Below are 144179 nucleotides of genomic sequence, written 5' to 3'. Positions count from 1 at the left end.
ACCACATGTGCTGTTGGGGGCGGTCGAATGCACAATGGCAGTTAGGTGCCCATAGGACTGATGCACTTGGAATGAGGGACTGCAGACTCACCTCTAACTAGCTTCAGGCCCTGACTTAAGTACAACTCCTGTTAACTGGCTATGTCCATAGACTCATTTACCATCAGTCACTGTCACATACATAATAATGTATACAGCAGAAATGTCATACCCATGCTGCCCATCCCTGGGTCTACCACTGTGCTTGTCTCAAATGAGCTGTACTGTCACCATGCTGCACTCATGTATCATAGTGCAAGGAGGGCTGCATTGAGGGGGACGAAATAGGACCCATATTTATACTTTTTGACACACAACTGCGCCAACGCAGTTGTGCTTCAAAAATTATACCGCCAGCTAACGCCATTCCAACGTGCCATGCGGGCGCCTTATTTATGGAATGACATTAGACGGCGCTGCGGACTGGTGTGCGTAAAAAAAAATGACTCACACCAGGCAGCGCCGCCGTATGGGAAAATGGAGGTTGGGGGTAAAAAAATGGGGCAAGTCAGGTCTGAGGCAAAATTCAGGCCTCAATCCGGATTTGCTCAATTTTTTTTGACGCCCAACCTCCATTGACATGACTCCTGTCTGAGCAAAGACAGGAGTCATGCCCCCTTGCCCAATGGCCATGCCCAGGGGACTTATGTCCCCTGGGCATGGTCATTGGGCATAGTGGCATTTAGGGGGGCCCAAATCAGGCCTATGCCACAAACAATCTCTATTGATCGTACATTATCTTGAAGAGTTTTACTTGATTAGGATAAGCCATCTATTCATGTTAACACCTTACTTATATTTTGCCCTGAGGAAGTAAATGAGATTATTTTCTCTGAGACGAAACACGTTTTGCTGTTGGATGTTGTTGTGATGACCACATATGGAATCTTTCTGATGCGATGAAAATGTATGAAAACCTCGCACAAGAATAAAGACACTGAACTTTAACTCTGCTTGGATTATATTTTGATTTTCCGAAGACCAAGAACCTAACTGTGCAGACTCTTATTTTATACGAGTGCCCTGGCCTTTTGAATCTTTCCCACTAATCAGAGCTCTGCATTTCCCTGCACGAGCTCGTCAACATTTGCAAAGTCATTGGGGAGGACATGCTGCTCTAGATATACAAATGTGGATTTCTTTAAATTTCTCAACAACTACTGAACAGATTTACACCAAATAGCAAAAAGTACAATCTGCAGAACAACATCTAGCATTCTGCCAAAAATGGTGCAGTTGTGTGCAGCAGTTCAGGCTGTTGTCGTGTTCAAGACGCCTATAGGAATTAACATGGGAAACACACTTTTTTTCGATCGCGCCAAAGATATAGGCAAGTCAACTAATGCTTTTCCTATGGATGGAAACATGGCCCTAACTATAACTAGCTACTGGTGACCGCATATGTAGAGATATATCTATATATATATATAGATATAGATTAGCTACATAGATAGATAGATAGATAGATAGATAGATAGATAGATAGATAGATAGATAGATAGATAAATAGATAGATAGAACAACCAACTTTGAGTCACACAAGTTGTGGTAAATTTACTTTATTGATGCTTCAATATTTAATTTGTGCAGCAGTTCAAATTCAGACTGTCTGTTGTGTTTCAGTCTGTCCTGGACTTTGCTCACAGATAATTATATAGTCCTTCCTCACTCCTTAAAACATCACAGTGCTCATTACGTACATCCTTATATTAAAGTGAATGCATCATTAAAAAGTTTTAGCAATGCTAACCTTTGTTTTTTGCAGTGAATTTCCATGTCTTTTTTAATTCTATTTCCTAACTATAACTTCCCTGTAACCTTTGTTTTTGCAGTGAATATCTATCTATCTATCTATCTATCTATCTATCTATCTATCTATCTATCTATCTATCTATCTATCTATCTATCTATCTATCTATCGATATATGTGTGTGTGTATATATATATATATATATATATATATATATATATATATATATCAAGTACGTATATTTGGAGTTCTGTATAGTAAAACTCAGCTTTCCCATAGAATCTTACCTTCCCCTTCACAATATGCTTGTCCTTGATATTCTCTACACAATATTTTGTCCACACATATTTTTCCTTGCTATTTTGTCCAAACACCCCTTACAAGTCTGGTCAGACAACCATGCCATTGCATTTCTGATTGCCAATCATTTTCTCATAAAAAGGGGACAATCTAAGCACATTAAAATATGGATAAGACTCTTGAAAAATCACCCTAGGGATGCATTATTCGAACAACTCACACTGCTCTCAAACATCAACTAAACTGCTTAGTTTATGAATCTCTTACTAAATACTGCATAGACTCAACGATGGAAATTATAAATAAGCTACCACCACCAAGACTAAAATAAAACACTAGCGACCCTCACTCCCCTACTATTCAAATAAATTACATGCCAGCAACAGAAATATAGCAAAACATGAGGAATAATTGAAACAATGCATAACCCTGGAGACCCTCTCTATCCTTACAAATAAAGGAAGGCACAAAAAGACCTCATCCTCTGAACAAAATCTAACTGCTAAAAGATACATCAGTTAAGCAACCAGTCAAAAACACTGAAAAAAACCTTAAAACAATGTACCAACCCTGTCCAACAAACTTACCCACCTAGCCTTATCCACTAAGTGGAAGAATCTTGTCATATCTTTTACTGAAAAAATGACTGAGAGAATAAAACTCCTGCAAACTACTACAATCTCTACTATTTGAAACAGATCAAGCACTACTTGGTTGTGTTTCATAAATCTAGATTTTGACTCATTCACCAAGATCCCCCACCATAAAGAACTATCCTACCTATTCAAAGCCTATATTAGCATCTTTAATGAACGTGTTAATACAAGTTGCTGCCTAGTTTATGCAGTCATAGTTCATTCAGTAAATATTGACACTGCAGGTTGAGATATTTCCTGGGTTGTTCTATTCAGATTTCTGCGTCTGGGAATGACATAGTTTATTTTACCACTTTAGAGGTGTGCAAACTCAAAATGTGCAATCTGTGCCACTCGTATTCCACCTGATTTTATCTAATGAAAAGCACATGGCAAAAACGTGAGTGTGAAGAAATGTTCTCATGGCTCAGAATCACAATTCAGTTGAAAATCTTGACACTCAACACAGGGGATTGCCTTCAAACACTGTTTACACTACTACACTCAATATCATCCTTATGCAATAGGCAAGACTGGAGAAAGCTGGCATTGTGTGTAGTGGGTACATAAGGTACTTACACCTTATACCAGGTCCGGGTATCCCCTATTAGTGAAATGTAGGCAGTGTCTAAAAGCCAGGCTCTCTAGAGGTAGCTGTGGATGAGCATCCAAAGCTTATCAAGGAGACATGCAAAGCTCATGCAATACCACTGTAGTTACACAACATTTATACTTATGAAAGAAACCACACAGTGTCACAAAAATAAAGGTACTTTATTATGGTACCACAAAACAAAAAATACTATAGAGGCAATTCTCCCTTAGGAGGTAAGTAATACACAATATATATAAACTAGTTGCTAGAAATAGGCATAAGAATAGTTAGAAAACAGGTGCAAAGCAATGTAAAACAAAATAGAGAATAGTGACCCGGTGGGGAGCTCAAACCATATACTAATTCAATGGAATGTGAGAGTAGGACCTCCACCTAGGTAAGTGGAGTTTGTAGAGGGGTGCTGAGGGTACTAGAAAAGCACAAAGGTAAGTACCACAACACCCCATAGTGAAGAGGAAAGTAAGAGTAAATTACTACAATTTCCCCAAAACACCCACTTAGAAGAAAAGAAGAGAAATGCAAAACCCAGAGATGACTGCAAGCAGATACCTTAAGAGGAAGACCTTTGGAAAGTGGGGCCAAGTCCAGATGATACAGCAGAGTCCAGTGGAGGCAGGAGCCCCTATCCACCAAGCTGAGGATGCAGGAATTGGTTGACAGTAAGGAAGAAGATTCGGCACTGCAGACCTGGAGTCAGAGTTGAGTTCCTGGAGGATGCAGATGATGTCCCATGCTAAAAGGAAGATTGCAGTTGGGTTTGCATGTCTTGATTTCACCAACAAGCCTTGGCACAGGCAAAACACGTGGTTGGTGGAAGTGGTGCTGCCAGGGCCCAGCAAGGCCCAAGAGGACTCAACTCAGGAGGGGGAGTGAGAGGAGGTCCTGCGAATCACAGAAAGCCCACAGAAGCACAGGCAGCAGACACAGGAGTCCCACAGGATGAGGACACAGAAGGTACAAATGGAGCCCAAGCAGCACTACCAAAAGGAGTCCCACACTGCAGGAGAGTCACTCAGGGAGCTGTGCATCGCAGGATGGAGTGCTGGGGGCTGGAGCTACACAATGCGTGAAGACCCATTGGAGAGAGTGCCAACAATCCTTGGCAGCTGCAAAAGATGCACTGCATGGGGGTACTGTCCAGTGTGGGAATACAAGGGTTCACATCTACTCAAGTTGGCCAACTGGTAGAGTGGACCATCTAGACCACTTCTGACTACCACCTGTGTTGCAGGATCCACACAGCTCAGCAGGAGAGGGGGTCCACACGTCTGGTCATCTTTGCTGTTGGTGCCCGCAGATGCAGGGTAGTGGCTCCCTCACTCCAAGGGAGATTCCTTCTCCTTTTCAGTGCAGACTGAAGACGGGATGTCCTCAGAGGATGCACGACTGGGGAAATGTTGCAGAAGCTGGAAGGAGCTGTGGAAACAATGTTGAAGGCAAAGACTTTGTCATTGTTGCAGATTGTCGGGTCCTGGAGAGTCCAAATGCAGTTTCTTTGGTCAGAAGTTAAAGTAAGGGATGCAGAGGAATCCTGCTGGAATTTTGCAAGCTAAATCTGAGGAACCACCCAAAAGAGAGACCCTAAATAGCCCTGAAAGGGAACTGATCACCTAGCTGGATGACCATCTATCAGAAGGGGGCTCTGATGTCGCCTGCCTGACCCCGCCACTCAGATGCTCCCAGAGTTCCCTGCCAACCTTGGTTCCAGATGGCAAAACCCAGTAACCCTCTGGAGGAGCTCTGGGCACCACCCCTTGGGTAGTGATGGACAGGGGAGTGGTCACTTCCCTTTCCATTGTCCAGTTTCATGCCAGAACAGGGACTGGAGGTCCCTGAACTGGTGTAGTCTGGTTTATGCATAGAGGGCACCAAATGTGCCCTTCAAAGCATACCAGTGGCTTTGAAAGGATACCCCTCCCAAGTCCAGTAACACCTATTTCCAAAGGGAGAGAGTGTAACACCCCTCTCCCAAAGAAAATCCTTTGTTCTGCCTTCCTGGGCTTGAGCCTCTCAAGCAACAGCAGGGCAGAAACCTCTCTGTGAGGTAGCAGCAGCTGGGGCTGCCTTGAAAACCTCAGAAAACTGTAGGGGTAATGCTGGGGGTCCTTTAAGGAGCCCCCATAGTGCGTGGGATCATACAACCAATAGTTGGAATATTGGGGTATGATTCCAACATGTTTGATCCCAGACATGCCTAGGTTCAGAGTTACCATTATGTAGCTGGAAATAGGTAGTGTCCTATGTCCAGTAAACATGTAAAATGGTGTCCCTGCACTCACAAAGTCCAATAAAGTGAAACTGGAGTTTGTGGGGGTAACTTTGCTAGTGCAGGAGTGCCCTTACACACATGTACATGCACCCTGCCCTATGAGCTGAGAAGGCCTGCTATAGGGGTGACTTAGAGTGACTTGGTGCAGTGACCTACTGTGAAAATGGGTGCATGCACCCAGTTCACGCAGACTGCAATGCCAGGCCTGCAGAACCCTTTGCATGTGCTCCATATGAGTGGCAAAATAACTGCGCAGCACATGGGGATCCCCTGGAACCTCTATATCCTGGGTATCTAAGTACCATGTACTAGGGCCTTACATGGGGGCACCAGAATGTCAATTGTGGGATGAAATACAGCATTTTTGGGGAGAGAGCATAATCACTGGGGTCCTGGTTAGAAAGATCCCAGTGAACACAGTCAAACACACTGACAGGCAGAAAAAATGGATAACCATGCCAAGAAAGAAGATACTTTCCTGAAAAGACCCTGTGGCCAGAGATGCTTTGTGTGGTTGAAGACCATGCACAGCTGGTTTCAGAAGGATTGGAAGAAGAGTCTGCCAAATACTGTTTACAGCATATTACTAAATCATTGGCATCATCAATTATATCATTGTCAACATTAAGGAACTTCTCACAGCTGTGATCTATGCCATGCAACCATGAGGACATAACCTACAAACCTGGGGCCAGATTTATACTTTTTAACTAGCACCATTTTGTAATGCCACGTGGGCATCATATTTATACTATCACGTTGGGTGGCACTCAAAATAGGTCAGAGGCATTTTTTCCGACTTCAAACATTGCGCCTTGTCGTAAGGCAAAATGACGTTAATGGAGGAAAAATAATTCTAATCCAGTTTACGACATGTAAACACGTTACAAAATGGAAATGCACCATTTTTGCCTGCAATAGCATCAAACACAGACGCAAACAGAGAAAACAGTGCAAAGGAGAATCAAAATGTAGCCAAGAAGCCAGGAGAGATCCCAGGGAAACCCCGTTCAACCAGGAACCAGCTATGAGGACACAGACAAGACCCAGGGGAGGGAGACGAAAAAGAGAAAGCGTTGTTTCAGGGCAGAGGAGCACACAATACTGGTGAGAGAGGTGACGGAGCACCAAAATCAACTCTTTGTCACCTCAAAATTGCTAATTGGAAGGAGAGAGGCAATCTGGCAGCAGATAATGGATAAGGTTAACAGTGTGGCAGAGGTCAGGAGAACTGTAACTGAGTGCAAGAAATGCTGGGATGACTGCAAGGGAAGGACAAAGGAAAAAATGTCAAGGAATAGGAAGGCAGCACTGCAAACTGGAAGAGGAAGTCCAGCACCACAAGAAGACTTGTACAAGATGGAGGAGATGGTTGCAGAGGTCATCCCAGAGAAAACCGTCACAGGAATTGCAGGACAGGACAGCGCAGACTACCAGAAGACACAACAAATGCAGGGTAAGTTGCATGGGGAAAGTTATGTTAAAATGTTAAGTGCAAGAAGGTGGAAGCACATAGGACTCACACAATGCATGTCAAAGGAGCACAGAGGGACACAATGCACATTAAGCAAGTTGCACCATTTCGATGTAAGCTACACATGTGCCTACCCCTTGGTAGTGCCAGGCACCATGCCACATACACAACCTGGACATACGTTGGACACCAGGCCTAAATACCTACATGTACATATACAGCACATGGGATGGCTGGCATGTATAACCACTGTGCCACTGGTTGTGGCATCACAATATCCCTTGCATGTTGTCATGTCAACACCACCAACATGACCAAGACCTCAGAGACCAGGTAGTCAGTCAATACCATTCCTGGGGTTACGTCATAGTGGTCCCTTGCAGTAACACCTTGCAACTTCCTTGCCTCATTGCCCAAACACATGTGTGCTGCATCCCACTGCACACAAGTAAAGGCAACTCTCCCAACAGTACCCAGGCATGTGCCGGTATCACCAGCACACTGCACAAAGACAACACATCCACATGAGGCAGCCACCACGCCATCATGCAGTCAGGGTGTCCCCTGGGTGCATGGAACAATGAACTGAACAGGCACTGGGGGAATAGCAGGCTGGACCTGTGTCACTGGTAACATGTCACTACCCAGACCAACTATACTGAAGTAGTGTTGAACCACACATCTTGATGCTGAACTGAAATGTGCCACTCCAGAAAATATGTACCACAGATAGCAAACAGTAGGGCACAACAGTCACAGACTGAGCCCACAACTACTCTGACACAACCATGTCAGACACATGGGAATGGGGAAATAAACACACATATACAAACACATGGTGTACGACTGTGAACATAATGGTGTATAATTCCACATTGACGGGCAGAGCATGGTGCATGGGCAAGTCTGGTATTGGTAACACTGTCAGTGCAGTGTACCTTTTGTGGTTGCCAGTATAAGTCACACATTGGGATGGTGGCTGGAAATCTGTCTGCTCATGGTAGCTTTGTGGGGAACTTAGCACAACATTCTTGATGGATCAAATAAACTAGGGGCCACTTCTAGGCTGCATTGGGTGTAACAGGACACACTGCACTCAGCCCTGCAAATCAGGCAGTGGAAACGACAAAAGGTCAGGGCATGGGACCCCCACACTGCCCATGTCAAATGCATGGGCTGTGCAGGGGCACCCAGGCCACACCACACCACATCACCAACAACCATTGAATGGGGGTTTCACCGCCATGCAAAGGCTGGTTGAAATGCGGAAACAGACCTGGAGGGTAGTGTTGAATGTAATACTGGTCTGGTGTCACAGGACAGATGGCATAGCCAGTCCATAAGCTGCTGGAAACCTGCGGCGTCCAGGTCACTGGCCCATGAGGGCATTCCACATTGACAACAGTTGCCACCACCACATGTGCTGTTGGGGGCGGTCGAATGCACAATGGCAGTTAGGTGCCCATAGGACTGATGCACTTGGAATGAGGGACTGCAGACTCACCTCTAACTAGCTTCAGGCCCTGACTTAAGTACAACTCCTGTTAACTGGCTATGTCCATAGACTCATTTACCATCAGTCACTGTCACATACATAATAATGTATACAGCAGAAATTTCATACCCATGCTGCCCATCCCTGGGTCTACCACTGTGCTTGTCTCAAATGAGCTGTACTGTCACCATGCTGCACTCATGTATCATAGTGCAAGGAGGGCTGCATTGAGGGGGACGAAATAGGGCCCATATTTATACTTTTTGACGCACAACTGCGCCAACGCAGTTGTGCGTCAAAAATTATACCGCCAGCTAACGCCATTCCAACGTGCCATGCGGGTGCCTTATTTATGGAATGACATTAGACGGCACTGCGGACTGGTGTGCGTCAAAAAAAATGACTCACACCAGGCAGCGCCGGCGTATGGGAAAATGGAGGTTGGGTGTCAAAAAATGGGGCAAGTCAGGTCTGAGGCAAAATTCAGGCCTCAATCCGGATTTGCTCAATTTTTTTTGACGCCCAACCTCCATTGACATGACTCCTGTCTTAGCAAAGACAGGAGTCATGCCCCCTTGCCCAATGGCCATGCCCAGGGGACTTGTGTCCCCTGGGCATGGTCATTGGGCATAGTGGCATGTAGGGGGGCCCAAATCAGGCCTATGCCACAAACAATCTCTATTGATCGTACATTATCTTGAAGAGTTTTACTTGATTAGGATAAGCCATCTATTCATGTTAACACCTTACTTATATTTTGCCCTGAGGAAGTAAATGAGATTATTTTCTCTGAGACGAAACACGTGTTGGCTGTTGGATGTTGTTGTGATGACCACATATGGAATCTTTCTGATGCGATGAACATGTATGAAAACCTCGCACAAGAATAAAGACACTGAACTTTATCTCTGCTTGGATTATATTTTGATTTTCCGAAGACCAAGAACCTAACTGTACAGACTCTTATTTTATACGAGTGCCCTGGCCTTTTGAATCTTTCCCACTAATCAGAGCTCTGCATTTCCCTGCACGAGCTCGTCAACATTTGCAAAGTCATTGGGGAGGACATGCTGCTCTAGATATACAAATGTGGATTTCTTAAAATTTCTCAACAACTACTGAACAGATTTACACCAAATAGCAAAAAGTACAATCTGCAGAACAACATCTAGCATTCTGCCAAAAATGGTGCAGTTGTGTGCAGCAGTTCAGGCTGTTGTCGTGTTCAAGACGCCTATAGGAATTAACATGGGAAACACACTTTTTTCGATCGCGCCAAAGATATAGGCAAGTCAAAAAATGCTTTTCCTATGGATGGAAACATGGCCCTAACTATAACTAGCTACTGGTGACCGCATATGTAGAGATATATCTATATATATAGATATAGATTAGCTACATAGATAGATAGATAGATAGATAGATAGATAGATAGATAGATAGATAGATAGATAGATAGATAGATAAATAGATAGATAGATAGATAGATAGATAGATAGAACAACCAACTTTGAGTCACACAAGTTGTGGTAACTTTACTTTATTGATGCTTCAATATTTAATTTGTGCAGCAGTTCAAATTCAGACTGTCTGTTGTGTTTCAGTCTGTCCTGGACTTTGCTCACAGATAATTATATAGTCCTTCCTCACTCCTTAAAACATCACAGTGCTCATTACGTACATCCTTATATTAAAGTGAATGCATCATTAAAAAGTTTTAGCAATGCTAACCTTTGTTTTTTGCAGTGAATTTCCATGTCTTTTTTAATTCTATTTCCTAACTATAACTTCCCTGTAACCTTTGTTTTTTGCAGTGAATATCTATCTATCTATCTATCTATCTATCTATCTATCTATCTATCTATCTATCTATCTATCTATCTATCGATATATGTGTGTGTGTATATATATATATATATATATACTGGAAGATGCAGGATCACAAGAAAACAACAGCCAACCAGGGCAAAAATCTGGATCCCAAAGGATACAAAGAGCCACAAGAAAATGTAATATCCAAGAAAGAAGTGACTCAAACAGATGATCTCATTAAAGAACAAAAATATATTTCTACTACAACGTTTCAGCTTCCGCCTTCCTCAGGTAGTACAAGATGGTTTGCTCAGTGGCTGCACAGCTGACACTGGTGGATTTTCAAAAAGCATCATGAGTGAAGATTCCAATTGGAATGTGGAATCAATGCAGTCCTGAGAACTCTTCAGATATGCAGAAATCAAGTGGTATTGTCAGTGATGTTCAGTCCATCTGGATGCAGAGATTTTAAACGGTACATCCAGAAATTTTCTCTGATGTCCAGTAGTTCTTCCTTTAAAACATGCTCCACAGGGAAAATCTTCAAATCTGATAGTAAATGGTCCACAAGGTTAAAATGGTTGGCTACAGGCAAAAGCTTTTTCCAAAACCGCCAGTCATTGCTTACCGCAGAGCTCCCAATTTACGATCACTTATTGTGAGAGCTGAACTTAAGCAAGCTGTAACAAATGCAGGAGTTCATTGCTGTGATTCGAAAAGGTGCATCACATGTGAATACCTTTTACAAACATCATCAGTAACTAGCTGTGTTACAAAAAGGACCTATGGAATAAGACAGCATCTTACATGTCGCTCTAGATGCATTATTTATGTGATTCAGTGCCAACGTCAAAGCTGTAAAAAACAATATGTAGGTCAAACTGTGAATGACCTCCGTACACGATTCAGGAACCACAAATCGGCAATAATTAACAAGAAACTTGACCAGCCTGTAGCCAACCATTTTAACCTTGTGGACCATTTACTATCAGATTTGAAGATTTTCCCTGTGGAGCATGTTTTAAAGGAAGAACTACTGGACATCAGAGAAAATTTCTGGATGTACCGTTTAAAATCTCTGCATCCAGATGGACTGAACATCACTGACAATACCACTTGATTTCTGCATATCTGAAGAGTTCTCAGGACTGCATTGATTCCACATTCCAATTGGAATCTTCACTCATGATGCTTTTTGAAAATCCACCAGTGTCAGCTGTGTGGCCACTGAGCAAACCATCTTGTACTACCTGAGGAAGGCGGAAGCTGAAACGTTGTAGTAGAAATATATTTTTGTTCTTTAATGAGATCATCTGTTTGAGTCACTTCTTTCTTGGATATATATATATATATATATATATATATATATATATATATATATATATATATATATCAAGTACGTATATTTGGAGTTCTGTATAGTAAAACTCAGCTTTCCCATAGAAGCTTACCTTCCCCTTCACAATATGCTTGCCCTTGATATTCTCTACACAATATTTTGTCCACACATATTTTTCCTTGCTATTTTGTCCAAACACCCCTTACAAGTCTGGTCAGACAACCATGCCATTGCATTTCTGATTGCCAATCATTTTCTCATAAAAAGGGGACAACCTAAGGACATTAAAATATGGATAAGACTCTTGAAAAATCACTCTAGGGATGCATTATTCGAACAACTCACACTGCTCTCAAACATCAACTAAACTGCTTAGTTTATGAATCTCTTACTAAATACTGCATAGACTCAACGATGGAAATTATAAATAAGCTACCACCACCAAGACTAAAATAAAACACTAGCGACCCTCACTCCCCTACTATTCAAATAAATTACATGCCAGCAACAGAAATATAGCAAAACATGAGGAATAATTGAAACATAACCCATAACATAACGCATAACCCTGGAGACCCTCTCTATCCTTACAAATAAAGGAAGGCACAAAAAGACCTCATCCTCTGAACAAAATCTAACTACTAAAAGATACATCAGTTAAGCAACCAGTCAAAAACACTGAAAAAAACCTTAAAACAATGTACCAACCCTGTCCAACAAACTTACCCACCTAGCCTTATCCACTAAGTGGAAGAATCTTGTCATATCTTTTACTGAAAAAATGACTGAGAGAATAAAACTCCTGCAAACTACTACAATCTCTACTATTTGAAACAGATCAAGCACTACTTGGTTGTGTTTCATAAATCTAGATTTTGACTCATTCACCAAGATCCCCCACCATAAAGAACTATCCTACCTATTCAAAGCCTATATTAGCATCTTTAATGAACGTGTTAATACAAGTTGCTGCCTAGTTTATGCAGTCATAGTTCATTCAGTAAATATTGACACTGCAGGTTGAGATATTTCCTGGGTTGTTCTATTCAGATTTCTGCGTCTGGGAATGACATAGTTTATTTTACCACTTCAGAGGTGTGCAAATTCAAAATGTTCAATCTGTGCACTCGTATTCCACCTGATTTTATCTAATGAAAAGTACATGGCAAAAACGTGAGTGTGCAGAAATGTTCTCATGGCTCAGAATCACAATTCAGTTGAAAATCTTGACACTCAACACAGGGGATTGCCTTCAAACACTGTTTACACTACTACACTCAATATCATCCTTATGCAATAGGCAAGACTGGAGAAAGCTGGCATGGTGTGTAGTGGGTACATAAGGTACTTACACCTTATACCAGGTCCGGGTATCCCCTATTAGTGAAATGTAGGCAGTGTCTAAAAGCCAGGCTCTCTAGAGGTAGCTGTGGATGAGGGACCATAGCTTATCAAGGAGATATGCAAAGCTCATGCAATACCACTGTAGTTACACAACATTTATACTTATGAAAGAAACCACACAGTGTCACAAAAATAAAGGTACTTTATCATGGTACCACAAAACAAAAAATACTATAGAGGCAATTCTCCCTTAGGAGGTAAGTAATACACAATATATATAAACTAGTTGCTAGAAATAGGCATAAGAATAGTTAGAAAACAGGTGCAAAGCAATGTAAAACAAAATAGAGAATAGTGACCCGGTGGGGAGCTCAAACCATATACTAATACAATGGAATGTGAGAGTAGGACCTCCACCTAGGTAAGTGGAGTTTGTAGAGGGGTGCTGAGGGTACTAGAAAAGCACAAAGGTAAGTACCACAACTCCCCATAGTGAAGAGGAAAGTAAGAGTAAATTACTACAATTTCCCCAAAACACCCACTTAGAAGAAAAGAAGAGAAATGCAAAACCCAGAGATGACTGCAAGCAGATACCTTAAGAGGAAGACCTTTGGAAAGTGGGGCCAAGTCCAGATGATACAGCAGAGTCCAGTGGAGGCAGGAGCCCCTATCCACCAAGCTGAGGATGCAGGAATTGGTTGACAGTAAGGAAGAAGATTCGGCACTGCAGACCTGGAGTCAGAGTTGAGTTCCTGGAGGATGCAGATGATGTCCCATGCTAAAAGGAAGATTGCAGTTGGGTTTGCATGTCTTGATTTCACCAACAAGCCTTGGCACAGGCAAAACACGTGGTTGGTGGAAAGTGGTGCTGCCAGGGCCCAGCAAGGCCCAAGAGGACTCAACTCAGGAGGGGGAGTGAGAGGGGGTCCTGCGAATCACAGAAAGCCCACAGAAGCACAGGCAGCAGACACAGGAGTCCCACAGGATGAGGACACAGAAGGTACAAATGGAGCCCAAGCAGCACTACCAAAAGGAGTCCCACACTGCAGGAGAGTCACTCAGGGAGCTGTGCATCGCAGGATGGAGTGCTGGGGGCTGGAGCTACACAATACGTGAAGACCCATTGGAGAGAGTGCCAACAATCCCTGGCAGCTGCAAAAGATGCACTGCATGGGGGTACTGTCCAGTGTGGGAATACAAGGGTTCACATCTACTCAAGTTGGCCAACTGGTAGAGTGGACCATCTAGACCACTTCTGACTACCACCTGTGTTGCAGGATCCACACAGCTCAGCAGGAGAGGGGGTCCACACGTCTGGTCATCTTTGCTGTTGGTGCCCGCAGATGCAGGGTAGTGGCTCCCTCACTCCAAGGGAGATTCCTTCTCCTTTTCAGTGCAGACTGAAGACGGGATGTCCTCAGAGGATGCACGACTGGGGAAATGTTGCAGAAGCTGGAAGGAGCTGTGGAAACAATGTTGAAGGCAAAGACTTTGTCATTGTTGCAGATTGTTGGGTCCTGGAGAGTCCAAATGCAGTTTCTTTGGTCAGAAGTTAAAGTAAGGGATGCAGAGGAATCCTGCTGGAATTTTGCAAGCTAAATCTGAGGAACCACCCAAAAGAGAGACCCTAAATAGCCCTGAAAGGGAACTGATCACCTAGCTGGATGACCATCTATCAGAAGGGGGCTCTGATGTCGCCTGCCTGACCCCGCCACTCAGATGCTCCCAGAGTTCCCTGCCAACCTTGGTTATAGATGGCAAAACCCAGTAACCCTCTGGAGGAGCTCTGGGCACCACCCCTTGGGTAGTGATGGACAGGGGAGTGGTCACTTCCCTTTCCATTGTCCAGTTTCATGCCAGAACAGGGACTGGAGGTCCCTGAACTGGTGTAGACTGGTTTATGCATTGAGGGCACCAAATGTGCCCTTCAAAGCATACCAGTGGCTTTGAAAGGATACCCCTCCCAAGTCCAGTAACACCTATTTCCAAAGGGAGAGAGTGTAACACCCCTCTCCCAAAGAAAATCCTTTGTTCTGCCTTCCTGGGCTTGAGCCTCTCAAGCAACAGCAGGGCAGAAACCTCTCTGTGAGGTAGCAGCAGCTGGGGCTGCCTTGAAAACCTCAGAAAACTGTAGGGGTAATGCTGGGGGTCCTCTAAGGAGCCCCCATAGTGCGTGGGATCATACAAACAATAGTTGGAATATTGGGGTATGATTCCAACATGTTTGATCCCAGACATGCCTAGGTTCAGAGTTACCATTATGTAGCTGGAAATAGGTAGTGTCCTATGTCCAGTAAACATGTAAAATGGTGTCCCTGCACTCACAAAGTCCAATAAAGTGAAACTGGAGTTTGTGGGGGTAACTTTGCTAGTGCAGGAGTGCCCTTACACACATGTACATGCACCCTGCCCTATGAGCTGAGAAGGCCTGCTATAGGGGTGACTTAGAGTGACTTGGTGCAGTGACCTACTGTGAAAATGGGTGCATGCACCCAGTTCACGCAGACTGCAATGCCAGGCCTGAAGAACCCTTTGCATGTGCTCCATATGAGTGGCAAAATAACTGCTCAGCACATGGGGATCCCCTGGAACCTCTATATCCTGGGTATCTAAGTACCATGTACTAGGGCCTTACATGGGGGCACCAGAATGTCAATTGTGGGATGAAATACAGCATTTTTGGGGAGAGAGCATAATCACTGGGGTCCTGGTTAGAAAGATCCCAGTGAACACAGTCAAACACACTGACAGGCAGAAAAAATGGATAACCATGCCAAGAAAGAAGATACTTTCCTGAAAAGACCCTGTGGCCAGAGATGCTTTGTGTGGTTGAAGACCATGCACTGCTGGTTTCAGAAGGATTGGAAGAAGAGTCTGCCAAATACTGTTTACAGCATATTACTAAATCATTGGCATCATCAATGATATCATTGTCAACATTAAGGAACTTCTCACAGCTGTGATCTATGCCATGCAACCATGAGGACATAACCTACAAACCTGGGGCCAGATTTATACTTTTTAACTAGCACCATTTTGTAATGCCACGTGGGCATCATATTTATACTATCACGTTGGGTGGCACTAAAAATAGGTCAGAGGCATTTTTTCCGACTTCAAACATTGCGCCTTGTCGTAAGGCAAAATGACGTTAATGGAGGAAAAATAATTCTAATCCAGTTTACGACATGTAAACACGTTACAAAATGGAAATGCACCATTTTTGCCTGCAATAGCATCAAACACAGACGCAAACAGAGAAAACAGTGCAAAGGAGAATCAAAATGTAGCCAAGAAGCCAGGAGAGATCCCAGGGAAACCCTGTTCAACCAGGAACCAGCTATGAGGACACAGACAAGACCCAGGGGAGGGAGACGAAAAAGAGAAAGCGTTGTTTCAGGGCAGAGGAGCACACAATACTGGTGAGAGAGGTGACGGAGCACCAAAATCAACTCTTGTCTCCTCAAAATTGCTAATTGGAAGGAGAGAGGCAATCTGGCAGCAGATAATGGATAAGGTTAACAGTGTGGCAGAGGTCAGGAGAACTGTAACTGAGTGCAAGAAATGCTGGGATGACTGCAAGGGAAGGACAAAGGAAAAAATGTCAAGGAATAGGAAGGCAGCACTGCAAACTGGAAGAGGAAGTCCAGCACCACAAGAAGACTTGTACAAGATGGAGGAGATGGTTGCAGAGGTCATCCCAGAGAAAACCGTCACAGGAATTGCAGGACAGGACAGCGCAGACTACCAGAAGACACAACAAATGCAGGGTAAGTTGCATGGGGAAAGTTATGTTAAAATGCTAAGTGCAAGAAGGTGGAAGCACATAGGACTCACACAATGCATGTCAAAGGAGCACAGAGGGACACAATGCACATTAAGCAAGTTGCACCATTTCGATGTAAGCTACACATGTGCCTACGCCTTGGTAGTGCCAGGCACCATGCCACATACACAACCTGGACATACGTTGGACACCAGGCCTAAATACCTACATGTACATATACAGCACATGGGATGGCTGGCATGTATAATCACTGTGCCACTGGTTGTGGCATCACAATATCCCTTGCATGTTGTCATGTCAACACCACCAACATGACCAAGACCTCAGAGACCAGGTAGTCAGTCAATACCATTCCTGGGGTTACGTCATAGTGGTCCCTTGCAGTAACACCTTGCAACTGCCTTGCCTCATTGCCCAAACGCATGTGTGCTGCATCCCACTGCACACAAGTAAAGGCAACTGTCCCAACAGTACCCAGGCATGTGCCGGTATCACCACCACACTGCACAAAGACAACACATCCACATGAGGCAGCCACCACGCCATCATGCAGTCAGGGTGTCCCCTGGGTGCATGGAACAATGAACTGAACAGGCACTGGGGGAATAGCAGGCTGGACCTGTGTCACTGGTAACATGTCACTACCCAGACCAACTACACTGAAGTAGTGTTGAACCACACATCTTGATGCTGAACTGAAATGTGCCACTCCAGAAAATATGTACCACAGATAGCAAACAGTAGGGCACAACAGTCATAGACTGAGCCCACAACTACTCTGACACAACCATGTCAGACACAGGGGAATGGGGAAATAAACCCACATATACAAACACATGGTGTACGACTGTGAACATAATGGTGTATAATTCCACATTGACGGGCAGAGCATGGTGCATGGGCAAGTCTGGTATTGGTAACACTGTCAGTGCAGTGTACCTTTTGTGGTTGCCAGTATAAGTCACACATTGGGATGGTGGCTGGAAATCTGTCTGCTCATGGTAGCTTTGTGGGGAACTTAGCACAACATTCTTGATGGATCAAATAAACTAGGGGCCACTTCTGGGCTGAATTGGGTGTAACAGGACACGCTGCACTCAGCCCTGCAAATCAGGCAGTGGAAACGACAAAGGGTCAGGGCATGGGACCCCCCACACTGCCCATGTCAAATGCATGGGCTGTGCAGGGGCACCCAGGCCACACCACACCACATCACCAACAACCATTGAATGGGGGTTTCACCGCCATGCAAAGGCTGGTTGAAATGCGGAAACAGACCTGGAGGGTAGTGTTGAATGTAATACTGGTCTGGTGTCACAGGACAGATGGCATAGCCAGTCCATAAGCTGCTGGAAACCTGCGGCGTCCAGGTCACTGGCCCATGAGGGCATTCCACATTGACAACAGTTGCCACCACCACATGTGCTGTTGGGGGCGGTCGAATGCACAATGGCAGTTAGGTGCCCATAGGACTGATGCACTTGGAATGAGGGACTGCAAACTCACCTCTAACTAGCTTCAGGCCCTGACTTAAGTACAACTCCTGTTAACTGGCTATGTCCATAGACTCATTTACCATCAGTCACTGTCACATACATAATAATGTATACAGCAGAAATTTCATACCCATGCTGCCCATCCCTGGGTCTACCACTGTGCTTGTCTCAAATGAGCTGTACTGTCACCATGCTGCACTCATGTATCATAGTGCAAGGAGGGCTGCATTGAGGGGGACGAAATAGGGCCCATATTTATACTTTTTGACGTACAACTGCGCCAACGCAGTTGTGCGTCAAAAATTTTACCGCCAGCTAACGCCATTCCAACGCGCCATGCGGGCGCCTTATTTATGGAATGACATTAGACGGCACTGCGGACTGGTGTGCGTCAAAAAAAATTACTCACACCAGGCAGCGCCGGCGTATGGGAAAATGGAGGTTGGGTGTCAAAAAATGGGGCAAGTCAGGTCTGAGGCTAAATTCAGGCCTCAATCCGGATTTGCTCAATTTTTTTTTACGCCCAACCTCCATTAACATGACTCCTGTCTTAGCAAAGACAGGAGTCATGCCCCCTTGCCCAATGGCCATGCCCAGGGGACTTATGTCCCCTGGGCATGGTCATTGGGCATAGTGGCATGTAGGGGGGCCCAAATCAGGCCTATGCCACAAAAAAAAAACGAACAAAAAAATACTTACCCCAACTTACCTCAACTTCCCTGGGATGGGTCCCTCCATCCTTGGTTGTCCTCCTGGGGTGGGCAAGGGTGGCAGGGGGTGTCCCTGGGGGCATGGGAGGGCACCTCTGGGCTCCTTCCGAGCCCACAGGTCCCTTAACGCCTGCCCTGACCCAGGCGTTAAAAAACGGCGCCCATCAGGCTGTGCGTCGTTTTTTAATGCCCACCCCCTCCTGTGCGTCAAAATGACGTCAGAGTATAAATATGGGGCACAGGCCTTAAAGTCATTTTTTGGAAGGGAACGCCTACCTTGCATATAATTAACGCAAGGCTGGTTCCCCCTTCCAAAAAATGACGCACAGGGTGGAATTTTGACACCCGAGGGTCGGACATCAAAGTATAAATATGGGGCAGGGTTTGCGCCGATTGTGCGTCAAAATTGTTGACGCACATTCAGCGCAAACAGAGTATAAATATGCCCCTGGGTGTTTAGGAAGCCAAACACACTTACACAGACAGAAGATGAAACTGAACTCTGCCAGGTCCATGAGTTCCATGCAATGTAGCACACAAACACAAACAACAACATGAGGAGCCATCAGTGGTAACAAGAGCATAGTGTCCTGGCAATGCCATCCCTGGGGTGCCGCAAGGTCTCAACACAGCATAGGTATATGTAAAACATGTAAGACTGTGACAGGTGAAGATTCCCATGTGTGGTGCTGTGGTGTGAGGCCAGCAACACCCATTGCAAGGGCTCACCATGCAAATGGATGCATATGGAAGGCAGATAACGAAAAGATGGTGTCAAAGGACAGGCATCACATTTAGAATATATGACACAGCCAATTGTGCCAACTGGACTTCCCTTCATGTGACATACAGATAGGTCATGGGGCTGTAGATCGCAGCCATGATGTGCAGGAACAATCCTATGGTACTAAGGGGTGCATTATAGGCCCGTAGTGCCACAGGAGCGTCACTTCTAGTGACGCTCCTGTGGCGCTAATCACTGCGCTGTATTGACAAGTTGGCGTTAAGCCACTTTTTGTGGTTTAACATCACCTTCTAAATACAGCCCCTTTGACGCATCACTGAGCGTGGAAGGGGCTTGCAATGGGTGTTGCTGTGGGCATTGGCATGGGCACTGCAGGGGCCCCCGTAAGAGGGCCCCACAAAGGATTTCAGTGTCTGCTCAGCAGACACTGAAATCCGCGACGGGTGCAACTGCACCCGTCGCATCTTCCCACTCCGCCGGCTCCATTCGGAGCCGGCTTCCTCGTGGGAAGGGGTTTCCCGCTGGGCTGGCGGGCGGCCTTCTGGCGGTCGCCCGCCAGCCCAGCGGGAAAGCCAGAATGGCCTCCGCGGTCTTTCGACCGCGGAGCGGCCATATGGCGGTTCCCTCCAGGCGGGTGGCTCCCGCCGCCCGCCGGGGTCTGAATGACCCCCTATATGTGGCACCATGCTGGGGGACAATTGCCCACCCAGTCCTACATGCACATTACAATACAGGGATGCACCAATTTTAGTCAGCAATGTTCATGCATTAATTAAACCATGACTGATGTGTCAAAGTTGTCTGATGATATCAAATGCCCCATTGCCAGTGCCCCCTAAGGTGGGTATGCGCCCTTTGCTAACATAATGGCAGGGATGATGTGTGTGAAATTATGACATTGTAGTGCCATACATGGATTGCCCTACTTTGTTATCACAATCCAGTTACATATGGTATGCTGGCGGTGCCTTGGCTTATCATACATGACACAATGCTGGAGCACAGAGGTTGCCATAGCCCCTGAAATGTATGAGTTAGTGATGATTGTGCATGACTAACTAAACATCTGACTTGCATTGGTAAAATGGTAGGATATGTGATCTCCATGTCTATACTGGCGCAATTACACTTCATTCTGGTTGCATGCAACCTGTCCACAAGCATTGCATGCAGCACCCCAACACATCTGCTACTGTCCTTCAAGTGCGGTGAACAGTAAAGAGTTTGCCAAAGAAAGACTCACCAACAGGGCCACGGCTCACCACACCACGATGGTCAAGGAGATCCTGCTCCCTGGCCACCAGATCTGTCCAGCAATGCTTCAGCTGGTGCTCGTTGCGGCTGCTGTGGTACACTCTCTTCAGGTGGTGCACCTTGCCTCACTGCAGCTGCCTCACCTCCATCTGGTAGCCCTGTATCACACGGCTCCCAATCTCCAACATTAATGAGAGGTAGTGGGCTACCAAGCACACAAAGCCTCCCAGCACCTCCTCCCCCATCCTAGTCAACCTCCCCCTACCAGACATATCTCTGAGGTACAGGTTGACAAAATATATAATTCTAAACAAACATTAAGTAAATGAAACGTAATGCCCAAAAATAACAATCCCAACTAACCCAACTTAACGACTATACCGGACAGACACCCCACGGTACAAGTACAATGAAAAATACAAAAAACACACAGAACACTGGGACAAAGTACCGTTAAATACTACAAAAAGCACAACAGGAAGGACACTGCAAGATGCAATACAGAGGACGAACACATCACCAACTCCAAGACACAACCACACAGTCAAAAGAGGCACACATTGTAAAGAGAAAGTGAAAGTACACCCACTATACCATGCCTGTAAACAGGATTTCCTATTACATCCCTTCCTGTCGCCATGCGTCATGTTTTCTGTAATGCGTATATTTATTTGACGCATCTGATATATGTGTGAGCATTTCTGACACATGACCTACATGCGTCTTTTTTATTGACACATTACCTTTATGCGCTGATTTAACAGTAAATCAGCATTGAGATGAATACAAAGGTGGAATTCATGCTAATGTCCCAAATACTTTCCGTTTGCAGAAGTTTTCGACGCACTTGCATCATTTTTTTGACTCTATTCCTGAATGCGTGAGTTTGTCAATTGTCTATGGATGCACCCTGTATCAACGTACAAATTGAATGGGCTGGGCTACAGTGTGGCATTTGGTTTATGGCCACATGTGGTAGTCCATACAACAAGGTAATTTGGGTGTGATTGGTCTGTTGCACCAATGTGTGTGTTACAGAATCAACAGCTTGCAAATGTATTCCCGTCATGATTATGTATGCATGTGTGACAACAGTGTATCCACATATGTAGGGCAGTCAGTACCATGCAACAGTTATGGAATGTGATTGTGAATTGTGTTTACTTATGTGATGTGTGTAGTTGTCTTACAGAACATTACATTTCAGACGACATACACAGCTCGGGCATTGCTGATGATGGCTGATGAATGCTATCTAGCAAATGTTACTGGACAGCTGTCTCCATATGTTGATCTTGAATATATGGTGACGTGTGTGGACTACACATATGTCTGACATTTGTACATATTTGGTACATACTGTGATTGACACACTCTCCCTCCATTCCATCCGTATCATGTTTTGAACACAATAGTCAGATCAAAGTCATCGCATCTAGCAGTGTAATATTAATTTTTGTGTGGTGGACCTGCAGCCCTAGCTGCATATGTTCTCATCCATTCTGATGTGCATTCCACAGATGTGTCCGTCTAAGGTGTGAGTTCATGTGTTCCCTCTGTCAGGATTGGGCCCTATGTCAGTGGCAGGACTGTTTTCCATGGATGTACTGCGCAGGCTCAATTTCTTCCATTGCTTGTCATACCTGGGCTAATCATGATTGCCATTGTCACCAATTATTGTCACACATGCTCCATGCAGCCATTGCAACTCTCACACTGAGTTATGGCAGTGGTCTTTTTAAACATTACAGTCTCATCATGATTTGACATCCACTGCCTCATGTGTGGGCCCCTTGTTTACCTCCTATTTGGACATGCTGTACTTGTGTGTGATGAGCCATTGTTTTACAACTTGTCAACATGGATGTAAATATTATGTTGTGGTCCATAGATTGTGTCCTTCAGTTGTCACATTCAAGTGATGATTCTATTTGTGATATGTGTGATGGTAGCAGTTCAATCTTACACATCACATGTGATGTTGCTACTGTACTCATCAGATTAGTGTTTGTGACATGCTCCCTGGGGTAGACTAACAATCCTATGGTATATGTTGTGTAGATTGAAGAGACCGAACCGGATTTTGTGAATAAGTGAAGTGTTTATTGACAAAATGTACAAGGTGGGTTACCTGATTATTAAGTGAAGTTTTCAACGATGTACAGTCTGCGGCATATACCAGCAGCTGTGTTGTGGTGTTCTCCCTCATTTTCTTCTCCACCATCCTCCTCCTCCTCAGGCAGGTCATCAACCTGCTCATATAAGGGGACATTCATCCGCACACATATGCTGTGCAGGATGGCACATGTCATAATTATCTTGCGGACAATGTGTAGGGCATATAGGAGGCTGCCTCCTATGATATCCGGGCACCTGAATCTGGACTTCAGGATGCCAAATGTCCTCTCCACAATAGCCTGTGTCCTCCAATGTCCCTCATTTTATGCACATTTTGCTGCTGTGCTTTGGTTGGGGAATGAGGTCATTAGCCATGGCTGTATGCCATAACCCTGATCCGCTGCAAAAGATTAAAGGAATAAGTTGTTGTTAGGGCTTGCAACAGGTATGTCATGTTGCATGGCAGTTGATATTTTGAGCTGGTTGTGACTCATATGTATTTGTGGTATGGTGTGAGTTCCTATTCTTGTGTTATGCCTCCTCAGCACTAGGTTGTAGGCAATCTTGTGTTTGGTAAAAGGACCTGGGACATATGATTTGGATTCCAAACTGATGGTCATAATGTATGCACCATGCATTGTGTAGTGCACCTGTGTCTGAGTGTGCTGTCACTAGTGGGAACATGACACAGCCTCACAACACAATAGGGTCAGATGTGGTGGCAACATGGTAGCACTACAGAGCCTGGACATCCCATCCATTTTGACATGTGTTATTGCAGATGATGTGAGACACTTAGGGACTTTGAAATTGGGAAGTGAGAATGCACAATACGTCTCCAAAATTGGCTGCACTGTCCTACAATATTTCAACTATGCAAGAATGCCCCATGTGTGACATGTTTCTTCGCAACCCTTTGTTGTCCCCTGCGCCAGTTGCTCATATACAGTCGTGCACCTACACTACCTACCTTTCACCAGGGTACTTGGCTAGCTGCCTTGTGGAGGTGGATGTATCTGTGCAGGAAGGTACACCGCCCTATACATATGCTGTTTTAATGGCCAATTGGCTGTTTCTGTGTGTGCAGCAGTATGTAGCATGCATTGGTGGCATAATCATCTGAGTTCAAAGCACAGTCTACTTTCTTATTGCAGAATGCATACGGCACCCCTGGGGTAGTGTTTGTTGTTGGCCCTTCCTCAGGTTTTAGGTGACAACTACATGTGACTCAGCATCATCATGCTGTGTATCTTGTGGTGACAGACTTGTAGCGACACACATTGCACACCTCTTCCACACTACATACAGCATAGGAGGGTGGCCGATTTACAATGTGGCTTCAAGTCATTATGAAATGTTCATCTGCCTAGTTGTATATACAGTGCAGGCCATGACAATTTTACTGTGGGCTATTACATAGGTCCCTTGGTGATCCAGAGTGCCAGCTAATGTTTGTGGCAGCCATGAGGTGTCCAAGGCTGTGTATTCCATCGTCACAAGATAATCAACATAACTACCAGTGTCTTTCCTATCTTCCAAAACATTAATGAGCATTGATACTGTCAGCACATGCACAGTGCAGGCTATGGGATGCAGCTCAGCTACTTAGCAAATGTGACCCTTGGCGCAGTGCATGTGAGGTCAGTGATGTCCTGTTTTCTCCTACTGGGTCCCGCTATGACATCCATGATCTGCACTGTCTGACAGTGACTCTGCTCCATGTTGGGCCATTTATTGTATCTGGCACAGACGTGATGGTGTTGTGAGTCAGTGAGTGTTGCAAGTGAGGTAGCACTACAGTAGGTGTGGTACCACTTATCACACATCTGACATATGGTATGTGATGGGCATTGTTCTTGTATTCCTATGTGTGTGAGCCAGTGCGCCAGGCAGATATCTCTGCACACTACAGGTAAGTCAGGTATGTGTTGAGGAGATGTAGTTGGTATATGCGCAAGTTGTCTAGTATTTGATATTTGTATTGGCAGTGATTTGCACAGCATGACTTGAGGGATCTGTGGCTATATGGAACATACATGACATGGGCATGGTGTATGCATGACATGTCTGTGCTATTCTTTGTTTGGTGTACTGTGTGTAGGCAATCTGTGGGCACTTGTAGTGGTCTGTGTAGTTCTACTGTTAGCAAAGGGTACCTGTCAGCACCTGTCCTTCCTGTGGTGTGAGTGTCAAGTTGTGGGTGTGTTACGTACATGTAGGGTACGTAGTTGAGACGTGCAGAATTTGTGCTGTACTGGGGTATGGTGCATATGTGTTATCATCTACACACGTGTGTTACTCTGGCCATGTGTTAATGTAGTGGTGTATGTCTTGTGTGTCAGACAGGGTTGGTGTGTTTTGTGTATACTGCTAGATTTGTAGACTTACCCACAAGTATGCCACTTCCAAATTGTCCATCCTGGAATTGTTCAGTGATCCTGCTGTGCCGGAATATGTAGGCATCCTGGCCAACATGTTTATGAATAGTCCACTATGCCCTGCACATTAAAGGAATGCGTGTGCTTGCGACTCTGGTAGAAGTGCTCTGTTGCTGCAGGTGGTTCGAGCCGGACACGGGTGTAGTCAATTGCACAGAGCACATGCGGGAAGCCATGGATTTGATAGAACCTCTGTTTGTTCTCCTGCTGCTTTTGCTGGGTGTTTGGGAAGCTGATGTAGCGGGGTGTCAGAGAGATAATAGCGTCTAACACCTTTGGCAGGAATGCAAAGAATGACGGCTGTGAGACATCAGCAACCAGTGTTCCAGTTGTTTGGAAGGAACCACTTGCCAGCATGTGCAGGACAACTAGCAACTTTGTCACAGGTGATATGTTGTGTGATGTCTGCAGTCTGGCTGTAATTTGTGGCTCAATGTAGTGCAGCTGGTGTCGTAAGGTATGCCGGTTCAGTCTGTAGGTCATAATAATGTCCATGTCCCTGAGGCCAAGGCTCATTGTCCTGGTTCTGAAGACCCTCTTCTCCCTTCTGCATTGCCTTTGTGGGCCGTGTTGTCATGCTGGTGATTGCTGGAGTTGGTGCTGTCCTTGCCCCAATTTGCAAGCTGGATCATTACCCCCTCCATCTTCTCCTGTGGGTTGGTAATGTTGCTTCTATGTGTTCTCCTTAAGTAGTGTTGTGTTTGCCTCATTTCAACACCTGCCCTGACCCAGGCATTACATTTTGATGCAAATCACTGTTAATGTCATTTTTTGGGTCCGTCTCCCACCCGTGCGTCTTTTTTGCCTGTGTGGGTAAATATGGCGGGAGTTTGAGTCATTTTTTGGATGGGAATGCCTACCTTGCATCTCATTGACACGAGGAGGTTTCACGCATCTGAAAAATGACGTTCACACCAATAATTTGACGCTAGACGGGTCTAGCATCAAATATAAATATGGCGTTAAGTTTGCGCAGAATTAGCGTAAACAAATGATGCTAATTCAGCCCAAACAGTATAAATATGCCCCCTAGTGTGCAAAGATGTTGGTCAGCCCAGCTGAATTTGAGCATAGGGCCTGGTCTGCGGCCAGATCAAGCGCTAAACCTATATATAGACACAATGCACTGCTTTCAGTCATGCACAATGAAAGTTGAGAGCAAAGGCATTGGCCTTCAGCCAGCCTTCTTGTGGACATGTACCACTATTCATAGCATTCAGGCTGTGCAGCGAAGTTTGAGCCTACTACCAACTCTTTAGTCAGGCCCTTTGCCCCAACCTGCGTGGATATATTACAATGTGCATAACCAGAGACCACGCACAGTGGAGGTAGAATGCAGAAGCCTGTTATTTAGCCAGTTATGCACATACATGGAAATAATCCACTGTGCATGACCTTTGGCCATACACTTTGGGCCTGGGATTCTGCTAGGACGTACTCCCACTTCAATGTCCTCAGGTCTGGGTGCATGGCCTAGTCTGTGACAAGGTTCTATGTGGAGCCTCTGTGTGTACCCAGAGCACACACTGGAGGGCTCTACTTGGCACCAGGTTCATAGCATAGTGATCAAAATATGGTTTTACATCTCCATCACTTTAACATTAGTCCAGTTGTAGTTTGAAAGGAAGGCTTTGCTTTTTCAATCTATTTTGTTCATCAACAATTCATTCTTGTCCATACTCAGTTCACTGTTAAAATTAAATCTAGTATGCCTAGCGATGCAGAACCTTATTCATCAACTTTGTAGTGCATTTTGTAGTACTACAAAACATACTTCAAATTTTTAAATTCACCCATACCTTTGTGTGCAGAGTTCTCTGCCCCTACTGCGGAGTCTCCACACATGTAAGTATATGTTTTAGTAGTAAATGTGGGAGGGATACAGATGAGTGAATGGGTAAATGGGTAGATTTACTTCTATAGAGGGTGGGACTAGGGAGGAGTGAGAAGGTTTAATGAGGGTCGGGAGGGATGTCACCCACTCACACAAGACTAAGACAGTTGCTTTACTCTAGTGGGTAGAGACTTGAAACTTTTTGCAGTAAGTTTATAATCAGATTTTGTGAATACTGAAAGGAGTAAACTTACTCAAAAGTGTAAGTTATCTTTGTGGATAAGGCCCCATGTGTTTGGATCAAAGTTTTTATTGTTGAAATGCAGTAACACTGCCTTTGCCATCTATAGTGGTGTAGTTGATGATGTTAATGGTGATATAATATGTGATGATGTCATCAGCAATATTGCCAATGAAGGTTTTTTTTTAATGTCATGTAAGATATCCTAGGTGATGTTATGAACGGTGTATTAGGAGGCACCTTATATCTGGTAGCCATCAGCAGCTATAGTTCAGTAGTTTTTATTGTAAAATGTGTGACCTTAATGTTCATTCAGTTGGCTTTTTATGATGAGCTAATGGTTTAAGTCTTCTGAGTAATTTTCCATCATTCTTCTGCAGCAGAGTTTTTTCAGTGACTTGTTAATATATTACTACCAGGTCATGCCCACCTAGAGCAGCTGCACACCGCCTTAAACCAGCTGCAGAAGATGCATTACTCTACTTCTTATCCTTTACATACTAGATGAACATGACCTTCAGCCATGTACCCACTACCCACTACTTACCACAGTAGTTAGTTGTGCATATTGGAGGTCAGATGTGCTTTGGTAGTGCACAGCAATCTTGGTAAAGAGTATGACTTGCACCTGTGTCTCTGCTGGTCATCAACAAAACTACAGGTGAGTGAAGGGGAAAGGATGGTAGTGAACACAAAGGCACAGTGTTAGAAAAACATAGCTGGAGAGATAAAAGGGGGACTCCTCTGGGATTGCAAAATACAACAACAAATTATAGATGTTAGACCTGGCGGTCTTGAGTGGTTTCCTTTAACTTTTTGCCCTCTGACCTCCCGTTTTACTGACTTATTTTTGTTGACTTTTAGAAATCTTTCCACTTTACCACTGATGCCCAGTGCTAAAGTGCAGGTGCTTTGTACTCTAAAACATGGTAACATTGGATTATCCACAATTGACATATTTAATTTACCTGTAAGTCCCTAGTAAAGTGCACTGCATGTGCCCAGAGCAAGAACATTAAATGCTACTAGTGGTCCTGCAACACTGATTTTGCCACCCACTGCAGTAGCCTTTCAAATTTGCCCAGGGCCAGTACATTAAATGCTACTAGTGGGCCTGCAGCACTAATTGTGCCATCCACTGCAGTAGCCCTTCAAACATGCCTCAGGCCTGCCACTGAAGAGCCTGTGGGTGCAGTGTAAACTTCCATTTCGACTTGGCAAGTGTACCACCTTGCTGGAAAATGGGTTATTGGTAAGGGCAGATAAGTACCTACACTTAGCAATACGCCACTAACCTCCACTTAGATCCAGTTAGGTCTCAGTAAATTAAACCTAGCTCAACCATTGGTAGCTTTGGCTATGAGCGACAAGGCTTAACTTAGGAGACGTGTGTAAAACATTTAAAAATCACAAAAGAGTAAATAAGTAAAACACACAACACAATAAAAATCACCAATTTATAAACATGGATTATATTTTTATCTTTATAATGACACCAAAATTATTAAAATCGGATAAGGGAAACCAGAGATATGAATTTTTAAAGAATTAATGCTTTTTAGTGCTTAAAAAACTAAAAGTGCCAATCTGGTCACCTGGTCGCACCTCGACTGGGCAAAAGTCAAAGTTTGAGGCCGACCATGATGGAGCTCTGCTCGGCTACAGCCCACAGGAGGCCTCATTCAAAAGTTTACCTTCGGACTTAGTCGTTTTCTTGAAGATTTTCTTCAGCGAGACCAATTCGCCAGTCCAATCTGACCTCCTGGAACTCTTCCTCAGACACACATCACGGGAGCCCTCAGTGGAGATTTTTACCTTCGGACGTAGTCATTTTTTGGAGTTGAAAATCTTGCAACCAGGGCAAACCTGACTCTTGGTCCGACGTCCCTGGAGCCCTCTTCGGAAACACTGCCTGGGAGGTCCTGGTCAACTTCCTACGTTCGGACGTAGTCACTTCTTCAGCGATTTTCTTCCCCGGCACGGGGCAAGTCAGGCTGGGTCTCAGTTGAGGCAAAAGTTCCCCAAACCTCTCCAAACTTCTAGATCTTCTTCCAGATGTTCCTTTAAGGTTCTTTCGAGGTCTAGAGCTCATCCCAAGGTTCCAGAACCTCTGAGACACTCCTTGAGGGTGTGGACTACAACTACCAGAATGCACCTGGTGCAAACTCCTTTTAGGCGACTGGACAGTGGTCCGCTGGTCAGTTTCTTCAGGAGTTGGCACAGGGGACTCTGGTTAGCAAGTTTTTACCTGTAGTAGTCCCTCCTTAAGCCAGTTGAAGCCAGGCAAAGTCCTTCTTGTGGTGAAGCCCAAGTGTGCAGCTGGTGCAGTCCTCCAGAGTGCAGTGTCCAGGTGCAGGCCAGGGTTCCACCAGGGCAGTCCTTCTTCTGTAGTTCTTCCTGGTAGGGATCTGGTAGGGAACTGAGGTGTGGTGCAGGTCTACCAGTTTTACCCTTACTCCTGGGTGAAAAACAAGGGTGTCCTGGTTCTCCAGGCAGGCGCATGGTCCTTCCCCCTGTGATGACCACTTCTCGGGAAGTGTGGCAAACATCAATCCAAGGGAGCAACATTCCTCAAAAATCCATCATCGGCGAAAGTGATTTTTGGAGGTTACATCTAGTTGAGCCCATCCACTTGTGTGGCTAAAAATCTTAAACACACCCTTCCCCTGCCCTCTCCTAATATAATCAAGGGAGCACCTAATTGTCTGGGTTTGCAGGATGCGAGGGAGGTGCTGGGTTGCTCCAAATGCCCTTCCCTGCCTTTGAAGACCAGTTTGGCAGCCCTCCCCTTTCCTGTCTCTGCATCTGTTGAGGGAAGATCTCCTCCCTAATGCACATCTCTATGTGTTGTGCCAGGCCACTTCACACCTCATCAATGCAGCCTGACCGAGCTGCCTGAGACTGGCCAATAGGAGCAAAGCAGCAAAAACACTGAAGGGCTGAAGTCGGCAACTTTTCAGGTAAAGTTTAAACCTCTTTACCTGAACAAGTTATATTAAGCCCAACAACCGGAAGTTGTGGGATTAAATATAACAATTAATTTGATACCAAACTGTTACTTAAGGAGACTTTTAAAATTAAAATAAAGTCTCCCTATTCTGGCCTATGGAGGCCATTCACTACATTGAGGATAAAAATAATTTGGCTGTTTCACCTCACTAGGGCTTATAAAACTATTTTTATAACGTCCCTGTTTATAGTTACATGGCACACAGCCCTAGGGGCACATAGGGCACACCTTAGGGGTGACTTACATGTACAAATAAGGTAGTTTAAGACTTTGGAACTACTTTCAATTCCAAAGTCGAATTTTCATGGAACTTTAATTTAAAAGCAGCCAGCAAGGCATGCCTGCTTTTAAAATGGCACTGGGCACCTCAGCAGTGCACCTATGGGGGCACCAACTATGCTGGGGTCCCAAAACCTACATGCCCTACCATATACTAGGGACTCATAGGTAGGTTGACTTATCCAATTATAATTAGCCTAATCTGCATGCTCATTTTATACAGAGCACAGACCCTGGGGCTGGTTAGCAGTACCAGGGCACCATCAGAGTCAGGAAAACACCAGCAAAAAGTGAAAGATGGGGAGAAAATTTCAGGGGGTCTCTGCAATCAGCCCTCTTTTCCCACACACTTTGTCAGGCGCAAACCTTCCTTTTTCTTACATGTAAGTCCCCCCTAATATAGGCCCTAGTTATCCCCAAGGACAGGGTTCAGTCTATTTAAAAAGTTGGACATGTACCTTTTTGTTGAGCATGTCCAGATAGTGAAATACTGGTTTTTGACTATTGCAAGGTCTGTCTCTCGCATAGGATAGCATTGGAATGACCTTAAAAGGTTGTTTAAGTTTAATTTCCAATTGGAAAGCAGTAGAGCTGTGGAGTTTGGTGTCTCTGCACTCCCAATTTAAAATCACAGCTTATGGTATGCATATTTAAATTGTAATGCTGAAAATGTCACTTTTTGAAAGTTGGAAGTTTCTTACCTTAAACCATTCTGTGATTTAGCCTGTCTCTGGACACATGTCTGGGTTGGGCTGGGTGACAGCTACTTTTTGACCTAACAGCCTTTGAGTGTTTATCCCCCATCTTTCTGCCAGTCTCCCTCCACTTTTCTGACACAGTTTTTTGCTGGTTTTAGGAGTCTGCACACTTTACCACTGCTAACCAGTGCTAAAGTGCATATGCTCTCTCCTTTAAAACATGGTAACATTGGTTCATACCCAACTGGCATATTTGATCTACTTGTAAGTCCCTAGTAAAGTGCACTACATGTGCCCAGGGCCTTTAGATTCAAAGCTACTAGTGGGCCTGCAGCACTGGTTGTGCCACCCACATAAATAGCCCCTTAACCATGTTTCAGGCCTGCCATTGCAATGCCTCTGTGTGCAGTTTCACTGCCACTCCGACTTGGCATTTAAAAGTACTTGCCAAGCCTTAAACTGTCCTTTTTCTACATATAAGTCAGCTGTAAGGTAGACCCGAGGTAACCCATAGGGCAAGGTAAGTAAAAGGCAGAACATATACCAGTGTTTTTTATATGTCCTGGTTGTGTAAAACTCCTAAATTCGTTTTTCACTACTGTGAGGACTGCTCCTTTCATAGGCTAACATTAGGGCTACCCTAGAATACAAAAGGAAAAGGTGGAGAATGCCACAGTGCTCGCACATCAACACAGGTTTTTACAAATGTCCATAAATAGCAGTCTTTTAGCACAGCCAATACTTGAAAGATTGTGGGTGCCAAGCTAGCCTGCTCTGCACTCACATCTTGAGTGAGTTGCTTTGAATACTTCATACTTTATTTTATATTGGTGTTTCTTGATTGGATATTTGTAATCGGTTCAACAACATGGATACCTTTGATGATAATAGGGATGCGCTATTAGAGGAGATCTTTCAAACTGGTACAAGTTTTTCAACTACACATTCATTGCCTACTAAACAAGAAGGCTTAAGAATGAAATTTCTGAAATTAGAACTTTAAAAAAAAACAGAAGTTATCAAGGTGGTGGGATTTTTACAAAAATACTTAGACAACAAACAAATCCCTAGGGGCTTACGTATTATTCTATTCCCCTCGTTTGAGGACCTGAGTCCTGAACTTCTTAAGGAATGAGAACACATTTTAGTTACCTCTGCTTTTGGCATGATGGACATTCTAATTCGAGATGCACGGGCTAAAAGAGATAAACTTCTAGAGGATATTCTTGCACTTGAAAAATAAATCAAAGATATTAATCTTCCAGAAGCCAAAGAGAAAAACTACAAAATACTTAAGGAAGTGTTATATAAACACCAGGAATACATTAAAGACAAAAAAATACGTAAACTTAAAAGAGATGATGGTGATTATAAAAATGGGAGGGTTTTTACCTACGCACGAAAATTTGACAATATTAAGCTGGATAAACATGAGGTAATTCCTCACATGCCGAATGTGGGTGCAACCTCCATTGCTTCCACGAGTGAGACAGACCTTTCGAGTTCATCTAGTGTAAGTGATAGTGACACCAGCAATGCAGCACACCAGTCTACAAGGGGAGAGCCCTACACAAACCCATCAGGAGAGGCAAGAGAAAAACGCACAGACACAACAAGGGAAAGAGAAGGGATGGTCACGAGATCTACCACCCGCAATCAGAAATAATCCACACTGACCTAGATACAAACATCGAAATTGCAATTGTTAATCTAACAGATGTCAAACTTAGTGAACAGCAAATAAAAATCTTGAGCAAAGGTTTGGGATTTGTGCCTTCATCATTACCCAATTTTACCGAATTGCATGTCAACTTGTTTACATTTATTCGCAAATGTAAACTTTGTAAACATTTTTAAGGTAAAACGGTCCTGACCGATTACCAAATACCTTTGACATGCCCAGATAGCAACTTGACCATTAAGGACGCAAAAGATATCCAGACTCTTCTTTCTATGGAACAGACGTCGGGTTTTTCTCCCTCTTTTTTGGAGATTTTATCTGACTTGGATGTTGATCCTTATTTGAATATTGACAGTGGTCTCAAAACCTCCTCCAAATTCACACCTAGTCTAGCAAGTGACAATGTTATTGAAATTTTTTATAAACGTGTTACATCTGACCGGCTGGAAGATCAATACCGTTTGGGTCGTAAAAATATTATACACGACATCACTGTTCCTGAAAGAGAAGCCCTCCACTCCCTTATGAACATGAAAAACATAATTATTAAGGAAGCTGCCAAAGGGGGCAATATTGTTATTATGAATAAATTGGACTATATCAAAGAAATAGACCGTCAACTTAATGACACAAATGCATACTTGGCTTTACCACATAACCCACTGGGGGATGTTAATGAACGCATACAACAAAGATTAATGTTTTGGAGGGACAGATGCCTTATTACAGATTTGGAATTTAAATACATGTTCAATCCTACTCCAACTTCCCCTTGCATTTACATTCTACCCAAATACACAAATCAGGTCCTTTTCCACCAGGTAGACCTATTATTTCGGGTATTGGCTCACCCACAGAGAACATTTCAGAGTATGTTAACTTATTCTTACAATCCTTTGTTATCAACCTTCCCTCATATATTAGGGACACTAAAGACCTTCTTAGTAAATTGAGTGACTTCAAGTGGACGGATGGTCATTTTTTAGTCACTCTAGATGTCACCTCACTTTACACGTGCATACTGAGAGATATGGGCCTGCATGCTAGCCAACATTTTTTAGATACTCGTGATGCTTCATTCTTGGAACATTCTAATATGCTCATTGACTTAATAAAATTGGTTTTGGATAACAAAATTTTTGTACATAACGGGACATGGTTCAGACAAACCCAAGGGGTTGCAATGGGGGCTAAATTTTCCCCGTCCTTTTCCAATTTATACATGGGTTTTTATGAATTGTCTCACATATGGAGGGAGTGCTCACCAGATTTGACCCAACACATCCTATATTGGGGCAGATATATTGATGATGCCCTCTTATTCTGGTCAGGCAGCCTTGACTTACTTGGACGTTTTTTACATCATCTGAATACGAATACCTTTAATATAACCCTTTCTGGGGAACATAGTATGTCTCAAGTCAATTTCTTAGATCTCACCTTATATATCAAGGGGGACAAAATCTGTTCTAAACTGTATAGGAAACCAACAGCATGCAACTCTATCTTACACGCTAAGCGTACCCATCCTGCTTCACAAATTAATGCCATACCCTATGGAGAGCTCCCCAGGAGAAATTGTAGTGAGAACACAGTTTTTCTGGAAGAATTAAAACAAATGAATACATGTTTCACACATAGGGGTTACTCCTGCAATACGTTGCTACAAGCTAACAATAGAATTAGCCATGTAAAAAGATCTGATCTTTTGGTCTCATCCATCAAAAAGAACAAATCACCTGGACCTCTTTCTTTTATTACTCCCTATAATGCACTAAGTTCAAATATATACAAAATTCTCCAGAGGCACTGGTCTTTTCTGCTAGCAGATGGGTATCTCAAGAAGAGTCTCCCTCCCAAACCTAGTATTACTTATAGTAGGGGACCTGCCCTATGCAATTACTTGTGTCACAGTTTTCTGCCACCAGATCCGAATGATACCTGGTTACCCACAGCACCACGAGGATCATACAAGTGTGGACATTGTAATATGTGTTGTTACATTAAAGATAAATTGGTGAATTTTCAATATAACACGACGGTCATACATAGCATTGGTAAGTTTATTAACTGTAACACCAAATTTGTCGTCTACTGTTTGATTTGTATCTGTAATCGTATTTACGTGGGTAGCACCATTCGACCACTTAAGGAGAGACTACAAGAACACATTAGAGCTATTCGCAATAATAATTTAAACTACCCCTTTGCGAATCATTATAGGGCAAACCACGGACAGCGTGAGGTTTTAGGCATCAATGCACATGGTATCGATGCGGTCAATCCACTACCTAGAGGTGGTAACAGGACTCTTATTCTGAGAAATTTAGAAAGTAGTTGGACTATTAGACTCAGAGCAGTGGAGGAGGGTATCAACATTGATAAGGACCTACACACCTTTTTATAATATACACATCTCATTCGCTACTTGTATGACCCCATGGCAATATAATGTATATGAATGTGTTTTTTCCTTGGGTTTTTGACATTATATTTTTACTGCTCTCATTTTATGTGAAGACTGTATAATGTGTAACGACTCACTGTTATTATATTTGCTTAACTTGAGTGTTTCAGTACTGTTTCTATGGATTTGAATCACATTATTTCATGTGATATACCCACTAGGTGGTGTTTGGGTGTTACTTTTTAACATCATTTCTTTTGGGTTTCAATGTTTACTTTTCTTACAAAGATTTAAATCTTTTGTGGCTCACACACGCTGCTTCTATATTTTCCAATATACTTTGTGGGATTACTGGTGTCCTTTCACAATTTTGCCCTTTCTTTCTGCTTTAAAATGGCCCCCATTTTCGTTTAACTTTGTCCTTCCGTTTTTTAGTCCTTTATTCATTTCTATTGTTGTCCTCGTATGCCAGTTTAAATACATCCTCAATGAATGAATGGCGTTCATTTTTGTTTACCGATGCCTTCGGCACAGTTGCACATTGCAGTTTAAGGTAAGAATACTTGTCTACTTATTAACGAGCACTCGCTCCGTTTGTCTTTCTCCTTTTAACCCGCACCTTTCGGCAATTTAGTCACATACTTTTCCTTACATTTGGTTTCGGTGTTCGGGAGCTTAGCATTTCCCGAACGTTAATCATGCCGGGCTTAATTGTTTATATTTATACCTTTGATTTCATCCACGGGGCATTAAATGAGAGCTAAACTGGGCGGCAATTTAATTGTTTCGTCCCTTATAATCATATAATATTCAATAAATACATCCACATTTTATTGTTCTTTTTTAGCACTTCATATTCGTTTTATATTCAGGCTCTGTAAACCCAGGCTTCCGCTTATGCAGTTGGATGTGCCCTATTTTTTCCACCATTGTCGTAATTTTTTCACTCTTGTACAATACTTTTGGCGTTTCATTTTACCTAACTGGCCTATATAGACTATTAGACATGTGATTTTTCCGTATTCCATTGCCACATGTTTATTATTTTCCATTTAACTCCTCACTTTATGCCAATTTTACCTTAGGGCATAATTTTGCTGCTATTTATAGTGTTTTTCTGTTTTGCTTTTTCTTCAGGCTTATCATGGCCTGCCTTTTCCTCCAAAATCTGGATATTATTTGATCCACCTGGAGATTGAATTTGAAACATGTCTCTTTTGGAACTCCTTACATAAACTTCTACTTACACATTATTGCATATTTGAAGGTTTTTGACCTTTGGTCAGTCAGATTCTCTTACACTTCTTCACTTTCGATGGTTCCATGGTTTGTATAATCACTTTCCACTTTAGTTTGCATGGGCTGCTTATGTGATTGGCCACTTGTTCTTTGCATTTCAGTGCACTTTAATTTCACGGTGTTATGCCTTGTTTTGCTCTTTATTATTTCATCTTATCTTGTTCTTACATGTTGCACTTTTTACTTTGTTGCTCATGTATGGTGTGCATCCCTTAAACTCTGCTATAATTCACTAGTTTAAATACATTCTTAAGAATATTATTTGTTCAGGTGAGATATTTAGTTACACCGGGTTAGATGTGTTGGCTTTGAATCTAAATATATATTGTATGTGGATATTGAATAAATAAATGTCCCATTTCACCTATATGTACATATTGTCTATCTATTTCACAGCCTTGACAAAGTCTAGGAGCCGAAACACGTGTTGGCTGTTTGGATTTTTTGTTCTTTATGTGGTCTTTGACTGGAATATTGATCAAACCTTTTCATCTGTCAATAAATGTCCAGTGTTACCTGTTCTTTGGACTTTGACTTTGCTTGAATGATCACTTGGATCAACAATACGGAGTTTTACCTTTGGTGTGCCCTGGCCTTTTGTTTACATTAGGGCTACCCTCATAATCTGTTTGAGTGGTAGATTCTGATCAGAAAGGGGTAAACAGGTCATGTTTCGTATGGCCAGAATGGTGATGCAAAATTCTGCTTATTGGTGAGGCTGGATTTTATATTACTATTTTAGAAATGTCACTTTTAGAAAGTGAGCATTTCTCTGCACTTAAGGTCCAACTGTGCCTCACAGCCTGTCTCCAATCCACGTCTGGGTTGGGCTGGTTGACAGCTCTCTTGTGCATTTCACACCGACAACCACAAACATAGGATACTCAGTCACACCTGCACTCATCTGCATACTGAATGGGCCTTCCTGGGCTAGAAGGGTGGAGGTGCCTGACACATTTCAAAGGCTAGTGGGCTATCCTCAAACAATGGACTACCAAACCCCCTACTGGGACCCAGGCAGAAATACCTGTACTGAAAGGGGACCTTGTGCACTTTAAAACCACTCTTTGAAGTCCACCCACTTCAAAGGCATTTTGGGGTATATAAACTGGGTCCCTGACCGCACCAACTCAGACAACCTCAAGGGACAGACACTCTGAATGAGATCCTGCAACCTGTCAAGAGGAGCTGCCTTGGTCCACAAAGGACTCACCTGGACTGCTTTGCTGTGAAGTACTTCTGCCTTGCTGGCCTCTGGCTCTGCTGAGAAGTGCTCTCCAAGGGCTTGGATTGAGCTTGCCTCCTGTTTATGAAGTCTCAGGGCCAAAAAAACTTATTTTCTTCAAGGAAACTTTTTGTGGAGTGAAAATCAATGCCCAGCCTGCTGGAATCGACACACACCATGCCCAGCGGTGAAAGAATCGCTGCATCGTCAAACCAGAACGACTCAGCCCGGCTCCCTGAGTGGAGATCGACGCAGTGCCTGTGTTACAACTGGAACGTCTACGCACAGCCATACCGAGTCAATGCATCACCGAGCTGGAATGACCCAGCCCGACTTCCTGGGTGAAGTATTGACGCAGCGCTCGCTGTCCTATAGAAACTCAGACGCATTGCCATACTGGATCAATGCAGCACCTATGACTTCATCCCGCACGCCCAGGATTTCCACACATCATCCCTGGGTGTCAAAAGACCTGGCATTGCAGTGAAGATCAAAGATTGCATGCCAAAAATCGATGCAAAGCCCATGCAGCATGCGAAGAATTAACACATCATTTGTGCGCACCAGGTAATCTGACATACACCTTCCTTCTTCCATGCATCTCCTCCTCTGCGGTATTTGTGCATGTAATTTTGGCACATACCAGGTACTTTGTGCACACAAGAGACATATATTGATTTTTGAAGACTTAAGACTCTTCTTATCACTGCAAAAGTGATATTTTAACTGGTGCTTATCAAATCTTGATTGCTTTGACCTTAATTTACTCAGATAAAAATCTTATATTTTTCTAAACCTGTGTGGTGTATTTTTGTGGTATTTTCACTGTGTTATTGCATGATTTATGGCTAAAATTATTTACACATTGCCTTCTAAGTTAAGCCTGACTGCTCAGTGCCAAGCTACCAGAGGGTGCGCACAGGATAATTTTGATTGTGTGTGACTTACCCTGACTAGGATTGTGGTCCCTACTTGGGCAAGGGTGTATACCTCTGCCAACTAGAGACCCCATTTCTAACAGCTACTCTTCGCGAATTCCCTCTAGACAGCCACAAACACAGGCCACTCACCTGCTTCTACAATCAGCTGCATAGTGGTGGGGCTCCCTGGTCAGAGAGAGGGGGACTGCTGGACACTTACAGTTCAATATGTGGTGTCCTGTCTACACAAAGGACTGGTTACACCCACAAGTAGCCTGGCAGAAAGGGCTGGATGGAAGGGACCACTGTCCACTTCAGGGAACGCCTTTGAAGTCTCCCACACATCAAAGGCATTTTTGGGTATCAGTCCTGGACCCCAAATCCCTCAAATCAGATCTCTACTGGAACTAAGGGCACTGCCAGGAAAAAGGACTGCTGTGCTACAAGGAGAAACTACCACTCTGCAACTGCATTTTGGTGTTGGCCCACTGCTGCTGCTGCTGTTGCTGCCTCAGGAGGATCTGCTACTTTGCTGCTTGCTCTGTTGTGTTGGCCTGCTGCCTGCTGTTTCCGTCCCGCAGTGAGAAGGACTGGACTTGCTCTCTAAATCCTTGCAACCAAGATTCTCCAAGGGCTTGGGATGCCTTCCCGCTGTCTCAGTCTCATGGACATCAAAGACTGCTTGAAATTCTCCTGGTGCTGCTGGGCTGTGCCCCCTGTGAGTCCTACTCTTGCCTGAGGTGCCCCCTTCAATCCTGGGCTTCAAAAGTCGGTTCTGCAGCTGAAAACTGCAAAAGGTGATGCATTGCCATGAGTGCAGCAGAAAAAGTGACGTGGCGTATCAAGGAATCAACACATCTCATTTACAAACTTAAATCGCTCGAGCGCATCAGAAAAAAAGATGCATTGCATCCCCGTTGCAGACTCAGTGGCAGCAGCTTCATCACTGTTCGACCCGACAATGACGCTCTGTGCAGCCCACTGACGATGCATCATTTAAACCTCCAGAGGAGCCTGACCATGGCACAACGCCCGAGTGCAGCAGAAATATCAACTCATCGTTTTCCCACCATAAATGCATTTCTTCAACAATGGTACTGTTCAGCGGACCATGCATGAGTTCTACAACCTGCCTCCCTTCCAACGTGGTGGGCCTGGATTTTCACTTTGTACCGGTCCCTCACGTCCTCAAGTAACCTTTCTACCGCTATAGACTTCTAAGCACTGTTTTCACAGTTAGGGCCTGATTTATATCCTGGTGGACAGGTTACTCCATCGCAACAGTGACGGATATCCTGTCTGCCAAAATATATATTCTATTACTTCCACTTGGACTTATATTTGGGGTTATCCGTCACTGTTGTGATTGAGTAACCCATCTGCAGGAGCTAAATCAGGACCAAAACCTTTTAAACATGTTTAAAAATTCATATCTTAACTTCTACTGATTGAATTGTTGTAATTTTAGTCTTGTTTTACTCAGATACAGGCTTTTTGTAGTGTCCCTCAATGTGCTACTGTAATTAAGTGTTGCGCAAATACTTTACACATTGCCTTCTAAGTTAAGCCTGCCTGCTCTATGCCAAGCTACTATAGCCTGAGCACAGGCTAATTTAGTTTGTTTATCTGACTTACCCTGACTAGGATTGTGGTCCCTAGTAGGAGAGAGTGCATACCTCTGCCAACGGGAGACCAAATGTCTAACACTAAGGATTTCACTGAGGTTTTGGAAAGACATATTGTCTGTGCTAGGTGAGAATACTGTGATCTAAAGTCCAAGAACCAAGGCAGAAGGAGTGGTGGGTAGATATGGAGGACCGGTACAATTGGGTGTTGTTCTTATGGTGGAAGCAGAAGTGTATGGTTAGACATCAACATAGATAGGTTTGAACCTTGAGATAGAGGTTGGTGTAAAGAATTAGATGCAGTTAGGTAAAGGTTGCGAGAGGGAATGAGGCAGAGATGGGTATACAGATATTAGTACTTGTAGATGAAGTTGCTAATTTTCTGATAGCAGGTCAGACTGATATGAGCACATAGCTTTGGGAGGTGTAAAATTAAATGTTAGGGTCTGAGCCGAGGTACATGTAGTGAAAGAAATGCAGAGTGGAGTACTGTTTAGGACAGAGGTAGACATAACTGAACAGGTACAAGTGCTCAGAACATTATAAATATAAGGTCAAAGTATATAATAACTGTCGTAATGATGGACTGAAGTAAAGGTAAATGTAGCGGTAAGTCAAACAATACAGATATAGGTAGCTTGAGAAGGCCATACAGTGTTCTGTGAGCATAACTCCTGCTGACAAAGTGTCCAGCCCCATATCACACTGCCTCCTGAGTCCAGAACACAGAAGCCACAGATTCAGCCCAGTATGAAACATCCAGAACCTACTAGGTACATCAGAAGGTCATGCTCAGTGTGCCCTGGAAAAGGGTACTAAGCTCTGAACTAGTGCTGGTAGCACAATGAGCATGAGCAAAAGCCAATAATTCCTTTCTCAGAGGCACCAGACTTGCACTTGACGGTTAAGCTGCGGTAGTTACAGGAAAATCCTGTGCCTGGAGTCTCTGCCACACTCATCTGCATAATGCAGTGGAAAAGATCCAAGCAGGTGTACTGAATCCCATCTTGCCCTCCTAGCAGATCCCAGTCCCTCTAACTAAGGCCAACAGAACCCCCCCCAATACATTTACCACCAGCTACAGGTAGCACATGCTACATTGCAAGGGTACTCCATGATCAACATGTTAGTGCCCATTGAAGGGAAAATCAATTATGATCCATAGATATGGATGCAGGGATACAGGCCAGAATCAGGGATCTCAGCACTCAGGTATCCCTGCACCGGTATCAAGGGAGCTCGTAATGAGGTACCGTTTTACCAGTAAAAGCTAAAGTTAGTTCCAAGCCAAACTTCAAAATTGTGATATATGTCCTATTGTTTGTTATTCATCAGTTGTAAAGTAGGCTGAAATAGAGGGCTTACGGTAGTCAATTTAGGTGAACATTTTGTACCTTATAAATTGAACTATAACTAGGTTTCAATACAAATAAAGCCATTTGGTTGTTATCGGTGTAGCGAGAAAAGCTTATAGTAAAGTGAAATGAAATGTTTTATTTATTGATGAGTTATGGTTTGGTTGAGAATGTATCCCCAACACAGGCGAGCTGAAACAATAATACATGATTTTATGTTGTGAGAGCCTTCATCCACTGTAATATTTCTTCTGTGAGATCATCCTAGCATTGATTTTCTTCAGCGTGATGTTCATGAAATGGAATCATTCGTCAAATCTGGAGAGTTTAACAAGAGTGAGACACTTTATTTGATGTGAGGATGGGCTGGCCGTCCAGCTAATTTCAACAGAATTCTTTCACTTTTTGTCCTAGGAACACAGAGGATATTGTGTAAGGTTTATTTGTGTTTTGTACTGTACATCTTTTTGGCGTGGCACTTTTTGATTTTATTTTTACATGAATATCAAGTCTGAACTTTTACTTTGAAAGAACATTAGAAACAGTTGAGGTGTTTACAATCTACATTGCAAATGTATCTTTTTAAATTACTTTTTGTGTCCTTCTGAGCTGCTGAAAGTGTTATGGCCCTCCTTTTGGCTTTGAGAGAGTAGGATAGATATTAAGACAAACAAGGATGTTTAGTGAAAAGTGAGATTTGTTCTCATTATTAATTTAGAAGTGTACACGGCTTTCCGCCCTGATAAGGAGGTTTAAAATTAATTCTACTAAACCGCAGTAACTTCATAAAACAAAGCAGCACTCCTTTAGGCGTTACAAATAATTAGACAGTCATAGAAATAATAAAAGCAAACAAAAAAGGAAGCATGGACAGACTTTCCAGAGCAGAAATGCCTGGCAAAGTCTATTTATTGCTATTCATCTCAAGGTAGGGCCAATTACTTGCGATATCGAATTTTAAATCGCATTTGTTTATATTACATGTAAAGTATTGTACATGGGAAGTACATAACGTGAAGTATGCGGGTCAGTTGCAAGAATTGCAATGAAGTAGGTGTTTTCTAAGAACGTTTCATAATTCCACCCTCTTATGTAGATAAATATACTCGAGGTCCTTTTCACAAGAAGAATATTTACTGATCACCATCCTTGTGCGTATTCCTTTTAGAACGTTCTGGTGTATTCCCATGAGTGTTACGGCTAGCTAGCTTTTATAGCTTACAAGTGGGTCTAACTTATACTGTACAGTTTCTTTTAGTAAGTGGTACATACATTCTTGCAGTCTACTTTTTGAAGTAACTTAATTGTGGCATGGCACAAAAACGTGGCTACTGGGATAAGTGAAAGATGGGAACTCTGCAGCCAATGCAATCCTAAATTTCAGGAAGTGACCCATCCCTTCACCTTTGTAGAGGTTTGGGGTCTAATGTACGAAACTGTATTTTTGCAAGTTGAGAATAGCAACTTTTAAGGAATTGCTGTTTTCGAATTGCAAATCAGTATGTACAATTCCCTAATAGTGGTTCGTTGTTACTTGCAAATAGCAAATCGTCTCACAAGCATCCAGGAAATTGGTAAAAACGTGTTTGTGAGCTCACATAGCACAAATTAGGATTTACCCTGACCCTTCATAAATCAAGAAAATGATTAAACAAGAACAGATTTCTTAATGTCAAGGAACCGGACGTTTTAGTAAGAGAGCTCGTAGTAGATAATGAGAAACTGCTTCAGAAGGCATTAGAACCAGTATTAGAAGCCACCAAAACACAAATTTGGTGAAGAATTCCAACTTGGATACATATTTTATAAAGGAAATTAGAAAAAGGTGGTTAAACCTTAGGTCTAGAACAAAGGTAAAACTAGCGACCAGGAGAAAGGAATCTGTTGTAGAGACTCCAGCTCTGACGAAACTGATTCAAATTCAGAAAAACTGATAGAATCAACTCTTCAGCTTGAGGTAGTGGCGAGAGTAGCTTCTAAATACTTTCCTGCTCACAGAAAAAAATAACAGGTACCGAATGTTCTGTTTTTGTTTACATTTTAAACCAACCTTACAATCCTATAGAAGCAATATATTTTAACACAATAAAAATATTCATTACAGAAATCAATGTCTGGTTTTTACATCAACATTTAAAAACTATGTGAAAATGAAGTTCACTTATTTTTCTCTATAAAAACCTCCAAGTTTTATTCTGGAAGACATTTAGAAAAAATAGCTAAATTCTTTTAGAACATATCAATGTAGCAATATATCATATACTAAATAAGTGATATACATGCAGGAACATTTCTTATGAAACAACAAGCTTTTAAACATTCTCTATGTCCCCAAAAAGATCCACCATCACATTAATCACTGCCCCAAACAGCTGATGAACCATCAGTCATACAAGAAGTTGCTATGAGGTAAGAGAAATACCCCAAACAACTTACTCACCTAACTTGCCACTGCGATGGCTGGTGGGGGGGGGGGCACTCAGGGTGATAGCGGAATTGGACACTTATGGGATAATCCGGGTGGGGTACCTCTACTGAGAAGGAGAATTACTCCTGTTAGAGGATTTGGCTGTGGAATTCGACATTCCCAATGGCCAATTCTTACTATATCTGGCAATGGTGCCCACAATCAGGGCCAACTGGGGAACTGGAGAGTCCGAACCCAAGGTGTACCAAGACTATAAGCTGCTTTGTACCACGAGGGGTCACATTAAAGAGGTTACCTGCCTGTACCAAGCCATGCATGCTAACATTTTTACTGCTCTGACAGACTTGAAGGTGAAATGGGAGGCGGATTTGGAGCTACAGTTTGCCGATGTGGACAGGGGTATGATCCTGGAGAACAAGGATCGACCGCTGACTGCTCCAGGACGCCAGCAAAACCGCAACAAAGAGGCAAGATGACTACCAGCAACATTGTAGCGCCTAATTCTGCCGGCTTTCTCAACTGTTTCCTAGTGGTGCATGCTCTGAGGGCTGTCTGCCTTCACCCTGCACTGAAAGCCAAGAAGAAATCCCCTGTGGGTCAAGGGAATCATCCCCCTGCTAACACAGGCACCAAACATCTGCATCACCAGTCCTCTGGGTCCCCTCTCATCTTGACAAGCCTGGTCCCTGGAACACAGGAGCTGGATCCAAGTGACTCTGACAGTCCAGTGGTCCTTCTGTCCAAATTTGGTGGAGGTAAGTCCTTGCCTCCTCACGTCAGACAGTAATCCTGTGTGCTGCGTGATCTGCAGCTGCTAGGGTTTCTGTGCATTTTTGCAAGGAATCCTTCATGCACAGCATAGCCCAGGTCCTCAGCACTCCATCCTGCATTGCTCAACTCGCTGAGTTGACCCGCGGCTTCGTGGGACCCTCCTTTGTAGTGTTGAGACAACCGCTGTGCTGAGATTTATTGAATGCCTGTTCAAGTACTTCTGCAGGTGCTGCCTGCTTCTGTATGGGCTCTCTGTATTGCTGAGTGCCCCCTCTGTCTCCTCCTCCAAGGGGCGACCTCCTGGTCCTTCCTGGGCCCAGGCAGCACCCATTTTCTTAAACCATGACCTTTGCAGCTAGAAAGGCTTGTTTGTGATCTTTCTACGTGTAAACAATTCTGCAGCCTCCAGCACACCATGGGACATCATCTGTGCAAAGGAAAAGTTCCTGGCATCTACTGTTGTTGCAGAATCTTCAGCTTCTTCCACCCAGAGGCAGCCCTTTTACACCCTCATCCGGGGGTTAGTGGGCTCCTGCCCCCCCCCCTGGACACTTTCGTGACTCTTGGACTTGGTCCCCTTCCTTTACAGGTCTTCAGGTCCAGGAATCCGTCTTCAGTACTTTGCAGTCAGTTGTTGTCTTTGCGGAATCTCCTATCACAACTTTAGTGTGCTTCTGGAGAAGTAGGGTAACTTTACTCCTACTTTTCAGGGTCTTGGGGTGGGGTATCCTGGACACCTTTAGTGTTTTCTTACACCCCCAGCAACCCTCTACATACTACACTAGGCCTGGGGTCCCTAAGTGGTTCATATTCCACTTTCTTAGTATATGGTTTGTGTTGCCCCTAGGCCTATTGCATCCTATTGTAATCTACAGTGTTTGCACTACTTTTCTAACTATTTACTTACCTGATTTTGGTTTGTGTGTATATTTTGTGTATTTTACTTTCCACCTAAGGGAGTATGCCCTGTGAGATATTTCTGACACATTGTCACTAAAATAAAGTACCTTTATTTTTAGTAACTCTGAGTATTGTGATTCTTATGAAATAGTGCTATATGATATAAGTGGTATAGTACGAGATTTGCATGTCTCCTAGTTCAGCCTACGCTGCTCTGCTATAGCTACCTCTATCAGCAAAAGCTGCTAGAACACTACTAATCTACTAATAAGGGATAACTGGGCCTGGCACAAGGTGTAAGTACCACCAGGTCCCCACTATAAGCCAGGCCAGCCTCCTACACATATGGCATGGGCCTGCCCCTCCTTAGTGGGGTACTGGGAAGCAGTGATACACTGGTTCAACACCATTACTTACCATGCAATCCCTTGCACCCGTCTGGCTTGCCTCCTTGGGGAATTCCCACAACCAGCTAAATGCAAAACAACTACCAAGTTCACTGACATGGCACTAATTCTGGCAAAATGAAAACTCATCATGAACTGGAGGGCCCCTGTGGACCGAGACTAGCTAAGTGGCAAGAGGAGCTCACCAAATGGGCAGAGCTAGAAAGCGCTGTACTATTCCAGGACCTGCAGAGGCTACAGGGAACAACTGATAGGGCTAGAGCATGGGAGCAGCTGGTGGATTGTCTTATGGCCCTGGACACAGACATCGGTATGCCACACAGGTCTCTCTTAACTAAGGAGGACTGGTTGAGCAACAGCACCTGGTCATTCTTGCACCCGAAGGGGGACGTCATGCTCGGGGTGCTGAACACACAGGACACGCTCTGAAAATCTGTCACCAACTATGGGAATTTATATGCAGTAGTGTGGCAGGGAGTAAGATGGAGTGGTGGGACAGGGTAGAGGGGTTGTTCATTGTTAGTGGCAGTAAGGCATGTATCCTGATGAGATGTATCCACTCTGATCTTATATGAGAAAAATATGTCTTCTCCGTCCCTATTCTGTACTCATACAGTGTACTAGATGTTGAATCATTTTCGCTGCCAGGCCTTTTCCACTCCTGTGCCAAGCCTTTTTTTCGCTATTTGGGGCAGTTCGTGCTTAGGCCCTCATAACATTTTGTTCACATAAGCTACCCACACCAAATTTACATCCTTTTTTTCCAACATCCTAAGGATTCTAGAGGTACCCAGAGTTTGTGGGTTCCCATCGAGGACACAAAGAAATTAACCAAAATATAGCAAAATTAAAAACAAAAATTAATTGGGAAAAGGGGCTGCATAAGAAGGCTTGTGGTGTTTTCCCTGAAAATGGCATCAACTCACTTGTGTGCGTAGGCCTAATGCTCGCGACAGGAAATGCAACATGGACACATCTCGTTTTTACATTGAAATCTGACCTGTTTTTTGGAAAGTGTCTAGCTATGGAATTTGCCCTGTAGCTCATCCGGTACCCTGGAAAACCTACCAAACCTGTGCACTTTTGAAAACTAGACACAAGGGGAATCCAGGATGGGGTGACTTGTGGGGCTCTCACCAGGTTCTGTTACCCAGAATCCTTTGCAAACCTCAAAATTTGACCCCAAAAAAAACACTTTTTCCTCACATTTTAATGATAGGTATGGAATCTGAGAGGAGCCACAAATTTCCTTCCACCCAGCATTCCCCCAAGTCTCCCGATAGTGTGTGGGTAGGCCTAGTGCCCGCGACTGCAAATGCCCCAAAACACAACATAGACACAGCACATATTCGCAAAGAAAATTTAGCTGTTTTTTGCAAAGTGCCTAGCTGTGGAGTTTGCCCTCTAGCTCAGCAGGCACCTAGGAAAACCGAGCAAACCTGAACAAATCTGAAAACTAGACAGTTAGGGGAATTCAGAATGGGGTGACTTGTGGCGCTCTCACTAGGTTCTGTTGCCCAGAATCCTTTGCACACCTCAAAATTTGGCAAAAAACAACAACTTTTTCCTCACATTTCAGTGATAGAAAGTTCTGGAAGATGAGGGAAGCCACAAACTTCCTTCTACCCAGCATTCCCCCAGGTCTCCCAATAAAAATGGTACATCACTTGTGTGGGTAGGCCAACTGCCAGCGACAGGAGATGCCCCAAAACACAACGTGGACACATCACATTTTCCTAAAGAACACTGACCTGTTTTTTGTAAAGTGCCTAGCTGTGGATTTTGGCCTTTAGCTTAGCCGGCACCGAGTAAAACCTAGCAAACCTGAACATTTCTGAAAACTAGAGAGCTAGGGGAATTCAGAATTGGGAGGCTTGTGGGGCTCTCACCAGGTTCTGTTACCCAGAATCCTTTGCAAACCTCAAAATATGGCAAAAAACACTTTTTTCTCATATTTCGGTGACAGAAAGTTCTGGAATCTAAAGGGAGCCACAAACTTCCCTCTACCCAGCATTCCTCTAGGTCTCCCGATAAAAATGATACCTCACTTGTGTGGGTGGCCCAGATGCCTGCAAACAGGAAAAGCCCAAAAATGTGTAGCTATTGAGGGGATAGGACAGCAAGTTGATAAGCACAATTTTTTCATTTAGAAATCTTTAGGCTGATTCTGCTTTGGGAGCCTACACATGAGAGGTTTCATTTTACTTGGGAGACTGAGGGGAATGCTGGGAGGTAGGAAATGTATGCTGGCACAGTGATCCTACAAAGAAAAGGGAGGAAACTATGCTTTTTAAAGCAAATTTTGAGGTTTGCAGAGGAGTCTGGGTAAGAAATCCATGGAGGGATCCATGCAAGCCACACCTCCCTGGACTCCTCTCGGTGTCTAGCTTTAGAAAATGTCTGGGTTTGGTAGGTTTCACTAGATGACCACAGTACCTGGGACCAAAAACACAAGTAACCCCCCCAGAAAAACAGGTAGTGTTGTAATAGATCATTTTGATGTTTCCACGTCCTTCTGTGATATTCCAAACACTAAAATTGTGAAAAGAAACACGCTTTGATTATGTTAAGAAGACCCTTCACCCACCAACACAGTTGGTGGCATGCTTCATCATCGTGATCCCACCCGAGACACCTAGCATGTCTCGTGTGTACTCAGATACCGGATTACAGCAGAGCAGGTTTTGTCATTTTTACCACACAGTCATTGTTACCAAACATATTGGTTGGATTTGGCACAAGCGTGAGTGATGGTTCAGCAGATCAAATTTTATTAACAAGAGATTTCACAAAAATGAAATTCACTGTTAATAACTGAAAGGCCAAAAAACGGAGCCAATGACTCACAGTTCGTTAGCTGTAAAGCGACGACAAGGCACCAACCACTTTACAGTCCATTCACACACCTTTCATACATGATATGCACAAAACCATTCATGCCGACAGCCGCGGGCCAGCTCATTACAACACTTGCATCAACAGACAGCGCCATTCAAGGGCTCATCACTTTCATATGTCCACATGCCTGATACAGCAATCACACCAGCTGATAGGAGTGTGTGGACTGGCGTTTGGCCGGCAATGTGTTGCGGTGGCCAACAGCAAGTAACTATTTACAGCACCAGACAAGCACCACTCCACGCACACCATCATTTTTTTAAACAACAAAGAAACCACTAACTACTTAGAAATAAGTACAAAACTACAAACCCAAAGCTCTAATTAAATACATGACAGCAATAGAAACCGTGAAACAGAACATTTGAAAACATAAAACAGGCAGTTTATGTTGACAATATTTCCCAATAATTATTTTGAGTGTGGATACTCCTGGAACAGCCACCCCTACACAGCCCAGGCTTTGAAGGACAATCTGGGCAGTACATACGAGTCTCCCTCCGGATACCTCTTCAAGCACAGACTCTACATTTCTTAGCAGGAAAGTTTGTGTGGGCCGTGGGAGGAATGTGCTCAGCAAAGTGGTGATCTTTCAATCTAGCCACATCCTCTCCCACTGCTGCTCTAGGAACTCTTGCACGTTCCACCACAATAAGGCTCTCTATCACTGACTCCTGAAATTTCACAAATGTCATCTTTGACTCTGAAGAACTATCCTTGAACACAATAAAAGCATTAAAAGTTGCTAAGTGGAACAGGTGAATCGCTAACTTCTTATACCAAACATAAGACTTCCGAAGAGCAGTATAAGGTTACAACCTATGATCAGCTCTATCTACACCTCCCAAAATGCACACAGGCTTGCACACTTTGGCAACCTGGCCCCAAACAGTCACAGGGGAAATACTCTCATTATGGATGGTACTTAGCATGTAGACATCCCTCCTGTCTGTAAATTCCAGAGCTAGCAGCTCATAATTCCGTAAGGCACTGCACTGTCCCCTCTCAAGTTTTTTTACAGACAAGCTTCCTTGGATAGCCTTTCCTGTTACAACAGATTGTGCCACAAGCAACAGTGCCCACTCTAAACAATTCCTTGAACAACTGCATTCCAGTGTAGAAGTTATCTACGTACAAATGGTGACCTTTGTTAAACAGTCTTCTACCAAGTTCCCACGCAATTTTCTCACTAACTCCAAAAGTGGGCAGACAACCAAGGGGGTTAATACTGGAATCCCTACCAGTGTAGACATGGAAATTAGACACATAGATGGTCATTCTGACCCTGGCGGCCGGTGGCCGCCAGGGCCACCGACCACGGGAGCACCGCCAACAGGCTGGCGGTGCTCCAATGAGCATTCTGACCGCGGCGGTTCAGCCGCGGTCAGAAGCGGAAAGTCAGCGGTCTCCCGCTGACTTTCCGCTGCTCTTTGGAATCCTCCATGGCTGCGGAGCGCGCTCCGCAGCCATGAGGATTCTGACCCCCCCCTACCGCCATCCAGTTCATGGCGGGAAAGCCGCCATGAACAGGATGGCGGTAGGGGGGCTCGCGGGGCCCCTGGGGGCCCCGAAAAGTATTTCAGTGTCTGCCTTGCAGACACTGAAATATGCGACGGGTGCCACTGCACCCGTCGCACCTTCCCACTCCGCCGGCTCGATTACGAGCCGGCATCCTCGTGGGAAGGTCGTTTTCCCCTGGGCTGGCGGGCGGTTTTACTGGAACCGCCCGCCAGCCCAGGGGAAAACTCGTAATACCCGCCGCGGTCTTTTGACCGTGGCGCGGTAATTTGGAGGGCAGGATCCTGGCGGGCGGCCTCCGCCGCCCGCCAGGGTCATAATGAGGCCCATATTCTGTACTACTTTCAGAAATCATATATAATTTAATTCCTTACTGTGCCCTCTTGCTAGGAATGTACTACCTAAAAAACATATGACCCTTGAACAAGACCAAAGACTCGTCCACAGCTATTTCTTTGCCTGGAACATAGACCTCTGAAAACCGTCTACAAAATGATCAAGGACAGGCCTAATCTTTAAAAGACAGTCAGAATCAGGGTGATCTTGTGGCAAGGCTAAATCATTGTCAATAAAATGCAGCATCCAAAGAATAAGCAAATACCAATTACGACTCATGGTTGCAGGAAATATAGCTGTTGCCATCAAGTGACTAGTAGACCAATAAGAAGCCAGTGACGGCTTCCGTATCAACCCCATCAAAAAAGTCAAACCAAAAACCTTTTTCATCTCTTCCAAATTTGTGGGAATCCACTGAGTAGCTCTAGAGTGTGGCCTAAGTCTGGCAGCATTGTCCCTCAAAAACTGCTCCCCATACAGATTAAGTCTGCTGAACAATCTCTTCAAAAACACATTGTCCAAAAACAACTGAAAGAAATTGTCAGGCAAAAAGTTTTCCGTATTGATTCTATACCCTGGGAGACCAGTTAAGGCAGGCAACTATGACTGTTCCATGTTTGGGGCAACCCATAGTTCAGGGCTTCCAATGGGAAACCTTTCAGCCCCAGGGTGCTGCTGTACTATTGGCACATCAGTGTCCTCCTCTAAAACAGGCCCTTCATCTGCATTAAGAATGGCTTCCTCATCAGAAGATTCCTCTCGGACAGAAAATTCACTGCCAGGATCTCTCACTTCCTCCACTGCCTCAGATGCAGAGTCAGACTCATAATCATGATCAGACAATGACTCAAAAAGTATACCAACAACCTGCTGAGTGGTCATCTTGTGGCTAGCCATGATCCTTCCTATGAAACGTAACTGGACAAATGCACCACCAACAACCAGCACTGTGTAAGATAAGTAATAAACAAAGTGTGGCTTTATCACAAAGAGTTATGTACTGAAAAACTCTACCACTCACTTGCCTGAAATACCTACTCACCAGCAACTACTCTGTACAGAAACAGCAATCACCAATGATATTCCACTAAAAATAAAAAAAATCAAATCAAATTAGACATGACAACACAAATATCATTGTGCACAAATCTAAGGGCAATTTCACACACAATCCTGATTTAGTACACCACCTACAAAAATGTCATTCATGCATGGCAACAATACTCCTTTGGAGTAAATTGTTTATACTTACCTAAAACATGCAACTACGCAAACCGCAGGTCAACCACTGCCAAAACAGCAAGGAGCCACAGCAAAGGAAGCAAAAGCTTTGCATTAGAACAAAAAGGAGAAATAACCTATCATAATCATAAATGCAAATACTTCACCAGTTGACAAACACCCCACATCAAGCATTTAGAAATTTTCCCTGGTGCCTACGTGGATTCTGTCCCCCCTTAGGTGCAGATGGGTCTACAAAAAGTAGGCTGATCTGCCCTCAAGAGGGGCAGAAAAGACCTTTAGTAGTGTGCCCCCATGGGGAGCGATCCTTGCCCAAGGGGCCATCCCCAAATGAAAAAGCACACACACACACACTATCCGTGGTGGCTAAGTGGCCTCTGCCCATACCCTAAAAAAAGTAGGCCTATCTGCCCCCAAAGGGGGCAGAAATGGCCAACGGTTCTATGCCCCCCCACAGAAAAAAACTAAGATTAAAAATCCCTGGCATTCAAGTGGTCTCTGCCCTCTTTCAGTGCAGATCAGCCTAAACAATAATAGGCTGATCTGTCCCCAACAGTGGCAGAAATGGCCATAAATAATATGCCCCCTAAGGGGAGCAACCCTTGCCCATGGGGCCACCCCCCATACAATAAACACACACACACTATCCCCTGGTGTCTAAGGGGCTTCTGCCAGATGGGCCTAAAAAATAGGCCGATCTGCCCCCAAGGGGGTCAGAAATGGCCATAAAGTATATTCCCCACAAAGGGGAGTGATCCTTGCCTAAGGGGTCGCTCCCCTTGCACAACATCCACACAACAACACACACATTCCAAAATCCCTGGAGTCTAGTGGGCGATGCGATCGGGCAGCAGGAATGCTCATAGAGATATTGAGGGAAAGGAAAACCTTTTCCTTTCCCCAGATGCCTCTTTGTGTACAATTCTCCTCCCCCCACCGGCCGGAGGAAAAACTTACCTGTTTCTCCAAAGACAGGCTGGAAGCAAATGGCTTGCAGCGCGACCAGCACCCTCTAATGACGCGCTGATGTCATTCAGGTGGTGTGGGGGTTGGGGTTGAAGACGAAGGGATCCCTGCCTTGGGGAGGTAGAGGGAGGTGGGAGGGGAGGGATCACTAGCACGCCCTTCGAGCTCTGGTGCCGGGAAGTAATGGTTACATCCTGAACACAGGAGCACTATGCCGCAGAACGTAACCGTTACGTCCGTGGCACAGAAGCAGTTAAATATGCCTCAACTGCTACTGTCTTATGCTGTATAAAAAAAGTAAAACTTTTGTTAAAAAAATTAGGTAAGAGAAATATCTAAGGTCACAGGTCCAACAACATCAAATTCTTATCATAAAAACATGGATGCAATCTTGCCACCTACTAACATGCCTTTTACAGTTCCCATTATATCACCTGTTGTTGTCACAGAAGACACCCCACCACATTCTAGAGGTAGATCTAGACAACAGTCTGTATTCAGAGAGAGCAGTCCTTCTAGGCAAGCTGGTACTGCATCATCCCAACATGTACCAACTGAAATTAAAATGGTATTTGATTTGCACATGTTAGAAAGATGTATGCTAACTGTTAGACTTGGCATCCTTGGCGTGGTCTCCCATAACTTTTTGTCTCTATTTCTCAGGTTGTTGATGTATGCTGGACTCTGTGTTTGCTCTTTTTGTTACTCTGGGCACTTTACCACTGCTATCCAGTGCTAAAGTGCAAGTCTTCCTATGTAAAATGTATGTGTAATTTCCTTTCCATCATTAGCATATTTGATTTACTAGTAAGTCCCTAGTACAGTGCACTAGAGGTGCCAGGGCCTGTAAATCAAATGCTCCTGGTGGGCCTGCAGCACTGGTTGAGCCACCCACATGAGTAGCCCTGTAGACATGGCTCAGACCTGCCACTGCAGTGTCTATGTGTGAAGTTTTTAAACTGCCAATTCGACTTGGCAAGTGTACCCATATGTAGGCGTAAACCTTCCCTTTTTTTACATGTAAGGCACCCCTAAGGTAGGCCCTAGGTAGCCTCATGGGCAGGGTGCAGTGTATGTTAAAGGTTGGACCTGCACTTATGTGTTTTATATGTCCTGACAGTGAAATACTGCCAAATTCAGTTTTCACTGTTGTAAGGCCTATCTCTCTCATACGTTAACCTGGGGGCTGCCTTTAAATATTATTAAAGGACAGATTCCCTTGGGGAGCAGATAGACATGTGGAGTTTGGGGCCTCTGAGCTCACAATTAAAAAATACATCATTTAGTGAAGTTTTTAGATTGTGTTTGAAAATGCCACTTTTAGAAAGTAGGCATTTTCGTGCTTAAAACGTTCTGTTTGTTTGTGGATTCCCTATCTGCGTCAGTTTGACAGTCAACGCACCACCCACCTTGCGGCTGATACACGGCGCACTGCCGGCCTCGTGGCCAAAATTGACGCTTCACCTGCATCGCAGCAGGAAGATTGACACAAAGCAGCTGGCGAAATGACGCGCAACACCCGCAGCAGCTGCTGTTAACAGCACAAGCCCCCACGCAGCGTGGTTTCTTGACACCGTGCAACCGGATTTCAATGCAATAATGCAAAACCTGCCCAGACCTGAGGTGCCCGTCAAGATCGACGCATCACTCTCTGACCGGAGAGAAGAAATGACCCACGCCGAACCGAAGGAGGAATGACACACTTTCTCGCCTGCGGATAAGAAATAGAAGCATCCCTGGCCCTTTTCGACACATGCTCACCCTTGTGGCTTTATTTAGATGCTACCCAGGTACTTTTGTGTGCTAACAGCGTCCTCACTGTTTTTTAAAGGATTAAGGGCCAGATGTAGGAAACAGTTTGCACGTCGCAAACAGCGATTTTCGCTGTTTGCGACGTGCAATCTGCACTATGCAATGCACAAAACCAGTTTTGCGATTGGGTAACCTGGTTACCGAATCGCGAAACGGGTTCGCGAATCACAATTAGGAAGGGGAGTTCCCTTCCTAATTGCGAGTCGCAGTGCAATGCCAGATTGCATTGTGACCGCGAACGTGGTCACAAACCAATTGTAGTTAGCACCCATTTCAAATGGGTGCTGACCCATTTGCATAAGGGAAGGAGTCCCTTCCCCTTTGTGAATGGCATTAAAAACATTTTTCCACTGCCTGCTCTGAAAAAAATGAAACAAAAACATTTGGGGGCATATTTATACTCCGTCTGCGCCGATTGTGTGTCCAAATTTTTTACGCACGATCAGTGCAAACGTTGCCCCGTAATTAAACTTTGACGCCCGAGCCCACGGATGACAAAATTCCGCTGTGTGCGTCATTTTTTGGATGCGGCAACCCGCCTTGTGTTAATTATATGCAAGGTAGGCGTTCCCATAAAAAAAATGGCTTAAACGACAGTGCACCGTATTTATGCTTTCATAATGACGCACGGCCGGGAGGCGGAGCCAGAAAATGACGCACAGCCCGATTTGCTTAAAACTTTAACACCTGGGTCAGGGCAAGCGTTAAAATGGGGCAAACGCACCTGTATTTAATCAGAACGCACAGAACAAACAGCTGAGCAGCAGAGCAGCAACAGGGAGCCATGGAGGTGATTCTAATCCAGCGTGCACGCAGACGCAGAGCCCAGCAGCAACAACCGCAGCTACAACAATACCAGCAGGGACCCCAAAGGCAGCGCAGAAGGCAGGAGAGGATATTCCTCCCCAGAACCACCCTTCAGGGCCTCAGGGAACACAACATCACCCAGAGGTACCGGTTGAACTGGCAAGCCATTCAGCAGCTGCTGCGCAACATTGAACTGCAGTTAGCCCCCACGTTGGTGACACCGCGCACCATCCCAACAGAAACCAAGCTGCTTGCCGTACTTCATATGCTGGCAAGTGGCTCTTTACAAACAACTGGTGCCCTGGTTGGCGGAATATCACAACCATCATTCTCCGCCTTTTTGCCCAAAGTGCTGGATGCAATCATTGGACTGACACCCCGCCACATCTGCTTCCCTAACAAACTGCAGAAGCAGCAGGAAACAAAACAGGGGTTCTACCTCATCAGTGGCTTCCCACACGTCCTTGGTGCAATCGACTGCACACATGTACGCCTTGTGCCACCTGCTGCAACTGAACACCTCTACCACAACAGGAATCACTCACATTCCATCAACGTGAAGGCCATAGTCGATCACCAGGGATTGATCACCAACATCGTGGCTAAATATCCTGGAAGTGTCCATGACTCATTCATCTTCCGTCACTGCACCATCAATGAACACTTCCAGGATGGACGGTATGGCAATGGACTACTTGTTGGTAAGTACAAAAACCTACTTATATACACACTGCACAGCAACCCTCTAGGACACACAACACATACACCACAACAGCAACATGTGAACAGGAATATACTGAGGTCGTGACATTGCTAGCCATGTTTCTTAGGTCACCATTGAACCTGTTACACATCGGAAATTACTGTACAGCCTAATGTTAAGACTTCAAAGATCACAACGTGTGGAGTGGGTTGCCCAAATGTCACCTTGCAAAATGTAAGTGTCCCAATGACCTTTACATTAATTCATTGCCTAAGTCTAAAGATATGGGATGTCCAGGGTACATTGATATGAACGTGTTAACAACACTGTCAATTTTAACTGTGTATGGAACTATCATCTCACCCCCAGTGAAGACACATGGACACCTGTATCACAAGTCACAATGCTAGGGAGGGCACACTGTACTGCAAATCCCAAAACATACTGCTGACAAATGGTTAGCAGACAAACACTCGTTCAGCCAAGGAAACAACACAATGCAGATGGTACATCCTACAAGGATAGGATGCTACATTATTACGCAAAAGAGTAACAGACAACACAAGACAACTACTGCCATGAAAGGTCATTTCAATAGTGCCAGCTACATCAACATGATCCCAATAATTTTCTCTTGCAGCTGATCAGGGGCATGGCATCCAGCCAAGGATTATGACACCATTTGGCAACCCAACTACTGCTGCAGAGCGTGCCTACAACGACGCACATAGGAGGACACGCAGCATTGTCGAGAGGACCTTTGGCATCCTCAAGTCAAGGTTCCGGTGCCTCGACATCACTGGTGGTAGCCTCCTATATTCCCCGGAGATGGTCTGTAGGATCATCCTAACATGTGCAATATTGCACAACATTTGCATCATAAGGAACATTCCCCTCCTGGGACCAGAGCCACACATGCCTGAAGAGGAGGAAGAGGAGGATGCTGGCCTGCAACATGAGGGGGGACTACAGAACACGGCCGCTGGTATACGCAGGCGGCAACAGATCGTCAACAATTTCTTCTGAATATGATCACCTTCACCACTTTAGTTAACAAATTTAAATAAACACCTATTATAATAACCATATAATGGTCTGGCTATTCCTTTTTGCACACCTTCGTCTCTACTTATCAGAATAAGAGTGTTGCCTCATGGAGCATTGCTTATATACTGAGTAGGACACAGAACATCCCAGAGCTAATGTGATGCCTAACATACAATGGTCACATACACACATACACTCTTAATGACATATATCATGTACATTTCTCCTTTGAAGGCCAATAGCAGAGGACCACAACTATTTCACACATACATGTTGAAATCAAGGTCCAACGCAGCATATGGCACACAACTAAGGCACCATCACTCAGTAAGGGGAAAACAAGCCTCATACATGAGGCAGTCAATGTGCTTTGGCATCAGTAACAGGAATGCCTGACCAGACCCTTGACAGCAGTAAGTCCAACTGCATCCAACATTTGCAAGGACTGTCTGTGACCAGGGTCCCATAGAAGCAGAACAATAGACAGCACAAGTGCCACACATATGAACAGCATTGCACACATGACATTCAATGTACATGTCAGCCCATTTCCTAACTCCTGGCACACCCAGGCACCTGGTCACAACCCACCTGTCGGAAGAGGTCACTGGAATACTAAGATGTGTATGTACCCTGATATTCCCTCCTCTACACACACAGACCAACATTAGCAAACCAGTGTGCTACACCCTTTCCTATGGTATGCCATTGTCATAGAACATCTGACTGCATGGACGTCAGGTTAATTTATACACTGTCTTCTAGTTTCAAAGCCCTGTTAGCACATGTAGATTGCTTCCCGTGTGAAAATGTCTGTTGGCCCTTAGAATGCAAGTCTCACCTACAGGACTGGTGAGAAACAGATGCAGCCCACACCTGTGGTCACCTCCATGCACACCACCCATTTCAAAAAGCACTGCCCCTGCTGATGCCTGGAACAGCATAGGGGTTGCCATTATGTCAAATACACAGTTAAGCATTGATACTAATTAAGCCATGTAACACAGCCACTGGGTTCATTTGTCACCTTCAAAAACACAGGACATACAGAGTTTGACATTGTCAGCTCTCTAGATTGTCCTCCAAACAGTCTTAGTCAGACCACTGATTATGTAACATGTCAAGTAGCTGGATCCTGAATCACTTTGCTTTCTGTCAGCCTGACTGGCAACTGTCTGTGCATCACACTAAAGTATCCCTGCGTCTAGATATGTACCACACTTGCGTTAGCAAACCTCTCATTCATCAGGGGGTATTGGGCATGGGCTTCTTCAATGCATACACAAATACATTGTATAGCATCATCTGCTTTTTAACTGTACCATTTGAGTTACATCATCTTGGAAAAGCAAAATTAATGCGCCATCCCTTGTCTGGGTTGCATTTATGCATGAATGACAAAGTGTGACAGTGTCCCAGGGCCGTAGGCAGGGATTGGGTATGGGGCTTTCAGCCCAACCAGCAACCTCTGATAATGTCCATGAAAAATACACAAATGTCAGGACCATGACAGTTCACACACAGAATCACAGTGTTCACAACATAGTGATGGGCCGTGTGTGGTGAATAGCTGCGAGAATAATCAGTACAGAGGCTATGATGTTCCCTGATGCAGTGGGAAGTGCAGAGGCCAACCTGTGTACAAATGTTGTAATGACACCTGCCGGAACATGACACCTGATACATTATCTCACTCAGCACACCAAGGTTGCCCTGTTGACTGTCTCATTACACGTCTTTAGTGACAGGGTGGGACCATCCAAATGTTGGTTCACATGTCCACATCCACGTTACTCACATTGATCAACCAAGGATACTAAGTAGATACAGGAATAGCTGCCACTGACTCATGATGAGTCCTGGACCGAACTGTGACAAATTACACCCCAAACAATATACAGGATCATAATTGGATCACACACAGGAACAAGACACCTATGTGCAATTGATCACTGGAAATATGTGGACACGTGCTGTCTTGTATGCTGGTCCACCGCAGCCACTTGATAGTTGGGGCTCACTTCTATGGCCTCAACTGTGGAGTCATCATACATTTGAGATTCACCCTTGTCTGTCTGTGCAAACAACATGGTACCCACTTCCTCAATGCATGTGTATGACTCACAGTGGAATTCACCAACTAGTGCCTAGGAAGCTCCTACCAATACTCTAGGACATAGGATGTAGAAAATGTGGACCATTGACATGAACAAGCTTCTGACATCCATCTGGTGCATGCTATGTCACATGTGGTGTCTACGTGACCCTAAATCTTGGAAGTCCACTTTACGGGTGTTGTTACATGTATGACTAACACATGCCCTCTCTCATTTCCACAATGACTTGCATCTAAGGATTGGACACATGGACTTCACATTCATACAAGCATATGTACAAATATGCTTCATGTGATACACACACACGTGGTCAACAAATACAAAGCACACACTTTGAGCCAAAGGCATTTAAGTATTGTACATATGTGCGTCACATTGCTATCCTCTCCTTATGCCAAACATGTACAATTTCTGCAACACATATATGTAGGCCACACTTATGACCAACTATTGCATCAGCCAACCGTAAAAATACTGTGAAGGGAGTAGCGGATCATGGTCCGCTGCAGAATGATGTCACACATGTGAACATACACAATCAACACAACACCATACTGTCTTCAATCAGCCTATCTCTGATGTGTCCCAAATGTAACATAACCAAAAAACAAGAAAAATTGCCCAAAACCAGTTAATGCACTGTCATTTTGACGTTCCTAGCGTTATGCGTCATTTTTTGTCTACCAAAACTGTATTTGCGTCATTTGTTTGGACACACAGGAGTGAAATTTAGCCTGCATCCAGATATTTGTACAGGCCATGTACTATTATGTGGATGCGGGCTAATTTTCACTTCTGTGCGTCAAAAAAATTTACGCAAATACAGTTTTGGTAAACAAAAAATGACGCATAACGCGAAAAAGGCGGGACTTTTCATACTGGAAGTGATGTAATAGGATATCCTGTTTACAGATCATGTACAGTGGGTGTACTTTCACTTTCACTTTGCAGTCTATGATCCTTCTAGACTGTGCGGCTGTGTAGAGAGTGTTGTCCTGAGATTTTGTGTTTTTTTGTCCTGTGTGCTATCTGTATTGTCAATTTGTGAAATAAATATTGTTGCTGTATACTGTACTACTGTGTTTTGTCTACATTTGTCCATTTATCTTGTGTTTTTGTTGTTTGTGGGAGTCTGTTGTGGGTAGTGTTAGTTTGGGGATAGTTGGGCTCTTTTAGTGGTTAAGTTTACTTTTCATCTGTCTTTGCACCCCTACTTTCCCCCTTTTCCCCTTTCTATTTCTTTTACCCTTATTCCCTTTCACTTCTCAAGTATGTCTGGTAGGCCACGTCTTGGCAGGATGGGGGAAGAGGAGTTGGGGGGGTTCATCTGGCTTGTGTGCCATTTCTTGCCGCTCATGATCCAGGCAGGCGGCAGGGTGATACAGGGGTATCCAACAGAGGCACGCAGAATCCGGTGGGGAAAGGTGCTGCATCACCTGCAGCGTGTGTATGCCAGCCAGAGGAGTGACCACCAGCTGAAGCACCGGTGGGCTGACCTCATCACCAGGGAGCAGGATCTCTTGGACCACCTGGGAATCATGATTGGTGGCACTGTTGGTGAGTACGAATCATGTTAATGAGCACGATTAAATGCTCTGTAGTGACATAAGGGGATTAGTACAATGTCTGCCAGCTAACTTGCTGACTGTGTGTAATGCTGGGGAAATATAAAGGGATAATTGATGCACTATGGCAAGGATCACAATTGCTAGCTGGTAGGGAAGCTCTTGCGCAGCAAACTTAGAGGTTACTTTTCCATGAAGGAAATTGGTGCTGCCTTTTTGTCAGAAAAGCAAACAAAATATGAGCCAATCATGTCTATATAGGGGACTATTGACAGAGAAGTACAGATGTACCAACATTTAGGCCAACTTTGTTGATGCAATTGCTAGACTGACTTTAGAATCACTACATGATGCAGAAAATGAGTGCTGCCTTCACGTCAATTGATAATAGTAAAGTGGCTCAGACATGTCTCATGTGAGTCTGGTGAGTGTGGAAGGAAAGCGTTCACAGAAGTACTATGAATGTGGGGGATTATTGTGTTCCTTGATCTTTTTGGATACATGTCAGATCTGGATTTGAAAACATTGTGAAAAGGTGTAAGGTGCCCTCAGCTAACATCTTAGAATGTTTGTTGGAGTTAGATGTGCCACATTCCAAATATGGATGGCAGTCCAAGTGTATGCACATGGCTTCAAATCTCCATGGTTGGTGCAAATCACCATAGCTGGGCCACATCAATTGAATAAACTGTAACAACAGGATGGCTTACAAAAGTCCCTGCCCCTTCCTCTGTACATTGGACCTATGGGTCATTAATGTGTCATGGCCACAAGGCATGTTTGACTGGTAATGCAGTCCTCAAGTAACCAGGCTTTGGATGTCTCTCTTGGATGCAAATGATGAGACGATTACACTCCATATTTTTTTCTGCTCACCAATTACGGGGCATGTTTGCAACCACATGATAGTTAGGGCCAATGTATGTGTGCAGATATGTGTGCAACTGTCACAGGAGACCCATGCTATGTACAAGTTGGCCGTCATATATCAGATGCAGTACCATCATGTCTGAATGGCTGCCAGTTCCTTATTCAGCTTACACATTGTATATGTTTATGAAATTGTTGCGCTGTGCACAGATTTTGAGCACATTTCTTCCTTCCATACCTTACAGGTGGACCGACACCCTACACTGTGGGAGAGGTGGTGACATTTGAGGACCCCGACCACCCCAGTAAGTGTTGATATGTCTGTTATGTGTTGTGTTTGCTGGTTATGGACTCGTGTGAGTTGGACGCATAGCAAGGTGTGATGCGTTGGGAAAGCTTTTCTCTTGTTCCATGAGTGGGAATTCAGTTTCTCACATGTTTTGAGTTGGCCAATGCATATCTAATGGTATCATGTAGGGATTGTAGGCCATTCCTGTAGGCCCCACTGTGAGTACAGGGGTTAGTCATGTGGATGACACTTGTATCACCAAGAGTCGCACTGGAAGTCAGCTACGATTTATTCAGCCTGTCAGACCCACATTCTCTAAAACTGGTACAGCAAATTGCTTTCCAATAGACATCTGCTTCCCTATTTACCTACGTAATTATGAAACAGTAGGTAGAACCTCCTAGCAGCATGTACTTCCACATGTAGTGCTACAAGTATGTGGAACTTGAGTGCAATGGCCTAGGTGTGCATGCAATTCATGATCATGGGTGTTTTCTAGCAACTCGGTGTCTGATGTAAGTCAGCCCTCACTGGAAGTATATGTTGTGTACCAAGTTCTACATTTCCTGACATGTGTGGCCCTATAAGTGCTCTAGGGTTTGCTGACTCCTAATTGTTGATAGACCTTACCTGTGGTGTGTCTGTAGAGACAAACGTGTGGAGTTTTCTATACACTCCTCGGTGTACATGTTATTGGCAAATTATAGTTGTTTATCCACCCCCCCTCAAACATGGGCATGGGTTTGTGAATGGGTTACCTAGTACTGATGCTACCGGTATGTTACACATACATGTGAATAAGTGACGGTTTGGTTGCAAACTAGTATACACACTCAGGTTTGGCACTTGGTACCATATTGGCAAGTCCAGTTCCAACTTGCAGACCATGTGGTTTTAGTTTTGCTTTCCGTACACTGACATTTGTAGCCCAGGTCTTGGCAGAGGATATGCAGCATGATTCTTAGCTGATAACTGCCAGAACTCAGATTGCAAGTCAAAGCCAGTTGTTACCCATCTTGTAGGTTATGGATGTGCTATGTGTGATGTGACCTTTGTAGTCTGGCCTGCCATGTACTTCCTCAGGTACATTCAATGATCTGTATTGTGATATGAGCTGTTACAAGTACAGTAGATGTATTGTCTGATTAACTTCCTGTGCCACACAATGCAGTTACTAATGTAGAATATCTGCATTTGTCTTCACAGCTGCTAACATGACTCCAGACCAGGTCCGTGAATATCAGTGCCGGGCCATGCGATACCAGCACATCCTGCTGGTGGAGTCGGGGTTCCGGAGGATGGCCCAGCGATATCGCCATGAACGGGCCTCCGGGGCATGGAGAGCCTTCCCACAGGGTGGGCCTACTTTGCCCACCACAGCCACCACCAGCACAACCACCAATCCGAGCCAGGTGGCCCCACCCACAGCTGCCACTGTTGGTCCGACATCTGCTGGACTTCCAGGCCCCAGCATTGCCACCGGTGCAGGACAGCCCACTAGGCCTGGCACCACACCCACACAGACCTCCTCCACCGGTATCCAGACTGCCACAGCTCCATCTGTTGACCCTGCAGCCTTCAACCAAATGGACCGTAAGATGGACAAAGTGCTGCGCAAGTTGAGCCACCTGAGCCGGGATGTGCGCCTCATTAACCGGCGTGTTAAGTCCATTAAGAGGACCCTCCGGAGAGCCAACCTCTCGACTTTTGATATGGAAATGATTCCCTCCCCTCCCTCCTCTTTCCTTGTTCTTATAATTAGTGGGCTTAGGGGGCTTAGTGTTAGGTAAGTATAGGCTGTTAGTTTAGTTAGTGTTAGTGGGTGGGGGTCCTGATTGTTTCTATTTTTACTTATTACATGTGTGGGTGGGGGGCTATGTTGGGGTTCTTGTGTGTTTAAAAAAAATAATACAAAAATACAACAAAAAAAAATAACAAAAATAAACAACAACAAAGAATATATCTATATAGGATAGTATAGTATGTGTTTAGGTTAGTATGTGTTGTCCTCCATGTGTCCTGTCTCATAAGGGGGGCGGGGGTAGATGTTTAGAACGTTTTGTTACATGTGATAAGTAAGTGTAGCTTAGGTTAGTTAGGGACAGTTGTGGGTAATGAGTGGTCAGGGTAGATTAGGGTAGGTAAGATTTTTCCCTCACTTTCCTCATCTGTGATTAGCATTTAATAAATATTTGGTTAACCCTTAATAGTATGTGTTGAATGGTACTTGATCGTGGGTTTGGAGTCAGTGTACATCAATTTTGTACTATAACATCTGTGCCCTATGCTACAAACAAATCCCAACTGAGCTGTACGATTGGCAGCTAGCCCAGAGCTACCTTGCAAAGTGTCGACCCTTCGTTGCAACCACCAATCACAGTTAATATGGATGACAATGTGTTTCTGTTGATAAGTGTATTTTCAAAGTCACAAACAGTGCTTCCAGACTTGGTATTGGGGAAACAGTTGTAGGTCTGACTGCAGTGTGATGATCATGCACACCCTTATAAGATGAGTTCTCATTGGCAATCTTGTATTCTTGTCTTCATGACCCTCATACATCATTTGTGACACAGTTCGGCATGATTACCTATTTGTATGTTAACTCAGACACCTTCATTTATGCAGTTTTTGTAGTGTTTACTTAGATTAGTGTGGCATGTTATTTGTGTTATTTATGCATGTTGACAACATTTTCCGGCCACTATTTGATGACTTAGTTATCCCCTGAGGAAGCATTCTTCTGTCCAACACAGCATGATGGTGTATGGTTTCTCACTTCATCAGATTTGTCCCTCAGGATGGGCAGAGTATGATGCAATCATGGGCAATGTGCAGAATTCTCTGACCACATATTATCAGGATGGTTGTATTGACAAGCTACGTAATTTGACAGTAGGCACATTTCAGTTATCTACTGCACAGTTGATATGTCACATTACCCAGAGACAGATTTGTTGTGTAAGTGCTATGGTGCTATCTGTACATTGTCCATGATTGTGAGTCCATTATGGTGATATCTTACATTGTGATCCTACACGAGGGGTTACGGAAATGCTTTTGACATGCTGGGGTTGATGTTTCAGACAGTGCAGAGGGACAGGATTTGCAAATGAGTAGGAGAGAGACAATCACTGGGCTGGGTGACCAGATATACAGTGGTTTGCAGAACAGTGCTTGAGTAAAGTTGTTGCAAGACTGGCAAGTTACAAAGCGCAGGACCTTGGTAAATGTGGGCCATGTGGCAGAGACTAGTGCTTCCGGGTCATTTTCCTTGTGAATGTGATCTGTTCCATGTCTTCTTCTTCTGAAGTGTGTGTTGCCTCCTCTGTCCTTGTTGTTGTTGGTTGTGAAGGGGCAACACACACCTCAGTGTTTGAAGACGTGGAGTCAGACATCCCGGTCGCTGCTCCCTCTGAAGGTCTTAAGGGCAGTACTGCAGCAAGGAGGGTCTGCTGGTTCTTGAGAATAGCAGCCACATCACAATGGTAGGCAGCCAGGTCGGCCCTGAGGGGGTCATGATTGCATTCGTGCATGCACTGGAAGGTTTGGGGTGCGAGGTGTTGTGCCAACTCCCTCACTGCAGTGGTGAATTCCTTGACAGTTTCTTGTAGTCCTTGCAGGATGGATGTTAGGACTTGCATAGCTGCTGCCTGATCTGCAGATGACATCATGCAAGAACGCATCCCCTCAAGGCTGGCTGCCATATTTTGCATCCCCACCCGCACATCCTTGGCCAGCTCCCGCTGTACTCCAACTACAGGTCTCTCAAAGCTGGTGCCAGTGTCGTCTAAGTCCTCAGCTGTATTGGAGCTGGCAGGTCTAACAATTGGGGTGGTGGGTGGATCCTCTGCGATGGCTGCTTGTTCTGTGCTCCTCCTTGTGACTGAAGGTGGGGTCTGGAGGGTGTCCAGGACCTTTTGGATAGTCTCCTGGGGAATGTTTATCGGCTCATCATCCATGTCATCAGGGAAATCTGGGACAGGCATATCCGCAGGAGATCCATCTTCCTCTGCAATGAAACAGGGTACAATTAGTGTGTCTGTGTTGTGGCAATTTTGATGTGACGTGCCTGCCTTTTGATTAATTCACTTTGTGATCTTGTTTTGTGTTAATTTCTCCAGTCCTTCAGATGGGCATTCTTCCAGGCCTATGGCCCACCTGTATGTCACATGTATGTTATTGAGTTATCAGACTTGTCAGCCTCATCACCTCTAGGTGTTGGTTTATGCCAAATAGAGATTTGCCACCTTCTTTTCCTACTCAAGCCTCCGTCTACATCCATTCTCATGGTGAGACCTTTCACTGGCTGTGGGTGTACTGATGGCCCTGGCAGCACACTTAACAATCTGGACCTGCCCCAATCGCTGATCTTTCACATCCACTTAAATGTAATTGACATGTGGCATCTCCTATGCATGGCAATGTTATGATCTGATATGGATGTTGACATTGGTAATGTGTCCTGCTGATGTTGGTAAATGTGTGTTACATTGGATTGCCCTGATAATCGTATCAGTGTCCTATTTCCTCCTCTGACTGTGAAGGTGTATTTCAGTGACCAGTTACATGTGTGTCCCCCTCAATGCTGTTGTCTGAGCAGTATGACATTTGGGATGTTGCATTGTTACCCAGGCACAGGATGGACCCGGACATATGCAGCATGGGTGTGTCCTTAGTGCTGTGAAGCTCCTATTGTTGTTTACATTGGCTGATTTTTGCGACAACTATGGGCACTGACATTTGACAGTACTGGGGCCTTTGTCTTGTTTCTGGGGATTGTTGAAGTGGTCATCCTCACCCCCTAATGTAGGTGTGTATGATCCATGGGGAGGTTACTGCAATTGGCTACTTGAGCTGCACACAGAGCAGAGGTGGTAGTTGCAACTGTTGTCGCAGTTACATTCCAGTTGTCGGTATGGCTAGAGGTTGTTAAGAGGGCCCTAGTTAATGTAGGGGGTATGGTGGCTGACGTGTGCCGGGATGTCAGTTTGATGTTGTGGCCTTCCCTCCTGACGTGGCTTTCCCTTTGCTCCCTCATTGGCATGACAGCATGCCCCCATGGGACTGTTGTTGGTGTTGTGTAATGGTGGGCCCCATGTCTTCTCAGAACGGGCCATACCCCCATGCCATGCCCCTTTACCCATGCCACTCCATGTATTAGATGACTTCCATGCATTTAGTGGTCGGTATCCCCCCTGCTCACAGTTGACATTATTGTATTATAATTCTACATGCGACTTACCCTGCATGCGCCAGCGCAGTTTTGCTTCATAAAGTATGAATATGGGCCTTAATTTTTTTGTTTTGTAACGCATCTCGTTTTCCTTTAAGGAAAACAGGCTGCATTACAAAACAGAAGAATGCTTTTTTTAAAAGCAGTCACAGACATGGTGGTCTGCTGTCTCCAGCAGGCCACCATCCCTGTGAGTACCGCGAGTCTCAAGGGGGTCGCAAATTGCGACCCACATTATGAATATTCATGAGGTGGGCATTTACGGCCCCCCTGCGAGTCGCAAGCAGTGTCAGGGACACTGTTGTGCATAGGGTTTTGCAACTCGCATGAATCACATCATAATGAAAAGCAACCCTGATAAATTTGATCAAAGTGTGCTTGATTTTAAAGTACACTATGTATTTTCTGTGTGTTATCTAAATGTAATTCACATGTTACATTCCCTTACAAATATGAAAGTCGGCTCAATGTGTACTAACATGAAATACCACCATGTGTAAGTGGGTATGTAGAACACATTGGAAGGTACTAGTTCCTTCCTTAGAAGTTTTCAAAGTTACAGAAGCAAGGGTTTTCAGGCAATGGTTATCAGAGCTTTCCTGCTTAGGAGCCATGCCCTTTCCAAAAAGTTGGCTATTTCATGGGCAAATAATGGACTTGGATCTGTTCTTAAAATTCTTAAAGCGTCAGTATGTCTCCTAGTGCATATCTGGGAGCATACTGATTTAATCCAAGACAGTCTTGGTCGAGGATAGGTTTGACAAACACATGACATGCTCAACAGTTTTAATGGAAGTGTTAAACGTTGGGCATTTTGGAATCAATCTAGCAGGTTGTGACCATTTGGCCTTGAATGTGTTGAGAGGCAGAGTTCAGAAACTAAACTGGATATAAAGCTTCCTGTCAGTAGTGTTCAAGGGTGCTATGGGTCTTGAACATTATAAATTCATTAGTCAGTGTAGTATTGGCTGAATTCTCATCGACCCACGACCTCTCCTACGCAGATGACACCCAACTCATCCTCTCCCTCACCCGCAACCCCACCACCGCCAAAACCAACCTACACGCAGCTCTCCTCGACACCGCCAACTGGATGACAACTAACTACCTCAAGCTTTACTCCAACAAAACTGAGAACATCATCTTCGGCCCCAACAAAACCTATGGGACAACTCCTGGTGGCCCACCGCCCTAGGACCGGCACCCACCCCTGCAAACCATGCACGCAACCTCGGCATCATCCTGGACCCCTGCCTCTCATGACACAGCAAATCAATGCTCTTACCTCCTCCTGCTTCCTCACACTCTGCACTCTAAAAAAGTCCTTCAAATTGATTCCCCCAGAGACCAGGAAGACAGTCACCCATGCACTCATCAGCAGCAGACTAGACTACGGTAACACCCTCTATGCCGGCACCACACTCAAACTCACATGCAAACTCCAGAGAATCCAGAACACAGCTACGCGCCTCGTCCTTGGCCTCCCCCGCCACGAACGAATCTCACCACACCTCAAAACCCTTCACTGGCTCCCCATAAACAAGAGAATCACATTCAAGATCCTCATCCACGCACACAAATCCCTCCACAACACCGGCCCGACATACCTCAACGAAAGAGTGAACATTCACACTCCCACCCGCAACCTCTGATCAGCCAACCTCGCCCTAGCCACAGTCCCCTGCATCCAACGCACCACCACAGGAGGCAGGTCCTTCTCCTACCTTGCCTCCAAAAACTGGAACTCCCTCCCCACCAACCTCCGCAAAACCAAAGACATCCTGCTCTTCAGAAAAAAACTCAAAACATGGCTGTTCGAACAGTGACCCTCCTGCCCCCCCCCCACCAAGCGCCTTGAGACCCTCACAGGTGAGTAGCGCACTTTATAACTTTTTTTGATTGATTGATTGATTGAGTATAACTCTATGCTTTTTCTTTGGGTGGGAGGCAGACAGCCAGACAAGAGTCCCACAAATCAGAAAGTCCCAAAGAACCAAATAGTTTCTTCATGTTAGCCAGTCAGTACTGTGAAACCTGTCTGGCTATGTGAGGTATTTCAAAGCTCTAGCATAGGGAGCTAGTTCTGTTGTGGCCTCAACCTCCTCCAAAACAAAACAGGTCTAGTTCTTGCTTTGTCTGATATTGGCTTCCTCCCCATATCAAGGTTAAGTGGGTGAAGCAGGATGCTGACTGAGAGCATGACAAAATTTCTCACAAACTTGTTTTCAGTTTTGAATAACCCAGCAATGTTTTGAAAGCCCCAGAGCTCAGTGCCATGGAGGACTAAAATATGTTCATTTATATAATGTTATAGACAAGTTGAACTTGTATCCTTACTAAAGGGCTAATATATAATTTGGCAGTTGGGCTGTTTGTTCTCTAGGATGGCGGTTTCAATCTGTCCATGTAGAAGGCTGGCCTGGTTTGTAGTGGGTACCTAAGGTACTTACACCTTATACCAGGTCCAGTTATCCCTCATTAGTGAAATGTAGGCAGTGTCTAGCAGCTTAGGCTGTCTACGGGTAGCTGTAGAAGAGCAGCCAAGGCTGAACCAGGAAACATGCAAAGCTCTTGCAATACCACTATAGTCACACAGTACTTATACACAATGAAAGACAATACTCGATGTTACCAAAAATAAAAGTACTTTATTTTAGTGACACATATCTTAGATGAAATACTCCTTCTGTAGGTATGTAACATACACAAGATATACACTAGTAACCAAAATCAGGTAAGTAAACAGTCATAGAATAGTGCAAACTGTGAAAAACACGATAGATTGCAATGGGCCTAGGGGCGACACAAACCATATACTAAAATAGTGGAATGCGACAGTCGGACTCCCCCTAGGCAAGTGTAGTGTGTAGGGGGGCGCTGGGTGTGAAAGAAAACAACAAAGGTAAGGAAAATACCTGTAGGAGAGTGTCTGTAATAGAGGTACACGCTTATTTTTGATATAGGAGTTTATTAAGGTAAATAAGAGTTTGACAGTCTCTAAATCCTTGGTCTGTCTGGCCTCTTCGTCTTTTCCTTCTCCTTTTATCTTCACGTTTTCCTCTCTTTTGTTCTTCTTCTATCCAGGGGTCGACTCAGGAGGAGCATGTAAAGAAAAGAAGAACACAAGAGGTTGGTATGTATGTTCTCCTTAGTTTTACTTTCCTTCTTTCCTTTCACTGTTTCTGAGTCTTGCTTTCTACCTCTTTATTTCCTTTTCTGTTCTTGTGCTGTTCTTTTCACTTTCCTCTCTGTTATAATGCTATCTCGTAGCTTTCCTTAATTTCCTGCTGTGCTTCTTTCTCTTTATCTTCTCTTTGTCTTTCGCTGTTCTTTCTGTCTTAGCTTCACTTTCCCGTCCTTAGCTGCGTTTCTTTTCTTCCTGTTTTATCCTGAGTTTGATTTCCTACTCTTCTCAAACCTCATAATGTAACAGAATGATGTGTGTATATATATATATATATAAATAAAGAGGAGAAAAAATGCAACTTGCTATTTTCTTTTCTTTTTAGGTTCTATTTGGTTTTTTTTCTCTATCTACATGCCATCTAGCAAACCTAAATAGAGGAGGAAAAACAAACAACCTTTAGCCTTGTAAAGATAAATTTCACCGTATCTTTATCTCAGGCCCTTTTCTGTACTCGTTAAAATACAGAAAAAAAAAATAATAATAATTAGGCAAAAAAACATCCCCTTTCTCTCCCCCTTCCCGTACCTGGTTAAGCCACGCTGTTCCTAGAGTGTGGCCAGCTTCAGGGTCCTGCTGCCTCCTGGTCGTCACATCCGAGGCTTGGTTGGTCTGTCATTTTCTCCTCTTCCAGCGTCGCGGTCGGTCCTCCATCTGCTTCTGACCTGGCGGCAGTCATCTCTGTTCCTCTTCTGGGGGGCTTTTAAAAGGCCCTGCACGATCCAGTCCTTCGGTGTTCCTCGGTGCTGGATAAACAACATCTGGGTCAGAAAACGAAGCACCGGAAGTACCCCCGGGGCCAAGGGTGGCCACAGACGTACCCCCTGGGCTTCGGAGGCTTACGTCCATGGAGGACCTCCTGCTACAGTACCCCTCCCCAGATTCCAGGAAAACAGGAGTAAAGTACAGCAAGTTTCCTCAGAACACACTAGAAGTTAGGGTGAATGACTGTGCAAGAACCAAGCAAGACTGCAAGCAACCAATGATGGATTCCTGGACCTGAAGGCCTGTGGAGAGAGGAGATCAAGTCCAGAAGTTGATGAAGAGTTCAGGAAAAACAGGAGCCCATGCCCACCTGGAAGAAGGTGCAAAAGTGGATTCTCCGGTTGGAAGAAAAGTACAGAAATGCACCAAAGAAGATAGCTGCAGATTCTTGCTTGGTGCAGGAGATGTCCTATGTTGAGTGGCTGGATGCAGGCTTTTTATGTTGCTGGATTCCACTAACAAGCCTTGGTTCATGCAAGAATGCATTTTACCTCAAAGAGGAGCTGACTGGACCCAAAATGGACCTAGGGGTCTCAACTCAGACTGAGGAGACCGGGGGGGGGGGGTGCTCAGCACTTCAGAGAGCCCTCAGAAGCCCCAGGTAGCACCCACGGGAGTCCTAGAACAAGGGGACAAAGGAGTTGCAAAGTGCGGCCATCGCAGCACTAAACAGAAGAATTCCATGCCGCTAGAGAGCAACTGAGAGATCTGGGTATCACAGGATGGAGGGCTGGGGACCTGGGCTATGGTATGCACAAATAACTTTTGGGAGAAGTGCACAGAAGCCCAAGGAGCTGCAGATGACATGATGCACAGAGAAAGTGTTTGGCACCGGAGGCAAGCCCTTACCTCCACCAATTTTGGACAGCTGGACGTTTGGACAGTCAGGATCAGTTCGGTCCACCATCTGTGTTCCAGGGATCATAGTCGTCGACAGTAGAGGAGTCCCAGAATACCAGTCGTCATTGCAGAGAGGTGCCTGCTGAAACAGGGAATTGACTCCTTCACTCAACGGGAGATTCCTTTGGTTCTTCAGGTGCAGGGTGAAGACAGACAATCCTCAGAGCGTGCACAACCTGAAAAGTGTTGCAGTTGCTGGCTGGAGCACCCCTTCCTATTTGTGAGTCACATTCCCATTTTGCAACTCGCAAAATGGGAATGGGCATCACGATGTGCTTTCTGCATGTCGCAAACAGCGAAATTCGCTGTTTGCACCATGCAAAAAGTTTCCTACATATGGCCCCTGGTGCAGTGAAAGGGTGCTTGCACCTTTTCACGCAGGCTGCAATGGCAGTTCTGCAGAACTCTTTGATTGGGCTCCCTATCAGTGGCAAAATATATGCTGCACCCCTTAGAGATCCCCTGGAAGTCCCCAGTGCCATGTGTATCTAGGCACCATATACTAGGGAATTACAGTGGGGCACCTGTGTGGCAATTGTGGGATGAAAAAGATTCCAGCAACCAAGTTTATAGGAGAGAGCATAATCACTGACAAACAGGCCAAAAGTGGGGGTAACCGAGCTAGAAAAAGGTTACTTTCCTACAGAGCCTCTCCAGCTGGTAGGTACCTCCTGAGTCTCTAAACATGAACATTACAGTGTAAAAAGAGTTGAAAACCAGATCTCAATATCTTTCTTAAAGACTTGTGCTTGGATGTCATTGGGGCTTGGAGTACCCGTAGCCTTAATGCCATGCAAGATGGTAGAAACATCCCTAAGAGAAAGCGCTAGGACGAAGACTGGGTGTGTATCATGTGTGCAGGTTTTGACCCAGGAACCCACCAGTTGCATTTCATTTATTCAGATAATTTATCCATGTGTGTTCATTGATCACACTAATTCGTGGCCCTTCCTGGCTTATCTTATTTTTGATGTACCTCCATAAATCCACCTCATTGTGTTTGCCTAGTAAAGAATAAATATGGAAACCCTCCCTATCCGCTTGTTTGCTTTTTAAGGACCGGATCAGTTGCTTGTGTTGTTTGCTGTAAGCCTTCAAAATTGACGCTAGCTCTGACTTAGTTGAGGAGTTTCTTGTTTTTCTGCATAAAGTCTGCAACATGTGGAGTCTCTGCTTGCTTTCCATTATGGGGCACGAAGGGAGGCAAATTGCATAGGTCTGCTGAAGAGAGGAAGAGGGGCTATGCTCTGAAAGACATCCTTGATAATTTCTGGCCATGTGCTCTGTAGGTTTTCACCTGTCATGGACAACATAGAGGGTCCCTTAGAAGCTCTCCATATTTTCCATTTCTTAGAGGAGATTGGCCCCCATTTTATTCACTTAATTATCTGTAAGTTTTCATCTCCCCGTGAAGTCCCCTGTGTCTTTTGGGTTTCCAGGTATCTTAGATTCATATTTAGTTTTGCAAGGAGGGGTTTATGGTCACTAGCTTCAGTTTGAAATCTCCAGACACTTACTTTCAGATTTATGGAAAAGTGGTGCAGCGCTGTGTTGCGCCAAAATTGCCAGCTCTGCTCTGCGTCACTTTAGAAATGCAGACACACCCTGTATTTAAATTAATATGGCGCACCCCTGTGTTTTTTCCTGCGCTGGTGCTAAATTTGTCTGCCAGTGCCAAAGCAGGCATCCTTGCACCATCTTGCAAGGATGTCTGAGTTGAGGGGTGTGATTGTTTATGCGCGGGAAGGTTTCCCTTCCTGCATATAACCAATCACTAATTGTGCTTTGGCACTTCTTTGTGTGCTGCACAATGCAGCACACACAGAAGTGTCTTAGCGTCATTTCAAATTATTGTTTATGTGCAGGAAGTGGCATCTTCCTGCACATAAACAATAACTTCTGGCATTTTGCTCTTTCTATACGTGCTGGAGAATGCTGCATGCATAGAAAAAGCAAAAAACAAGGAGAAATAAAAGTATTCTTCCTCGTTGCACCTTGTTAATGCCACCCCTGGGGGTGGCATTAGATGTTGGCACTATTTCAGGTTTATGAAATTTCATAAATCTGAGCCAACGTCAAAAATGCAATGGGCGTTGCTGTGGCACGCCCACAGCAACACCCATTGCACGCTCCTTTCATGCACAGGGCTGCTTGGGAAGGGGCCGTATTTACACGGTGACGATAAGCCACTTTTTGTGGCTTAACGCCACCTTGTAAATATGGCACAGTGCTTAGTGCCACAGGAGCGTCACAAAAAGTGACGCTCCTGTGGCGCCAGTAGCCTATAAATACGCCCCCTTAATAACTTTATCTGAGGCAAATATATAAACAAGAGTGCTCTTCCTGCCAAAATATTTTAGATACTTTTGTGCCGGAAAACTCTTTTCAACAGTGTGTTGAAGCAAGGCCGTGTTCAGTGAGCAAACATTGGAGCAACTGAGATGCTCGGCATACAGACTGGTGGTCGTCTGCTCCTATTCCCAAATATCTTACATTAATGTCACTGCAAATGATGATATTATATCCAGCATGGTTGCAATGCACAGCTTCTAGAGTTTCAACTAATTGTGAAATTCTCATTGCCCTCCGAATTAAAAAGGAGGTTGACTTTTAAAGATTTTAGCCAGTGACATTTTGATATTATGCCTGATATTAAGCCTTCAAAAATGGTTGGTTGTAGCATTTCGTCCTGGACAGGAACATTGTTTACTTTAGGATCAAAGCTGATATTTAAGTATATCGAGAGGCCACCCAAAGATTTTTCTTTTTATTGCAGGTCTATGTGCTTCATGGAATCCAGGGATTTCCAGGGAATTTGTTAACCAAGATTCTTGGAGACATAGTATATCAGCACCCCGCAAGAACTGATGTGCTGAATCATTTTTAAGGAGACTCGTTAGACCAGCAACATTCCATGATATGATTTGCAGTTGGTATCTCGTCTCAGACTCTTGAGGCTACATGTATCAATGTTTTTTTTGCGATTCGCAAATTGTGAGTCAGAGCAACTCTCAATTTGCGAGTCACAAAACTGTATGTAGTATAGTGCCCTTGACACTATTTGCGACTCGCAAGGGGATCGCAAATGCCCACCTCATGATAATTCATGAGGTAGGTCGCAATTTGTGACCCCCTTGGGAATGGCGGCCCTCACTGGTATGGTGGCCTGCTGAAGACAGCAGACCACCATGTCTGAGACACCTTTTAAATAAAGCAGTTTTTTTTTTTTTTTTTTTTTTTGTAATGCAGCCCGTTTTCCTTAAATGAAAATGAGATGCATTAGAAAAACAAAAAATGAAACGTTTTTGTTTTATTTTTTCAGAGCAGGCAGTGGTCCTTAGGGCCACTGCCTGCTCAGAAAACCTTTTTCAGTTACATTCACAAAGGGGAAGGAGTCCTATGGGGACCCCTTCCCGTTTGCGAATGTGTTAGCACCATTGTGACACTGGTGCTAACTGCGATTGTTGTACGACCGCATTCGCGGTCACAAAGCAATCATACATGGGACGGCGAGTCACAATTAGGAAGGGAGCACCCCTTCCTAATTGCGAGTTACAATCCCATTTTGCGATTCCGTAAAAAGTTTACTGAATTACAAAACTGGGTTTGTACATGGGGAAGTGCTTTTTGCATGTCGCAAACAGCCAGATTCGCTGTTTGCGACGTGGAAAAAGCTTCGTACATGTGGCCCTGGGTTACTATTGCTAGGAATACTTCTAAGCGAGTGGAAGACAGCCATGCCCACTTTGTTGTGTTATTTTCATTGCCAGATTCAAAAGCCACCTTTCTAGTTGGATCCAATGAGCATAAGTAAGTGCAGGATATGGACACATTATTGTTCGACCAAGATGGTTTAATATGCCCTTTTCCCTTTGAAATGCTGTAGGTACAGGCTTTTCGGTTTGAGGATTTGCTTAGTTTTTTTAAGGGTAGAGGGTATTCGGACGAGGTTATTTTGACAACCACAATGCCACATTCCTCCAAGATCGCCCTATTTGCTAATATTTGGTCAACCAGTGCAGAAGTGCTTAAAGACTATATTGTTGATTCGCGATGTTTACTGTACTCTGGTAGCATTTTAAATGCTACACTTAAAATGTCATCAGAGTTTATATTGACCAAGTTTGGTAATGTCTTAAAGAGCTGTAAAAGATTTGAGTGGTCCAGGATTTCATGGCTGCCTTTTCTTTGATATTGGGGTGTAAGTGCCAGCTTGAAGGGCACTGTATTATTTCCCAGTTATTTCGACCTTTCCAAGTTGTTTAGATGGATGGCTTTTGTCTGTGTAGAGGTGGTCCCATCTGTGCTGTCATGGCAAAACCTAAAGGAAACAGAGACTGCTGCTGCTTGGGGATTGGGCTCTTGAGGCCTGGCTAAGGCACTGGCTGGATGAAACATGACTGAATGAAGAGAATCCAAAGATTTGGGATGTGGTGGGGATGTTCCTGGAGATGGATGTCCTCGAGACTCACTAAACTTCAGGCACACATTGTCAATGTTATATATACTAGTGTGGACAGGCAAATAATCTCTTGTGATGCTCTGTGCTGGCTAATGGTCTAATGGTTGGAGTGGTTTCTGGCTTTCCAGGTGCCCTTTGCCAGTCTTCCTGTCCATAAAGATATGATATATGCTAATTTTGTTGTGATCCGCAAGTGTTTGTTCTGAGCTGAGTTGTGTGCTGAGCTTGCAAATTTTCCAGTGCAACTTTGTTCTTTGCTTTTTTAAATTTTTTTTGGGCTGTCTTTGGTAAAGCCCTTGACCAATACAAGTCTACACTGCTTGCATGATCCTTGGTACTGCATTCTGCTTCTATCTTTCCTGCTGTATTATGCTGAGGCAAGAAGGGGGCTTGATGTGCTATATGATGGGCCTCAATGTGGGCATCCACTCCAGTGTTAGAGTTATTAGATGGTTTGTCCAGCTGCGGAAGAGACCCCATAGGCGTGGTTAATTTTGGAGATACTCAGCTTTCTTGGGCTGTTGTGAAATTAAACATAGGTGCTATAGTCTGATTTGGATGGTTTGGCGGCACAAAGTGAGGAAGATGCTACCTGGGCTTTGCAGAACTGTTTTCCATTCTGAAATCATAGAAGCCAGTACTTCTGGCATGGTGGGTAATTTGTCAACAATTGGAAAACAAGCACATGATGAGAAGTCATTGCTGGCTGTATTGGTGCTGGCGCTAAGCCCTCCTTGTTCCAAAGCGGTGAGTATAGCCTCCATCTTGGTGATGGGTATAGCTAAAGCTTGTATGAGATCAAATTGCATCTCATGCTTGTCCGACTGCCAAGTAAGAGCATTTTTTGTAGCCGTCTGACTCAAGTTGATTGATGTCAGCAGCTTGCTCTGACCATCATCCAGTTAAAGCACTGAGGAGGCTACCTTCTGCTAAAAGCTTGAATAGCCCATCTGGTTGAAATTGTGGGCAAAATATGACTGATCTTGAGAGGGATCAATGCAATTTTCTTCACTAAGGCCCACCTCTCCATCGTTGGCGGCAGAAAAGGGTGATCTGCATAAAGGCCTGAGGCCCCATTAGGTCCACCAAGTGGCCAAGTGGAGAAGGTAATTCCACCGAGGACTGGTTTCTTATTTTAGCACCTGTTGTTGATTTGAGAGGCCAGTCCGGTGAGTTAGTTGAGGTAAAGTTGATGGCTCTGGGGGCCCTTTACTCCTGCATCCATAGGGCTGGCAGTAAGCCATAGAAGCTTGGAGAGCTGGTCACTGATGTTTTTAGTGCCTTTGTATAGCTGTTTCTTATGATTCAAGTCGGCTGTCATTCTATCTATAAAGCTACATGATGATATTTCTATAATTGTTTCATCCCTCAGCTATACCACATCATTGTATGTTTGCTCAGCAGAGGTTGCTGAAGGTTTATTGACAGTCTTCCTAACAATTGGAATGTCTTCAGGATTAGCAGGGGACTGACATAAGGTTACAGTCTGTAGTTTCCTGAAGAGGTCCAGTACTGTTCTAGGTGCTGGTGGGTCTTTTGTTGATGTTTTTGTTTTAGCACTATTCCCAATTTTGTTGGGCTTGATGTCTGACAATAAAGCGTATGGCTGTTCCAAGCTAGAGACTGCGACGTGAAAGGGCCCTTTTGGCTGCCTTTTGTCCAGTTGGGCCATCCTCGGGATGTTTGGACTGTGAGGGTCTGTACGGTCACCCCCATGTCTGCTTTCAATGCGACAGGCCTAAAGTACCACCTATTGGGTGGGTGCCTTTTCAGCCTTGCCATTGATTAAATTAGACAACAGAAAGATAGTAGACAAGATATTTTCCAAGCCGCTGGATGTGTGCCTTGTTGATTTAATGAGGCTGTTCATTTCCTTACTCTGTTTTCCGATGGGCTAAGTGTTTTAGGTGCTGCTTGTATCAGACCCAATACCACAGGTCTGACGCTGGTGGATGCAGATGTTGTTGTAGACATCCGTGAGGGAAAAATGAGTCAATGGGCCAGGTGGGAAAGCAGGGATGAAGTGGTGGCCGAAAGGAGAATGGACACAGACAGAACAAAGGCTAGAAGGGTCTGGAGGGGTCAGAGTGAGGCTTACCAGCCCTCTGCAAGCTTCATCCAGCAATAGCCGTGTCGCTTCTGCAGGGCTCTGGGGCACACCCTTAGCGGCAGCTGCCTATAGCTGCCACACTCTGCCCTGAACACACCGTCGGCAATGTGAGAAAGCAGTGCTGATTGCAGAGGTCCCCTACATTTTTGCCCCCTTTTTTCACTTTTTGTTGGTGTTTTTCTGACTCTGAGGGTCCCCTAGGTATTGCTAACCAGTCCCATGGCCTGTGCGCTGTATAAAATGAGAATGTAAATTAGGCTAATTATAATTGACTTTTAAATTAAAGTTACATGCAAATTCGACTTAGGAATTAAAAGTACTTCCAAAGTCTTAAACTACCTTATTTTCACATATAGGTCACTGTAAGGTGTGCTCTATGTGCCTCTAGAGTTGGGTGTCATGCAACTATAAGCAGGGCCCTAATAAAAATAGTTTTATGAGCCCCGGTGAGGTAAAACAGCCAAATTCATTATTCCCTCATTGCAGTGAATGTCCTCTATCAGATAGAATGGGGGCACTTTATTTTAATTTATAAAGTCCACTTGAGTGTCAGATACCTCAAGTTTGGTATCAAATAATTGTTGGATTTAATATAACTTGTTCAGGTAAAGAGTTTTAAACTCTACGTAAAAAGTTGCCAACTTCAGCCATGTAGTGCTCTGCTCTGATTGGCCAGCCTCTGGCAGCCTGGCCAGGTTGCCTTGATGAGGTGTGATGTACCCTAGGCTGAACACAAAGGGATGTGCCTGGAGGCAGAGAACTTCACCCAGCAGATGGAGAAGCAGGAAGGGGGAGGGCTGCCAAACTGATCTTCAAAGGTAGGGAAGGGCATTTGGAGCAATGCAGCACCTCCTTCACATCCCAATTAGATTAGGAGAGGGCAGGAGAAGGGTGTGTTTAAGATTTTTAGCCACACCAGTGGGTGGTCTCACCCAAATGTAACCTCCAGAAATCACTTTCAGCCATGATGTATTTTTGAGGAATGTTGCTCTCTGGGATTGATATTTGCCACACTTTCCAGGAAGTGATAATTGCAGGGAGAAGGACCCTGATTGGAGAACCAGGACCCCACTGTTTTTCACCCAGGAGCAAGGATAAAACTGGCAGACCAGCACCCACATCTCAGATTCCAACCAGATTCCAACAAGGAAGACCTACAGGAGAAGAAGCACTGTCCTGCTGGACCCCTGACCTGCACCTGGACAACGCACTCTGGAGGACTGCGCCAGCTGCACACTTGGGCTCCACCACAAGAAGGACTTTGCCTGGCTTCAACTGGTTCAAGGAGGGACTCTCTGTTTGCTACAGGTGACATGTTGCTAACCAGAATCCCCTGCACCAACTCCTGAAGACACTGACCAGCTGACCACTGTCTAGTGGCCAAATTGGAGTTAGCACCAGGTTCATCTGGGAGTTGTATTTTGTAAGATTGTGCCGCTTTTGAGTCAAGAAATGACACAAATGTGGCACTAAAAACGTATAAATATGGGCCTATATCTCTCAGAGAATACCATGGTGGTGCTTGCATTTCACATTGTCCAATGTATTTTACCCTGCCTTATGTACACAGAAGTCCAGGCATTTTTTCTAACCTTACAATTGTCCAGGGTTTAGAAGAGAGCATTGCAGGATTACCAATTTTATCCTTGTGCAACAACCTTGCAGGAGGGGACTCATTAGCCAAAAGGGTAGCTGTTCCCCACACAATTGGGGCCACATTTACAAGCGGCTTGGAACTCCGGTCCATCACTAATTAAATGCATTGATTTTGCAGGCTCATATCTACAAGGCCTTGCAAAACAATTTGTGTGGCTTTTCATGGCCTTATAGAGAGGAAGTGAGGCAATGCAGCGACTTAAGGCAACGCATCCCAAGTTGCTGTATTGCCTTACTCTGTCACAGAGGCGTTCCATGGGTGTTTTGGTGGGTGTTCCAATGCAACACCCATGAATTTTGATGCATTCCCATATTTACAAGAATCTGTAAACATGTGAATACATTAAAAAGGTTTATGCCTCCCATGGGAAGACATAAGAGAGGCTCAAGGAGGAGAAATACCTTCATTTCTTTTTGTTTTTTCATCTTTCTATGTGTGCTGCAGAATGCAGCACACATAGAAAGAGGAAGATGCCTCTCTTGATTGTTTTTGTGCAGGAAGGTGTCCCTTCCTGCACAAAAATCATCCCCCAATGCAGACACCCTTGTACCATAGTGCAAGGGTACCTGTATTGGCACATGGCTGCCCATTGTTCACCAGCGCAGGTGAAAAAAGGACAGGAATGTGCTGTTATCTTGTAGATATGGTGCATTCCTGCCCTTTTCTGTGATGAAGGGCAGCGTAGCAAGAAGGCTTGATTCAAAACATTGTAAATATGTCAATTGGTGACTACTCCCTAGGAAGTGTGGCATCAGAATACCCCACACTGCAACATTTCTCTCTAAAACAACATGTCAACTTTTCTCTTGACTGTGTGTAGCTCAGTAGTCCAACCCAGATGGGTGACTAATATTTCACTACACTCTTTCTCCAGGATCTTCCTTAATCAAATTTAGGTGTGCCCTGCCGTGCTGGCTTCATGGAAAATGGGTGTGAGCCTGGGCTTTGTGACATCTGTGCTTGCAGGACTCCCGACCTTTGAAGTGCAGTAGTATATGAACCCCCAACTAGGCTGCTTTATTTTTCCTAATGCCTGTGAGCTTGTCATACAAAATAACAGATCAGGCCAAAGTTGTTGTCAGTTACTGGCCAATCAGGAAAGGTAACTAAAGGACTGTTGTAATCAACTTTGAAAAGTAAACCTGTAAAGCCACTTTTCTTAATTACTTAGATTAAGTTTGATCCTGGGAAGTTGTTGGATTTCAGACAACTAATAATTTGACACCTTACACAACTTTGCTAGCTACATCCATGAAAATGTTTTACTTTATTATACTTAATAAAGTGTATCTCATATTAGCCAATGTGTCTAGCAGACTACAACAGGCTAAAAATGATTTTGAGATTGTTCTCTACCAGGTCATGTGAAATATGTTATATCCCTGGACTGCCTTTTAAAACCAAACACTCTGCACTCTGCACACCTAGGGCAGACCCTAAGGGTGGCATGTAGGTAATAAACAGGTAGGTATTCACTTGTGACCTCATTGGTACACAATTAAATGTATTAAAGACACTGATGCCACTTTAGGTTACAGGCCCAGTCACATACTAGGGAACTACAAGCACATTCACTTTGTCAAATACAATGACACCATTTGTGGAATCTTTTTAATTCCCAGCTAGACTGTTTTAAGGCCTAGCACCAAATCTTTACATGTCATTTCTAGGGTTGCACAATGTGTTCTTCAGCTCATGAAATGACATTTAATTGCCAAGCCTACGTACTGTAAGTAACATTTACTAGTGACTTAAAGGCAAATGAAATGTAACAATCTCGGTTCACCCAATTGGTGACCATTGGTGCATACAATTGTGGGTCAGAGCACATACACTGGGTGCGGCATAGGCATTACAGCAGTGCCTACATCTGCAAGAATGTGGTGGAAAATTGTGGGTAAACCTGCACAAACCTATTACCTCACATATGGCTTACAGAGCCTCGTTCCAAAGTCCATTACTAAATTCACTTTTTGAAAAGCTATTTCTACAGCTTATTTTGTAGGTCTTTTGTATGTAGATAATAGGATGGTTAAATGTTTTATGTTTTCAACATTTTTAAAGGTCCCTCAGCTTGAGGTGAGCTCCAGCTTCCAGTCCATACCACACCACCCACCCATTCATCAGGTAGCAAAGACAACAGTGTGTACACATCTTCTGCTGGTTTAGATGAGAAAGAGGAGCAGCCCAGCCCTTCTACTTTATCTATTCAGTCTACAAAGGTGAGACTCACTCAGCCCACAACTACTTTGACAACAGATACCATTGTTCAGACCAACCTTATCTAAACTTCTGTTATTACAATCCCTTCTGCCTATATTGACACTTCTCCATCTGGTGTGTACACCCCTGGCATGGCACATGTTTCTGGCCAGCAACAACATCTGCTGTGGAGTCAAGATCATTTTCATATGTACACACAGCGGCTCAGGTTAAAAGGTACCATTCCCAGGGGTAGGGCTGGACTGGTGGAGTAAGGTAGGCAACAGATGGCTCCAGCTTTAGGGCATCTCTTGCAGCCTTAGGACATCAATCAATCAATCAAATAAAGTTCTTAAGCACACTACTCACCCGGTAGGGTCTCAAGGCGCTGGTGGGGGGGGTTACTGCTCAAAGAGCCATGTTTTGAGGTGCTTTCTGAAGGTTAGGAGGTCCTGGGTCTTGCGTAGGTTGGTTGGGAGGGAGTTCCAGGTTTTGGTGGCGAGGTGGGGGACTGTAGCGAGGGCGAGGTCAGCGGAGCGGAGCTGTCGAGTTAGTTTGTGGAAGTTGATTCACTTGTTAAGGTCGGCCGGTCCAGTGTCGTGGAGGGCTTTGTGAGCGTGGACAAGGATTTTGAAAATTATCCTTTTGTTGATGGGCAGCCAGTGTAGGGATCTGAGGTGGGCGGAGATATGTTTGTGGCAAGGGAGTTTGAGGAGGAGAAGTGTGGCTGCCTTCTGGATGTGCTGGAGTTTTCTCTGAAGCTTGGCTGTGGTCCCAGCATAAAGGGCGTTGCCGTAGTCCAGTCTGCTGCTTATGAGGGTATGGGTGACCATTCTTCTTGTTTCTTAAGGAATCCATTTGAAAGTCTTGTGTAGCATGCAAAGGGTGTTGAAGCAGAAGGATGACATGGCATTGATTTGCTGAGTCATGGAGAGATATGAGTCCAGTATGTTGCCGAGACTGGTGGGTGGTGGGTGTTGGGGGTGGTCCAAGGGTGGTGGGCCACCAAGAGTCGTTCCATGCTGTCTTATTGAGACCAAAGATGATGATCTCATTTTTTTCTGAGTTCAATTTGAGGTGGCTTGCTGTCATCCAGTTAGCGATGGCGAGGAGTCCGGCGTGTAGGCTATTCTTGGCGGTAAATGGGTTCCTCGTGAGGGAGATGATGAGCTGGGTGTTGTCAGCGTATGAAATGATGGTGAGGCAGTGGGGGCTGATGATGTTGGCGAATGGAGCCATGTAGATATTGAAGAGGGTGGGGCTAAGGGAGGATCCTTGGGGGACCCCACAGATGGTCTTGGTGGCAGTAGACTGGAAAGGAGGGAGGGAAAGCCAGGTCAGGGTTTTGTGGTGAATTCTGGCGTCGAAGAGGTGTGTGCGAAGGGTGTGGTGGCATATGGTGTTGAAAGCTGCGGAGAAGTCTTGGAGGATGAGGGCAATGGTTTCGCCCTTGTCCAATCTGGTCCTGATGTCGTCTGTACAGGCTACGAGGGCAGCCTTGTTGCTGTAATTTTTGCAGAATCCTGACTGGGAGACGTCGAATATGTTGTTCTCTTCTAGGAAGCGAGACAGTTGTATGTTTACTATCTTCTCTATAACCTTTGCTGGGAAGGGCAGTAGAGAGATAGGTCTGTAGTTTGTGAGGTCTTCAGGGTCTGCTTTGGGTTTTTTGAGAAGAGCGTTGACTTTGGCGTGTTTCCAAATATCTTGGAACGTTGCGGTCTCGGAGGAGCTGATGAGGATGGCCCGGACCTGGGGAGTGATGATTTGACTGGCCTTGTTGAAGATGTGGTGGGTGCAAGGGTCTGTTGGGGAGCCTGAGTGGATTGAGTTCATGGTTTTGCTGGTTTCTTCGTCATTGGTGGGGGTCTAGGTGTTCAGTACGTTGGTGTGGCAGGGAGCCGTGGTGTTGGCTGTGTCGGAGATGGTGATGGTGGGTGATGACGATGTGAAGCTGTAGTGTATGTCTATGATCTTGCGGTGGAAGTAGATGGCTAGGGAGTTGCAGAGGTCTTGGGAGTGTGGAGAGTCGATGGCTCAGGATTTGGGTTTGGTGAGTTCTTTGATGATGGCAAAAAGTTCCTTGCTGTTGTGTGCGTTGTCGTCTATGCGTTCTTTGTAGAATGATCGTTTGTTGGTCCAGATGAGCTGATGATGTTTGCGCATGGCTGATTTGAGGGCAGACAAGTTGTTCACTGAGGGTTCTTGGCGCCAGGCTTTCTCAATTTTTCGGCATTCTCGTTTGGAAGACTGAAGTTCTGCAGTGAACCAGGGGGCAGTCTTGTTGGTGCGGGTGTTGTTGGTTATTTTGAGTGAGGTGAGGAAGTCTGCACATGCTTCTAGCCATCATGTGAGGTTGAGAGCAGAGGCGTTGGGGTCGTTGTACTTGGAGGTGGAGTTTGTGCGAGGTTGGAGATCAATTGTTCTTTGGAGATCTTTTTCCACTTGCAGTAGGGGGTAGGATGTAGTTGGTGGTGGGTGTTGGGCTTCAGGAACTAGAAGTGGACGCAGTGGTGGTCAGTCCAGCGGAGTTTGGTGGTGTGAGTGAAGGCGATGTGGCTGTTGGAAGTGAACCCGGCTAGCATGTACCCGGCTGAGTGGGTGGGTGAGGTGACCAGTTGCTTGAGGCCGAGGTTTGCGAGGGTGCTTTTCAGGTGAAAATTAATGTCACTGTGGAGTAGTTGGTCCGTGGAGGCGAGGGCGTGGGAGCTGATAGTGTCAGCTTTGGTGTCACAGAATGGGGGGAGGGTCCTGGTGGTCTGTAGATGAGGGTTCCTCTTAGAGTGGTGTTGGCGTTAATGTGTACCTGAAAGTGTAGGTGCTCTGCGGTGTCTAGTGTGTTGTTGTTGTTGGTGGAAATCTTGATGGAATTTCTGTGTATTATGGCTATTCCTCCTCCTGTTGTGTTGATACGGCCTCTACGGGTGATTTTCCATCATTCTGTGATGGCTATGGCTATGTCGGGTTCCGAAGAGGAGTTCATCCATGTTTCAGTGAGGAAGGCGATGTAGGGAGAGTTTATCATGAGTAGGTCCCAAAGCTCGATGGCGTGCTTGTGGACTGAGCGGGTGTTAAGGAGGATGCAGTTGAGGTGATTGGGGTGTTTGGTGTTGTTGTGGTGCTTGTTGGTGTGAGTACAGAAGTGGCATGAGTGGCATGCAAAAGGTCTGTGTGTGTGTCTGGGGTTGGCCTGGGCACAGGCGGTGTGCCGGCCGGGGATGAGAGCAAGGAGCTCTGTGGAGAAGTAGTAGCGCTTGGGGGGGCTACCATTAAGAAGGGGATGTGGGAGGGAGGAGCAGCTGGGAGGCGGGAGGGAGTGGCCAATGGGGGCACGAGGGGGGGGCACAAGGGACACAGTGGCAGGATCGGAACAACCAGCAAGAGCCGGAAATGAGCACAGGGACAATCAGAGAGGGCAAAACGAAGAGGAATAGCAAATGGGCACTGCAACGCCAAAAACAGTGCACAAAATGAAATACAAGTTACAAAAAAGGAAATAAGATTTACAGAAAACAAAATACAAGGTACAATGCACACTAGATACGCCTACCACTAGGCACCAGGGATGAGGCGCAGGCGGGTGCTTGCAGGTGGTGAAGGGCATGAAGATCAGCTAGGCCAGATTATAGGGCTCCTCGAGAATATCATTGACTTCCTTTGGACCAAACATTCTTTCAAGTGAAATATCTCTATGATGTGCTCCTTTTTCTGGGTGGTGAAGGATGGCTTCAGGGACATGTGTGGGGCTATATAATACAAATGCATCCTCCTCTTTCTGTGGTGGTCCCTCGTGCTCCACCAGCCAAACATCTGTTTCCAAGGAAATGGAAGCCCAGGACGCCCTCACAGTACCTCGTAGCACTCCTGATCCTGCAATTCCCAAGCCATCAATTCTCCTCGGGTTGGTGGGGATGTTCATCTGGACCAGTGGAAGATGTCTCCAAGAAGACCATCACCAGGAGGCACAAGCAGTGATTTCCATCTTTGAACGAGCAGCATTAACTAGTGGAATAATTCTATCTGACATTTGTTTGTTACCGACTGTGTGGGATCCGGACATGTACTCCTAATAATGGCAGACTTATTGTAAGAAACACATTGCTAACATTCTGAAAAATCCTTTTCACATTTCTGTCTCTCCTTTGGTGTTGTTTGTCAGTTAAGAAAATACCTTTTTAAATATCTCATGATTTGGATTCTATCAGTTTGTGTGTATATATAATTTCCTGAGCAATGGGTTTAGTGGCAATTTAAAATGTATCATACTATGTTGGGTGCATGCCAGGATTCTTGCTTATCCACATGTTTAGGGAAAACATTTATCATTTCATCACACATCTGTGTGCTTTAAAGGACAGGCTTTTGTCTAACATATAAGATCTGTCATCAAATTGAAAAAAATAAGCAGCACAATCAGATTAGCTGTTAGAAATCGGGTCTCTGGTTGGCAGTCAGTTTGCACTCTGTCTAAGCAGGGACCCTCATTCTAGTCAGGGCAAGGGAAATGCTCACTTAATATAGCCCTTGCTCACCCCTTTGGTAGTAGCTTGGTGCAAACAGTGAGGCTTATCTCAAAGACAATGTGTAAAATATTTCTACCAACACACATAGTAATACAGTGAAAACAATACAAAATTGATGTCACATCAGATTAGAGAAATAGCCAATATTTATCTAAATCAAACAAGACCAAAACGACAAAAATCCAACATACACAAGTAAAGATATGAATTTAAAACAATAGATTCTTACTCCATAGAAAACAATGGAAACATTGTTGCTACACAAAATACCTGGCTTGCATCAAAACAAAGCCACACAGGCGAGCTTGCCTCGAAAAAGTCAGCAATGCGTTGTTTTATCACTCGCAAGTTAGGTCTTGTGTCGTTTTCTGTATGGGGCACTTTCGGTCCGCTCAGGTTTACGTTGATGATGTGTATGAAATGCGGCAGTATGGTGATGGAACAACCACGCTACGTGGGGTTTGCATCATTTTTATGAGCCGCAAGCGTGTGTTGCATCGTTTCTCCAGTCGCAAAGTATGTATTTTTAAATTTTGAGTTCAGAGACCCCAAATTCCACATGTTTATCTGCTCCCAAAGGGAAACTGCACTTACAATATATTCAAAGGCATCCCCCATGTTAACCTATGAGGGAGATAGGTCTTGCAACAGTGAAAACACATTTAACAGTATTCCACTGTCAGGGCATGTAAAACACATCAGTACATGTCCTACCTTTCACATACACAGCACCCTGCCCATGGGGCTACCAAGGGCCTACCTTAGGGATGGCAAGTGGGTACTCCTGCTTATTCGAATTGGCAGTTTAAAACTGCACATGCAGACACTGCAGTGGCAGGTCTGAGCCATGTTTACAGGGCTACTCAGGAGGGTGGCACAACCACTGCTGCAGGTCCACTAGTAGCATTTGATTTACAGGCCCAGGGCACCTCTAGTGCACTTTGCTAGGGACTTACTGCTGAATCAATTATGCCAATCATGGAAAGCCAATTACACATAAAATTTACACAGGGAGCATTTGCTCTTTAGAGCTGGTCAGCAGTGGTAAAATGCCCAGATTACCAAAAACAGCAAAAACAAAGTCCAGCACACAGTCAAAACATGGGAAGCAGAGGGGAGACCATACCAAGGATGGCAGGTCTAACATTAGCCAATTCATAATGCAGTATTGAATTGTAAAATTATAGTACACTATCTTCAATAATTTATTTCTTATGAAACCATTAGGATGCATTTATTAACAAAGTCAAATGTGAGTTTCTAATTGGTCACACCAAAGATACTGCCTCATAAATCCCTGCTACTAATTTAGAGTTGGCCATTAGAGCTCCTTCACAATTCTCATGGTGCTCCAATTGTTTGACTACTTCCAAAATAAAATGTGAGGTACCACTAACATCTGTTATCGTTAAATAGGAGTTAGAGGGATACCCACATATGTCAGTCTCATTTCAAAACTCACCCTGACCTTGAAAGCACTTCATAACTGTGTGTTTCCACCCAATTTCAAACAGTTTGACACAAAACAGCAATGTGCATGTATCATATATTCCAGACCTGTAGACGACCAGTGAAATCCCCACCTCACCCCCAGTTTTAACAGACTCACTTGTGCTGAAGAAGATGACACTGTGGTGAACCCTGTCAGCAAAACCTAAATTTAAATTTAAAGCAAAATTATTCTTACAACCATAGGCAACATTGCGATCATTGTGTTTCAAACACACTGTTAAATAATACACTAATGGTACATAGTTACAGCACATACACCTATATACTTAAGGAACCACTACACAAGTGTAATTGAATACCTATAATTGCAAAGCACTATGATTACCCTACTTAAGCCATCTTTTAATGAAATAACTTAAACTGTTTCTGTTTTTGTGAAGTTTGTCCCTCTAAAAGCAATATTTTCTTTTAATATATTTAACAATTCCGCTTACCATCATGTGAATAAGTTGTCTATTACTTCTTGGTGGAGCTCAATGTCTTAATTGCACCTACTGTGATGCTCATGTTGCAACTCTACATCACGACACTCCCCAACCTCATGGTAGTCCTTGACTAGGAATTAAAGAATGTTAATCCACAGGAAAATATTGTGCATCATACAACATGAAGGGGTAATTTGTCACACCCTGTCTGGAATGTAAAAGAGGGCTCTACCCGTCTTATGTAGGCAACTAAGTCTGGCTTTTAGGAGCCCAAAAGTCCACTTCATAACCCCCCTGCTTCTTATATGCACTTCAGTATAGTGAATTTCTCCTGGCATTGATGGAAGTCTATATGGTGGCAGCACCCACTGTTGAGATTGATATCCGAGTGACCTGCACACATTATGTTATGTCCAGAGTGTTTCTAAACTCAAGTGGGGTTTCTTTGGGTTGTTTGTGGTCCTCAGTTACCAACAATGCAGGTATTCATGTTTCCAAGTTGTCCCATCTCTTGTAGTATAATGCTATTGTGTAGCACAAATGAATCATGACTGGGTCCTGGGAATCATGCACATAAACTGGTGAATTTACAGGCTTGGAATGCAAGCCCCTACATATTGATGTAATGGAAGTTTTTATGATCTCTGTCATGGGGTGATACCAAAGGACTATGGCCCTCATTACAACCCTGGCGGTCGGTGTTAAAGCGGCGGTAATACTTCCAACATGCCGGCGGGAAAAAAAATGGAATCATGACCGTGGCGGAAACCGCCAACATAGACAGCCACTTTAACACTCCGACCACCATGGCAGTACAAACAAACAGCGCGGCGGTCACCGCCAACAGACAGGTGGAAGACAATGTACCACCCACACTATTATGAGAGGCCAATCCACCACCTTTTCCAGGGCGGAACCAACGCGAACAAAAACACGGCAGAAACAGGACTTGGAAGGGAAAACACTCACCTCTCCACACCCCACGAGGAACCAGGACGCCATGGAGCCAGAACTCCAAATACTCCCTGCGATGGTATTCCTGCTCGTCTATCAGGAGCAACAAAGACGGCGGCAGCGACGACCATGGTGAGTACTGCACCTACAACACAGGGGAGGGGGGAGGGAAAAGAGAGTCACACACACACACGCAACACGCAACAACCCCACCCCCACCCTCACCCACAACAACATACACACAAATACATGCTGCAACATTCCATGTACACCCACCCACCCCCCTTCATGAAATCAAGGACAAAAGGAAATGAGATGAACAATTGTAATCATGAAAAATCCAGTAGTCAAAACTCTAAATACAGTATATACAATTAGGTACAGCAACTACACAAGTGCGGATAGTGCACAAGTCTGGATTGTCGGGGGACCACTGGGCCCAAAACGCATAGGCGAGGTCCACACTCCATACCAGACATCAAACGGAGAGAACACTGCAAGGGCGTCAGATCGAAATGAAACAATCACCTCAAGAGGAAGGGCATCTCAGCCGGATGAGTGCACGACGCCACTGCTCCATGAGGGGGCTCCATGCCCACTGCTGTATCCGGGGGAGTGTAAAGCCACAGTCTTTCAAGTGTCTCCAGTGGGTGGTTTGCCCACTGCTTTATCCTGGGGAGTGCAAAGCCACAGTCTCTCAAGTCTCTCCAGTGGGTGATTTGCCCACTGCTTTATCCTGGGGCGTGCAAAGCCACAGTCTCTCAAGTCTCTCCACTGAGTGGTTTGCCCACTGCTTTATCCTGGGGAGTGCAAAGCCACAGTCTCTCAAGTGGGTGGTTTTCACGCTGCTTTATCCTGGGGAGTGCAAAGCCACAGTCTCTCAAGTCTCTCCAGTGGGTGGTTTGCCCACTGCTTTATCCTGGGGAGTACAAAGCCACAGTTTCTCAAGTCTCTCCAGTGGGTGGTTTGCCCACTGCTTCATCCTGGGGAGTGCAAAGCCACAGTCTCTCAAGTGAATAACAGTCTCCACTGGTTCTGGAGGGGGCTTTGTGCCCAGAGTGCTTCATCCTGCCAAGGACTGAGGTAGTGGATGTGAATCTCCACTGGTTCTGGAGGGGGCTTTGTGCCTAGAGTGCTTCATTCTGCCAAGGAAAGAGGTAGTGGATGCCTTTCTCCACTGAAGGTGCTGCATCATAGAAGCTGCCCAGGATCCTGGAACTGACCACCAGGCTCGGTCTACTGACCACTGGGGATGGCAGCCATGTCTGCGGTGTGCCACTGGGTCAGGACGTTGCGGGGCCACTGGTGGTGCTGTCAGTAGCGGTGGTGCTTATGGCGGCCTCTGTGGCATCGATGCTGGCAGCGGACTCTGTTGCAGCGGTGCTTGCGGAGGCCTCTGTGGCATCAGTGCTGGCTGCGGACTCTGTGGCAGCGGTGCTGGCGGCGGCCTCTGTGGCATCGATGCTGGTGGCAGACCCAGTGGCAGCGGTGCTTGCGGCGGCCTCTGTGGCATCGGTGCTGGCGGCGGGCTCTGTGGTGGCGGTACTGGTGGCGGACTCTGTGGCGACGATGCTGGTGGCGGGCTCAGTGACTGCGGTGATGGTGGCATGCTCAGGGACTGCGGTGCATGTGGTGGTGCAGGTGGCGGTGCAGGTGGGGGTCTTCTCCGCCGTACCTGTTGGCATCCACGTGGACAGAAGGTGTGACACTGGTCCCATGGTTGGTGCCACCACACCCTCTCCTGACCTGGCCCTTGATTTTCTGGCCCTTCCCCACCTTTGATGGTGGCACAGCTGTCTTGCCACTATCCCCTTTTGTTTTCCCTAAGCCCTTGCTGGCAGGTGTTTTCGCCTTCTCCCTCCGGGATATGGGCAACCTTTTTATTTTCACAGGTGGTGGAATGTCCTTGCCCTTGCTCCGTGGCACACTGGCTGCCCTGATGCCTGGTGCACACCAAAGCTCGCTGTTGCTGGGACCACTGTGCCCAGTGATGTGGTGGCTGAGGTGCTGGGTTGGGACCTGGAAAGACTGGCCCTAGGGGACAGATGGGGGGGGGGGGTAGCTGTACAGAAGAGGTCAATGTTAGCCAGGAATTTTTTTTTACACACACTGGGACGGGTAGATGGAGTGGGTTTGGGAGTGGAGGAAGAGGTAGATTTTGTACGAGGTGTACGATTGCTGAATTTGGTTGAAGGGTCATGGACTGGAGGCTGTTGTGAGGTGGATGGCTGTTGGTTGGGTGAGTGCCTGCGTTTGTGTACTTTGGGAGGAGGGCTCACAGACACACTGGTAGAGGACATAGGGGATGTGTGAATGGTAGTGGGGGTGGTGAGTGCACGTGAGCACTGTCAGAGTCACCAGATCCTCGGCGTCTGTGCACGTTCCCAACACGTCCACCACTGAACAGCTCCAGGACTCTGACAGATAAATTACAGAGACTGAGAGAGTTCAAGAGGGGAAGAGGGGATTAGGAAGGGAACGGCTGGGAAGGAGACCTGTAGTAAGAAAAAGGTTAGAACACACAATATGAAAATTATATCTCCTGAAATCAATACTAAACTATGATTCTAAGCCTAGTCACTCTGAAAACATGAACAATCTAAGAGTGAAGTTTAAAATGACTAAGGTTCAAGATGGCCGGATACCTGTAGGGGAATCAAGATGAATTAAATGAAAACTTTCTTATTCAAGTCCTTTCCTTTACATGAGAACCAGAAAAAAACATTCTGACTTAATTTTAAACTAGTCATATAAACACTGTTTTGAGAATGTATACTAGGACCATACAATATTGCATCTAGAAACTATGGCCTTCTATGTACTCTTAACCCCTTCGCTGCCAGGCCTTTTCCCCTTCCTGTGCCGAGCCTTTTTTTGGCTATTTGGGGCAGTTCGCGCTTAGGCCCTCATAACATTTTGTTCACATAAGCTACCCATGCCACATTTGCGTCCTTTTTTTTTTCCAACATCCTAGGGATTCTAGAGGTACCCAGACTTTGTGGGTTCCCCAGAAGGAGGCCAAGAAATTAGCCAAAATACAGTGAAAATGTTGTTTTTTACAAAAAAAATGGAAAAAGGGGCTGCAGAAGATCGCTTGTGGTTTTTTCCCTGAAAATGGCATCAACAAAGGGTTTGTGGTGCTAAAATCACCAGCTTCCCAGCTTTCAGGAACAGGCAGACATGAATCACAAAACCCAATTTTTCTACACAAGTTTGCCATTTTACTTGGACATGCCCCATTTGTACGATTTTTTGTGCTTTCAGCCTCCTTCCAGTCAGTGACAGAAATGGGCATGAAACCAATGCTGGATCCCAGAAACCGAAACATTTCTGGAAAGTAGACAAAATTCTGAATTCAGCAAGGGGTACTTTGTGTAGGTCCTACAAGGGTTTCCTACAGAAAATAACAACTGAAAAATAAAAATATTTAAATTGAGGTGAAAAAATCTGCAATTTTTCTCTAAGTTTTACTCTGTAACTTTTTCCTGCAATGTCAGATTTTTTAAAGCAATGGGCCTGATTACAACTTTGGAGGAGGTGTTAATCTATCCCAAAAGTGACGGTAAAGTGACGGATATACCACCAGCCGTATTACGAGTCCATTATATCCTATGGAACTCGTAATACGGCTGGTGGTATATCAGTCACATTTGGGACGGATTAACACCTCCTCCAAAGTTGTAATCAGGCCCAATATACTGTTACGTCTGATGGACTCTTCTGGTTGCGGGGATATATAGGGCTTGTAGGTTCATCAAGCACTCTAGGTACCCAGAGCCAATAAATGACCTGCACCCTGCCTTGGGTTTTCATTCTATACCGGGTATACAGCAATTCATTTGCTGAAATATAAAAAGTAAAAAATAGCTATCAGGAAAACCTTTGCATTTCCAAAATGGGCACAAGATAAGGTGTTGAGGAGCAGTGGTTATTTGCACATCTCTGAATTCTGGGGTGCCCATACTAGCATGTGAATTACAGGGCATTTCTCAAGTAGACGTCTTTTTTACACACTCTCTTATATTTGGGAGGAAAAAATGTAGAGAAAGCCAAGGGGCAATAACACTTCTTTTACTATTCTATGTTCCCCCAAGTCTCCCGATAAAAATGATACCTCACTTGTGTGAGTAGGCCTAGCGCCCGCGACAGATGCCCCAAAACACAAAGTGGACACATCCCATTTTTTCACAGAAAACAGAGTTTTTTTTGCAAACTGCCTACCTGTAGATTTTGGCCTCTAGCTCAGCCAGCACCTAGGGAAACCTACCAAACCCGTGCATTTTTTAAAACTAGAGACCTAGGGAAATCCAAGATGGGGTGACTTGTGGGGCTCAGACCAGGTTCTGTTACCCAGAATCCTTTGCAAACCTCAAAATTTGGCTAAAAAAACACATTTTCCTCACATTTCGGTGACAGAAAGCTCTGGAATCTGAGAGGAGCCACAAATTTCCTTCCACCCAGCGTTCCCTCAAGTCTCCCGATAAAAATGGTACCTCACTTGTGTGGGTAGGCCTAGCGCCCACGAAAGGAAATGGCCCAAAACACAACGTGGACACATCCCAATTTTTTTACAGAAAACAGAGGTGTTTTCGCAAAGTGCCTACCTGTAGATTTTGGCCCCTAGCTCAGCCGGCACCTAGGGAAACCTACCAAACCTGTGCATTTTTTTAAACTAGAGACCTAGGGGAATCCAAGATGGGTGACTTGTGGGGCTCTGACCAGGTTCTGTTACCGAGAATACTTTGCAAACCTCAAAATTTGGCTAATAAAACACATTTTCCTCACATTTCGGTGACAGAAAGTTCTGGAATCTGCGAGGAGCCACAAATTTCCTTCCACCCAGCGTTCCCCCAAGTCTCCCGATAAAAATGGTACTTCACTTGTGTGGGTAGGCCTAGCGCCCACGAAAGGAAATGGCCCAAAACACAACATGGACACATTACATTTTTTCACAGAAAACAGTGTCTACCTGTGGATTTTGGCCTGTAGCTCAGCCGGCACCTGGGGAAACCTACCAAACCAGCACATTTCTGAAAGCTAGAGACCTAGGGGAATCCAAGATGGGGTGACTTGTGGGGCTATGACCATGTTCTGTTACCCAGAATCCTTTGCAAACCTCAAAATTTGGCAAAAAAAACACATTTTCCTCATATTTCGGTGACAGAAAGTTCTGGAATCTGAGAGGAGCCACAAATTTCCTTCCACCCAGCGTTCCCCCAAGTCTCCCGATAAAAATGGTACCTCACTTGTGTAGGTGGGCCTAGCGCCCACGAAAGGAAATGGCCCAAAACACAACGTGGACACATCAAATTTTTTCACAGAAAACAGAGGTGTTTTTTGCAAAGTGCCTACCTGTTGATTTTGGCCTCTAGCTCAGCCAGCCCCAGGGGGGGCAGACATGGCCTAAAATAAATTTGCCCCCCACCCTTGCCTACGGGGTAGCTCCCCTTGCGTAGTGGCCTAGTGCTCAGTGCCTAGTGGTTTCTGCCCCCCTTGGGGGCAGATTCACCTAAAATCGGCCGATTTGCCCCCAAGGGGGGCAGAAATGGTCTAATTACATTTTGCCCCTCCAGGGGAGCGACCCTTGCCTAAGGGGTCGCTCCCCATCTCTACAAAAACAAACAAACAAAAAATAAAAAACACAAAAAAAATGTTGCCCTGGCGCCTAGAGGTTTCTGCCCTCCCCCGGGGGCAAATCTGCCTAATACCAATAGGCTGATCTGCCGCTGGGGGGGGCAGAAATGGCCTAAATAAAATTTGCCCCTCCAGGGGAGCGACCCTTGCCTTAGGGGTCGCTCCCCATCTCTAAAAAAAAAAACAAAAAAAAAAAAAACACACAAATAAATTAGCCCTGGTACCAAGAGGTTTCTGCCCCCCAGGGGCAGATCGGCCTAATAACAATAGGCCGATCTGCCCCCAAGGGGGGCAGAAATGGCCTAAAATATGTGTGCCCCCTCCCCAGGGAGCGACCCTTGCCTAAGGGGTTGCTCCCCTTGCCTGACGGCGCAAAAAAAAAGATCCCTGGTGCCTAGTGGTTTCTGACCCCCTTGGGGGCAGATTGACCTAAAATCGGCCGATCTGCCCCCAAAGCGGGCAGAAATGGCCTAAATATAATTTGCCCCTCCAAGGGAGCGACCCTTGCCTAAGGGGTCGCTCCCCATCTCTAAAAAAAAAAAAATTAAAAAATTTTTTTTTAACCCTGGCGCCTAGAGGTTTCTGCCCCCCCGGGGGCAGATCGGCCTAATAACAATAGGCCGATCTACCCCCAAGGGGGGCAGAAATGGCCTAAAATATGTGTGCCCCCCCCCCCCAGGGAGCGACCCTTGCCTAAGGGGTCGCTCCCCATCTCTAAAAAAAAAAAAAAAAAAAAAAAAAAAAACACAATTGTTTTTTTGCCCTGGCGTCTAGAGGTTTCTGCCTCCCCCGGGGGCAGATCGGCCTAATACCAATAGGCCGATCTGCCCCCGGGGCGGCAGAAATGGCAGAAAATAAGTTTGCCCTCACACGCTGACATCACAGGAGGGTCAGGGGTCGGGGGTGGAAGGGGAAGGGCTTCCCCTTCCATCCCTGACTTGGGGGGTGGGGAGAACCCCACAGAGGGAGCGCTAGCGCTCCCTCTGTGCTGTGTGCCTAGGACATAATGGTTATGGTAATGGTGCCTCAGGACGTAACCATTATGTCCTTGGCACAGAACCGGTTAAAATGTTTCAAAACAAATTGCGAATTTTGCAGATATATATATTTATAGTAAGCACCATAAAAGGATTGTGCACCATGAATAACACAATATGGATTCAGGAAACAAGTCACATAACTTGTCAACTCAAATATTACATAATAAATATCTTAGAATAGTGGCATGCAATAAACAACATGAATTAAACTCGAGGAGAGAATCGTGCGTCTTGCCAATTCGAGTGTTACCATGTAAAATACCAAGAAATGGTAACATGCAATGAATATCAAAGTCAAATCCTCATTAATCGAATCGCCTGTCTTGCCGATTCGTAAAACACGATATAAATGTCAAGGATTAACAGCTCACAATAAATAACAAGATCAAAGTACAATGAAACAAATCGCGCTTCTTTTGCCCATTCTTAAGCCACCATGTAAATGTCAAGAAATGGGAGCGCGCAATGAACAACAAAGTTAAATGCTCATGAAACGAGTTGCGCGTCTTGCCAACTCGTAAAACATCATTTAAATGTCAAGAAATATCAGCGCGCAATGGACAACAATGTCCAAACACCATAAAACAAATTGTGCGTCCTGCCTATTTGCAAACCACCATATAAATGTCAAAAAATGGCAGCGCGCAAGTAATCTGTTATTCATTTAAGAATTAAAATCAAGAATATGAAAATTCTCAATAACGGTGTTGGGAAATGTCCAACCACCAGGAACAATGATCACCAATGAAGGATGAGGGCAGAAGACTGGAAGATCCAAATAGGCCGCCGGGACAGGAGAACAAGAAGAAGCTGCTGCTCTGCACCGGGACCTCTGAATAGTGAGCACTGGGAGTTGGGCTGACTCTCTTTTATAGAGTCTTGGCCCAGCCCAAAACCAAGCCCAGGCATCTTGCAGGGAAAGTCTCTGGAAGGCCCTGGAAAGGGGCCACACCCTAACACACTCTGAAAACCTGCAGCAATACAATGCAAAGGAACAGTATTTGTAAACCTATTAAAAATACGTTTTCAGGATTGAACTCTGCAATGCAAAAGGTTAAACCACAACATATCAGCACAACATCATAGGTGCCATTGATGGGACACATGTGGCCTTGGTACCCCCCCGGCAGGAGTGAACAGGTGTACAGAAACCGGAAAAGCTACCATTAAAAAAAATGTGCAGATGGTGTGTTTGGCCGACCATTACATCTCCCAAGTGAATGCAAGTTTCCTGGATCAGTGCATGACGCTTACATTCTGAGGAATAGCAGCATCCATTATGTGATGGGGCAACTCCAGAGGCACCGTGTGTGGCTAATAGGTGAGGACAATGACCCTATACCCTGTGAATAGTTTTCTGGGTCTGGGGTTGTCCCCAAGGGTTAGTGTGTGTCTAACAGTTGTCCCTCGACATTTGCAGGTGACTCTGGGTACCACAACCTGTCATGGCTACTGACCCCAGTGAGAAATCCCAGGACAAAGGCAGAGGAACGCTACAATGAGGCACATGGACGAACTAGGAGAGTGATCGAAAGGACCTTCGGCCTCCCAAAGGCCAGATTCCGGTGCCTCCATATGACAGGTGGTTCTCTCTACTACCCACCAAAGAAGGTGTGCCAGATCATCGTGGTCTGCTGTAGGCTGCACAACCTGGCTTTGCGACGACAGGTGCCTTTTCTGCAGGAGGATGGTCCAGATGGAGGCCCTGTGGCAGCTGTGGAGCCTGTGGACAGTGAAGAAGAGGAGGCAGAAGAAGAGGATATCGACAACAGAAACAACGTTATCCAGCAATACTTCCAGTGAGACACAGGTAAGAAGATGTCACTGCCTCACACCTCTCATTCAATTGTTAGACCCATCACATGTCTGTCACTTTTACCCAGTGTTTGGACCTTGACTTGTCACTTTGCCTTTCCATTTCACAGATGTGGGTCCCACTGTGTGACCTCTGCTATATCACCTCATGGACTAGAGCTGTTTACATCGGTATGTTGACAATACAATCGACATTGCTATATTCCATAGTTATTGCAAATACACATGTGTGAAAGCACAGACTGACTCCAGCTTGTTTTGTGATACAAGGGTGTTTTTTTCAGTGCAAAATATTGGAGGGGGTTGTAAAATGGGCAGGGGTGATGGTGGAGGATTGTCCATGGCAGAGTCCAGTCTATTTGCTTCACAGGTGCATTGTCCAAAGGGGCATAGGAAGTGGAGCTAGGGCAGTTGATGGATGGACAGGGTGACGAAGTGGAGCAGAAGGATGACGTTCAGGGGGGTCTAATTTACTGGCGGGGTCTTGGCATTGTTCTCTGTCTTTGTCCTGGATCTCAGGGACCGTTTGCTAGGTGGTTCTCCATCTGCAGAGGGTGGGATGCTGGTGTCGTGGTCCTGTGGCGGTGCCTCCTTTCCGCTAGCACCGGCGGAGGTGGTGGGCTGTTCATCATCCAGGCTAGTGTCAGGGGCCCCTTGTTGTGCCACAGTGTCCCTCCTGGTGTTCACAAGGTCCTTCAGCACCCCTACAATGGTGACCAGGGTGGTGTTGATGGACTTAAGTTCCTCCCTGATCCCCAGATACTGTTCCTCCTGCAGCCGCTGGGTCTCCTGAAACTTGTCCAGTATCGTTGCCATCGTCTCCTGGGAATGATGGTACGCTCCCATGATGTTGGAGAGGGCCTCGTGGAGAGTGGGTCCCTGGGCCTGTCCTCCTCCTGTCGCACAGCAGTCCTCCCAGTTCCCCTGTTATCCTGTGCATCTGTCCCCTGAACCGTGTTCCCACTGCCACTGCCCCCAGGTCCCTGATTCTCTTGGGTTGTTGGATTTGCCTGGGTTACCTGTAGTGGTGGACACACTGCTGCTTGACGTGTCCTGGGGACAGAGGGATGGGCCCGCTGGGTGGGTACTGTGCTGGTGTTTCCTGAGGGGGGAGGCTCTGTGGTGGCTCATGCCAGTGTCAGGGAAACCGACTATCCTGAGGTCCCAGATGGGCCGGGCTGGTCATCTTGATCTAGTTGGACAGAGCTGCTGTCATCACTGTGAGCCTTTTCTGTGGGGGGAGTGGACATGTCTGGATCCTCCTGTCCTGTGATGTTGGGTAGGGGTCCTGCAGGGGTGTAAAGGCATGATTATTGCATCTGTGTGCCATCATATGCTAGCATGCAGGTGGAGTGTTGGATGTAATAGTTAAGATTTGACTTACCAGAGTCCATTCCTCCTGCTACTTATGCGAGGCCCTCAGGATGCAGTATAGCCAAGACCTGCTCCTCCCATGTTGTTAGTTGTGGGGGAGGAGTTGGGGGTCCGCCGCCAGTCCTCTGAACTAAAATCTGGTATTCTGAGACCACGGAATGCACCTTCCACCGTAGGTCGTTCCACCTCTTCCTGATGTCATCCCTAGTTCTTGGATGCTGTCCCACTGCGTTGACCCTGTCTATGATTCTGCGCCATAGCTCCATCTTCTTAGCTATGGAGGTGTGCTGCACCTGTAATCCGAATAGCTGTGGCTCTACCCGGATGATTTCCTCCACCAGGACCCTGAGCTCCTCCTCAGAGAACCTGGGTGTCTTTGCGGTGCCATGGTGTGGTGTGGGTGATGTGTGTGGTGGTGTGTGTTGTGATGTGTGAGGGGATGTATTTGTGTGTATTGTTTGAGGTGCGTGGATGTTGCGAGTGATGGTGTGGTGTATCTGTGGATGCTAGTGTTGTTGATGGTGTCTCTCTCTTGGCTTCTTTCAAAATTTTTGTCATAGGGGTTTGTGGGTGTGTGTTTTATATTGTATTGAGTGTGTGGGAGTGGTGTGTGTATGTTTATCCGGTGTGTGTATTTTGATTTGTCCCATGTGGTTGTGTTTTGTAAATGTGTGTGTATTTTGAGTGCGGCGGTGTGTACCGCCAATGGAATACCGCGGTTGAAAGATCGCCGCGTGGACTCATGGGTCGTGATAGTGTGGGCGTATTCCTGTTGGCATGATGGTGTTAGTTTTGTTATCTCCAGTTTATCACTGACCTTTGGTGTGGGGGACTTGTGTGGGTGTCTGGATTTTAGCGGATTCCGGGCTGTGGGTTGTAATAGCTATAGCGGAATTCCGCCGCCGCAGCGGTGTGTTGGCGGTCTTCTGCACGGCGGTAAGTGGATTTTACCACCAATGTTGGAATGAGGCCCTATGTGTCCCATTGATGGCTCGAACAACAATTTGTGTGCCTCCAGAGCATTAAAATCTCCCTTTATAGTGTATAGGGTACCCACATCAGCTGGAATTTGGATGTTGTCATTTTTGTGATTCAGCATCACAGGTGAACTCTTGGAGCACACATGAGAAAGTGATCTGGAACGTTACACTACGAACCCCAACTGCAAACTGAAAGAAAGCAGTGGCTGCCATTATTTTTGCCAAAGGGATGATTAAGGTAGGGTTGCACTTTTGTGGGTTCAGTTCAGGTGTAATTTGATAGCCAAGTGCAAAACTGTCTACTTTGTGAAGTAGTATCTTTGAACAACATATTGTTCCTACATAGTAGTCAAGTCCATTAAACAGCAGGAAATCTGTCGCTGCCATCTTCGCTGAGTGGGCATTAAAGAGTATGCATTGCACATTGTGGTGCCCACTCTATCCCCTGGCGGAATGTTGCAAAATTCAGCTGCATTTTAATGCAATTCCATGGAATTCCATGGAATTTTAATTTAATTCCAAAGAATTCCAAAGAATGAAACTCTGCCAGTTCTGACTACATCTAGGGGGTGATTACAACATTGGCGGTAAAAGCCGCTTACTGCCGTGCAGAAGACCGCCAATACACCGCCGCGGCCTCGGAAGTTCGCCACAGCTATTATGACCCACATTTCGGAATCCGCCGAAATTCAGTCACCCACACAAGTCCGCCACACCAAAGGTCAGTGGTAAAATGGCTAAAACAAAACCTCCACTCCACGGCAACAGAAACACGCCCATGCTATTATGACCCACGAATCCACGCGGCGGTATTTCATCAGCGGTATTCCATTGGCGGTACACACCGCCACGCTCAAAATACACACACATCTCCAAAACACCGCCACATTGGCCAATTCAAAATACACACACCTGATACACATACAAACAACACTCCCACACACCCAACACATTATAAAACCACACACCCACATCACCCACAAACCCCTACGACCAGAAATTCTGAAAGGAGGCCAGAGAGACAGCACTGATTAGACAATCCCACCACACAGAGGCACACAACACCATCACCCACACAACATCCACGCACAAAACACCACACACCACTACACATCACTATACTCGTCACTACATACACCACCTCACACATCACACACACCACCCCATGGCACGCCAAAGACACCCCCGCTTTTCCGAAGAGGAGCTCAGGGTCATGGTGGAGGAAATCGTACGGGTAGAGCCACAGCTTTTTGGCTCACAGGTGCAGCACACATCCATAGCCAGGAAGATGGAGCTATGGCGCAGAATTGTCGACAGGGTTAACGCTGTGGGACAACACCCAAGAAATCAGGAGGACATCAGGAAGAGGTGGAAAGACCTACGGGGGAAGGTGCTTTCAGCAGTCTCCAGGCACAACATCGCGGTACAGCGGACTGGCGGCGGACCCCCACCTCCTTCCTCACAACTAACAACATGGGAGGAGCAAGTCTTGACCATCATGCATCCAGAGGGCCTCGGAGGAGTCGGTGGAGGAATGGACCATGGTAAGTCCAATCTTAACTATCCGATTCCCCACCCTACCTGCATGCTATCACACCCCCCCACCCTCACCCCCTCCCCTATCACTCCAACTCCTCACTAGTGCACTAATAATACAAACCACACATCCCAACACCAAGCCCTGCATGACACAACTAAGCATGGTCACCCATCACCAAAGCATGCTCACTGCACATACCCAGAACAACCCCCTAACCATCATCACACAAGCCCCCACACAGGAATGCTAGCACTGGGGTACACAAACACCCACCCATTGCACACCATGACACACACACATGCAATAATCATGCTCTTATGCCCCTGCAGGATCACGAAGGACTGTCACCACACCAGAGGGTCCAGACATCTCCACTCCACCCACAGAAGAGGCCAACAGTGAGGATAGCAGCTCTGCCCTACTGGATCCAGATGACCAGCCCGGACCATCGTGGGCCTCGGGACAGTCAGTTCCCCTTGCACAGGCACAGCCCAACACTGACCTTCCACCCTCTGGTAACACCAGCACAGCACCCACCCAGTGGGCCCAAACCTCCGTACCCAGGACAGGTCAATCAGCTGTGTGTCCACCACTACAGGGAACCCAGGATAACCCACCACCCCAACAACAACAGGGACCTGGGGGCAGTAGTAGTGGGCACACGGTCCAGGGGACGGAGGCCCAGGAACACAGGGAACTGGGAGGGCTGCTGTGCGACAGGGGGCGGACAGGCCAAGGGAACCCACTCTCCACGAGGCCCTATCCTCCATCATGGGAGCATACCACCACTCCCAGGAGACGATGGTGACGGTCCTGGTCAAGTTTCAGGAGACCCAGCGCCTGCAGGAGGAACAGTATTTGGGGTTCAGGGAGGAGCTCAGGACCATCAGCTCCGACTTGGGCACCATCGTAGGGGTGCTGAAGGACATACATCAGACCTTGAGGGACACCGTGGCACTCCACGGGGCCCCTGACACTAGCCAGGACGATGAACTGCCCACCACCTCCGCCTGCGCTAGTGGACAGGACGCCCCGCCACAGGACCACCACACCAGCACCACACCCCCTGCAGACGGACAACCACCACGCAAGCGGGCCCTGAGATCCAGGAACAGGACATAGCAAGATGGCAAGACCCCGCCAGGAAATGAGACCACCCTGATTGTCCCCCCACCGTCCCACTTTGTTACCCTGTCCATACTTTAACTGCCCCAGCTCCACTTCCTATGCCCAGATGGGCAGTACACCTGTGAGACTAATAGACTGGACTCTGCCATGGACATTCCTCCACCATCACCCATCACCATTTAACTACCCCCCTCCATTTTTAAGCACTTAAATAAACACCCTTGAACCACAAAACAATCCGGAGTCAGTCTATGATTTTGTACAAATGTATTATCAATGACAGTGTCAAAATGCTTTTTTAGTTGTTAAGGCAACATACCAATGTCACACATCACAAGTCCTTGAAGGATGCATGCAGATGACACACGTTGGTAACCACACCTGTGAAACCGTAATGGAAAGGAACAACTCAGTTACCAAATAATCCCAGTAAATTACACACGAGTTAGAGTAAGACGTGTGACAGTGAATGTAATGTTAAAAATGAAAATGTTCTCACCTGTGTGTCACTGGAAATATTGCTGTATGACTGACTCCCTGTTGTCGTTTTCTTCTTCCTCAGCTTCCTCCTCATCACTGTCCACAGGCTCCACAGCTGCCACAACACCGTCATCTGGACCATCCTCCTGCAGAAAAAACACCTGGCGTTGCAAAGCAAGATTGTGAAGCATCGAGCAGGCGATGATGATCTGGCACACCTTCGGTGAGTAGAATAGGGAACCACCTGTCATTGGAGGCACCTGAACCTGGCGTTAAGGAGGCTGAAGGTCCGCTCGATCACCCTCCTAGTCTGCCCATGGGCCTCATTGTAGCGTTCCTCTGCCCTGGTCCTGGGATTCCTCACTGGGGTCAATAGCCAGGACAGGTTGGGGTAACCAGAGTCCCCTAAGAGCCACACACGGTGCCTCTGGAGTTGACCCATCATATCAGGGATGCTGCTATTCGGCAGGATGTAGGCGTCATGCACTGAGTCAGGGAACATTGCATTTATCTGCGAGATGTACTGGTCTGCCAAACAGACCATTTGTACATTCATCGAATGATAACTCTTCCAGTTCCTGTACACCTGTTCACTCCTGTGGGGGGGGACCAGAGCTACATGGGTCCCATCAATAGCACCTATGATGTTGGGTATATGTCCAAGGGCATAGAAGTCACCTTTAACTGTAGCCAAATCTTCAACCTCAGGGAAAATGATGTATCTCCTTACGTGTTTCAGCAGGGCAGACAACACTCTGGACAACACGTTGGAAAACATAGGCTGGGACATCCCTTATGCCATGGCCACTGTTGTCTGAAAAGACCCACTTGCAAGGAAATGGAGCACTGACAGCACCTGCATGTCAGGGGGGATTCCAGTGGGATGGCGGATTGGTGACATCAGGTCTGGCTCCAACTGGGTACATAGTTCCTGGATTGTGGCACGGTCAAACCTGTAGGTGATGATTAAAAGTCGCTCTTCCATTGTCAACAGGTCCACCAGCGGTAGGTACACTGGAGGATTCCGCCATCTTCTCAAATGTCCCAGCTGACGGCGCCTAGGAAGGACAACAGCGAGGATAGAGTCAACTACTTTCCAGGTATGTACCCACAGTTACACAGAACACGACACCAAATGCAAAACCCTTCCTGTATGTGTGTTGAGTGTAGGCCTAGCTATGTGTGACGCAGAAGTAAATGGAGCCATGTGGGCCCCTGAAATGGCGGCTGCCTGACCTCTAAACTGGGACAATGGGATTGTGGGGTAACTGCGTTGGCGTTGCACACCGCCGCGGTAGGCGGTCGTAGACCGCGGCGCAATGCTGCATTGGTTAACATTGGACACTATGGGTCCCAGGAGCCAATGAGGAAGTGCGCCAGCGGTGTTGATACGCATCGCCGCGGACGTCACCGCCGTGGACGTCACCACCATTTTCTATCTGTTCAATCACTAGATACCTGATCTTCGACAGGAGAGGACCTACACTGCAAGTGCTGCTGTGACCTCGGTCTGGAAGCGACGATGGCTGCTGCGTCTGGGGAAAGGGCCCCTGCCTTCACAGCTCAGGAGTTGGAGAAACTGGTAGACGGGGTCCTCCCCCAGTACACGCTACTCTACGGGCCTCCAGACCAACAGGTTAGTACACAGGGAGCACGTTGTATGGGCTAGGCCTGGGTGGAGAGGGCTGGTTCGAAGAGGGAAGGGGGCAGAGTTCAGGCAGCATTAATGCATGTGAATGTATGTGCCACATGGGTAGGAAGGGGGGCCACGCACATTGACGGTGCGGTTGTTAATGACTTCTCTTCTTCCCTTGTCCATGTCATGTAGGTCAGCGCCCACCAGAAGAAGGACATTTGGCGTGCCATCGCCAAGGACGTCCGGACCCTGGGGGTCCACCAGAGTTGGGGCACCCACTGCCGTAAACGATGGGAGGACATTCGCCGCTGGAGCAAGAAGGCGGCGGAGGCTCAGCTGGGGATGGCCTCCCAACGTGGGAGAGGTGCCCGTCGCCCCATGAACACCCTGATGTTCAGGATCCTGGCGGTCGCCTACCCGGAGTTGGATGAGCGCTTGAGGGCATCACAGCAGACACAAGGGGCTGAGTACAACATCATTCTGCTGACTTTGCGTGCAGTGGAGGGGTCTGGGTGGGGTAGGAGGCCTGTGGGTGTACCTAGGCCAGGCAGAAATACGTAGGCTAGGCCCCTCCGTAATGCACGCCATGTGGCACCCTACCCCACCTCAGTAGAGTGCCAAGTACAGGTATAGATGCCCCTGTGGCATCCATGTGTGCAGATGTCCACCATAGCCATGTAGGCCATATCCCAGGAATTGCATCTGTAGAGGCCAGGAGCACGGCGTAGTGCAGGGGGCTGCTGTGTCTGTATTGTCCGCCAACGGTTGCAGTATGCCATGCACTCAACCTGTCTTTCTTCTGTCTCCCCTCCCCCCCTTTTTGTGCTCTCCCTGTTCTTTTGTTCATCAGCATCATCAGGCGGAGGTACAGTGGCACCGGAGCACGAGGGAGCAGCATCCCACATGGCCGTGGAGGGCCACACCACAGACTCAGAATGCACCAGTGGGACGGAGGGCGAGGGGAGCTTCACTGGAGTCAGGAGACCACTGCCGGAGTCAGTGCCCAGGAGGGCCCAAGTATCGTCACCGGTCAGGAGACCACCGCCACCGCCGGAGTCAGTGCCCAGGAGGGCCCAAGTATCGTCACTGGTCAGGAGACCACTGGTGGAGTCAGTGCCCAGGAGGGCCCAAGTATCGTCACTGGTCAGGAGACCACCGCCACCGCCGGAGTCAGTGCCCAGGAGGGCCCAAGTATCGTCACTGGTCAGGAGACCACCGCCGGAGTCAGTGCCCAGGAGGGCCCAAGTACCGTCACTGGTCAGGAGACCACCGCCGGAGTCAGTGCCCAGGAGGGCCCAAGTATCGTCACTGGTCAGGAGACCACTGCCACCGCCGGAGTCCCCACCCCCGGAGTCAGTGCCCAGGAGGGCCCAAGTATCGTCACTGGTCAGGAGACCGCCGCCGGAGTCAGTGCCCAGGAGGGCCCAAGTATTGTCACTGGTCAGGAGACCACCGCCGGAGTCAGTGCCCAGGAGGGCCCAAGTATCGTCACTGGTCAGGAGACCACCGCCGGAGTCAGTGCCCAGGAGGGCCCCGGCTGCCACAACCCCGCTGGGCAATGAGGGAACATAATGCCCAGTCCAGAGAACGTCATGCCACACACCAATGCCAAGTCCAGAGAACGTCATGCCACACACCACTGCACAGTCCAGAGAACATCATGCCCCACACCACTGCACAGTCCAGAACCGCCATGGCAAAGCACCGCTGAACAGTCCAGAACTACCATGGCAAAGCACCGCTGAACAGTCCAGAGACCGTCATGGCAAAGCACCGCTGAACAGTCCAGAACTGCCATGGCAAAGCACCGCTGAACAGTCCAGAGACCGCCATGGCAAAGCACCGCTGAACAGGTCATGCACCGCCATAGCAAAGCACCGCTGAACAGTCCAGAACCGCCATGGCAAAGCACCGCTGAACAGGTCATGCACCGCCATGGCAAAGCACCGCTGAACAGTCCAGAGACCGCCATGGCAAAGCACCGCTGAACAGTCCAGAGACCGCCATGGCAAAACACCACTGAACAGTCCAGAACCGCCATGGCAAAGCACCGCTGAACAGGTCATGCACCGCCATGGCAAAGCACCGCTGAACAGTCCAGAGACCGCCATGGCAAAGCACCGCTGAACAGTCCAGAACCGCCATGGCAAAGCACCGCTGAACAGGTCTTGCACCGCCATGGCAAAGCACCGCTGAACAGGGCATGCACCGCCATGGCAAAGCACCGCTGAACAGGGCATGCACCGGGAAAGAATGAAAAGGCCGCCACATCAAGCATCGTTATCCCTTGTGCAGGTGGGACAGTGACGGGACAGGAACTTCCACGTGGAGACTAATCCAGTCTGGGCTCCAGTCCCCCTCCAGAGCCAGTGGAGGCTGTTATCTACTTTGGAAACTGTGGCTTTGCACTCCCCAGGATATGGCAGTGGGCAACCCATCCACTGTAGAGACTTGAGAGACTGTGGCTTTGCACTCCCCAGGATATGGCAGTGGGCAACCCACCCACTGTAGAGACTTGAGAGACTGTGGCTTTGAACTCCCCAGGATACATCAATGGGCATGGAGCCCCGTTGTGGATCTGGCTTTGCACTCCTCCGGCTGAGGTGCCCCCCCTTCCCTTCCCCCTGAGGTGCCTGTAGTATTTCGATCTGATGCCCCGGCAGTGTTCTCTCCGTTTGTGGACAGGTATCTATTGTGGGCCTCGCCCATGCATTTTTGGACTAGTGGTGCACGGACATTTCTATGTGCATATCTGAACTACTTCTCGGAATGTATATACTTTTGTATGATTTTCTAATATATCTGTATATTTTTGAGACATGTATATTGATACATTACAATGTTTGGACTGATTTTGTTTTGTCTTTGCATTCTTCCGGGGGGTTGTGGGTTGGTACTGTGATTTTTGTGAATGCATTGGTGTGTGTGTTGTAATATGCGAGGGTGGGGTGGGGGTGGGGGTGTTGCGTGTGTGTCCCCCTAACTTTTGCCTCCCCTATGTCATAGGTGCAGTACTCACCGTTGTCCTCTCCGGCGCAGGCGTTGGTCTTCGTAAATGAGTAGGAATACAAGGGCCGGTAGGATTTGGAGTTCCAGCTCCATGCTATCCTCCTTCCTCGTGGGATGTGTTCAGGTGAGCGTTTTCCCATTGCAGTAACTGTTTACGCCGTGTTTTTATCCACGGAGAATCCGTCCCGGAAAAGGTGGCGGATTGGCGGGTTGTGATACTATGGGCGGTACATTGTCTTCCGCCTGTCTGTTGCCGGTGACCGCCGCGCTGCTTGTCTGTACCGCCATGGCGGTCGGAGTGTTAAAGTGGCTGTCTTTGTTGGCAGTTTGCGCCACGGTCATAATTCCCATTTTTTGTCCCCCGGCCTGTTTGCGGGGTTACCGCACCTTTAACACCGTCCGCCAGGGTTGTAATGACCCCCCTAGTGTCCAATCAAGGGTAGAACCATCTAAAATCAAAATTAAGCAACTACACAGATGTGTTAACTTGTAAGTGATGTGCTAAGGTGTGCTATACATGTTTAGCAATCTATAGTCAATCTCGGAGTTGAGAAAAGGCATACGCGATTTTCATTATAAGAGTACAGTGTGTTCAGATTACCTCAAAGGCTTAACAAATATTCATATTACTAAGTGCAACTCAGCAATACAACTAATACTTAACAAGTGTAGGATTTTTGTTTAAAAAAAATTAAAATCTCCATTGTCCAAAGCTGGAGAGCAATGCGATATTGACAAAGACAAATTGCTTCGACCAATCCTTACTCCACATATTCTGAACATAAACACTTTGGTTTGTCAATATGGCCCACTTAAGACTAGTACTCACAAAGTGCATTTGCATCAGAGAGGATCAAAACAAGGATATCCACCTTTCCCACCCAAATCCAATTTTTTTTTCTTTTTGCTCAGTTTTAGACTGATATTCAGAAAACACATGTATTAAATGTTTTTTTCTGGCTTACTTCAATTTTCTTGCCTCAGATGTCATTTATCCTGGAAGGTCAGGTATACAGTCACAATTTACAATGAACATTATGAATAAAACAATGAGACTATGGGGGTCATTATGACCCCGTTGGTGAGTGGAAATGTGGCGATAGTACCGCCAACAGGCTGGCGGTATATAATGCCACATCATGAGAATGGTCGGTTGGCTGCAGCCAACCCGCCACTTCTCCACTCACACCGCCATGGCAGTATCAGCCGCTGAAGATATCAATCTCCAGCCCAGCAGTCTGCATAGTTCCGACAGAGGTATTATGAGACTGCCTACCACCATGGGTTTCGTGGTGTTAGCAACGTCACAAAAACCATGACGGTAGGCCCTACCGGGGACAGGGAATTCTTTCCCTGTCACAGGCAGGTGGCTCCCCCACCCTCCCCAACACACACCTAACCCCCCAATTCCCTTCCATCCAAACTGCCCCATTCCCTCTGACCCTCACACACACCCCACCACCCCCTCCAGTCCTCATACTCAGCCCACTATCTCTGATCCTCACACACACCACACCCCCTCTGATCCTCCTACTCACCCCCACCCCAATACACGCACACTCCCTTCTTGGAGCGGACGTCTGGCAGTGATCATAATATGGCGGACGGATGGTAGCCGCAGTGACATTATTTTGGCAGCCGTCACCGTGGCGGTAGGCGGTTTTTACCACCATTGTTGTGATGAGAGCCTAGATGCTTCAGCTCTGGTTGCCATCACAGACTGAGAATACTAGATCAAGAAAAAAGATTTTGTATGCCTTCTGGCAGTAATTGTGTGTGTGGTGTTACTTCACATAAGATAGTGTGATAAGGGTAAAGATTGTTAATAAACATCTAACCTGTCAGTTGCGGCTCGCTACCTGGTGAAGGGACAGGACGGCACATGGCAGGGGGAGGTAGGAACAAAATAAACATTCAATCAAAATAAAATTGAAATAAAAATTCACGAGCATTGCTGTCACACCGCCCTAACTAGTAACTTGATGCACAGGCTCCCAACCTGCCCTGTGGCCAATCCTAAAGCTGCATGAAAGCAGCATTAGGAATGGTTGGAGCGCCCTCGATTGGCGCTCCCACTCAAACTGGGAGCCTGGGCCTACTCTCTCCAGCCTGGCAACACAGTGCCGGGTTGGGAGATCATAGTGCGCATTTTTGTTTGGCCAACCCAACATACATGCGCACTGGGTGGAGTGCTGTGCACACCCCCTTTGTCCCAGGTCATCCCCCATAGCCCCACCCCTTTAACAGTAAAACAATAGTAAACACAGTGTATTATCTTATTATTTTTGAAGGTATCCAGCATAAACATGTATATAGCCTATGTGCTTTTGTTAAATCTGCCCTTAGCAAGAGCGTTGTTTCATTCTGTCACTCTGATTTGTATTATTGTTGTTCTAAATGCCTAAAACTGGAATGTGTATCTTTTATAAATGTACAAAGTGGACTCATCCAGAAACAACATCCACCAAAGGTGCATATACAGATGGATTCAATATGCATTGAGGTCTCATGATTATATTGTGTGCAGCATCAATTCAATATATGCAGCACCTATGGCCAAAGTAGTCTGCTCTTGTGGAGCACGGTTTGGCTATATCTTGTAACTCGATACCACTGAAGATGCTACCTTCTCTGAACATGCAATCAGTCCAAAAGTAGCTCACACATTTGATTAAAGTTGACCTTGTAGCAAACCATCAGTCTATTGTGGTTTGATACAACTATAACATTTGAGGCATTGCAAACCACTTGAATATTTTGAGAGTAGGGACTTAGATTATTTCTACATTTATACTTTATGCAGCAAACCTTCGTTAGCGCAGGTTTGCAGCAAAAAGTATAGCACCGGCTAGCGCTATTCCTAGACATCAGCCAAGTGCCATATTTAAGGAATGGCGCTATCCGTTGTAAGGCCCTGTTAGCGTCCTTTCAAAGGATGCCAACAGAGCCTGGGAGGCATAGGGGAACCGGGGCTTGTGTGCCAAATTATGGTGCTACACAGTTTAGAGGCAAAAAAAAATAGCCTGTAAGCAGTGTAGCACCATTTTCTGGCACACAAGCCCCATGGACATGGCTCCTGTCTTGGTAAAGACATGAGCCATGCCCACCACCCCAATGGCCATGCCAAGGGGACAAATGTCCCCTTGGCATGGCCATTGGGGCCAGCACCGTGCAGGATGCCCCATGTCAGGGCCCCCGTGCGGTGTTGGATTGAAAAAATAATACCTACCTGGTCTTACCTTCGGATGGGTCCCCCATCTGTGGGTGACCTCCTGGTGTGGATAGGGGTGGTGGGGTTGTCCCAGGGGACAGGGAAGTGCACCTCTGGGCAATTTCCATCATCTATGGCCATGGAAATCTGCCTCCAGGTCCCTTTACGCCTGCTCATCCCCAGGCATTAAATAATAGTGCTAAGCAGGCTTAGTGCCATTATTTAAGGCCCTCCTCCTCCTGTGTGTGATTTTTTCACAGGAGGATAAATAAGGCGCTAGGGCCTTTGAGGCATTTTTTGCCCGGGAACGCCTACCTTGCATCTCATCGATGCAAGGTAGTTTTCCGCAGGCAAAAAATGTCGTTAACTCCAACATTTTGGCGTTAGACATGTCTAGCACCAAAATATAAATATGGAGTTAAGTTTGCGCAGGATTTACGAAAAAAATAATGACGCAAATCCGGTGTAAACATAGTGTAAATCTGGGCCTCTGTTTCAGGAGGTAGACAAATGAGGATATGTGTTCCATCCACACATCCTATTACATTTGAGAAGTTTGCAGCAAAATAAAAAGCCTTCTTTGTGGTTTGTAATTCACCTGGGATATGAGGAAAACAAAGATGGCCATTTATTTTGTCAATCATAGCACTGATAAAGTTCTGAAAAAGTCTAGAAAGTGCAACTGCTACTGTGCACTTATAACTCCCAGATGCCAGGAGGTGAAGGCTATATAAAACTTGAATATGTGGAGGGACAGCCACACTAACCTGAGTGAACCTTCCTAAAACAGGTTTCAACTTAGAAATGAAACTTATAATGATCTCCTTACTAATCATGCACCTGCTATGCACTTCCTCAACTGTTTGTTCAAACAAGGTGGCCCTCTGACTAAATATACTCTCTTTTCTCCTCCTCCGTCTCTGCTGGGCTGCTAGGATGCATATTCTCCTCACCACAGCAATCAGTGCTGCTGTTGTGAAAGTTTGCAATGCATTATGGGTGAGCTTTTATACCTTGTGACTATTTATCGCCTGGTTGAAGTTGGTGTTAGAATGTATGTGAACATTCCAGTTTTTGTGACCACTCCCGAACTGAGGATGCTCATAACATTCAATTGTGACTGGGTGATTGAGATTCACAGATTAAGAAATGCAAAAAGCAGTAATAAATAAACTAAGAAATCAATAAATCTCCGGTTCGTTATACAATTTTAGCGGACCCATGTTTTCCTACACATGATACATCAAAGAAAGCTTTGATTGGCAATCTATTTTGTGAACGGTTTGCAATTCGTTAACCCTTGCACCTCAGGCCCTTTTGCGTAAGACATTTTAGGACCATTAGGAGTAAATGCTATATTTTCAACACAGTTTTATTTCCAGCACAATTTTGTCCAATACATCTGCATCTAATATAAGAGTGTAATATTACAGGAGCATTTTTACTCTTGTGCATTTAATTATATATGTTCCTTTGAGGCCGAGTTCAGGAAGCTAGGTAATCATACAGGTTATGAATCAGTCTCGGGGAAGCAATCAGTAATCAAGACCATCAGTCCATAACAGAAATAGAGGTTAGTTAAGTATCCTTGACTCTGCACAGACATACTTTAGCAGTCCTAGCCTGAGATGTCTACGTGCAATAAAACTTTTATCATAAGCACAATGAGCTGTGAACATCCCGTTCAGGTTGTGTGTTCACAAACCTGTAAAATGTCTCATATATCCCAAATATTTTACAATGTGAACAGGAACAATTGATATAAAGCAAGAAACCAAACACAAAACGTGGTGAAATAAACTGATCATTTCACATTAAGAATAATAATCTTGGGTAACACTAGGCACCAGCTAAAGCATAGATTTCAGTACACAGTAAAGAAACCTGTGACCCTGACTAAATATACTATACACTGTTTAGGAACTAGTTTATCATCTGCGAAGCATAAATGATGGCGATATTCAAAACACTCTTAGAAAGGAAAATACACACTACCAATGAAATGCAGTACAGATATGGAAACAAATAGGTTCCTAAACAGCTACTGTTAGTGAAACCTAAAGCTGACACTTTAGATATGATAGAGCATCATTTTTTTCACCAAAACAGATAACTATGCATTAGCAGTAAATGATAAGGTCTGCAACACAAGAAATTGGCGAAGATCTAGGACAACACAAAACATATGCAGAACAATGTTGACAGCTACAGTGTGAAGAGTACCTGCGGCTTCTTACAAGGAAAGGGCATAGTGCCTCGGACCCATTGTGCAGAGACGTTTAAGACATAGGCAAAGCGGACTACGGCTGGCGCGTTCATTGCTCTGGTGACCTCTTATAATTCTTAAAGAGATGTTTTAAATCCCGTCTTCCTTTGATTTATTTTTAATGTGGGTGATTTGTGAAAGTCTATTACTCGCATTTTGTGGGAAAATATTATGTACACATTTCATGCAACATCCATAAAGGTTACAATATTGAAAACACAGGTCACCATGCCTTAATATTAGATGAAAACGTATTTAGGATTTGCTGCGTTCGCTAGGGAACTGTCAGTGACCTGGCCAAAGAGAGCATGAAAGAGCCGAAATTTGATCATAAATTGAGCGCTGTTATGAACGGGGTCCTTGACATACGTTTGGCCCAGGGCCCTCAAAATTCTCAAGCTGCCCCTTCTATTGTGGGCACAAAGGCCAACAAGCCCAAGTAAATAAGAGGCCTAAACTGACAATAAAGGTCTATGGATCCTGTCCGCTTGCTAGGAAACCAGACGCTGAACCACAAGAGAAGACAACTCTATTAAAGGAGAAAAGTTGGTGCAAAGGGAGTTGTACTTGTCTAATTAATACAATTTCACCAGCACTTGCAGTATTTAATCACGATCAAATCATGTGCAGTTGTCTGGAGGTGTGTAATGGTGAGTGGTAGAGAGGGCAGAGGGTTTCTTCATGAAAGCAGAACTTGTTGCACTGACTCAAAGACTTCCATTTATGGCATCGTCAAGAGCAGCAACAGGACAAGAACAATGATAACCAGCAGTATTACATTGATTGTCGTAGCCAAGTGGAAGTGGTACCACTGACTTCACATTCTGAAATGTGCCTTCATCAAAGTAGTTCACAAAGCTCTTCAAGCTAAATGATGCTCGCTGAGATGCTGGGCAGCTAAAATTATGTTCTCAAATCTGGGCAGACAGGCGAGCACCCAATGCAAATCACAGTATAGTACATCCATATATTTTCAAACGCATAGCCATCAAGGCTGTGTAAAAGTTCCCTTGTCATAAGGGACTGGGAAAACAAAGCATCTGCCTATACAGGGTGGTTCCTCTGGAAGCAAACCATTCGTATTCCCTCAGACAAGCAAACGAAAGAAAGAAGAGGGAGTAGTGCAAGATGGCATTGCACTTCATGGGTAGAATTCATACTCCCTATTGTACGTACTTCTCTTAACAAAAAGTAAATGTTTGAAATAAGGTACTATTAACCAGACTGGCAGATGCATCCATAATGTTTGCATTGCCCTTTTACTATTCCCTCAATGTTAATGTTTAAAAGGGCAACCATCACAGTGCTGAGTGCACAAAATGTTCAGGACATTAACATTTAAAGAAAAATAAAACACAAAAGGGCCACAGAGGCCCTAAGCCACTTTACTTAACCCCTTAGCTGCTGGGCCTCCCCCACCACCCAGTGCTGAGCCCTTTTTTGGATACTTGGGTTAGTTCGCACTTTTCGTCCACATAAGCTATCCACGCCAAATTTGCATCCTTTTTTCCCAACATCCTAGGTATTTTAAAGCTACCCAGAGTTTGTGGGTTCCCCATGGAGGAGTCCAAGAAATTAGCCAAAATAGAGATAAAAGTTTGTTTTTTCAGAAAAATGGGAAACAAGGGGTTATGGTGCTAAAATCACCATCTTCCCAGCTTTCGGGAACTAGCGGACTTGAATCAGAAAACCACATGTATCAACACAATTTTGCCATTTTACTGGGACATACCCAATTTTTACTATTTTTTATGCTTTCTGCCTCCTTCCAGTTAGTGACAGAAATGGGTGTGAAACCAATACCAGATCCCAGACAGCTAAACATTTCTGCAAAGTATACACAATTTTGAATTCAGCAACAGGTCATTGTGTAGATCCTTGAAGGTTTTCCTACAGAAAGTAACAGCTGAAATAAAAGAATATTGAAATTGACGTGAAAACAATTAGCCATTTCTGTCCACGTTTTTTTCCAGCTATGGCAGATTTTTTAAAGCAGTATACATTTATGTCTGCTGGATACTCCTGGTTGTGGTGATATATAGGGCTTGTAGGTTCATCAAGAACCCCAGGTACCCAGAGCCAATAAACTAGCTGCACCTTGCAATGGGTTTTCATTGTATAGCGGGTATACAGAAATTAATTTGGTGAAATATAAAGAGTGAAAAATAGGTATCAAGGAAACCTTTGTATTTTCTAAATAGGCAAAGGTGTTGAGAAACAGTGGCTGTTTGCACATCTCTGAATTCCGGGGTCCCCATACTAGCACCTGAATTAAAGGACATTTCTCAAATAGACTTCTTTTTTACACACTGTCTTACATTTGGAAGGAAAAAATGTAGCGAATGACAAGTCTCCAGATAAAAATGGTACCTCACTTGTGTGGGTAGGCCTAGTGCCCGCGACTGGAAACGCAACATGGACACATCACAAATTGGCATTGAAATCTGACGTGCTTTTTGGAAAGTGCCTAGCTGTGGATTTTGGCCTCTAGCTCAGCCAGCACCCAGGAAAACCTACCAAACCTTGAAAACTAGACACTTAGAGGAATCCAGGATGGGGGAACTTGTGGAACTCTCACCAGGTTCTGTTACCCAGAATCCTTTGCAAGCCCAACATTCGGCAAAAAAAACAGTTTTCCCTCAGATTTTGGGGCTGCAAAGTTCTGGAATCTGAGAGGAGCCACAAACTTCCTTCCACCCAGCATTTCCCCAAGTCTGTGTGGTTAGGCCTAGTGCCTGCGACTGGAAACGCTCTAAACCACAATGTGGACACATCACATTTTCCCAAAGAAAAGTGACCTGTTTTTTGCAAAGTGCCTAGCTGTGGATTTTGGCCTCTAGCTACGCCGGCAGCTTGGGAAACCTAGCAAACCTATGCATTTTTTTTAAACTAGACACCTAGGGGACTTCAGAATGGGGTGACTTGTGGGGCTTTCACCAGGTTCTGTTACCCAGAATTCTTTGTAAACCTCAAGGTTTGGCAAAAAAAATCTCTCCCCCCACATTTCAGTAATGGAAAGTTCGGGAATCTGAGAGTAGCCACAAATTTCCTTCCACCCAAGTATCTTGATAAAAATTGTACCTCACTTGTGTTGGTAGGCCTAGTGCCTGCGACAGGAAATACCCCCAAATGCAACATGGACACATCAAATTTTTACATTGAAAACTCTTGTGTTTTTTGGAAAGTGCAGAGCTATGGATTCTGGCCTATAGCTCACCTGGCACCTAGGAAAGCCTAGCAAACCTGGACATTTCTGCAAACTAGACACCTAGGGGAACCCGGGATGAGGTAACTTGTGGCACTCTCACTAGGTTCTGTTACCCAGAACCCTTTGCAAACCTCAAAATTTGGCGAAAAAACACCTTTTTACTCACATTTCGGTGATGAAAAGTCCTGGAATCTGAGAGGAGCTACAAATTTCCTTCCACCCAGCATTCCCCCAAGTCTCAACGGTCAATGTTAGTCCTTACATGAGAGCAACTATTGACCGTAAGGTGATTCATTCCTGGCGCAGGTATTAGGTACAAGCACTCAAAGTCAGATCCTTTTCAAGCAGAAACATAATCACAAGAGTTAGCTTGACTTATTTCTGCCTAAAAGCTACAGTTGAAACGCGTCAGTTGGAGTATGTGCATTGTTTCGAAGATGCAAGCTGCAAGAGAACTGGTGGCAAATATTTATATAAATATATATATATATATATATATATATATATATATATATATATATATATATATACACAAATATATATATGTAAATAGATCACTTTTATATGTGGGTGTGTTTTTTAAATCTTATTTTTTACTATTTTGTAACCTCCTGGGGGTGCATAATCTAACAAATGTTTTTTAAATATGCCCCCGAGGGAAGGGGGCGGCACATTTTCAGAGACCGACGACACCCCCAAGTGTAATCCCTGGTGTCTAGTGGGGTTTCTTGGCTGTGGATGGCAGCGTGGCTGCAATCCACGGTCAAAAAACCATTTCAGGAAGGCCACATTTGGAAGGGGAGAATCTGACCTATCAAATGAGGTCTTCCTGAATGGTGTGGAGGCCCTTTTGGGCCCGTTTTCCCCACTGGAGCAGAAAACAGCCTTTCCTGCTGCTTCCTGCTCTGGTGGGAAAAACAAAGTGTGACATCAGTGAACCTAGCGGCGCAAGGATGTCACAGAGTTGCAGGTGGAAACACGGAAGCTCTTCTGTGTCTCCCGATTTTTCAATCCCCTCCCTGGCGTTGGTCATTGGACGTGATGCGCACTGGGGAGGGGGGGGGTGGTTCGGACGTCCCTTTTTAAATGCACATTTTTAACTTAGCATTTCTTTTTTGTTGGTAACCATTTACATGGCTTTTTTCTATATAAGAATAAGACTATTGCAATCTTTGTTCTAAACAACATTTTCATATTCTTTCCTGTGTATAGTCTTGGGTACTCTGAGTGACAACAAACCAGTAGATCTTTTTCCATGATTTCCTTAGGAATCTGAGCAGTCATGCGTGTAGTTGCAGAGCCCATCTCTTACCCTTGTGCTTAGGGTTTCGGGCAGGCAACTATGAGCTAGCTAGGAACTGTGTCAACATTCCCCAGTGGTACGAATGGACTGAGTTCCAATACCGTTACAATTATATTGACCAAATACACAGTGCTACTTTGTTTGTAGGAACTGTATAACACTCCTATGATGCCAAGCGCCCCAAAACTACAATCAGCACTATCTGCACAAGCTCAACTCACACACTCATGCAATGCTGATAACCTCACTCTGGATTTGACAGATACAATTGCAAGTGCCATAAATTATCTTGCAACTGAGATCACTTGGCCTGTGTGAAATTAAATTACGCAGGTAATTTCAAGAATTTAGTATTACACCTTTAATGCAAATTATGTATTTACACCACTTTGTATAATTATGCACCATTCACGGTCAAAATGTATATAAAATGGTACATTTTACTGTAAAAATGTAACAGTGAAAATGTATGGCAAATGGTACATTTTGCTGTAAACAATTACTGTGAATGCATGCATACAACAGAATGGGAGCAGCTGTGTTTCACTCTACTTTTGTTTAAATGATGTGGATAGATTTTTAGTTAAAATACTGCTCAAACTGACGGATTTGGATTTCATGTAATTATGTGCAATTTTGACAAACCTCTCATGGACAGCAAACCACCACTGGGCAGCAAACTATCACTGCTCACAGCCAGAGGCCACACACATTAGGGGTTTCTTGGCTAGGTTATGGGACCAAACCCCTCTATGGGCAGATAAACCCACTGCACGGTTTGCACACAGCAGGCATTGGCAGCAGGGTAGGCTCTGCATTCAACCCACTAATTGCAGCCTTACTGAACCTAGTGGTTTATAAAGATCATCTTATTTTTTGGTGGTTCCCAAAATAAATGTTTTCTTGCTGGTATTTGGAACTTTGGTTACAAGTTGCCACTCATTAGCGTTTAATCTTTTTTTTAAATGATAGAATGGTCAATAGTCTTCCTCCATCATCTAAATCCTAATTCTATATTTTCCCTCACACCACTTTGTTTGTTTTGCCCACCATATAACAAATTGCAAAAATGTCAGGTGTTGATTACATTTCTGGCTTCGTGCAGCACCACTTATGGTACTTTCTAAGGGAGTATCTGCTTTCCCGGTATTCAATTTATTTTCTCAATTGCATGTCTCCCATAATCCATGTCATACTTTACTTGAGGTGTCAACACATGAGAGATGTGCTGAAAATGAGTGTTTTCTCGGTTCATTGCTGAGATTTTGGTCACATAACTTGCAGGTGAATTGTTGTGTATTCAGCTTTCTCTTCCGGTTTGTGTTCCACCTTCTCTGGATCTGTAGAAGGTGGCCCAGGAAGCTCTCCTTCAACTGATTGAGCCATAGTGTCCCTAACTGGAGCTGTTTGGAACAGTATCACCTGTTCAGGTCTCCTGTTCTGTGCAGACTGGTGGATGGTCCTCTTGTTCCAAGAAAATATTACTTTTCATGTTGTGGAATGTTATCTTAAATCTGAGCCAATGAAAAGGTGAGAATACTCCTTAAAATGTAAGATAGCCAGGGTACTCAAGAGGAAGTCCGCAGACAACAGAAGAAGTCCTACATCTGTTGATACATGTGTCCGTAGTGTTGAGATAGAGACTGTGGACTAAAAAAAGTTAAGTTAATCAGGATTGCCTCACTAAAATTTTCTTTGATGGCAGACCATTACTGCTGGATATTTTAAAGATGCTAAATGTTAGTGTGTCAGCCTTAGGGTGGTATTCCCCCCCAAACATTTTAGTTTCTGCCTCTTTCACTCCATTTTTACTGACATTTGTTTTTGTTGTCCTTAGGACTCTGTGGACTTTACCACTGCTAACCAATGCTAAATAGCTTATGCTCACTTGTCTAAATATGGTTAAATTGGTTTACATCTGATTGACATATTTAAGTTATGTGTAGGTCCCCTGTACAGTGGTATACCATTTACCAAGGGTCTGTAAATTAAATGCTACTAGTGGGTCTGCAGCACATATTATGCTACCTAGGTAAGTAGCCCCTTACAACATGTCCCAGGCCTGCCATAACAGCTTGAATGCAGTTTTAAACTGCCAGTTCAACTTGGCAATATAACTCACTTGCCAAGTCTTAAACTCCCCATTTTATTGCAAATGTCACCCCTGAGGTAGGGCCTAGGTAGCCAACAGGGTAGGGGCCTTGTAATAAAAAGGTTAGGCTTTTTTACGTATTGTTTTTATTACTTGGTAGTGAAAAACTCCTAAATTAATTTTCCACTGCTTTGAGGCCTACCTGTACCATAGGATAACATTGGGTTGCCTTATTACATTTAATAATTTGTGTTTAGTATCAATGGAATTGCAAATAAAAAGTCTCTTTAATGGTAAAGTCATATTTTTTTGCCATTTGGTGTCTGCAGGCACCCCTGGTTCACATGACTGGGCGTGTATGACAGTTAGACTTTGTGAATTCCTCTCAGATGTTCACACAATAGAGGGATTAGGTGTGCTGAATGGGATATCTGCTGGCAGGACGGGGGTGGAACTGGCACAGCCCCACCTGGAACTGAATAGCCTGTGCTCTGCCTTCATACAATGGGCTTGTCAGCTCTACATTGTTGATATGCAGCCAGCTTGGAGCCAGGGCAGGGGAGTCAGGAAATTACAAGCACTTCAAAGAGAAACTTCTAAACACTTCCCCCACCTTCAAAGAAGGCAGTGTTAGGAACACACAAATCATGCCCTGCATAATTTACCTTCACCCTCAGGGATCTCTGATCAATAATTTCCTCCCGTCCCCATGTTCTCCTTGAAAGCAGACTTGGTATTACCATTGCTTGTTTGTTCACTAGTGGTGCACCTCATTATTTGTAGGGGGGTCTTTATGTATCTCTGCTTGTTATTTTGTTTCCCTTATTCGCTTCTACTCACCAATGTTTATTAGCAGCCCTTGTGTCAATGCTTGTTGGCTTATTTTGCCTTGTATATGCCAATGCTTATTGACTTCCTTCCTCCTTTTACTTTGACACATTGTAAGGGGATGCCCGCTTGAGTCACATCACTAAGACAACCATTAGCAGCCAACATGGGGCCATGTGCTTGACTCCGGCTGTCTCTTGCCTATAAAAGCCACGCCCGGCAATTAGCAGTGCTTGGCTTTGTTTCCTGCTTCAAGAGTCCAAACAGCTCCTGTGCAGCTCCTCTTAGTTGATCCTGCCAACCGCCTCTAGTCTGAGTTGTACCTCTTCTCCGCCCTCCAGTGACTGCGGACACCCTCCCGGGACAGCTAAGTGTTCAGTAATCGCCACTGAGCCCCTTTTAGACCTCCTTAACAAAGCCACGCTCTGTGCTCCATTTTCAGCTGTTACCTTGAAACCTTCACCTAAGCTAGAACTCTCTGCTTGGATTCTTGGCACTCTGTATTCCCACTGAGCGGCTTCATTCCCAGTTCTACAACAGTACCATGTGCTCTGGGTTGTTAAGCACGGTAATAGTTTATCTTCATGCTTATCCTTGCATTAGAAATTGACAATAACAACATAAGTTGTAACTGTCACATTGAACTTTAATCAAAGTCTGTGTGTACACTCACACAGGACTACGAACATTTAGCACTACGCTTCCTTCCTGTGTTTTGTGATATAAGAGAAGGTTACCTGTATCTTGTTAGAGGGATTGTGCGTATTGTTTACTATTTGTCATAACCTCTTGGGCATACCGCTAGTGTGACGCAACACTACTTGATTTCTGCTGCAAATGTATGTTAAGATTGCATTTATGTATTGTGTGCGACTCCACAGAACTGTGTGTTGCAAACTCCGTGCACAGCCCTCTTGAGCTTGATTCCCTTGTTATTCCCCATTTGTGGGCATGTTTTATGGACAGTGAGACCTCTTCCCAAGCACAAAGAGACCAAAGGCCAAGAGAGACCACCTTTCCCCATTGATAGGAGGCATGGTAATTACAGTTGTTTACTCATGAATGATCTTTACACTTACACTCTGGGGGGGCGGGCAGCACATGCAACACTAATACCAATGTCTCTTCTTTGCTTTCAAGGTCACACCACTGACAGGTAAAATGCTGATCACGATTTACACCCCAAACAATGGGAGCCCGCTGTACCAGACTGTAGAGACGTGCAAGTGTTTTCTCTCTTTCTCTTGTTCATTCCCCTTACCTTTCAGAACACCTGCCTTGAGTCCTCTGTCCTTCAGCAGTATCCAGAGGTGTTCTGGGAGGTCACAGGATTATTCATCACTCCTGCAGATGTTCTGCCTTTCAGGTGAGTGTACCTGACAGGCAGCAGGTATAAAAGTAAGGCCTCACTCTTTAGTTCACTTTCCAGAACTGTGAAAGAGCTCTCAGAGGACTGCCTATTGTTGTGGCCTGATGTTTACTCCACAAGACTGCTTTGCTGCACTGGAAGGACTTTCTTTACTGACTGGAGCCTGCCTTGAACTCTCTGAGGCCAGACCTGCTGTTTGATCCCTGCATCCTCACCTGAACCGAAGAATACCAGAGTGACGTCAGGCGCTAGTCTGTTAGCCTCCTGTTCAGAGCCACAGAGATATAAAAGGCTCCAACCATCTTGAACCAGCACCTGGACCCCGCTGGAGTGTGTGAAGTTCTTATGAACCACTTCTTCCACTACAGTGTCAACTCCTCATGAAGACTTGCATTGCAAAGCTCCAGCCCCAATCGTCCGCAATGCCGACAAGATGTTTGCGCTACAGTGTTGACCATTTGTGATGCTTGGCCTGCCCTTCTCCCTACTCCATCAGCCATTTGTGACACTCTAGCTGCTCCTCGGTGCCCCTTCCACCGCAAACAGAACTCTTTGCACTGGACTGTGAAGGTAACTCTCAGCGGAACATATCTGATCCTGTTATCTGGATTGTGTTCCATTGTCCTCAGTCTGAACTTGTGACTTTCACCTGGTCTCATACAACCAGATACCCGCAATTAGCACTATGTGCTTTTTTGGCTCAATTTTTAGTTAAATCTCTAAAAATTCACAACTCCTGCTCTACTGATTTTTTTGTTGTTGTTTTGGGCTCAAATAGTTTATTAAAATGTACTCTATTTTTTCTAAATTGGTGTGGGATTTTACTTGTGTTGCATTTTCATTTTATTGCTGTTTGTTGCTGCATAAATACTTTACACATTACCTCCAAATTAAGCCAGACTGCTTTTTATGCCATGTTACCCAGGGTTAAGCATTAGTTAGCTTTCTGACTTTTTGTGGTTCACTCTGCCAGGAATTATGGCTATTGCTTGACGAGGGCTCACACCCCAGTCAACCAGCAACCTAATTTCTCAAATAATGTTTTGTTTTTTAACCCAAATGTGTCTCTTGTTTGACATTGCAGATTCACCACACCCAAAATAGTAGCTGAAGTCCATGGCCACGATAATAAGACCACACATCTAGACAGATGCAGGCTTTCTGAATTTGTGATCCATAATCCACAGACATTGTACTGAGACCTTGGAATAGGAAAGAGAAGCCATCAAGGGTCTATGAGACTTATAGTCTGCTGTCTCTTTATCAGGGATGCAGACTCAACACTGCCAACATTGAACCTATAGCCCATGACTAAGTAGCTGGATGGTGAACTACCAAACATTGTTGGCCAGCATTAGGTCCCCTGCAATATTCTGCAATCTCTGTACCAACTATTGATCACAATCTCTGCACATCTGTGCCTGGTAGGGTTGCAGACCTCATCAAATGGTAAACATGTGTTAGCTTCAGAGCATTTGAGTGACCCCAAACTAAAGTCTGGTAGTCAAGGGGTCATCCATCTGCTCTTTATGTGACCTTGGTTAATTTTCGTTCAGTACGAAAGGACTGTGCCCAATGTCCTGTAACTGTGGCTGCATGAAAAATATTTACATTAACCTAAAATGTATGATGGCAAATAAACTACCTTGTTCAATCAAATTAATTATCATTCTGTGTTTGAGAACAGTTTTAGGGCTAACAACCAAGATGACCATAATATTTTAATCCTTTGCTCAGGCTTCGGCATATTTAAATGATCATTTATTTAAAACTACCTGACAGATATAGTAATATCAAGCTAGGGTATGTCAGTAAATTCCTGCTTTCATGGCATTTTTGGTGCAATTTCATTGAGAGTTTTTTCTGTATAGGGAAGAAAGAGAGGAAAGATTCTCATGCTAGTTAATATGGGAAATGTCAAATTTTGGCCTCACCTTTGCCCCTTTGATAAACATGCACCAACGTATCAAGAATAAACTAAATTTGTTGTTTTTTGATTTAAAGTTTCAGCAAATTAACTGAATGGTGCAGAAGGTATTAAGAAAACAGAAAATGCCTTTTGAATGCAAAGTCAGGCCCTAAACATAACTGAACACAGTTGCATTTTTTTATGCATTTATTTATTTACTGCATATAACACTGTCCAGCGGTCCCCTAACACTGGAATATGATGAGGGAAAAGTTTCTAATAATTCATTTTACCAAAAAAAGTAAAATACCTACAGCATTTATAAAATGTATTTACTGTTGATGGTGATAATAAAAATGTAATTGCCAATTTAACTATATATGCCTGATCCTCCAAAAATATGATTTTAAAATCAGTTTTCTACGCATATGAAGCATTCTCTGTGTGATCGTTTCATAACTGCCACTTTATGTTGAGAGATCCCCAGCACATATTTCTTCACCTCCTCTAATTGGTTTGAAAATCTATTTTTTACAATTATAAAAACCTATTTCACTTTAAAATCTAAAGATGCACACAAATAAAAAGCCATTTAGCAATTTTCAACTTTTCTGCAAATCAGTTATTGAGATGGGAATGTCCAGTGCATGGTGCACAGTTGTGTTCCATGCCCTGTGTGATGGAACAACGAATATCTGCTATACAGTATTTTGGGATTTGGTCCCAGCCTTCTATCCCAAGACGTTCTGGACATTTCCTGGTCCTGACAAGCACAAAGAAAAGCCATCATAGTGACAGCTGGACTAAGGTCCTTGTCATAGGTATCACATGTGCTGCGTGGTGGTGGCAGCAAACCATGTTTTGTATTGATGCTACTCTGACTAGACCTTTTCACATATGTCATGATCCACTCACCCAAATTTCATTGCTCACAGTGTCCTTATAATCCTAGTGCTAGTATCCTCTGTGCCTCTGCATGTGCATGTATGCTACTTGGGGAGTTACAATGGAGCATTGATCACTGACGTTGGATTAAATCAACATGGAATATATATTTTTTACTTAACAGAAAAGTTCAATGGACAAATCAAAGATCACTGTAGAATTTTGATTGAATGTAAAGGAGAAAAGAGAAGCATGTGTAAACGAATTAAATGTGAGGTTGTTTGACAAACGTATGGTTGTGCAACAAAGGAACTACACCTACCCAGTAGGAGAAAAGTGATGTAGCAAATGACCCTGCTGCAAGGGTCACCCAACAGAGACTTACAACATGAGCGATTGATGTGGTCTAAAGCACCAATCAAGTTGAGCAGTTGCATCAGAAGAACCACAGCACTGCAGTCTCCATGTGCGATACCCATCATCATGGCCAATACACTAGCGCTCGTGTGACTGAATGGTACCTATCCTAAAAAAAGGATAGGTATCTTTCTGTGGCACTTGCTGTGTGCCAATGAATGTGGGCCTGGTAGTTTGTGCTATACTGTCCTGACTGCCCAAAGGAAGTAAATAGTGCAATTCAGAGGTTCCCAACCAGGGTACTGCTTTGCCAGTACAAAACCCGGCACACCTTATGCACATCCAGGAGCAAACCCTACTCTGGTAAACTGAAGCCATTGCCTCATGCCACTACGTGCTGAAGAAAGTACCTGACATCTGTGATGTTTAAGGACTACACGTCTGATCGAGGCTCTGCCACCGTGACTCAGAAGGTCACCTAGAAGTACTTCTACACTGCCAGAGCCCTGCCACTGGAAAAGTGGATAGCCAACTGCCTTCACACAAGGAGGCCGAAGACAAATGACCAAATAAATACCAGAGTGATAGGACCAGACCTGCCAAATCCTCAAGGCCTATGTGCACCTAGGAAGTGGCCTCTCTGTGACTCATTGTACTGCCGGCAGCTGCTCATCTCCAGCAGGACTATGTCATGCCATGCAGGAAGGATCCACCCAATGCCAAACTCACCACAATCTGAAGGTTCAATATAGCCCTTGAATGGTATCACCACAAACAGGTGAGAGACTGAAATGGGCCTCCAGCAGACAAGAACATTTGTTGAGAGACATGGGGGGAGGTCACTGCACCATTGCTAGAGATAATGCCATATTAACCCTAGAACCATTATATTGAGACAAGGGGAGGAGGTAGATGGGAACAGTTTCCAGGTTGGGTCCCTTTTAGAAGCACAAACCACTCACATCTGCAAATCAGGTATTTACAGCACTATTGTAGCATGAAGTATTTTGCCTTCTGTGTAATAAAGTTCTTGTCTTGTATGAAGAGGCACAGTTGGCTGGACAATTATCTTATCGCATTACTGAAGGTGGTGTTGAGTGCTGATCCGAGTAACCCCACACAAACCTCGCTCAGCAGCCAGCTACTTCCTCCCATCTCTTCCACTGGTAGTTTAGTGCTATAAAGGTAGTTCTTGGGTCAGTAAGCAGAGCAACAGTAAATCAGCCCCAGGAAAGTGGAAGCAAATGACTGCAACCCACACGGCTCTGGCCCAGTAACCCCCGTCTGGACTGTGACTTCCTAAATGGGATGTTAATTCCTGATCTTCATATATTATTGTTTATCTCATAACAAACAGATGCCTTTCATTTGATTTCTTGATCTCCTGTTCAATACTTTCTTTGAAGTTCCACCCAGTAGATTGTCAATGAAAATGACACATTAGCTAAGGCACTATAGACCAATCAGATAAAATAAAGTTTAGACTTCCTATCTCTTGTTAATTATAATTTTATACAATGTCCAATAATCTCCTCTAGAGTGCTGTGAATATTGTACCTAATTCTTATTATCTGCTCATGCATATTAGCTTACATTTCTAGTAGACCCAATTCTAATCTAATAGCTTCTATCAGTGACCCTTTTCTTATTGCTTCTCATAATAATCCCTCTGCACTTGTTAACCTATTTTCCAACCCTGCATTTAAGCATTGAAATCCAAAGAGTATAACAGCAGGGACCTTTTGATTCTAGGTGTGCAATCTCTGCTTGCCTATACCAAAGAAAAGCTATGGATCTCTTTAATTACGACGATAACAACATTTTTAATTTCTCTTGAAGTGTACTCCGAAATAATCATTTCAATCCATGTATAAACCACTTATACATTGGGATTTGTTTCCTCTGAACTCCTATCTTTATATATTTATTTTGTCACAATAATCTTCAGTTTTAGTTGGCTACCACTTGAATAAAATACATCCAGTTTCCTTTTTAGCCCAAACCAGTTTAAGTTAACATCCACTAAACAGGACAATTCTTTGCCACTAATTTTGAGGGGAGTGGGCACACTCTTTCAGAATCCTCTGGTAAGACTGACATTTATATTGAAAACACACGTTTCTTTAATCCATAGATACAGCAAAAGGTGAAGTATATGTGCTTGAGTTATCTCACAGCATGTGTAACCCTGTATCAGAATGGAAACCTACCACACATCTTAACAGATGTGTAAGAATGTTCAGTGTAGGTTATGACAAAATCCTTTTAAACTTTCAAACATATTTGCCTAGTTCTATAAATCCAGCACATAGCCTTTGAAATGTTTTACTTCTATATATTTATCTATCACTATAACCAATGTCATGTTATTTTCTAAGGATGAGGCCGTTCCTTAAACCCTAGAATTTTCTTGGGAGTAACTAAAAAGAACCCACCAAACATAGTAGCTTTTCTAATAAGAACTTTGCAAACAATTTTCCAGTACTGTCTAACAAAGCTATCAATATAATACTTTTGAGAAGCAGCTGGGACCTTTTTAAAAATTGGAACTATCTCATCACAATTCTCAGTTAGTACCCTCAGGATACTATCTGACCCTTTGGTCCTTGTTAATTAGAATGTTTAAAATTCTACATTAACTGCAGTTGTCCTACCTAGTTCTAACTGATCCTGTGTCACTCATCGACCAATGTATTAACTTTTTTCCACGCATTGAAGCAATACAAAGCTGTTATATGTTTTTCTCAAGTTGCTAAATTGATAGGGATGAATATTATAGTCACCAACATTCCCACTGTAGATGGAACTAAACTCAGATTGTTTTGACACTGTTTCATTTTATAGCTTTCCGAAAGCATTCCCAAATATATGTTTCTGAAATCCACTTTTCTATTGTATTTTTGTCATATTTCTGCTTAAGTCTTTGCTTTTGTGAATCCCAAAGGGAGTTCCTACTATATCACAATTTTAACTCTACTTCACCCTAAGAGGTTTTAATGGTATTACAATTTCTTCCATCTTTCTAAAAATATCCAAATTGTTTATGACGCCTCTTTCACCATTAGCGGAAATGATATCCTCCAAACGTCATTTAATTCTTAATCACCATAAAAACTTGTTAGAATTTCCAAAGAGCCTTTGATTTTATCACTAACTTTTTCCAAAGTTGAGAATTGCTGTAGTTGCCCTTTTGTCTTATTCTCTTTAAAATCATATTGTACCCTGAGTGGAGCATAATTAGTACTCTGTAATTTCTACTTCTGCTACAAAATCTGATAGAGAGTAATCTGCTATTGTATAATCTATGATTGAAGCACTCCTGGCAGGATGGACAATATGATCCTTCTAACATCTGCCACTGGAAGAACGTTGAGTTTGGTCTCGATATCAAATCTATTAGTCTTTGTAATTGCAGAAGTTTGTCTCTCACTTAACCAACATCCAGGGCACATTATACAACCCAAAACCTTTCCAAAAACTGGACTCCTGTGGGAGTCCAGGATAGTATGATTTCTGTGGATTTCATTAGGATTTCTTACCCAGAAAAACTTGCAAACCTAACACTTTGCCTAAAAACACATATTTTGCTCACATTTCTCTGATGGTGAAGTTTAGAATCAGCAGGGCTCCATAAATGTCCTACCACCCAGCATTCCAGAATTTCTACTGATAAAAATGGTACCCTACTTGAGTGGGTAGACCTATTGCCCACAACTCAAAAGTCCAAAAATGTGGAGACATTGGCAAACGTGGTAACTGCAGGAACTCAGCCCAGGCTCAGTCATCACTTAGCAAAACCTATAAAACTCACATATTTATATAAACCAGATACCCTGGGAGTCCAGGGTAGTAGGAGTTGTGTGGTCCTCATAAGAATTTCCTACCCAGAATACTTTGCAAACCTCAAACCTTGCCTACAAACACCCATTTTCTCACATTTCTTTCAGGGGAAAGTACCAAATCTGTGGAAATTCACATATTTCCTACCAACCACCATTCCCACAACTTCTGCTAAAAATAGTACCCCAATTTTGTGGGTGGGTCCAGCGCACGCCCTGCAGAAGGTCTCAAAACACAATGTAGACACATTGGCAAACAAGATAACTGCAGTAATTGGTACTGGGCTTGGCCACCATCAAGTGAAACCTACCAAACCAAGAAATTTCTTAAACTTAGACAACAGTGGGAGTCCAGTGTGGTGTGCGTCTCATGGACCCTATAAAGTTTACTTACCCACAATGCTCTCCAAACCAACAATCCTTGCCAAAAATATCACATTTTCCTTGCATTTCTGTGATGCATGAATCCAGAATTCAGAGGGATCCACATAATTCCTGCCATCCGGCATTCCCCTACTTCTGTGGCTGGGCTTAGTGCCTGTGACAGAAACAAATCAATCCAGGATCAAAAACCAATGAGAGAGAATATTGGAATTAAGTTGAAAGAGATGATAGCAGTGAAGTAACAATCCGAGTGAGCAAGGGAGTGTAAGTAACTGAACAGTGGAATGATAGAGAACATGAGAAAGACAAAGAGCTAGTGTAGTAGAGGATTGAGGATGAATGTGAGGACAGAGTTGTGATAGTGGAAGATGTGGATTTTAAGATTTTAAGTCATCAGAGCTGTAAAATGGTGAAAAGGGAAAAGGAATAAAGATGGAACAGATATTAAGAAAAAACGTTTTTTTCTGTGTCATTTTTGCAGAGTTTTTATTTGAAACAATTGGTGAGCCATTCTTGTATAAACTGAAGATGCTTTCTGTTGTTTAAGTCTAAAAACTACTTTATTTTACTATTATGATAACAGAATGACCATATGAAAGAAAACATTAACAGTAATAATCACACTAAGAATAGCATTATTGTAGAAATTACCTAACTTGTAAGTAAATCTATTACAAATGCTTTTAAGAGAAAATACAGAGGCATACAATTAAAGTCACTATTAAAACATAGCGTTTGTATGTATTTTCTTTTTTTTCAGAAAAGAAAGGAGAAAAGAGAAAAAAAGAGAACAGAGGAGAAAGGACAAGACAGTTCAATCAAGTCAAGTCATCTTTATTGTTAGATTAATTAAAATTGTTACCATATACAAGAGAGGCAGGTTAAAACAATGCACAGGAATGCAAGTGCAAAATGGATCACAAAGTGCAGGTGGAGTTTAAAAAGGTAATAGATAATTTTTTGAATGAGCTAAAAATAAGTAATTAAGAATAGGCAGTCTTTAAGAGATGCGTGGGAGGAAAATCAATAAGTTCAGTGACTAAAATTGCATCCAAAGTAAAATAGTTCATATCCGGTTAATGGTCAAATGGTAATTGCTTGCATTAGGGCCCTCTCTAGTTCTAGGAGGTATTCAACAGTTAACAAGATTGGTCTTGTGTCCGTTGAATTTAAGCTTGCCAAAATGTCTTGTCTACAGGAATGCATTCCTAACTCGTTCAAGAGGGGGTGGAGACATTCCGACCAATATTTATGGTAGTGCTGCAAAGGCAGGTGGTGTGCACCAGGTTGCAAGGGCACATAACCAACAGTTCTTTGCCGTTTCCTTCCTAAGCCAAGGGTCATTATGCATATAAGATGGCAAAATCCCGAAGTTATGGTTCAGATATTTTCTGTTAATACTGCAATTTAAAGCTACCCTCAGGTATTGCTGTAGTCTTAAGGCATTGTAGATGTTAAATATAGCCCAGGCATGAAAGCGATTTTCTATAGTTGTACTGTCATCTAGTGAAGAAAGTATTTTCATAAATTGTTTGACTGCTTTTTTGAGTGTCATGACTCACAGCAGCTGACCACAGATCAGCCAGCCTGAACAGTGCAATTGATTTATCAAGATAGTCCCCCTGACCTTCTCTGGGCCAGGAGTACACTCGGCTCCACCAGCCTGCCTCCGTGCCCCTCACCCTGCCGTTGCTGCAAAAAGTTTGAGGCCCTCCACCACCCGCAGGCACCCATCTGCATCTCATCCCTGGTGCCTAGTGGTAGGTGCGGCTCCGCCCCCCTTGTGCCCCCATTTGGACACTCCCTCCTGCCTCCCAGCTACTCCTCCCTCCCAACTTCCCTTCTTAATGGCGGCCGCTTCGCGGAGCCAAGTGTGGCCCCCTGACCTGCTTTGGGCCAGGAGTACACTTGGCTCCACCAGCCTGCCTCCGTGCCCCTGACCCCACCGTTGCTGCAAAAAGAACAAGTTTGAGGCCCTCCACCACCCGCAGGCACCCATATGCACCTCATCCCTGGTGCCTAGTGGTAGGTGTGTCTGGTATTTCGTTCCGAAGATTGTATTTCTTTTTCTGTATTTAGTTTCCATTTATAGAATTAATTTTTTACCTGGACTGTGCCCTTTTTGTGCCCTCTTTGTTTTTGCACTCCAATTGTGCCCGTTTTCTTCCCTGTAAGCACAGCCGCTGCGTCCCCTGCGGCCTGCTCCCCTCACGCCCCCATAGGACACTTCCTCCTGCCTCCCAGCTGCTGCTCCCTCCCACCTTCCCCTCTTAATGGCAGCCGCTGCGCAGCCGCACCAGAGGCAAGCCCATCTGCACCCGTCCACGCCTGGACCATGCCCAGCACCCGTCCCTCTGGTCCACACTTCTCTGACCGCCGAAAGCACCACTACTCCTCCACAGAACTCCTTGCTCTCAACCCAGGCCCGCATCCCACTTGCACCCAGGCCAACCCCAAACACACACACGGACCTTTCACATGCCACTCATGCCACTTCTCCTGCACTCACACCAACCCCAGCAACACCATCAAGCACCGCAACAACATCAAACACTGCAATCACCTTAACTGCATCCTCCTTAACACCCGCTCTGTCCACAAGCACGCCATCGAGCTTTGGGACCTGCTCACCACAAACTCCCCTGACATCGCCTTCCTCACTGAAAAACATGGATGAACTCCTCATCAGAACCTAACATCACCATAGCCATCCCAGAGGGCTACAAAATCACATGTAGAGACCGCACCAACAAACCAGGAGGACGTATCGCCATAATACACAAAAACTCCATCAAAATCTCCACCAACACCAATGACATCCTAGACAACGCTGAACACCTACACTTTCAAATACACATCAACGACAACACCACCCTTAGAGAAACCCTCATCTAGAGACCACCAGGACCCCACCCCCCATTCTGTGACACCATTGCCGATACCATCAGCTCCAATGCACTCACCTCCACAGACTACATACTCCTTGGTGACCTCAACTTTCACCTGGAAAGCACCCATGACTGCTACACCACAGCCCTGCTGGACAACCTCACAAATGTCGGCCTCAAGCAACTGGTCACCTCACCCACCCATTCTGCGGGACACACGCTATACGCCATCTTCACCGCCAGCAGCTACATCACCTCACTCACATCACCGAACTCCACTGGACTGACCACCACTGCGTCCACTTCTCCTTCATGAAACCCACCACCAACATCACACTACACCCTACCGCAAGTGGAACAAGATCTCCAAGGAACACCTGATCTCCAACCTTGCACAAACCCCACCTCTCATCACCAACGACCCCAACACCGCCGCCCACAACCTCACACAATGGTTAGAAACCTGCGCAGACTCCCTCGCCCCTTTGAAAACAAACAACAACACCCGCACCATCAAGACCGCCCCCTGGTTCACCACAGAACTTCAATCTTCTAAACGAGAATGCCGAAAAATTGAGAAAGCCTGGCGCCAAGAACCCTCAATGAGCAACTTTTCCACCCTCAAAACAGCCATGCGCAAACACCACCAACTCAACCGTAACACCAAACAGTCCTTCTACAAAGAACGGATAGACAACAAAACATAAAACAGTAAGGAACTCTTTGCCATCATCAAAGTACTCACCAAACACAAATCCTGCACCATTGACCCTCCACACTCCCAAGACCTCTGCAACTCCCTCTCCAACTACTTCCACTGCAAAATCACAGACATACATGACAGCTTCATATCATCAGCACCCACCATCACCACCACCGACACAACTAACACTACAACACCCTGCCGCACCAACTGACTGAACACCTGGACCCCCACCAACGACGAAGAAATCGGCAAAACCATGAACTCCATCCACTCAGGCTCCCCAACAGACCTGTGCCCCCACCACATTTTCAACAAGGCCAGCCAAATCATCCCTCCCCAGCTCTGTGCCGTCATCAATAGTTCCTTTGACACCGCAACCTTCCCAGATATTTGGAATCACGCCACAGTCAACGCTCTTCTCAAAAAACCCAAAGCAGACCCAGAAGACCTCACAAACTACTGACCCATTTCTCTTCTCCCTTTCCCTGCAAAAGTCGCTGAGAAGTTAGTTAACGCACAACTGTCTTGCTTCCTAGAAGAAAACAACATACTCGACGCCTCCCAGTCTGGAGTCCGCAGGAACCACAGCACTGAGACCGCCCTCATCGCCTGCACAGACATCAGGATCAGAGTAGACAAGGGCGAGACCGTCGCCCTCATCCTAGACCTCTCTGCAGCTTTTGACACTGTATGCCACCAAACCCTCCGTACACGCCTTTTCAAGGCTGGAATTCGCCACAAGGCCCTGGACTGGCTCACCTCCTTCCTCTCCGAAAGAACCCAAAGAGTTTGCCTCCCTTTTTTCTGGTCTACAGCCACCAAGATCATCTGTGGGGTACCCAAGGATCTTCCCTCAGCCCCACCCTCTTCAACATCTACATAGCTCCTTTCGCCAACATCCTCCGTCCCCACGGCATCACCATCATTTCATACGCTGATGACACCCAGATCATCATCTCCCTCACCATGATCCCAGCCACCGCCAAGATTAACCTACATGCCAGACTCCTCAACATCACCACATGGATGACAACAAGCCACCTCAAATTGAACTAAAAAAAAACAGAGATCATCATCTTCGGCCCCAACAAGACAGCATGGAACGAATCCTGGTGGCCCACCACACTTGGACCACCCCTAACACCCACCACCCACGCATGCAACCTTGGCATCATACTGGACTCGTCCCTCTCCATGACCCAGCAAATCAACGCCATATCATCCTCCTGCTTCAACATCCTTTGCATGCTACGCAAGACTTCCAAATGGATACCTATAGAAACAAGGACAGTCACCCACGTCCTCATTAGCAGTAGACTGGACTACGGCAACGCCCTCTACGCAGGGACCACAGCCAAGCTTCAAAGAAAACTTCAGCGAATCCAGAACGCAGCTGCACGCCTAATCCTCAACCTCCCTCGCCATGAACACATATCCACCCACCTCAGATCCCTACACTGGTTGCACATCAACAAAAGGATCATTTTCAAAGTCCTCGTCCACGCTCACAAAGCCCTCCATGACACCAGACCTGCCTACCTCAATGAAAGAGTAAACTTCCACATACCAACTCGCCAGCTTCGCTCCGCCGACCTCGCCCTTGCTACAGTCCCCCACATCCAACTCACCACCTCTGGTGGCAGATTCTTCTCCCACCTCGCCGCCAAGAACTGTAACTCCCTCCTCACCAACCTAGGCAAGACCCAGGACCTCCTAACCTTCAGAAAGCACCTAAAAACATGGCTTTTCGAGCAGTAACCGCCCCCCCTCTCAGCACCTTGAGACCATACCGGGTGAGTAATGCGCTTAAGAAATTATTTGATGTGATTTGATTTGGTAGTCTTGTGCTGATGAACGTGACCTTTTTGTAATGTCATCCCATATGTTAAGGTTAAGATTATCGGGGTCATTCCGACCCTGGCGGTCATGGACCGCCGGGGACGGAGGAAGCACCGCCAACAGGCTGGCGGTGCTTCAGGGGCAATTCTGACCGCGGCGGTAAAGCCGCGGTCAGAAAAGGGAAACCATTAAGATTTTCAGTGTCTGCAAAGCAGACACTGAATATCGCGACGGGTGCCACTGCACCCGTCGCACACCAGCAACTCTGCCGGCTCCATTCGGAGCCGGCTTCATCGTTGCTGGGGCTTTCCCGCTGGGCGGCCGGGCGGCCTTTTGGCGGTCGCCCGCCTGCCCAGCGGGAAAGTCAAAATGACCGCTGCGGTCATTTGACCGCGGTACGGTCTTTTGTCGGGCTCCGCCCGGCGGGCGGCGCCTGCCGCCCGCCGGGATCGGAATGACCCCCTATATGCCTCTGCAGTTTTTAGCTTGTGGCAAAAAAGAGCAAATGCTGCACGCCTGATGTGTACTGTTTTGCTAGCCCAATCTTATCTGGACTTGTGATGTGTAACTGGGTAGCTGAAACAATTGTCTATATATATGTGTTACCGTAGTGTCCAGAGTTGTTGAATCTCTTACCCAAATAGCCTCACAACCATAAACCAAGATTGGTACTACTTGTGCCCTGGCGATTTCAAGTATGGGGCTGAATGAGTGCCCATTTAGATTCTTAAACAGAGGCCGGCTGTGAAGGCGATACCCTTCTTTTTAATTTCCTCCTTATGAGATTTAAAAGAGCCTTTATTTTAAAATAGGAGACTGAGGTATTTGTAATCTTTTGTCTTCTGAAGCTTATTTCCGTCAAGGTGCCAGCTGGCTTTCCCTTTTAAACTGCATCCAGACAAAATCATGATTTTGTTTTTCTACTGTTTATTTTTAGCCCATTTTCGAGGGAAAAAAACAGAAGAAATATTTTAGCTGGATATATATATATCTATATCTATAGACCAGTCTAGCGCCAAATTTATGGAGTTAAAGTCATTTTTTGGAACTGGAGACCTACCTTGCCTTAATGGGACGCATAAATCTGGTGCCGGACGGGTCTAGCACCAAAGTATAAATATGGAGTTCGTTTTGCACCGAATAAGAGTTAAAAAAAAAAATGACGCCAATTCAGTGCAAACAGAGTATAAATATGCCCCTTAGCATAAAAAAATTACACTAATCTGGTTAGTCATTTATTTTGACTCTAACCTGCCTAACTTCTTTTTTTTTACGCTAGCCTACCCTTTGCACCGGTTTGCACCATTCCATAAATATGGTGCCCAGCTGGTGCTAAAAAATGGTGCAAGCTGGTGCAAAACATTTTGGTGAAAAACTGCGTTAGTGCAGGTTTGCACCAAAAAGTATAAATAAGGCCCTTAGTTTACTCATATGGGGATACCATTTGTCAAGTATCGGGGAGTATTGAGAGTGAACTGACTGCAACTCCCAGGTTTTAGTAACTCAAAACACCAGTGTTGACTTGTCCAAAAAAGAAAATAATTGTATAGTGTGTGTAGTACATTGAGTTTCATCACTACGACTCCCAGGAGGCTCTCTCACTGTCACTCCAACCACCTGTCCAGTCTTCTCCAAAGACTCACACATGAAGCGTACTCACCTGGGGGATGACATTTATCACGTGTATGAAGGAGATGGTGTGACATGACTAATAAGGCTAAGAGGCTCTGTTTCTTCAGCTCCAACCACAAGTCCAGTGTTCTCATGGCCAAATACCCCTGTGTCTTAACTCTCAAATTAAGTTTACTAATCTGGGATAGCATTTGTATGGTGGGGGGAATTAGAGGGAGTGGCCAGAATGAAAAACCCAATAGGCACTGTGTCCCTGACTCCAACCACAAAAAAAATGTTCACTTGCCCAAATATATCTATTTATGAACTCACAATTGAAGTTCACTCACCTGGGAGGTTACCATTTGTCAAGTGTGTTTAGTATGGAGAGTGACATGACTGCAACTCCCAGGAGGAACTATTTCAGTAACTGTAAACACCGGACCAAAAGTCACTTGTTCAAATAACTTTGCCTGCTAACTTAATAGAAGTGTACTCATCTGGGAGGGAGCAAGATGCTGATCATGCTCAACTCGGAGATATGTCTGGCCACCTAGCTCCATCTTGACCAGCTAACCCAAGATGGAACTATTGAGAACAGGAAGGACAGCTTACCCAGTGTGCAAAACAATATCCCAAATGCCTCAAAATGCATCACAAGAATAGTATTGGCAGCAGACACATTCACCATGCACTGACCACATGACGACTCCAGTCACATATACAACAAACTCCTGGGTCTGCCTGTATCAGAATCAACTAGGCCTCAAATCAGCCAAAGATATATCTTGCCTAGTAACAGTTTTCCCTGAACTGGTGGCAAGGTGGCATTCTCAGGCCAAGGGCTAATGATCTGCACATCTAAGCAGCTGCGTCAGTCAAAAAGATATGGCATGCTCCACAAATGGCATGTCAACACAACAAATATCATGGCTACTTGTCACAATAAGAATAACTGCAAAATAACTTTGTGCAAGATCTATGCTTACTGTAATACTAAATTGTGGGAGGTAGATGCCAGAATGCAATCACTACCATTGTATCTTTCATTCCAACAGGTCGAGCTGCCACTAGGCACACAGAGTACACAGAAGATACTGCCACTACTCCCCTGGATGAAGCCCACAGTGAAGAAGACACTCCTGGATGTGGAGGCATTCCTGGCTCATCTAGGCAACCTAGTCAGCCACCTAGACAGACACCAACAGTGAGTCTGACTGTGCCCACAGCAACACCTCCCAGCCAGTTGCTTCTACATCACAGGCAACCATTTGCTCCCCAACCTACGTTCTGAACATACTGTCTACCACCTTGTGCCCCCCCCCCCCAAGTCCTGGATCCTGAGTTGCAATGCAACACTCCCAAAAATGAGGTTCCAGGATACGGTGGGAGAGGGCACCCTGTGGCAAGGGCAGAGGGCCGTGGGGATAGAGAATGTGGGCAAGCGGCGTGAGGCAACCGGGGCTCCTCCTGGCCAGGACATCATCAGCCATGTCTTGGGGTTCTATCAGGAGTCCCAAAGCATGACGTGCTAGGTAGTAAATGTGGGAAATAAAGCTGCTACAGAGGGACCTGCACAGGGAAATAAGTGAACACGTCAAAATACCAACATGGCCTCCCTGAAGAGGGAAATTAACATCACCCTAATTACACAACCCCACCCCCTAGAGTGGCATGAGTCTGCATTTGTTAGTCCACTTGTCCACACATGGAAAAGGTAGGCACTTTTTGTACCCACCATGCCAGCTCCTTCATTCACAGAGTGTGAATAAGTTGGTCCATTCATGCCTAAGTAGTTTATCTTTCAGAAGCCACATAGATGTGTAGTGTTTCATTGTGGCTCACATCACAGTACATGTTGCTGGAGCATGGGCTACCTGATGTCAGTAAGCATGCTTTGTCATTGCAGGCCAGTGTCACTGGTCCCCCCAGGTTGATCCATGGATGAAGCCACTAGCTCAGGAGGAATCGATTAGCCTGTTCCTCTTGACTAACTGTTAGTCACTGCCGTCACATGAACTTGACATCTACCTTCTTTGAAATGAACTTTCACTGATAGCCCTGTTCCTGACTGAGACATGGCTTCATGGGGGATCATACCCTGATGTTGCCTTGGCACTCCCCCAGGGTTACTCCATAAATAGGTTGGATAGAGGCACCTCTAGAGGGGGAGGAATTGACATTATCTACAAGGAATCGGTAAAGCTTACCTCCCAGCCTCTACTGCTTCCTGGTTGTGAGAGGATGTCTTTTACCTTTACGCTCAACCCCTAATATACATTTTCAGGGGCTTTGATTTATCGGCCCCCGGGACCTCCCGATACTTTCATACAATCCCTCCCTGACTATATTTCAGACCTAATTTGTAAAAAATCGAATTTTACGCTACTTGGTGACTTTAATATTCATGCAGAAAACATGCATAACCCAGCTGCTAGGAAGAGGTGGAACGACCTACGGGAGAAGGTGCGTTCCATGGTAGCAAGATACCAGATAGCAGTACAGAGGACTGGCGGTGGAACCCCACCTCCTCCCGCACAACTAACAACATGGGAGGAGCAAGTCTTGGCAATCATGCACCCTGAGGGCCTGGCAAGAGTATCAGGAGGACTGGTAAGTCAACTCTATACTACTATCACCTCCCTACCTGTATGCATTATATACCCCCACCCTCACTCCCATCACTCCACCACCTCCCACACACCCCACCATCTCAACCCACCCATCCCAATACCAAGCCCTGCATGTAACACCAATGCATGGACACCCATCACAGACATGCATGGAACAGAGGCCCAGCTGGGGATGGCCTCCCAACGAGGAAGGGGTGCCTATCGAACCCTGACCTCCTTGATGGCCCACATACTGGCAGTCGCCTATCCGGAGCTGGATGAGCGCTTGAGGGCATCACAGCAGCCACAAGGGGGTGAGTACAGTTTCCCAATATACTACTTGCGCGTGGTGGGGTGGTCTACGGGTGGGGGATGTGGGTCTGTGGGTGCCCCTAGGCCAGGCCGTGCATTGCAGAGTAGGTCCCATGTTGGGCAGGGTCTGATGTACACCATCGCATACCAAGATAGTAGGCATCCACTACTGGGAAGGGGTCTGTGGGTTTCAGGTATGCTGCTATTAGCGTTAGGTATTCCTGTCCTTGGCTTGGTGACTAGCATTGTGACTCTTAGTGCATTGCCTAGTGTGTAGGTTGTGGTGTTGGAGCAGCCATTGACCAAGTGTCTCCTTTGTCTCTCCACCCCTTTTTATTTTATCACCCTGTCCTTATCTGCATTAGCATCATCTGGCGGAGGAGCAGAGGCACCGGCGACAGAGTGAGCTGCATCCCACAGGGCCCAGGAGGCCGAATCCACTGACAGTTAGGGCACCAGTGGGATGGAGGGTGAGGGGAGCATCACGGCAGACACAGGAGGGGAGAGTTCTGACAGTGATACCTCCTCCGATGGAAGCTCCCTGGTAGTGGCGGACACCTCTGTGCCCACCACAATTACAGGTACAACCGCCACCCCCGTACCAGCACCACCCACCCAGCAGCCCCTCGGTGTGTTTCCCGTGTCCGCTCACCCAGGAGGGTGGGCATCTAGTTCGCCCCAGGCACCTCAGTCCCTGCCCCAGGTAGCCCTGCTGCTCTGAGTGAGGAGGCTATTGACCTCCTGCGATCCATCTCTGTTGGGCAGTCAACCATAGTGAATGCCATCTAGGGGCTGGCAGCCCATTTGCAGCAAACAAATGCATTCCTGGAGGGTATTCACTCTGGCATGGCGGCCTAACAGAGATCAATCCAGGCTCTGGCATCCTCTCTGAGACAGGCATTGTCCCTGTGCCCACACTCCCCCCTCCAACTTCCCCTGCCCAGCCCCATTCCCCTCAACCCCAACCTATCCCAAGCACACAGGCAGACCAGCATGAATATAAGACAACACACAGGAGTGGATCAGACAAACACAGGCACCACACATCATCCCACAGGTACTCACACAAACACCATCCAGAATCAGACATACCAACATCCACTGCCTCCACTGTGTCCCCCTCCTCCTCCTCGTCCACCTCCCTACCAGTTGCATCTCCACTCACACCTGCATGCACTACATCCTCATCCACTACCTCCATCACCATCACGCTTATCACTACATAACCCTCACTTGCAGTACCCACCCCCACATCCGTGCACACGTCCCCTGTGTCCTCTCCCACTGTGTCTTTGCACCCTCCTCCCAAAGTACCCGAACATAAGCACGCAGACAACCAACAGCTATCCACCTCACAACAGCATCCAGCCCATGCATCTGCACCCATAATCAGCAGACACCTCCTACAACCACTTCTTTTTCCTCCACTCCCAAACCTTATCCCTCTTCCTGCCCCAATGTCCCTAAGAAGCTTTTCTTCTCCACCGTTGACCTCTTCCATAACCCTCCCCCACTGTCCTTCATGTTGGGCCAGGGTGGTCAGAACCCAGGCGAGTACCTCAGCCACCCAGTTGACGGCCACAGTAGTGTTGACATCTAATGCAGGTGGGAGAGGCTCCAGGGAACCAAGCACCAACACTGAAAGTGTGCCTGCACCAGGTGCGTCAAGGAAGGGCAAGGAGGCACCACCAGCCCTTGGAGTGTTCTCTCCATGTTGTTGCAGGAGTGAAGCGGGGCCTTGGCCTATGTGTAGTGGCCCTGTGGCCCACGGACATTGAAGACTGGGCAGTGTCCCTCCATTTGTATATATGTTTATAATGTTTTGATTTAGAAGCGTGTATTTCTAATATTTTATCTCATTACATTCACTTTAATCAATTCCTTTTGTCCTTGCATTATTCCTGATGGGTATGGGGTGGATATGTAATGTTATTGCATCTGTTTGTGTGTATGGGGGTGGAGGTGGGGGGGTTGCGTGTTGCATGTGTGTGTTACTCTCTTTTTCCTCCCCCCTCCCTTGTGTGCTGGGCAGCAGTACTTACCGTGGTCGTCTTCGCCGGCACTGATGTTCGTAATGCATGAAGAGGTATACAAGCATGGTACAAATGTGCAACTCGGGCTCCATGGCTTCGTGGTTGTTCCCTGAGTCTCCAGAGGTGAATCGTTTCCCTTCTGTGATCTTTTTCTGCCGTGCTTTTGATGTTGTTGGTACCACCCAGGAAAAAATGGCAGATAGGCCTGTCTTAATACAGTGGGCGGAACACTGTCTTCCGCCTGGCTGTTGGCAGTTACCGCCATTCAGCTTGTTGCTACCTCCTTGTCGGTCGGTGTGTTAAAGTGGCTGTCTGTCTGGGAGGTTTCCGCTGTAGTCATGATTTCATTTTTTTTAACGTCGGTCTGTTGGCGGTATTAGCGCTGCTTTAGCACCGGCCGCCAGGGTTGTAATGAGGGCCTTAATCTTGCTACTTCTGTTATCTGCAGACCCCCTCCCACTACAACGCAACCTCATCACTGTTGGAACAAACTTAAAGCCAATTCGAAACCAACCTTTACTGATCATACTGCTGATTTTTCAGAGGCATTCAATGGGGGATTATTAAAACCTTAAATATCATACTCCCTTATTCAACCAAAGTAGGGACTCGACGAAAGAAAAGTGCTCCCTGGTTTCCCCCCACCTTCACCTATTAAAAAAAGACTGAAAGTGCCTGGAAACGAAATGGAGAAAATCCTGTGATCCCTCTTTAGAGGGGGATTTTAGAAAGGCAATCAGACACTTCCATTAAGAAATTAAGTAGGCCTAGTCCACAAATTATGCATCAAGAATCGAAGAGTCCTCCAACTCACCTAAGGAGATCTTTCAAATACTTAAAGAAGTTGCACAGCCTAACATGCATAGTGAGCTCTTGGAGGACTCCCAAGTACATAGTAACACCTTAGCACTCTATTTTCAACAAAAGATAGCAGATATCTATTCAGCCTTTTCTGGTAAGTCACAATGTGCTCCTAATACTATAAGTCAGGACATCCCACATGGCATTTCACTTTCACACTTCTCTCCCCTTACCGAAGATTGGGTTTCCAACTCCCTAGCCGCACTGAAATCAGGCTCTCCTTTTGATC

The 144179-nt window shown here is 45.3% G+C and overlaps 1 long non-coding RNA gene across 2 annotated transcripts; it reads left to right on the top strand.

The window, feature by feature from the left end:
* Nucleotides 1–36253: 36253 nt before the first annotated feature.
* On the top strand, nucleotides 36254–124447 carry LOC138284422 (uncharacterized). 2 transcript variants are annotated; one of them, XR_011201399.1, is made up of 3 exons: nucleotides 36254–36324; nucleotides 71192–71236; nucleotides 123486–124447. It is a non-coding gene; the product is annotated as an uncharacterized lncRNA (long non-coding RNA). The 2 variants fall into 2 exon arrangements; XR_011201396.1 differs by having other exon boundaries at nucleotides 71192–71240.
* Nucleotides 124448–144179: the final 19732 nt, after the last annotated feature.

Source organism: Pleurodeles waltl, chromosome 1_1, assembly GCF_031143425.1.
Source record: "Pleurodeles waltl isolate 20211129_DDA chromosome 1_1, aPleWal1.hap1.20221129, whole genome shotgun sequence".
NCBI classification, from domain to species: Eukaryota; Metazoa; Chordata; class Amphibia; order Caudata; family Salamandridae; genus Pleurodeles; species Pleurodeles waltl.
Note: the sequence above shows the minus strand (reverse complement) of the source record. Positions and strands in the feature narration are given on the sequence as shown.